Genomic DNA, 144,179 nt, shown 5'->3' on the forward strand with positions numbered 1-144,179 from the left:
GTGTTACCTTTAAGCACAAAACATGGGCCTATTAACATACATTCAAGGTGTCACTGAACCGGTGGGCAAAATTCACCATCGAGCAGGCATCAAACAAATTTTGCGAAGCAGCAACACAATATAAGATGTTCTTAGCACAATGAAAGACACAGTTGACACACTACATTCTGCTGAAGTTCACGAATCAGCTGCGAATGTGGACTAGCAAATGTAGGTGAGATGGTGTGACCCATCAGCACTCAGGTATCAGAAAAAGAAAGAAATATCTGAGTATGACAGCACACCTGAATGAGTGCAGTAAACAGTCAATTTTGGTAAAGCAAGCATGCTGCTGAAGCTGCCTCTTACTTTCAGTAGGAAGATTAGAGAGCCAATAGAAATAGTCAAGCAACTTGCCAATATGATCAGAGAAGATGGGAACTGAGTTCAGATGTCTTGGTTGCCAGCAATAACAGCTCTACAGGATGACAGCTCATGTGAAGCCACACATACAACATCATGGGAGACCGCAGTGGCTATAGGTCAGGTTAGGTTACGTTATACCTTACTGGCATGCCTTGGCAGGCATTAAAACTGAGGAAAACGATGCCGCATCACAGTTGCCACCTTGTATTAAATTAGACGATTTCCATAAATCGCAACCAGTAATGCAGATACAAATCAAAACGTCAGGTTCCCATGAATGAGAACAAATATTAACAACACTAATAAAGATTTCTAACACTCCTCCCCTTAATCCTAAACAGTATATCAGAATTAGACACCAGCCAAGTCTGAAGGTATATAGGAAACAGAGGTTTCTCACTCAGCAGTGAACAAAGCACCTGGAAGAAGATCGCTTGCAATGAGGACTGAAACCTCAGTAGTGCTATATTTATTGAGAATGCTATCACAAATACACAAAAATTTTATTGAATCTTTACAAATAGGCAAAGATAGGAACTAAAATGTATTCTCTTGAGTAACTGTAAGGCAATTTCAGACAGCCCAGGATTGGTAAAAGATTTTTAGTAGAAAATAAAGTTGAAGGATCATGAACTGTTTTCCACCCAGCTTTATATTATACCACTTTCATAAAACAAGCAATGTCAAGAAATATTTAAAAGATAAAAGATGGTCTCATGGGCGATAATTGAAACGTCAACCAACAGGTATAATAACCCACTTGTAGTTTAAAGAAGAAGAATAGTGGTGTTAGGTTGGTTGTGGATGCAGGAAGTTAAATGAAACTGTATTAGGAGAGAGTGGATCACTAGCTAACATAGATGAAATATTGCAGAATTTCCACTGATATAAATTTCACAGTTTTTTCATGTGACTTGTGGCTAATGGAATATCAGTTTGGCCAATGGATGCATACAGATTGATGCAGAAAAGCTTCCTGCTATTGCAGGTTTCCCACCACATAGGCTGGAGAACAGCTTTCATTTAGTAATAACATGAGCAGACAAGGAAAATGCGACCATTGTGTTGGATACAGTAGATTATGAGAAACTAATGGGGGATTTTCTGAATGAATTCATTTACAGAAACTTAACACAGATCCGACAGCCAAGAAAAACAAATTGATGCAAACACTACTAAAGTAAACTAGAATGAATTTCAACACTGCCAGAAGACTCATCCCACAAGTTCAACAGGCACCTAGAATATATGGCGTAGAGAAGATTGACAAAGAGGCTTTTCCTTTACAACCGATTATGAATACCATTCATTCACCAATGTACGGTCTACCAAAGGAACTGGCTCCAAAGCTCTCTCACATTTGGTGGGCCACACAAATATGGACCTCAAGGGCTCCACCCATTTGGAGGAACATTTAAAAGAAAATTGTATCTTGGCCTCAGACATGATGGTTAGCTCCAACGTTAAGACTTTATTCATGAACGTACTGATACAACACACCATGAATACAGGCATATATCAAAAGATACCTGCGATCTAGTGCTCCACTCTTTAATGATCAAGTATTTCAAGTGGAAAGGGGTATTTTATGAACAGATATGTGGAGTAGCAATTGGCTCCCGTCTTTTGCCTATTGCAGCAGATATCTTTATGGATTAATTTGAAGAAACAGCACTCCAGTCTGCTCCATTACACCCAGAATGTTGGCTCCAATATCTTGAAAATACTTTAATTATCTGGCCACATGGAGAGGAAGCACTACGAAATTTCCACCAGCAGCACGCAGAATCCAATTAACTATGGAGATGGGAAAGAATCGGTTGCTGTCTTTCCTCGACATGGATGTTTGCAGAAAGCTTGATGGTAAGCTGGGCCATAGAAAACATAATAAGCCAAACTGTACTGACAGACAACTGCATGCCTCCTCCCAGAATCACCCTACACAGAAGATATCTGCCCTGCACACTTTAACCAAGAGGGCTTTCAGGATCAGTGATGAGTAACATCTGAAGGGTTAACTACAAAACCTCAAGTCCATTTTTTGTGCCAGTGGTTATGGAATGAAAGTGATAGATAAAACTATGGTGACAAATAATTAAGGCAACGGAGGATAGCAAAAGGAAGCACAAAACAAAGTCCTATTATCATACATTCAAGGTGTCACTGAACTGGTGGGCAAAATTCTCTGTCTCGCAGGCATCAAAAAAATTTTACAAAGCAGCAACACAATAAAAGATGTTCTTACCACAATGAAAGACACAGTTGACTCGCTACATTCTGCTGAAGTTCAGTAAATCAGGTGCAAATGAGAATTAGTGTATGTAGGCGAGATGGAGCGACCCATCAGCACTCAGATATCTGAAAACGAAAGACATGTCCAAGTATCACAGCACACTAGGATGATTGCAGTAAAGTGTCAATATTGGGTATAGCAAGCATGCTAACAGCAACTTCTGACGCCTTGGCTGCCACGAATAACAGCACTATGGGATGACAGCTCATGTAAAGCCACACATAGAGCCGCAAGAGAGAACGCAGTAGCTGTAGGTGATGTTAGATTTGGTTACGTCTTACTGACATGCCTTGGGAGGCACAAAAACTCAGGGAAACAATGTCATGTCATAGTTGCCGCCTGGTTTTCATCAGCTGACTTCCATAAATCACAAGCAGTAATGCAAATACAAAACAAAATGTCATGTTTTTGCCAATGAAATTAAACAATATAAACACTAATAAAGATTTCTAAGATGCATCCACTACATCCTAAACAGCCTATCATAATTAGACAACAGCCGCATCTGCCAGTAGATTGGAAACAGAGGTTTCTTACTCAACAGTAAACAAAAGCACCTGAAAGGATATTGTCTGGTATGGGTACTGTAACATTAGTAGTCTTATAATTATTGAAAATGTGGCCACAAACCCACAAACATTTTATTGAATGTTTTACAAATTGTCAAATGGAGGAGCTAAAAGGTGTTCTCCTGTGCAACTCTATGGCACTTTCAGACAGCTCAGGTTTGGTAAAAGATTTCCAGTTGAAAATAAATTTGCAGGACCATGAACTGTTTTCCAAGCAGCCTTATAATATTCCAAATGAAAAAAAAAGGCAGTGACGAAAAACATTCAAAGATGGTCTCATGGGGGATAATTGAAACATCAAACAGCAGGTATAATAACCCATTTGTAGTTTAAAGAAGAAGAATGGTGGTGTCTGGTTGATTCTAGATGTGAGTAAATTAAATGAAAATGTAGCAAGAGGGTGTGACTATCTAACATAGATGCAATTTTGCTAAAGTTCCACCAGTGTAAATATCTCACTTCTTCTGATATGACTTGTGGCTATTTGAATATCAGTTTGGTGAAGGAATCTAGGCCACGAACAGCATCTTTCAATGAAGGTAAGAGTTACGAATCCTGTGTGGTTGCATTTGGTCTGTACTTGTCTGTGTGTGTGTGTGTTTATCAGAGCTGTTGACAAGGTTCTATGTGAGATACTAACCAATGAAATATCGGTCTATGTACATCATATCCTCATAGTAAGCACAGAATGTTTCAAGCACTGTAAGATCCTGAATGATGTATTGAGAGCTATGTATGGAGGAGGTATGAAACTAAAATTAGTAAATCTGAATTTGGAAAGAAGGAAATTTCATTTGTGGGTCACAGGATTAAAAGGAACGCATACAGCCTGATGAATGAAAACTTGCTGCTATTTGCACGTTTTGAACCACCCAGGCTGGAGAACAGCTTTTATGTAGTAATAACATGAGCAGACAAGGGAAATGCAACCATTGTGTTTGACACATAAGATTATAACAAACGAATGGGGGATCTTCTGAGTTAAGTCATTTGCAGAAACTTAATGGAGGTCCGACAGCCAATACAATCAAACTGCTGCATACACTACTAAAGTAAACGGGAATGAATTTCAACATAGCCAGAATACTCATCCGACAAGTTCGACAGGCACCTAGAAAATATGGTGTACAGAAGGTCAACATAGTGGCTTCTCCTTTACAACTTATTATGAGTATCATTCATTCAATAACATTCGGTCTAGCAATGGAACTGGCTCCAAAGCTCAGATATTTGGTGGGCCACAAAAATTCATACATTAAGGACTTCACCCACTTTGTGGAACTTTTAAAAGAAAACTGTGTCACATCTGCAGACATATTGGCCAAGGCAACCAAATCAATGCAAACACTACTAACGTAAACTAGAACGAATTTCAACATGGCCAGAAGACTTATCCCACAAGTTCCACAGGCACCTTGAATATATAGTGTACAGAAGGTCCACAAAGAGGCCTTTCCTTCACAACCGATTATAAGTACCATTCATTCACTAACATACACTAACATATGGTCTAGCCAAGGAACTGGCTCTGAAGATCCAACATTTGGTGGGCCACACAATTTTGTACATGAAGGACTTCACCAATTTTGTGTGAACTTTTAAAAGAAAATTGTATCTCATCCACTGACATCATCGTTATCTTCGAACATGAAGTCTTTATTCATGAATGTACCGATACAAGATACCATGGACAGGGACGCATGGCACCTGATATCTACGATTTAGTGCTCCACTCTTTAACGACCATCTATTTCAGGAGGAATGGGGAATTTTATGAGCAAAAAGGTGGTGTAGCAATGAGTTCCCCTCTTTCACCTTATGCTGCAGATTTCTTTATCGAAGAATTTGAAGAAACAACACTCCAGTCCACACCATTACTCCCAGGATTTTGGCTACTATATCTTGGAAATATTTTCATTATCTGGCCACATGGAGAGGAATAGATACCCACCTGCACCACAATCAGCAACACAGAATAATCAATTAGCTATGGAGATTGAAAAGATACAGGTGCTGCCTTCCTTTGAGGTGGAAGTTTATAGAAAGCCTGGTGATAAACTGGGCCATAGAAAACATAATAAGCCAACCAGTACTGACAGGCACCTGCATGCCTCCTCCCAATATCACTCTACATGGAAGAAATCTGCCCTGCACACTTCAACCAAGTGGGCTTTCAGCATCAGCAATGAGGAACATCTGAAGGGTTAACTACAAAACCTCAAGTCCACAAAACACCACTCTATTACCATATGTTCAACGTGTCACTGAACCAGTGGGCAAAATTCTCCATCGAGTAGGCTCAAAAACATTTTGAGATGCAGCAATGCAATAAAAGATGTTCTCAGCACAGTGGAAGACTCAGTTGACAAACTACATGCTGGTGGAGTTCACGAAATCAGATGCAAATTTGGATTAGTGTATGTAGACGAGATGGTACTTATAATCGGTTGTGCAGCTGAGTATGACAGCACACTAGGATGAGTGCAGCAAATGGTTGATTTTAATAAAGCAAGAATGCTGACAAAACAGCCTCTTACTTACAGGAGGAAGGTTAGAGAGGCAACAGCAATAGTCAAGCAACTAGCAAATATGAACAGAGAATATGGGCACCGACTTCGGATGTGTTGGCTGCCAGCAATAACTGCACTACGGGATGATAGCTAATGTTCAGCCACACATAGAATGGCACAGGAGACTGCAGTAGCTAAAGGTCAGGTTAGGTTAGGTTACATCTTACTGGCATGCCTCAGCCAGCAGTAAAATTCAAGGAAACAATGCCATGTCACAGTTGTCGCCTGGTTTTCCATTTGCCGATTTCCATAAATCACAACCAATAATGCAAACACCAATCAAAACATCAGGTTTTCACCAATGAAAAGAAATAATAAAAACACTAACAAAGATTTCTTACATCCCTACCCATCAGCCTAAACAGCATATGAGAATTAGACAACAGCCAAGTCTGCAGGTATATAGGAAATAGAGGTTTCTAACTTAGCAGTAAACAAAAGAAGCCAAATGAAGGTCGCTTCCAATGGGGGCCGAAACATTGGTGGTCTTATATTTATTGACAATTTGGTCACAAACCCACTAAAATTTTGATTGAATGTATTACAAACAGTGAAAGAGAGGAAGTGAACTGTATTTTCCTGAGCAACTGTAAGGTATTTTCAGACAGATCAGGTTTGGTACAGATTTTCAGTGCAAAATAAAAATAAGGGTCATGAATTGTTTTCCATCTAGCCATATATTATTCCACTTTCAAAAAACAAGTGCTGAAAAAACATTCAAAAATTGACTTATGGAGAATAATTGAAAGGTCACAAAGCAGGTATAATAAATCACTTACAGTTTAAAGAAGAAGAATGGTGGTTTCAGGTTGGTTCTGGATGCCAGGAAGTTAAATGAAACTGTAGTAAGAGAGAGTGACACACTTGCTAACTCAGATGAAATTTTGCAAAATTACAACCAATGTAAATTTCTCACTTCTTATGAAATGACTTGTGGCTACTGGAATATGAGTTTGGCCAAGGAATCTAGGCCATATACAGCATTTTTACATGAAGGTAAGTGTTGCGAATACCGTGTGATGCCATATGGTCTGTACTTGTTTACCAGAGCTGTTAACAAGGTGCTATGTGAAATACAGAAACTTAAAGGAGATCTGACGGCCAAGACAATTTAATCAATTCCAACACTACTAAAGTAAATGAGAACGAATTTCGACACTGCAAGAAGACTCATCCCACAAGTTCCACAGGCACCAAGAATATATGGTGTACAGAAAGCCCACAAAGAGGCCTTTCCCTTACAACTGATTGTGAGTGCTATTCATTCACCAACATACGGATTAGCAAAGGAACTGGCCCCAAAGCTCCGAGATTTGGTGGGCTGCACAAATTCATACATTAATAACTCCACATGTTTTGTGGAACTTTTAAAAGAAAACTGTATCTCGGCAATGTCTGCAATCTAGTACTCCCCATTTTAATGACCACCTATTACAGATGAAAAAAGGAATTTTATTAACAGACAGGTGGAGTAGCAATTAGCTGCCCTCTTTTACCTGTGGCAGCAGACATCTTCATGGAAGAATTTGAGGAAACAGCGCTCCTGTCTGCACCATTATGCCCAGAATGTTGGCTACAATATCCTGAAAATACTTTCATTATCTGACCACATGAAGAGGAAGAACTATGAAATTATCACCAGCAACTCAACCAGCAGCACAGAGAATCCGATTAACTATGGAGATGGAAAAGCATCTGGTACAGCCTTTCCTAGATGTTGATATTTACAGAAGGCCTGGATTATAGAAAACATAATAAGCCAACCTGTAGAGACAGGCACCTGCATGCCTCCTCCCAATATCACTATACACAGAAGAAATCCACCCTGCACACTTTAACCAAGATGGCTGTCAGGATCAGCGATGAGGAACATTTAAAGGGTTAATTACAAAAACCTCAATCCCATTTTTTTTCCAATGGTTATGGAACGAAAGTAATAGATAAAATTGTAGTGACAATGATTGAAGGCTCTAGTTGATAGCAAAAGGAAGCACCAAACATCTCTCTATTACCTTATATTCATGGTGTCACTGAACTGGTGGGAATAATTCTCCGACAGGCAGACATCAAACCAATTTTGCAAAGCAACAACCCAATAAAAGATATTCGTAGCACAATGAAAGGCACAGTTGATGAACTACATGCTTCTGGAGTTCACAAATTAAGTGTGAATGTGGATTAGTGCATGTAGGCAAGATGGGGCGACCCATCAGCACACAAACATCTGAACACGAAAGACATATCCAAGTATGACAGCACAACAGTGTGAGTGGGCCAATCAGTCGATTTTTGTAAAGCAAGCATGCTGCTGAAACAGCCTCTTACTTTCAGGAGGAAGATTAGAGAGCCAACAGAAATAGTTGAGTGGCTGGCCAATATGAACAGAGAAGCTGGGAACCGACTTCTGATGTCTTGGCTGCCAGCAATAACAGCACTACGGGATGACAGCTAACTTGAAGCCAAACGTACAGCCGCACGGGTGACCGCAGTGGCTGTAGGTTAGGTTAGATTAGGTTAGGTTACATCTTACTGGCACCCATTTGCCGGCACTAAAATTCAGGAAAACAATGCCACATCACAGTTGCTACCTGGTTTTCCATTAGCCGATTTCCATAAATCACATCCAGTAATGCAAATGCAAATCAAAACATCATGTTTCCACCAATGAAAATTAATAATAACAATATTAAAAAAGATTTTTAACATCCCTCCCCTTCATCCTGAACTGCCTATCAGAATGAGACAACAGCAAATTCTGCAGGTATATAGGAAACAGAGGTTTCTCACTCAGCAGTAGAAAAAAACACCTGGAAGAAGGTTGCTTGCAATGACATCCGAAACCTCAGTAGTCTTATGTTTATTGATAATGCAACAACAAACTGACAAATATTTTATTGAATCTTTTACAAATAGCCAAAGGGAGGAACTAAAAGGTATTCTCCAGCGCAACTGTAAGGCATTTGAAGACAGACGAGGATTGGTAAAAGATTTTTAGTGGAAGATAAAGTTGAAGGATCATAAAATAAAGCATTCTAAAGATGGTCTCATGGGGGATAGCTGAAATGTCAACCAGCAGGTATAACACACTTGTAGTTTAAAGAATAAGAAAAGTGGTGTCTGGTTGGTTCTGGATGCCAGAAACTTATATGAAACTGTTGTAAGAGAGATCCAGCTAACATAGATGAAATTTTGGAGAAGTTCTACTGATGTAAATTTCTCACTTCTTTTGATATGACTTGTGGCTAATGGAATATCAGTTTGGCCAAGGAATCTAGGCCGTGTACAGCATTTTTACATGAAGGTAAGTGTTACGGATATTATGTGATGCCATTCGGTCTGTATTTGTCTATGTGTGTGTTTATCAGAGCTGTTGACAAAGTTCTACATGAGATATTAACCAATGAAATAATGGGCTATGTAGATCATATACTCGTAGCGAGTGTAGAATGGTTCAAGCACTGTAATGCTCTGAATTAAGTTCAAATGGTTCAAATGGCTCTGAGCACTATGGGCCTCAACTGCTGTGATCATCAGTCCCCTAGAACTTAGAACTACTTAAACCTAACCAACCTATGGACATCACACAAATCCATGCCCAAGGCAGGATTTCAACCTGTGCCCGTAGCAGTCGTGCAGTTCCAGACTGTAGCTCCTAGAACTGCTTGGCCACCCCGGTCGGCTGATTTAAGTATTGAGAGCTATGTGTAGAGGTGGTATGAAACTAAAATTAGTAAATGTGAGTTTGGAAAGTAGGAAATTTCATTTGTGGGCCACAGGATTAACAAGAAATGCATATGGCCTGATGCAGAAAAGCATCATGCTATTGCAGCTTTCCAACCACCCAGGCTGGAGAACAGCTTTCATTTAGTAATAACATAAGCAGACAAGGGAAATGCAACTATTGTGTTGGATATAGAAGATCATGACAAATGAATGGGAGATCTTCTGAATGAATTCATTTACAGAAACTTAATGGAGATCTGATGGCTAAGACAATCAAATTGATGCAAACACTACTAATATGAACTAGAACAAATTTTGACATGGTCAGAAGACTCATCCCACAAGTTCCACAGGCACCTAGAATATACGCTACACAGAAAGTCTACAAAACGTCTTTTCCTTTACTACTGATTATGAGTACCATTCATTCACCAACATATGATCTAGGAAAGGAACTGTCTCCAAAGCTCCGATATCTGGTATGCCACACAAGTTCGGACATTAAGGACTCCACCGATTTAGAGGAACATTTAAGAAAAAATTGTATCTTGGCCACAGACATGATGGTTAGCTTCGACATGAAGTCTGTGTTCATGAATGTACCACTAGAAGACACCATTAACAGTGACGTATGGCATCAGATATCTGTGATCTAGTGCTCCACTCTTTAATGACCAACTATTTCAAGTGGAAAGGGGTATTTTATGAACAGACATGTGGAGTAGCAATTGGCTCCCGTCTTTTGCCTATTGCAGCAGATATCTTTATGGACTTATTTGAGGAAACAGCACTCCAGTCCACACCATTAAACCCAGATTGTTCAATACATTCATTATAAAATACATTCATTATCCAGCCACGTGGAGAGGTAGAGCTACAAAAGAATCTAATTAAGCATGGAGATGGAAATGAATCGGATGCTGCCTTTCATCGATGTGGATGTTTACTGAAGGCCTGGTGGTAAACTGGTCTATAGAAAACATAATAAGCCAACCCACACTGACAGGCACCTTCATGCCTCCTCCCAATATCACTATAGACAGAAGATATCCACCCTGCAGACTTTAACCAAGAGGGCTCTCAGGATCAGCATATAGGAACATCTAAAGGGTGAACTACAAAACCTCCAGTCCATTTTCTGTGCCATTGGTTATGGAATGAAAGTAGTAGATAAATTATCTCCCCCCATGAACCATGGACCTTGCCGTTGGTGGGGAGGCTTGTGTGCCTCAGCGATACAGATAGCCGTACCGTAGGTACAACCACAACGGAGGGGTATCTGTTGAGAGGCCAGACAAACGTGTGGTTCCTGAAGAGGGGCAGCAGCCTTTTCAGTAGTTGCAAGGGCAACAGTCTGGATGATTGACTGATCTGGCCTTGTAACAATAACCAAAATGGCCTTGCTGTGCTGGTACTGCGAACGGCTGAAAGCAAGGGGAAACTACGGCCGTAATTTTTCCCGAGGGCATGCTGCTTTACTGTATGATTAAATGATGATGGCGTCCTCTTAGGTAAAATATTCTGGAGGTAAAATAGTCCCCCATTCGGATCTCCGGGCGGGGACTACTCAAGAGGATGTTGTTATAAGGAGAAAGAAAACTGGCGTTCTACGGATCGGAGCGTGGAATGTCAGATCCCTTAATCGGGCAGGTAGGTTAGAAAATTTAAAAAGGGAAATGGATAGGTTAAAGTTAGATATAGTGGGAATTAGTGAAGTTCGGTGGCAGGAGGAACAAGACTTCTGGTCAGGTGACTACAGGGTTATAAATACAAAGTCAAATAGGGGTAATGCAGGAGTAGGTTTAATAATGAATAGGAAAATAGGAATGCGGGTAAGCTACTACAAACAGCATAGTGAACGCATTATTGTGGCCAAGATACACTCCTGGAAATTGAAATAAGAACACCGTGAATTCATTGTCCCAGGAAGGGGACACTTTATTGACACATTCCTGGGGTCAGATACATCACATGATCACACTGACAGAACCACAGGCACATAGACATAGGCAACAGAGCATGCACAATGTCGGCACTAGTACAGTGTATATCCACCTTTCGCAGCAATGCAGGCTGCTATTCTCCCATGGAGATGATCGTAGAGATGCTGGATGTAGTCCTGTGGAACGGCTTGCCATGCCATTTCCACCTGGCGCCTCAGTTGGACCAGCGTTCGTGCTGGACATGCAGACCGCGTGAGACGACGCTTCATCCAGTCCCAAACAGGCTCAATGGGGGACAGATCCGGAGATCTTGCTGGCCAGGGTAGTTGCCTTACACCTTCTAGAGCACGTTGGGTGGCACGGGATACATGCGGACGTGCATTGTCCTGTTGGAACAGCAAGTTCCCTTGCCGGTCTAGGAATGGTAGAACGATGGGTTCGATGATGGTTTGGATGTACCGTGAACTATTCAGTGTCCCCTCGATGATCACCAGTGGTGTACGGCCAGTGTAGGAGATCGCTCCCCTCACCATGATGCCGGGTGTTGGCCCTGTGTGCCTCGGTCGTATGCAGTCCTGATTGTGGCGCTCACCTGCACGACGCCAAACACGCATACGACCATCATTGGCACCAGTGCAGAAGCGACTCTCATCGCTGAAGACGACACGTCTCCATTCGTCCCTCCATTCACGCCTGTCGCGACACCACTGGAGGCTGGCTGCACGATGTTGGGGCGTGAGCGGAAGACGGCCTAACGGTGTGCGGGACCGTAGCCCAGCTTCATGGAGACGGTTGCGAATGGTCCTCGCCGATACCCCAGGAGCAACAGTGTCCCTAATTTGCTAGGAAGTGGCGGTGCGGTCCCCTACGGCACTGCATAGGATCCTACGGTCTTGGCGTGCATCCGTGCGTCGCTGCGGTCCGGTCCCAGGTCGACGGGCACGTGCACCTTCCGCCGACCACTGGCGACAACATCGATGTACTGTGGAGACCTCACGCCCCACGTGTTGAGCAATTCGGCGGTACGTCCACGCGGCCTCCCGCATGCCCACTATACGCCCTCGCTCAAAGTCCGTCAACTGCACATACGGTTCACGTCCACACTGTCGCGGCATGCTACCAGTGTTAAATACTGCGATGGAGCTCCGTATGCCACGGCAAACTGGCTGACACTGACGGCGGCGGTGCACAAATGCTGCACAGCTAGCGCCATTCGACGGCCAACACCGCGGTTCCTGGTGTGTCCGCTGTGCCGTGCCTGTGATCATTGCTTGTACAGCCCTCTCGCAGTGTCTGGAGCAAGTATAGTGCGTCTGACACACCGGTGTCAATGTGTTCTTTTTTCCATTTCCAGGAGTGTAGATACAAAGCCCACACCTACTATAGTAGTACAAGTTTATATGCCAACTAGCTCTGCAGATGGCGAAGAAATTGAAGAAATGTATGATGAAATAAAAGAAATTGTTCAGATAGTGAAGGGAGACGAAAATTTAATAGTCATGGGTGACTGGAATTCGAGTGTAGGAAAAGGGAGAGAAGGAAACGTAGTAGGTGAATATGGATTGGGGCTAAGAAATGAAAGAGGAAGCCGCCTGGTAGAATTTTGCACAGAGCACAACTTAATCATGGCTAACACTTGGTTTAAGAATCATGATAGAAGGTTGTATACATGGAAGAACCCTGGAGATACTAAAAGGTATCAGATTATATAATGGTAAGACAGAGATTTAGGAACCAGGTTTTAAATTGTAAGACATTTCCAGGGGCAGATGTGGACTCTGACCACAATTTATTGGTTATGACCTGTAGATTAAAACTGAAGAAACTGCAAAAAGGTGGGAATTTAAGGAGATGGGACCTGGATAAACTGAAAGAACCGGAGGTTGTAGAGAGTTTCAGGGAGAGCATAAGGGAACAATTGACAGGAATGGGGGAAAGAAATACAGTAGGAGAAGAATGGGAAGCTTTGAGGGATGAAGTAGTGAAGGCAGCATAGGATCAAGTAGGTAAAAAGAAGAGGGCTAGTAGAAATCCTTGGGTAACAGAAGAAATATTGGATTTAATTGATGAAAGGAGAAAATGCAAAAATGCAGTAAGTGAAGCAGGCAAAAAGGAATACAAACGTCTCAAAAATGAGATCGACAGGAAGTCCAAAATGGCTAAGCAGGCATGGCTAGAGGACAAATGTAAGGATGTGGAGGCTTATCTCACTAGGGGTAAGATAGATACTGCCTACAGGAAAATTAAAGAGACCTTTGGAGATAAGAGAACCACTTGTATGACCATCAAGAGCTCAGATGGAAACCCAGTTCTAAGCAAAGAAGGGAAAGCAGAAAGGTGGAAGGAGTATATAGAGGGTCTATACAAGGGTGATGCACTTGAGGAGAATATTATGGAAATGGAAGAGGATGTAGATGAAGATGAAATGGGAGATACAATACTGCGTGAAGAGTTTGACAGAGCACTGAAAGACCTGAGTCGAAACAAGGCTCCCGGAGTAGACAACATTCCATTGGAACTACTGACGGCCTTGGGAGAGCCAGTCCTGACAAAACTCTACCATCTGGTGAGCAAGATGTATGAAACAGGCGAAATATCCTCAGACTTCAAGAAGAATATAATTATTCCAATCCCAAAGAAAGCAGGTGTGGACAGATGTGAAAATTACTGAACAATCAGTTTAATAAACCACAGGTGCAAAATACTAACACGAATTCTTTACAGACGAATGGGAAAACTAGTAGAAGCTGACCTCGGGGAAGATCAGTTTGGATTCCGTAGAAATACTGGAACACGTGAGGCAATACTGACCTTACGACTTATCTTAGAAGAAAGATTAAGGAAAGGCAAACCTACGTTCCTTGCATTTGTAGACTTAGAGAAAGCTTTTGACAATATTGACTGGAATACTCTCTTTAAAATTCTAAAGGTGGCAGGGGTAAAATACAGGGAGCGAAAGGCTATTTACAATTTGTATAGAAACCAGATGGCAGTTATAAGAGTTGAGGGGCATGAAAGAGAAGCAGTGGTTGGGAAGGGAGTAAGACAGGGTTGTAGCCCTCCCCAATGCTATTCAATCTGTATATTGAGCAAGCAGTAAAGGAAACAAAAGAAAAATTCAGAGTAGGTATTAAAATCCATGGAGAAGAAATAGAAACGTTGAGGTTCGCCGATGACATTGTAATTCTGTCAGAGACAGCAAAGGACTTGGAAGAGCAGTTGAACGGAATGGATAGTGTCTTGAAGGGAGGATATAAGATGAACATCAACAAAAGCAAAATGAGGATAATGGAATGTAGTCAAATTAAGTCGGGTGATGTTGAGGGTATTAGATTAGGAAATGAGACACTTAAAGTAGTAAAGGAGTTTTGCTATTTGGGGAGCAAAATAACTGATGATGTCCGAAGTAGAGAGGATATAAAATGTAGACTGGCAATGGCAAGGAAAGCGTTTCTGAAGAAGAGAAATTTCTTAACATCGAGTATAGATTTAAGTGTCAGGAAGTCATTTCTGAAAGTATTTGTATGAAGTGTAGCCATGTATGGAAGCGAAACATGGACGGTAAATAGTTTGGACAAGAAGAGAATAGAAGCTTTTGAAATGTGGTGCTACAGAAGAATGCTGAAGATTATATGGGTAGATCACATAACTAATGAGGAAGTATTGAATAGGATTGGGGAGAAGAGAAGTTTGTGGCACAACTTGACCAGAAGAAGGGATCGGTTGGTAGGACATGTTCTGAGGATCAAGGGATCACCAATTTAGTATTGGAGGGCAGCGTGGATGGTAAAAATCGTAGGGGGAGACCAAGAGATGAATACACTAAGCAGATTCAGAAAGATGTAGGTTGCAGTAGGTACTGGGAGATGAAGAAGCTTGCACAGGATAGAGTAGCATGGAGAGCTGCATCAAACCAGTCTCAGGACTGAAGACCACAACAACAACAACAGATAAATTATGAAGACATTTAATGAAGGCAATTGAGGATAGCAAAAGGAAGCACAAAACATTTCTCTACCATCCTATGATGAAGGTGTCACTCAACCAATGGGCAAAATTCTCCATCAAGCGGGCATCAAACAAACTGTCTGAAGCCGCAACACAATAAAAGATGTTCCTAGCACAATAGAAGACACAGTTGACAAACTGCATGCTGGTGGTGCTCATGACATCAAGTGGAAATGTGAATTAGTCTATGTAGGTGAATGGGGCAAACCATCAGCACACAGATATCTGAACATGAAAGACATATATGAGTATGACAGCACACCAGGATGAGTGCGGCTTATAATTGATTTTTGAAAAGAAAGCATGCTGCCAAAACAACCTCTTACTTTCAGAAGTAAGATTAGAGAGGCCATAGAAGTAGTCAAGCAATTGGCCAATATGGACAGAGATGATCGGGCAGGCAGTGACTTCCGATGTCTTGGCTGCCAGCAATAACAGCAGTACAGGACGACAGCTAATGTGAAGCCACACATAGAACCATACCTGAGACCACAGTGGCTGTAGGTCAGGTTAGGTCAGGTTACATCTTACTGGCATGACTCGGCTGGCACTAAAATTCATGGAAACAATACCACATCACAGTTGCTGCCTTGTTTTAAATTAGCCGATTTCCATAAATCACCAGTAATGCAAATACAAATCAAAATGTTGGGTTTCCACCAATGAAAACGTATAATAACAACACTAATACAGATTTCTATCATCCCTCCCCTTCATCCTAACAGTCTATCAGAATTAGACCACATCCAAGTCTGCAGGTATATAGGATATAGATGTTTCTCACTCAGCAGTAAACTAAAGCACCTGGAAGAAGGCCACTTGCAATGGGGACCGAAACATAGGTAGTCATATTTATTGACAATGCGGTCACAGATCCACAAACATTTTATTGAATGTTTTACAAACAGTTTGGTAAAAGATTTTCAGTGCCAAATATAGTTAAATGATCATGAACAGTTTTCCAAGCAGCCATATAAAGTTCCTTGACATAAATTCCTCCCTTCTTTTGATATGAATTGTGGCTATTGGATACCAGTTTGGCCAAGGAATCTAGGACATGTACATCATTTTTATGTCAAGGTAAGTGTTATGAATACTGTGTGATGCCATTAGGTCTGTACTTGTCTATTTGTGTGTTTATCAGAGCTGTCGACAAGGTGCTACATGAGATATTAACCAATGAAATAATAGTCTATGTACATCATATCCTCATAGTAAGTGCAGAATGTTTCAAGCACTGTAAGATCCTGAATGATGTATTGACAGCTATGTATGGAGGAGGTAGGAAACTAAAATTAGTAAATCTGAATTTGGAAAGAAGGAAGTTTCATTTGTGGGTCAGAGGTTATAAGGAACGCATACAGCCTGATGAAGGAAACCTTGTTGCTATTGCAGGTTTCCAACCAACCAGACTGGAAAACAGCTTTTATTTAGTAATATTACAAGCAGACAAGGGAAATGCAACCATTGTGTTGGATACAGAAGATTATGATGAACGAATGGGGGATCTTCTGAGTTAATTCATTTACAGAAACTTAATTGAATCTGATGGCTAAGGCAATCAAATTGATGCAAACACTACTAAAGTAAACTAGAACGAATTTCAACACTGCCAGGAGATTCATCCCACAAGTTTCACCTGCACCTACATTATATGGTGTACAGAAGGTCAACAAAGAAGGATTTCCTTTACAACCTATTATGAGTACCATTCTTTCACTAACATATGGTCTAGCAATGGAACTGGTTCCAAAGCTCCAATACACCATGAACAGAAGCAATGGCGTAAGATATCTGCGATGTAGTGCTATACTCTTCAACGACCACCTATTTCAAGTGGAATGTCTGGGCAGGGTTTAGGCTACCTCCTCCGCTATGCCCATCTTCAGTCTCCAGTGTGTGTCAGGATGTCCTTGAAGTAAACTCACAGCCAGAAATCACAGGGATTCAAATGTGGTGATCTTGATGGTCGAGCAGTTCCCAAATCACCAGTTCATTCAGACTTCTGAATCACATTTTTCAACCCTGGTGCAGATAAATGTCCTCTCTGCCTTCCTTTAATGTGCCAATTCTTGCAAAGAGCAGCTGCACTGTTGCTGTTGTGATAAAACAGCTTTACGAGTAAAGCCCTGCTCACATTGTCTGGACCCACATTCATTGTCTGCAACTAACCACCTCGTACAGTAGCGGCAATTGTCATTTATGACATCGGCTCAAGCAGAGGAGGCTGTGCTGTGATGTGTGATTTGTCAGTGAGGATCATTCTCTCCTGTTTGTGGCCATTGTAGCCTGCCACTAATGCTGAGGCTGCTTTCACACAGGCGACTTCACCGCAGCGAGTCAGCCACACTGTTCGGTCACTATGATACACAACTGTCATGCATTTGAATCACACAGTTGAAACACTGGGCAGGTGACTGGGCTGCATGGCAGAAACTCTGAGGCAACAGTGGTCTTTGGGGTTTTGTAAGGCAGTTACAGAATGGATTCCCCATGTTGTCGAAGTCAACAAAAGTGCTGGTTTCATCCTATTTTAACTTCTAAAAGCACAGCAGTTTTCACAATTTATAAAAAACCAAGGAAACCAGGCAGCTGATATAGTGGCAAAGGCTGCAGTCTCTCTTCCTTGGCCTGCTGTTGGCATGGTTCCCTTTGCCGATCTACAGAGCATTTTAATCCATCATATTGCCCTTTTATGACACTCACATTGGTCTGCACTTCCTGATAATAAATTACGGGAGATAAAACATCTTCCCTGTTGTTGTACCTCTTCCTCCCAGCCTCTTTGTCTGGAGGAGGTAATTTTAACTAGACTTCAGATTGGGCACTGTCTTTTTAGCCGTCAACATCTTTTAAGTGATGATCCTCCCCTACTTTATCCCCACTGCTCTCAGTTGTGTACGGCGAGACAACTTTTACTGCAGTGACCCTATTTTAATCTGCTACATGCCCCTTTACAGTTGTTGTCTGATATATCTTCCCTTTTAGCAGATGATACATGCTCAGCTGATCAAATCCTTGAGTTTATGTGTTAGTGAGATGACATTCGTCATTTGAAGCTCTTTTTGGGGAAAACAACCCCCCTTCAATAGGAATTTTGTGAGATTTCCTTCCATTTTTAGTTTTCTAATTGAGTTTAGCTCCCATTGCTGCTGATTTAAATTTCAGTTTTTTAAATCTTCACTAAGCCACAGAATGGGTATGACTATAGCAGTTTTGTGTCCTAAAACTATAAAAAAGAAAACAGCCACAAAGCATTACTGCCCTCAGTCTTGATGCAGGAAGCATACCTGTGTCACCCTGTGTCACTTGCAGTTAATTGGTGTGTACAGGGTGTTCAGAAATTCCTGCAAAAACTTACAAGACCTGTAGAGGGAGTAGGTATACAATATTTTGAATAGGAGCCTGTCACAAAACATTGTTTCTATTCTAAGATATCTTAAGACATCTTAATTGAAACTGGTCTTGCAAACTTGACCTTCCTAAAAACATGTTGGGGAAGGTCTTGAAATCTGTGACCTCACGTTCATCAGGAAATGCAGTTCCAACATGACGGTGCAGCGCTTCTTTTAAGAGATGCAGTTTACACACACACACACACACACTCACACACACACACACACACACACACACACGAATTGTTGTCTAATAATTATACTACATTGTACCTAATTAAGTTCTTCTAGCAGAAGTGGAAGGGTTAAGCATCTGAATTGAAACTGTTGTAGAACTGAAGCACCAAATTTCCAGATATGGATTCCTATTAAAATAATGTGTAGTCACTCCCCTCTAAAAGTCCTCAAAGTTTGTAACAGGAATTTTGAACACCTACTCTTTCACAGTTCACTGTTCACTCCACATCTTGTGTTAATTGCTCTTATGCTAAATGCCCTAACCTTCTGTTCAAACTAGAATACAGACTTCATACAAAGAAACATCTCTGATATTGCCAGTGAATCTACTACACAGCAATCAAAAAAATCAAGATACTGAAATTAATTGTATGATAAATGAAGACAATTACATTTGTGAAAAGAGTATTGAATAGAAAACAATACTGTGTCAGTGTCACTGTTCTGGTATTAATTTTAAAGGAAACTGTTTCCTCTACAATACAAGCCTACTGAATAAGAAAGAGCACTCAGATTCCATATTCTGTGTACAGTTTTTAAAAGAAAAATTAATTTTTGGAGAAATATATGGAGGAAGGTGTTGTGACTTGATGGCTCATTGGGTGTAGGCCCAGAGCCAAAGGTCTGGGGTTATCAGTCCCGGCTGTGTGGTGTAGCCATGTGGTCTGTGGTGTCTTGTCATGGCTCGTGCAGCTCCCGCCGCTGGACGTTAGAGTCCTCCCTTGTGCATGGGTATGTGTGTCGTTGTTAGCATAAGATAGTTTAATTTAGAATAAGTAGTGTGTAAGCCTAGGGACTGATGACATCAGCAGTTTGGCCCCATAGTCCTTACCACAAATTTCCAATATTTACCAGTCCTCTGTCACATGAAAAACTTACATTTGTTGCCTATTTTGCCTTTAGCAGAGATTTATTAATGCGGAAAATGCCGTTTTCCTCTGTGATACTGAGTTTATATGTTGGTCACAGACCATTTTCTGTAAATGGTATTAATGTGGATTGCAGAGTTAGCACAATTGTCACCGAGAAGTGTAAATTGATACAGTTCAAAATTTACAGGTCAGAGTCAACCGGAAGACCAGGCATCGGACCTCATAATGGGCAACATCTACTTTGCTGATGGTGAGGAGAGCTACATAGGAGTTCGCTTGAAAACCATAACAGAATGCACTGGGCTTGTGAACGTGATGACTGGAAACACAGCGGAATGGCTCTCCTGTCACGGAATGGGTAAGGTTTTAAATGCTGCTCTTGGCATGCCATGTTACAGCCAGGATGATATGCAGGTATCTCCTCAGTGGATGTGAGCCTACTACTAGATGTTTAGTACTCAACCTCCCTAATAAGGGACATGAACCATCTTTTAATTGCCTGACCTGAAGGGTATAAAATGCCTTCAATTTACACTGATTTCATGCAGCTTTGCATGCAGTCTATGCTATGCAAGCATCTTCACCTCTGTGTACATTACATCCATACTTAACTGTATTCAAGCCTTGGTGACCCTTTGATTGCTACCCCTTACACTTCCTTCCAGTACCAAACAACTCTGATGCCTCAGTATGTGGCCTTCCATGTAATCATTTTAGTCAATAGGCCATAAATTTTTCTCTCAAATTATTCATCATCAGCAGTAATTAAGATCTACCCATGTAATTTTGAACCATATTCTGTAGCACTTATTTGATAAGCGTTAGTGTGTAGAACATAAACGAAAACAATTGTCCGTGGTCCAAGGTTGTGCATAGAGTGGTGTAAAGTGATAGACAAATATCTATTGATAGTTGTTGCCATGGCAACTAATGCATCAACATATTGTGATGATACTTGTAATAGCCTCAAATAACAATGCAGTGATTACTTACAGATAAAGCATCTAATTTGCACAGCACTTCCAAACAAATTGCACTGCATTTTGTATGAACATTTGTAGATATTAAGAGTAAAAAATTTTGGCTTATCTCTTGTGTAGAGATCTGCCAGTTTTGTTTGTGCTGAAATTTTAGTAAAATTATTAGAAAATTGCACCACACCAGGCTTTCATCACATAGACTACAGTAAGTTTTCATGAAAAAATGTCTGGAAGTAGTGGCACATGGGTTGAAACTAAAAGTATTTACTGATGATTTGTAGTTACTTCACAGATGACTAATTGCAACAGTGGTAACAACAAAAAATGAATTTCTGCACAAAGTAAGAAGAAAATATTTTAGTCTAGCTCATTACATGTCATGAATTACTCAGAAAAACTTTCAAGTAATCCTTGACCGTACTTACAATGTTTTTATTCAGCATTGTATTGGTTAAACTGCTTCAAAAATAAAGTGATGTGGTCATAAAAGATACACTTTTCCCTGTTATAATATTTGACAAAGAGAAGTAATTAAAATTTATCTGCTCCTCGAAACAGATACCACTATCCTGAGATTCATGATTTTGTCATGCTTCTTTGGGATTTTTAAACATCATAGCTGTCACCTATTACTCATAGACACCTGGTGTCTGAAAAATATAGTCACAGGTCCCTTGCAGTGCCACTGAGATGCACACTTCTATTTGTAGCCCTTTTTAGACATGAAAAGGAAGAATAGTGTCAAAATAATCTTATCAGCTAATATGAAGGTTCAAAGTGTAAAACTTTGATGTTCATGTTTCTGATAATTGACCAGTACCCGTATAGGATCAGTAATGAACATTGCAAAAACACAATAAATATTAAATGGTAGATAATGAGTAGATGTCACCTTCCAGCACCATATTTTTTTTGTCTGATTGTTTACCAGGGTTTCCTTCCCATATATTATTATACCAGACACATACATTCAGCAAGCATTTCTTAATGCTGTGTTGATAAAGAAATTTAACTTTTAGGAAAGCTGGTCTTTCTGTTCACAAATTACATTTTATATATTCTGTACTTCTGAAACCGCCTGTTACTTAACTAGTTCATTTCTGAACTAAACCCCCTCCTGTCACTAGACTTCATTCATGTACCTTGTTTTACTTTGTCTTAAACCTATTCACAATAAAGTATTCATCATTGTTTTTAAATATTTTCCATCTGATGGAATTGAACTGTCATTTAAATGCTTTATTTTCCATTTTCACATTTTAGTTTTTCTTGCATGTACAGACTAAAATGTGTGGGTTATAGCCCTTTTCTCCTTAAAAATTGCTCCATTTCACCCTCCATTTATGTATATTACCTTTTACCTGTGCAGTCTGTTTACTGTAAGTTGAAAGATAACTGTAGAGTTTGTGTAGTTCTATAGCACCAGTTGCCACAAAGTAACCCTTAACATTGGAATTGGCACCACCAGTCTGCATGTAACTTTGCTATTACAGAACAAATTAAAGTTTTGGGTAACATGTAATCAACTTAACTGAGAAAAGCATTTTTCATAAAGCACTACCAGATATGCAAGAGAAGTCTTGAATATGTGATAACATTGAGGTGTTGAAACATCAGATGGTAAAGATGAAACCAGTGACAATTGTGTTTGGTTTCTCTGCAGGTGCTAAAAGTTTAATTTCATTCTTGAGGAAATGGAAAATGCAAATGGAACTTCAAATATGCAGTCAGTAGAGAGTAAGAAATGTAAATTCCAGTTGGGATTGACTTTTTGAACTTTAATGCTTGAGTTATAGCTTGATACAAAGATCACATTAAGTTCTTCTGTATAAAATAACATCTATGTATATGAAGATGGAATAGTTATACAGTCTATTTAAGATCCACAAGATATTTTAGCTAAACGTCAACATCACATTACACTTTCTTCTTCTTTCAAACTTTTTCCTTGCCCAAAGGATTACTCTAAAAAATGAAACTTTAGATGGCAGTGAAAGAACGCATATGAGCATTCAAAATGCCAAAACTGCAAAAGTTCTCGATGTTTCTCATCTTCGTTGGCCACTCATATTGTTGGCAATTAAGAGATCCCCTTTAGGCAGTCTGTGTGGTGTTAGCTTTGCAAAACTTCATGTGACATAAAGATGTCTCCTAATGAATTCGAACCACTGCATGCTGATGCACTAATAGAGAATGTTCCGTATATAAAAATGACACCTGTGTAGGATTTAAAGTGTAGCCTTAAATATAAACTATTGATCCATTTCCCCATTTGTAGATAAGAACATAGAAAGCTTGACACGTCTAATGCTTATGAGGGGAGAAAACCCCAAATTTTGTTGAACAAAATTATGTACACTCACATAAGTTTTCCAAAAGCACACAATTACCATTTACTGAATATATAAAGGTTGTATCTTTTGTACAAGTATTTAGTTCTTGTTGTAAGTGAATTCCAAATAGGCTACTGATGAAAAAGGTATTTTCACCACCTGCCCATACTGTGTAAACTGTGAAAAATTTTCAGTTCTTTCAAAATTGCTACAGTAAAATATCATCAAAGCAAATAACTTTAGCCATAGATTTTGTTATTAAATTTGTCAGAATTTATGAAATTCCTTGCTGACATACTCCTGTTGGCAAAATATTGAGATAACATTTCATAAGAAGGTATTAAGATACCAGTCATCTTTGACCACATTGATCTGTTAAGCTTTCCTTAGTCACATCTGTAATAGGAACAAACTGCTCCTAATTTAACTAGTCGGCATCTAGTCAGTAACAGAGCATGTAACAATTTAAACATTAATTTATTTTCATTGTTTTTGCATGTTTCTTGGATTATATTTGCAACACTTCCCATGATGTGGAACATCATTGCAGTCAGAAGAGAAATTTCGGGTACTATTTACTCAACAGGATTTTTGTTTTGATGTTGACTTACAACAAAATTTGACATACATCAGCCAACCACATATACACATTCTATTCAGGGTCATTGGCAGAAAAAGAGTTTTCAAGTAGAAATGATTTAAGAATTTTTAACATCTTGCAGCCCTGTGAAATATTATGTGAACCATTTACTGACTATAACTTGAAAGTCATAAGCTTAAAGCTTCTTCAAAATATGATGATTTTGCTAAGTGTCATGGATACATTACACAAATCCTGATGAATGAAATATTTTAATTCGTATTCTAAAATGCTGTCAATGGAATTTTAAATCCCATATTCAGTGGAGAAGTCCTTCTGGAGTATAAACTATGACTGGCTCCAAATCTGGTTGCACACTTTAGCTCATTCTTAAATACATTGAATTTTCTTTCCCAAACCAATAGTTTATCAGTCAGTTACCTGTCCTACATATGAGGTGTTCTGGCAATGACATACTTAAGTAGCAGTGACTGGTCGGTGTTCACTGACCCGACAGAATGACTGTAGACATGGGCAATGATGCTTGTACAGAGTGGATGCTGAGCTGCAGTCAGCAGAGTCCATGAACTTGGATGGCAATAATCACAGGGTGTGAAGGAATGTGAATTTGGAAGAAATTTCTGACGGGAAACTTCCTTGTAACTCTTGGTCGAGGCTTTATCGGACGACAGAAAAATAAGCAGGGATAGGTCGTGCACTGGGATGAAGAAGCAAAAAATTCATTTCTCGGCTACTGTGATTTAATTCAGTCATTACTAAGCCAGGATGTATAGACCTCACAAATTCAAAAGCATGGAAACTACCTTAACAGAAGTAGTGCATTAAATTTAGATAAGTGGTGTGCCTTAGTGCTGAGTAAAGCAAACACTAACTCTTTCCCTGTGTAAGATCCTAACACTCATTGGTGGGACACTGCAATCTTAAGTAGTGGGCCTGATGTCACTGTCACTCAATGGAGCATGGACACAGGCAAATAACCCCTTAACAGTTTTTTCAAATTGTTCCGAAGTATAGTTTCTATGAATGAAAATCTTGACTGACATTGTTCAAAGTCATATAAAGACAGCTTTTAAAGCTAAAAATGAGTTTCAAAATGGCACATATCCCCAACAATAAATCTTGACTATGAGATCTGTTCAAAAACTTCCAAAACACTCATAAATTCACACCAGCAGTGCGTTGGAGCAAGATGCAGTTGGCACCTCTGCTCGCACCAGTGTTTAATACATAATTTTCAGAAGTTTCATTGTTGTAGGTCTGTCAGTTATTGTTCAGTACTGTATTGAGTAGAATGTTGCAGCAGAGTTTGCGAATTTCAAGAAAGCAGTTAGAGGTGAAACACATCTGTGTTAAATTTAGTGTGAGACTCAAGAAAACCTCCACAGAGACACACCAGATGAGGCAGGAAGCCTATGGTGGTGAGTGCTTATGCCATACTTTCTTGTGAATGGTTTAAAAAATTTGAAAATGACATTGTGGAAGTTATGTGATCCTCGTTCAGGATTCTCTGACGTCTACAGATGATTCTCATGTCAGGAATATCAACGAAATTGTGCCTGCCTGTTCAGAATGACTGAGAGATTGCAAAAGAATATAAGATTTCAGTTGGATCATGTTGTGAAATCCTGACACAGCATCTTGGAATGCATCAGGTTGCTGCCAAGTTCATCCCATGGCTTGTCAGGCCAGAAAGACCTTTCCCTTGTAATCTGTAAAGAGCTTCAGAATTGCACAAATGAGAGACGTTTAAGAGAATCATAACTGGTGATGAGATAGGGATCTATGGTTATGCAACTAAATTAAATGTCAAACTCAGGATCACCATAGCCATCCTTTTCTGAAAGCATTGCTTAAACAATACAGGAGAGTCTTAAAGTGCATGTTTTGAGTATCCAAATTTGCACAAAGTAAAGATATCTTTTGGCAACCACCTTAACTGAAATAAGATGTCCACACTACAAATCTAGAACAGACACTCTCTAACAACTGAACACTTGACTACGAGTGCCTAAACAGGTGTATGCAGTGATCTAGTTTTTTGGAGGTCTGTTCTTAAGTTGTCTGAGTGTGCTCAGGATTTTAAGTTTCTGTCTAAATAATGAAAACCAGAACTTGGGGATTTTATTTTGAGGGGTAGAACTTGCTGACCTTGTTTGAGTTTATTATTGCTTTGTCATTGAAGCCTGTGAAGCTGCCAGGATTAGAAATGTCTTGAAGCATAGTCTAATGACCATACTACAAAATTCAGACCATGCAAATATTGTCTGTGAAATCTACGAATAATAGGTTTCTCAGATAACACATCTGAAAGGTTGTCATTTAAGAAGTATTTAACTGCAAAAACAGTTAATAAAAACACTCAATTTATGAAGCAACATGAATTACTCTCATTGGCTATACTTCAAAAGATTGTATTTATCCAAACACAATTTCACAAGGAGAATAAATGTGAGCTTGATAAAATTATAAAACATATCTAAGATATGGGTATATAAATACTAAATTCTAATTATAAAATGAATGCTGCTGTTCATTCACATCTCTTAAGCTCAGTGCACCCTAAACAAATCCTTTCAGCTGATGCCAGAGCCTCAGTGATACTTCTCCATTACATTCTTTGTGTGTTTCAATTAGTCTCACATTCTAAGCCAGCATTCCTTAATATTGTAATGGTTGTGAAGTTGGGTAAGTTAAGTCTGCATTATTTTCATAGGTCTTGGGTGCTGCATGTGTAATGTGGAAAGGTTATTTTAAAAGTTTTGCCAATCCTAACATTTTCCAGCTCTTGATTTGTGTAAAAAATAATTAGTGTCGTATGTGGTATTAAAAGTGCATGCTTGTATTTTTCTACTACAGTCTGCGAAATGGGTGTCAATGAGAAAATTTTTTAAATTGTATGTAAGCTTTGTTTGAAACCATTTAGTAATCTCTCAGATACTGGATGGAAGAAGGCCAGGTATTTGTCACTGGCAGTTAAACTGCCTAATGTCTCTTGATGTAACTGATTGGTAAGCTCAGATGGTGCAACTGTATAGGTCACCTAGAAGTAACACAAAAGAGTTTCTAAATTGCCTAGAGGACTAGCTGGAGGTGACAGTAGTGTATAAAAAACACTTGTTGCTTGTTGGAGACATTAACTTAGACTCATTAAATAATAGTGTTAATTATTTGTGCTATATTGATGTATTACAGTGTAATTACTTTAAACAAATGAACTCAGAACCTTCAAGAGTCCCAGCAAATATGAAGACATGTATTGACCATGTTCTCACAAATGTAGGAAAAGAGAAAGTAAATGTAAACACCTTAGAAAACTACACTTGTGATCGCAGAGCCGTTAGTATGGAAATTGATGCAGGGAACATAGACATAACTGAAAGTGATACTGTTGTATATAAAAGAAAATTTAATTATTCTAAACTTAAGATGGCACTAGGGAATGAAAAATGGGAACCAGTGTACAATGCAACTGAAGTGAATGAAAAATGGGAATATTTCTATAAGTTCTTCAGTAACACATTAAATGAGACCTGTCCTTAGTTAAAAAAGTAAATAAAGCTGTAAACCATAAAGCCGAGAATCTCCCTTCTGAAATTATTGCACTGAGGGATAAAATGAAAGATTTCTATATCCTTTTTAGAGATACTAAACTAAAATATTTCTCAACAAAATATAAACTTCTCAGAGAAACTTACAGAGAGTCCTTGACTAACCTAAAAGCACAGAAATATACCTCTGAAATAAGGAACTCTAGCTGTATCAGTAAAACTGCATGGAAAATAATGCATAAAGAAAGTGGGAAACAGAATTCCCGTGAACACAGCAACTTAACATTAAAAGAAAATGGTGAAGGAATAAATGACCCAAAAGAAGTGTGTGACAAATTTATACAAAAGTTCAGTGCAGTTGGTACAAATGAAGTTCATGTCAAGCCACAAAATTTTAGTCTTGGAAAATCTAGCCAGTCCTTTTATATCCATGGCATTACTGATAGGGACATCCTAGCAATCATATCAGCACTTCAAACAAAAATGTCTTGTGGCTGGGATGACATTTCACCTAAACTGCCAGAGGAATGCAGGGATGAATTAGTGAGACACCTAACTAACTTGATAAATACCTCCCTCAGTAATGGTGTATTCCCTGACCTTTTGAAAATTACTGAAATTATACCAGTGCATAAAAAGGGATTAAAAACTGATACTAAAAACTACAGGCCAATATTATTAACCTCAGAACTCAGCAAATTGTTAGAGAGAGTAATACTAAATAAAGCTGAATCATATTTCACCAAACACAAACAACCTACAACATGGATTTAGAAAAGGGAGATCTACTACAACAATAGTAGCATCTTTTATACATGAAATATCAAATAAGCTGGACAAAAGCGACAAGGTAATAGGCATTTTCCTAGATATGAGTAAAGCCTTTGATACTGTGAACCATACCATTCTTCTGTGTAAGCTAGAAGAGTACAGGTTAAGAGGGCTAACCTTGAAACTACTTACCTCCTATTTGAAAGACAGGAAACAGTGTGTAATGCTAACTTATAAAAATAATGAGCAGCTCCTAACAACCAAATCAATCTTCAGGACACTTAAATGTGGTGTGCCTCAAGGAAGCATACTAGGGCCTTTTCTGTTCCTTGCATATGTAAATAACTTACTTGAACCCCAAAATTGCATGGTTGTAAGCTATGCCAATGACATATCCTTCATCAGCTGTGGCAGTGATATGAAGTCTGCAGCTAACAGTATCAAGATCAGTTTCGATACTCTGTCCGCACACCTTACAGCAAACAAGCTTCTTGTAAATAAAGACAAAACGGTAATAATGAAATTCATCCTCAGTTATAATGCAGCCATGAGTGGTACTGTATTTATATCCCCAATGGGTCTTGCATACGCAAATTCACATAAACTTTTGGACATCATTGTTGATGAACACTTATCGTGGAAAGAACATGTAGGTAATATTTACAGGAAAATTAGTAGAAATGTGTATCTACTGAAATGGGTCTCAGCCTTCTTGGACCATGATAGTTTAAGGCATATATTTTGGATTGATTCATCTGCACCTTCAGTATGGTATTGAGATGGGGCATTAGCAGTTTATACAGATAGACATTTTAGATTACAAAAAAAGGCAGTAAGAATGGTAGCCAAGGTAAAGAAGAGAGAGCCTTCTAGAGACATCTTTAGAAAATATAAAATTCTTATGGTGTACTCCAGTTATATACTGCAGGTAGTCATGTTCATGAAACAAAATCCTGAATTTAATATGACAAACAGAAATGTACACAACTATGATACACAGGGAAGGGAAAATTTTCATAGAATTATGACCAATAAGAGGGCAACAGACCACAGCCCCCATAGAATGGGAGCAATTTTCTACAATGCACTACCCTGTGAACTCTAGAAAGCAAATCTAAATATGCTAAAGAGTACACTGAAGCAACTATTAATAGAGAAGTGTTGTTACTCTATAGAGGACTTTAAGTTGTAGTGCCATCTTGGAAAACAATATACAGGGTGATCCACTGATCGTGACCATGTCAAATATCTCACAAAATAAGCGTCAAATGAAAAAACTACAAAGGATGAAACTCGTGTAGCTTGAAGGGGGAAACCAGATGGCGCTATGGTTGGCCCGCTAGATGGCGCTGCCATAGGTCAAATGGATATCAGGTGCATTTTTAAAATAAGAACGCCATTTTTATTACATATTCGTGTAGTAGGTAAAGAAATATGAATGTTTTAGTCGGACCACTTTTTTCGCTTTGTGATAGATGGCACTGTAATAGTCACAAACATATAAGTATGTGGTATCAAGTAACATTCTGCCAGTGTGGACGGTATTTGCTTCATGATACATTACCCGTGTAAAAAGGGAACATTTACCAACTGCGGAAAAGGTCGATATCATGTTGATGTATGGCTATTGTGATCAAAATGCCCAATGGGCATGTGCTATGTATGCTTCTCAGTATCCTGGACATTATCATCCACGTGTCTGGACAGATCTCCAGATAGTTACATTATTTAAGGAAACAGAATGTGTTCAACCACATGTGAAACATCAACCACGACATGCAACAAATGATGTTGCCCAAGTAGGTGTTTTAGCTGCTGTTGCAGCTAATCCACATATCAGTAGCAGACAAATTGCACGAGAATCAGGAATCTCAAAAACGTCGGTTTTGAGAATGCTACATCAACATTGATTGCACCTGTACCATATAACTATGCACCATGAATTGCATGGCAACAACTTTGAATGTCATGTACAGTTCTGCCACTGGGCACAAGAGAAATTACGGGATGATGACAGCTTTTTTGCACGCATTCTATCTAGTGACGAAGCTTCATTCACCAGAAAATCCACGATGGCTGCGACAAGTGGAACATCAGTGACCTCAGCGGGTTAATGTATGGTGCGGCATTATGGGAGAAAGGATAATTGGCCCCCATTTTATCGATGGCAATCTAAATGGTGCAATGTATGCTGATTTTCTACATAATGTTCTACCGATGTTACTACAAGGTGTTTCACTGCATGACAGAATGGCAATGTACTTCCAACATGATGGATGTCTGGCACATAGCTCCCTTGTGGTTGAAGTGGTATTGAATAGCATATTTCATGACAGGTGGATTGGTCGTCAAAGCACCATACCATGGCCCTCATGTTCACCGGGTCTGTTGTCCCTGGATTTCTTTCTGTGGGGAAGTTGAAGGATATTTGCTATCGTGATCCACCAAAATGCCTGAAAACATGCGTCAGCACATTGTCAATGCATATGCGAACATTACAGAAGGTGAACTACTCACTGTTGAGAGGATTGTTGTTACACATACTGCCAAATGCATTGAGGTTGGCATCATTTTGAGCATTTATTGCATAAATGTGGTATTTACACATAATCACACTGCAACAGCATGCATTCTCAGAAATTATAAGTTCACAAAGGTACATGTATCACATTGGAACTATGGAAATAAAATGTTCAAACGTACCTATGTTCTGTATTTTAATTTAAAAAACCTACCTGTTGCCAACTCTTTGTCTAAAATTGTGACCCATATGTTTGTGACTATTACAGATCCATCTATCACAAAGTGAAAAAAGTGATCCAACTAAAACATTCATATTTCCTTACGTACTACACAAATATGTAACAAAAAATGGGGGATCCTATTTTAAAAAATGCAGTTGATATCCATTTGACCTATGGTAGCGCCATCTAGCAGGCTAACCATAGCGCCATCTGGTTTCCCCCTTCAAGCTAGACAAGTTTTGTTCTTTGTAGTTTTTTTTTTGTTTGATGCTTATTTAATGAGAGATTTGGCGTGGTCATGATCAGTGGATCACCCTGTATATAGACAATGTCTCTGATCTATCAGTGGTATGAAAGAATGTAATGATACACTGTAATATGTGTACTGTACTATTATAAATATAAGCTAAATTGTGTTACACTATAGAGGAATCTACTTGTAGTGTCCTTTTGAAAAATAGTGTGTACAGACATGTGTCCGATCCATATGATGTTATGAAATAATGTAAATATTTTACTGTATATGGGTAATGTAAGCTAAATTTTCCTGACAGTGCCCGAAAAACTTTTTGTTATATGGACAGAAAATAAATAAATAAATAGTAAAAATGTAGAGGTGACAATTCTTATAGGCCTCTCATATATTGTGGTAATATTATGTGTACGTATTCCACAAAAAATATCATAGCTGATATGCACATGAACAATGTGAAACTGAAATGTGTATTTGATTAGGTGAAGTTTCACTGGTGTAAAGAGAGAGAGAACTTTTGCCAAGCAGGACTCTGAAATGTGTGAGACCTGTTTCTTTGGGGATCATATTTTCCCAATGTGGGGGAAAATGTCTGTTAAGACATGCATTAGTTAAAAATACTGGATTATTTCACGTGTTTTCATCATGATAAAAAGCATGAAGGAGTGTTATTAGAGCTTTGGTCTATTTCACGTGTTTTCATCATGATAAAAAGCATGAAGGAGTGTTATTAGAGCTTTGGTCTATGAGAACAGTGTACTGCTGAGTTTAAAATAGATTTTGTCTTGCAGGTAATTCTGGAAACAACTGTGAAGCACTCCTTCTCAATCACAGTCTTCAAGAAGAGCATGTACTGGTTGGACTGGGAAGATCAGAAGATTGCTTGTGTCACAAGTTGAAGGGGAAGAACTAAAGTCCTCATGTGATCACTCAAGTCACATTTAGAGAATATAGGTCTATGACCCTGCCCTACATCCATTGGTAAATCTCTGGTAGAGGGTGAAATCTTTCTACCTATTTATCTTGTTTTGGAGATGGGTAAAAAATTAATTACTCAGTCTGTAGAATGTGTAGTTTAATTCTTGAAAGTATTTGAAATATATTTGTTGATCACTGTATTTCTTGTGCTGTAAGCGTCCCCCTAATCAGTTCCCCTTTACCTGTGGATTAACTCTTCTCGGTGGACTTCTCTTTTGCGTCAAAATGTGCTGAAAGAGATTTGTTATCCACTGGAATAACAGATAATTTGATCTTGATGCCTATAATGTAAAAGTCTAGATGACAAATTACATCTGCATGTATTCCAGTCAGACAAGAGCATGTCTTTTGGAGTCCATATAGACAATAATTTGCACATATATAACTTCATTTGTTCTCTGGTGAGAATTTTTTTGACAATGTGATCACCACTCTCCCTGTCTTTTAGCTAAAGCACCAAAGAGGAGAATGCTCTGTCAAGCAGGTACAAGTGACTGTTTATGGCTCGCCTCCTTGTAGAACAGGATTGTTAAAACTCTGATCTGCACGTCCCAGTTTTAATCCGCCAGGAAGTTTCATTACAGCCACTACTGCACTCCCATAAGACTTAAATTTCGAAAAATGCTGAAACAGGTATTTCTGAATTTCACTGATGAACAAAGTAAAATTTTCGTAGGTGAGCTTAAAAACCTGCTCAATAGTGACCTGTTAGAAAAATCTTTCATCCCTATTCTACTTTGTTAGGGGTGAAATTTCAAAATATCCTTTCTTACACACCCTCTCCAATTTTAAAGTTCATATTTAGTGGTTCCGGCTGTGTAGTCAGGTGGGACATTTCCTTCACATACAGACAGGAATGCCACTTTATCAACAAGCCACTATGTACTAAGTGGTGCTTGCAACAGCTGGTAACCATTCAGTTGAGCTGAAGAAGGAAGTGGTGTTGGCAGTGGCTGGGAACCACACAATCCAAGCAGAGCATTGGCTGCTGGGCCAGCAGACCCACTCAGTCATGCTGACCAGAAACGTCAGCTGTGTCAATGCAGTCATCTGCGGCTCCATGGGTGGTAACTATTCTCTTGCAGTGGTGGGCCCAACTGGTCTCGCCACACGTCCGTTGGCACTTGATGCTGCTCTAAATGTGAGTCTGCTCTGCCCTGTAGGGGCAGCTGTAGCTTTAATTCAGTGCATCTAGTTCTTTCTGTCTAATCATAAAAGGGAACCTTATGGACTCCCTTTTTAGATTCTCTTCATACTTAAAGGTATTTAATGATAATGTATGGATATCAATATTCTGAAGCAGTATGATCAAATTAAATACTTGACAGACTTAACTAAAATGAAATTTTTTATACTTAACGGGACACAAAAGACTTAAAGTAGATTTTTACTTTGAGTGGTGCCACACAAGATTAGGAAACTGGTGTCCACACACTGGGCATCAAATCCTGTAAGCATACATACGAGGACAAGTCTGTAAAATCTCCTGTTTCAAAGGACAGGCCATGATATCCAGATCAGATTTTCTACCTCTTTTTTTCTGTTTTTTTTTTCTCTATATTAGTCCATTAGGACAACATAATGTGGAAGTAGTAAGGCATACTATGTAGGAGACTGAGAAACTTGCAAGAGAAGTTCTACATGTCATTGATGTACCAGTGCATGTTGACCATGGCAGTGAGCTGGCAACAGTTGTGTGGTTAGTATTAAAGCTCTGCAGTGAGTCAATTGTTGGATCAAGTCCCACTCATGGTTTTTGTTTTTTCAACACTAGCTATATTTCGTAGATACGGTTTTTGAAAGATACAATGTCAAGTGCATTTGCATAAACATACTACCGAATTTTCAGTTTATTTGGTAATTTGCTAATTTTTATCACAGCAGATATTAACTATCGACAAGCAAACAACCAAACCCATTGCATTACTGAAAATATATGCCTGTTGCGATTTCTGGAATCTTACACCTGTAATTAGGGGAAGGCACTAAGAACTGCTTCACACCTGAACACAATCTGCAACACAGATTTCAAGGACATACCGGTTTGGATGACCAGTGAAACACCAATAAATAAAGCTGTAAATAACTGCATTTGATAATAGTGTCATACAATATTCCAGAATATGACAGAAATGAAATATTAATCGTCAGATATGCTTTTGACATCTTTTTCATACAGACACGAGTTACGTAACAGAAGCTATTACATTGAATGAATGTAATTTTCCCACATGCACAAGGAATCTCCGAAATTTATAAGGGAAAAAAAAACATGTTGAAATTTTGAAAAATTTCTTTTAAAAATGATAAAAAACCATGCATAACACAATATTTTTGTAAATGAGTGCCAAAAATTAGTGATGTATGATTGAACATATTTTACCAGCATCTTCATGAGAAGCAATTTCTCGTTTGTCAATTGAATATGAAAAAGTTTGAATTCTTAACTTGTCTGTAGAAATCACATGCTGTTTATTGTGATAATAAAAATTAGTGAATAGCTGAATAACATTGAAAATTCAATAAAATGTCATACAACTTCATGTCTTCATCATATTATCTTTTAAATCTAATATATATGAAGCGACTAGTTTTGAAAAAACATAAATATAAATATGGGTGGAATGAGTCCAATGACTCAGATTACGGAGCCTGTGCTCAGTGGCACTGCATTGGTACATCACTGGCGCAGAAAGCTTCCCTTGCAATTTCATTGAAATTGCCTCAATATACATAACTACTTCAGCATTGCCCTAGTAAATGTGTATAGGATGAGGTAAATCTGTGATATGAACACCAAGGCTCCCCATGGTAGACCTTTTACAGCACCACATTTCAAAAGCTCCCATTCTCCTCCTGTAAAGTTTTAGTTACGTACTATAGAGGGCTACATTGTAAATATTTTCAGAAAAGATTGCATGACACTTAAATTTGTTTGGATTACCATTTCAGTAGTTAACATCTCATTACTGTGAGCCTGCATTAATATTGGAGCCAGTCATTTTGTTCCCTAAATAGAAAAAAATCTCATCCACTATTTAGTGTCTTATTCACAAATTTCTTCAGAATCACCTAATTCAATTACTCAGTTATGTCGTTTTAACTTTACTTTATCTCCATCTTACAATTTGTTTGTGAGAGACTATCCATTCTGTTCAACTCCAACTTCAGAATTGCAGAATGTATTAAAGTAAACATATGTTAGACATTTTCTAACTCAAATATTTCTGCAGTAATTTGTCTAGTAATGTTAGTCATGAATTAGACCTAAAGAGCTGCTCTTTATTGAAGTAATTTAATATGTAATAGCACTGCATTCCAGTTTACTGACTTGAATGAATGTTGGATGATCTGGTGTCAACGATGAAGATTCTAAATTTATAGGCTACCGCTTTAGTTGACAAATTGAAGTCAGGTACAGTGACTTTTTGTGGCCCACATGAGTTCCTGATACTGATATCCCAGATGAACACAAATTTTCATTCAAATTACTCCACCTTCTGGGAGATACTGCTTCATAGGAAGACTTATAGAACAAATCACATACTTTAAATCAGAAGTGGCCACTACAGGCTATGTCCATGAAACATTTTAACAACCAATTAGCCATGTTGTTCATAACTTCAGGGATAACTATGAAGATTATTTCCAGATCACTTTATCTATGTGCATATAAGCAGAAAAGCAGCTACACCAAAAAGAGAAAACCCTGCTGCTTGTCAGCTCAGCAGTTGCCTTGTGGCAATGGAAATTAGCTTTGTCATCTAGTCTGAATTTTGAGTACTTTGAGGAGTAATAGCTATTAAAGTATTCTTTCTAGTTCTTCTGGATGTCTGATTACTTTGTCTGATCTCTTCTGGGAACTGTGTACTCTTATGCACTGGATTAGAAAACTCCACTGCCTATTATGGTTTGTAGTGTAGAGGTTGTATGGGTATTCCTTCTACCTCTTAAGAGGGTTCCCATTAACTGCCTTGACTGTGGGGTTGAAAGCTCTCGAAAGTTAATATTGGAATAAGTGTGAAGGAAGATATTTCTCAGTATCAATTTATTAATTGGGCAGTAAGAGTTAACATAGCCTTTTCTAATTGAAAAGCAATCATGTAATAAAATGGAGCCTGATTAACATCTCTTGCCACTTCATTGTCTAGCAACTCAGGAGCTCTTTGTCCATGGGAAGCCCAATAACGTGGAACTTCACACAGAAGGAACTCCATGGCAGCACACACTTTGACACTTGTGATGATGTAAGCATGTCAGATATAAGGCTTGTGGTGCTGCATTATGTCCCTAAAGCATGTTCAACATCAAAGAACACAATCCAAATGCAGAATAGCATTAAATACATAACCAGTTCATTCTGACAAATCCTATGTGCCACTGAGTATGAAAACTCAATTATTTAAAATGTCATTGGTACAGGCATTCTAGCTATCCATTCCAAAATTATAATTCTGTACATTTAAACTATAATATTGTGGTTGTGAATTAGTGAGCTCATTCCTAAGCCACTGTTAACCAAGTACCATTAGGGAATATGTTATGCCATTTATGTGTAAGACTCTAAAGATCACTGAAGACACTATTGCAAGATGTCTGCTTATCAACTTTAGGAAATAAGGAATAATGCAATAACACTAAAAAACATGATTGGTAGGAGCTATGTGGAAATAGCCTTGCCATGTGAGATTGGCATTCTGAAGTAGTTCACAAACTTTACAAGCTTCCTTTTAACTCCTTACATATTATAAAAGCAAGCATTTTCATAAGATATTAATATGGGATGAAAGCAACACTTTAGACATCACTGGTCTCTCTTTGACACAAAGAGCAACATTCCAATACTAACATTTTGTCATGTGATAACAGTGTTTACTATACTGTTCCTCAAATCACTGTGAAAGAAGCCTTAGTATCTTGCATGGTCAGTCATGATTCAAGCTGCTTGTAGGGAGCACATTGTGCTCAGGCGGGAGTGATCTAGGTGCTTGTAAAACAATATAGTGGTAGCCCAGATAGCAGAAATTCTCTTTATTCCATGATTACCAGTTTCAGTGAAACTAAAGCTGCTGTCATCAGATCTTAGGACACATACCGGTAATCATGGAATAAAAAGAATTCCTGTGATCTTGGCTACCAGTTTATTGTTAATCAAGCTGCTTGTTTTCAATGCCTATATGTGGTTAGTAGGTGTGTCTGATAATGAGTAGATTCTAGATTCAGAGGTTGTTTTCTTCCTTTTGTCTTAAGGTAGTTCTAAAAAATTTGTACCAGGAATGCCCAAATTTATGCTAACAATGTCTTAAAAAGACAAGTTCATTGTTTTGAAAGTGAAGTTGGCTCGTTGAAATGGCTCTGAGCACTATGGGACTTGACAGCTGAGGTCATCAGTCCCCTAGAACTTAAAACTACTTAAACCTAACCAACCTAAGGACATCACACACACATCCATGCCCAAGGCAAAATTCGAACCTGTGACCATAACAGGTGCACGGTTCTGGACTGAAGCTCCTAGAACCGCTCGGCCACACTGGCCAGCGAAAGTGAAGTATACATGCTCATTGTTAAGGTGCAATTCCTAACACAGCAACAACAACTGACTATGGCTGCAGAAGATAAATGGCAATGCTGTAGCCTGCAGTTGGTGCGTTGTGGAACACAGTGACATACAAGCTATGCAGTTGCCGGGAACAACTGTGCAAGGCAAGATGTCTGTTAACACCACCACTATTATTGCACTGTTATTGGAAGAGGAAGACGATGACATTTTATTGTTGCATTCCAGGAAAAGATGAAAGCTGGTAATGCCTTTATGTAAAAGAAGAAATGCAGAAGGTAGGTACACAGCACAGACATTTGTTAGGTGATGAAAATATCTTCAGGTTCTACTGTCATTTAAATAAAAGACAGTTTTGTTTCATGCACAGTTTTATTAAAGGTGACATAAAACCACAGTGCCTAAGAAATGCAATAAGTGCAGAAGAAAAATTATATTTGATGCTGAGGTAAGTCCACAAAATGTTATATATTATTAGATTGTGCTGCAGTTCCAATACTTTATGAGAGAGTTGTGGAGGTTGAAGGGCTGCTGTTATGACTTGGCTGATATGTATTGCAATGTGCAGCCATTATTTCATAATCAGAAATGATAGTACTAATTTTTCTTTTGGCTTCTGCCTTATAAACTGGAGGTAAAATCTGTACAACTGTGCTGATGTGCCAGAAAAATAAGTCAATATCATCTTTGTGTTCCATAAAAGTTTTTGGTAAACTTTGCCTAATTTTGTCCCTTTCTTTCCACATTTTAATATTGTATCATCATTACTATGAACTTTACTAAGTTTTCTTTTTAGTGCTGACACATAACACTCATCGTTTGTTACCACAGATGTTTCACCACTATTTTCCAGAGTATGTGTTTCTGCCATACCTTCTTCCTGTGATGCCGAAAGGTCCAGTTGACGAGTTCGATCTCCACTGTCTTCTTGGCTTTCTTGTATTGTTTTCTGTGATGATGTCAATGTAATATTTGTTCCTCCAGATCAGTGTTGTAAAACACTGTCAAGGAACAATAGCTGTTTGTGTCATTTTGTTTTTGAATTTTTTGAGGCAGCAGAGCCTGTTCCTAATTTTCTTCTCATCTTGAACCTCTGGTAACTGTCCCTAAAAAATTTCCACTTCTTCTTACAGTCATCACCTGTAAACGGAAATTATATTAGCTATATGTTTTGATTTGTTTCAGATTCTTGGCCACAGGTGAAAGTTACCGGTCTTTATCATCAGCCTATCGTATACCACCATCTTACATATCAAGAGTTGTTAAAATGTTTTGAAGATATTAAGAATAAGGCTGCTGCCCATGTTGATGCCACCTCCTACTGAATCAGATTTCAGATGTATTGAAGAAGAATTTTGACTTAAATGGAATACACTTAATTGTGTAGGCACTATAGATGGAAAATATGTTTGCATAAGGGCACCAGAGAAAATTGGATCTATGTTTTTTTTAATTACAATGATTTTTTTCAATTGTTCTGTTGGCTATTGTAGACACAAATTGTAAATTCATTAGTGTTGATGTCGGTACTTACGGAAAAGATTCTGGTAACTGTATATTTCAGAAATTAGCTATGGGCAAGAAAATAGCCACAAAGGAGTATAATATACCTCCACCAAAATGTTTGCGAGCCACAAATGTGATATTACCACATTTCCTGATAAGAGACGAAGTGTTTGTTCTCAGTGATTGTATGATGAAACCTTATTCCAGAAGAGTTGCTACACCTCATCGAGGCAAACAGATCTATAATTACAGATTATTCCGTGCTCGTTGAGTGTCAGAATACACATCTGGGCTATTAAGCCAAGTATTTAGGTTATATTATAGTCCTATTTCTCTGGTGCCTGACGTGGCTGTTTACACAATTTGCTACGAGATGGTTATCCTGAAGAAAATGGTATTCCGTTTTACAGCTACAGTATTAACAAAGCAACCAGCCAAAACAACATTCTTAGCTTTTCTCATGTTGGAGTATTTCTAAAAATCAGTGGTTTTGAAATTAGAGACAAACTTAAAGATTTTTTCTCCAGTGAATATGGTTCTGTGGTGTGGCAAGAGGAAGCAGCTAACAATAGGTTGTGAATAACAATGGATTGTAAATAATGATATGTGTAAGATGAAACATATATACTGTTGCCTTTTTAACATATTCATATAATAATTGTTAATGCACATATGGATCTATTTGTTAGTAAATAATTGGTTGAATATACATACTTGTTTTATTTAGCTCTTGTGCTACAGCTTTCCAGACATTATCTTTCACGAAAACATTTCTGTATTCTTCCTGTCCTGCATCATAAATTAGAGAATATTTTGTCACACTGTTAATTAACTTTTCTTTGTCAGGATCCGAGAAACTCATTTTCATTCAATTGGGTATGTTCAGCCAGTAAAAGTAGTCTCCGGTTGCTCGCTATGTGGTTCGGCAGCAGTGGCACTACTGGTTCCTGACCGGATGTGCAGTCTGCCATCAGTGAAGGTATACAGTGCAGACAATGCTGCCACCGTGTTCTGCATGCCTTACATTGCAAACAATGGCAACCTGTGGTGCCACCTGTAGCTGGTTGGTGCAGTACGCAGTGTGTGATTGTGTTCGGAATCACACCTTTAGTGTGACCTGTCATCTCTGTTGACAATTGGGCCTATTTTGCAACATGTAGCTTATTACATCAACCTAATGTGTGGACCCTACTAACTAAGCAGGTGCTGAAATTGAGTGGATAGGTTATTTAATGAACTTTGTGTTGCAAGAAAATCTGAACCTTTCATGTTAACATTTAACAAAAATATTGAAAGTGAATGCACAAAATTATCCTTAACATTACTGCTTATAGACATGCTGATACTGAATGAGAGTGAAGACAAGAAATTTTTCTCGGTGATGATGTCTACTAATGTAATTAGACCACTTTTTGAGAAAGTAATTGGGAAGATCATGAGCTTGTCATATGTTGAGTAGGGTGGACTGTTATATTCTGTTGCTATAAGTAAATGTCACTTTCTTCTGACTAACAAGTGATATTTTCAGATCTGTACAGTAACACTGTCTACTGGTGTGATGCTGAGCTCGCAACAATGAATGGGATGAGCATGAACGTGAAGATGGTGGCTGTGACACTGAGAAGTGCGGGGACCGAACTGCTGCTGAGTGTAGCCATTGTCCCAGATCAGGGGTATGTATCAGCTGTGGGGCTGTAAGGCATAACCAATTGCAGTATAAGGAGCTGTCCACAAGGCAGTTTGCTTTGTCTGCTTGTAAACATAAATGGGATAAACAGACAATCTGTTAGCCAGTATGAACCTTCACTTGGATAGTATGTGTTTATATATATGCACCCTCAGGAGACACCCCTTTAGAGTAGCAGTGTCCATGTGGGCAAGAGTGTTTGTGTGCTCTTGGGAAGCAAGAGGGCCATGCAGGCGGTAGCGTAGCTATCAGCAGGGCATCCCGAGCCAGACGGGCCTCTGCAGAGGAGCCAGACAAGGTGTGTCTCACAATGCCCTTTCTTTCCTCTTATCCTATCCTGTTTCCCATCTCTTTTCTTCAGAGATACGGACTTCCTTAGCACTGGCACGCAATCGGTATAGGAGAGGTACAACTCCAAATTGAAACCCGGAATCGGCACTTCCGATAGGTGCGAGTACTGTGCCTCTGGAAATGAGCAGCAATTGCCTGCAGCCAACCTGACTCCACATGTGTCGAGCATTTTCGCACCTGTGGAACCAGTCAGCTAGGCCGAGAGGATGGCACGAGTGGTAGGGAAGCTCCCTGTCACCGAAAATCTGCATCCGAGGCACAGGGGCATCCACAGAGAGGACACTCCATCTGTGTGAAAACAACACAGATATTGGCAGTCACCAGTCGTATGCTAACTCTAATGGGCATAGGAGCAGGCAACAGGGGTTGCTATTGACAGTGGGAGGGTCCATCATAGGTCCACTGACCAGACAGCACCCACTTTAAGCTAGGGAGCTCCAGTCAGTTAGGCACTGGTCTGTCCTGGTGCTGATTGTTCCATTGAGTGTCTGGAACACTAGCAATGCTAGAAGTCATCACCATAATATCGACACCTGCTGCTACAAAAATAAAAAAATAAAAATAAAAAGTAAAGCTATTTCATTACACATTGCTACACGGAACATCCACACTACGCTGCAAGGCTTCCCAGACACCTGTGGAAGCTCACCAGAGCCACACAAAATGGCTGATATCAACTTAGAGCTAGTCAGACTCAATATTGCTATAACAGCACTGAAGGAAACCAGGCTGTCAGAAGAACGCTCAATACAGGAAAAAACTACCCTTTTCTCTCTAAGAGTAAAGATTTTGCTAACCCCTGACAGCATGGAATGTCTGTGCTCTCTGCAATTATTTGTTGATTGGGATCTCAGAATGCATTATGACTCTGCGTTTCACAACAAATAGTGGACCACTGATGCTGATATCTGTATATGCACCAAAACTTACCTCAGCTGTAGATGCCAAGAATCAGTTTTATGAATGACTCAATGATGTGGTACAAGGACTGCATTCCAGGGACTGTCCAGCACTCATATGGACAGCAATTTTGCCACGTGGCCTGACTGCTTAGGCAATCACGGAGTGGGAAAGATGAATGAAAATGGTCTATGGTTGCTTGAATTCTGTGCAAAGTATCAGTTGTGTGTTACCAATACATATTTTAAAGGCAGCCTGAACCACAAGGCTTCTGGGATCCACCGCCACTCAAAACATTGGCACCAGTTAGATCTAATTCTAACTAAAAGGAAAGATATGCATTACTTTCATCATACATATTCTTTCCTTAGTGCAGACTGTGACATGGATTATGCACTAGTAGAGACAAAAGTGCGCTTTGTGACTAAAAACTTTCACTCTGCTAGAACACTTTGTTGTTGCGGTCTTCAGTCCTGAGATTGGTTTGATGCAGCTCTCCATGCTACTCTATCCTGTGTAAGTTTCTTCATCTCCCAGTACTTACTGTAACCTACATCCTTCTGAATCTGCTTAGTATATTCATCTGTTGGTCTCCCTCTACGATTTTTACCCTCCACGCTGCCCTCCAATGCTAAATTTGTGATCCCTTGCTGCCTCAGAACATGTCTTACCAATCGGTCCCTTCTTCTTGTCAAGTTGTGCCACTAAATCCTTTTCTTCCCAATTCTATCCAATACCTCCTCATTAGTTATGTGATCTACCCATCTAATCTTCTGCATTCTTCTGTAGCACCACATTTCAAAACCTTCTATTCTCCTCTTGTACAAACTATTTACCATTCATGTTTCTCCTCCATACATGGCTACACTCGATACAAATACTTTCAAAAATGACTTCGTGACACTTAAATCTATACTTGATGTTAACAAATTTCTCTTCTTCAGAAATGCTTTCCTTGCCATTTCCAGTCTACATTTTATATAGTTTCTACTTTCACCATCATCAGTTATTTTGCTCCCCAAATAGCAAAACTCCTTTACTACTTTTAGTGTCTCATTTCCTAATCTAATTCCCTCAGCATCACCCAATTTAATTTGACTACATTCCATTATCGTTGTTTCGCTTTTGTTGATGTACATCTTATATCCTCCTTTCATGACAGTGTCCATTCTGTTCAACTGCTCTTCCAGGTCCTTTGCTGTCTCTGACCAAATTACAATATTCGCACCGAACCTCAAAGTTTTTATTTTTTCTCCATGGATTTTAATACCTACACTGAATTTTTCTTTTGTTTCCTTTACTCCTTGCTCAATACACACATTGAATAACATCGGGAAGAGGCTACAAACCTGTCTCACTCCCTTCCCAACCACTGCTTCCCTTTCATGCCCCTTGACTCTTATAACAGCCATCTGGTTTATGTACAAATTGTAAATAGCCTTTCGCTCCCTGTATTTTACCCCTGCCACCTTTAGAATTTGAAAGGGAGTATTCCAGGCAACTTTGTCAAAATCTTTCTCTAAATCTACAAATGCTAGAAATGTAGGTTTGCCTTTCCTTAATCTTTCTTCTAAGATAAGTTGTAAGGTCAGTATAGCCTCACATGATCCAACATTTCTACGGAATCCTAACTGATCTTACCCGAGGTCAGCTTCTACCAGTTTTTCCATTCATCTGTAAAGAATTCACGTTAGTATTTTGCAGCTTTGACTTATTAAACTGATAGTTCAGTAATTTTCACATCTGTCAACACCTGCTTTCTTTGGGATTGGATTTATTATATTCTTCTTGAAGTCTGAGGATATTTTGCCTGTCTCATACATCTTGCTCACCAGATGGTAGAGTTTTGTCAGGACTGGCTCCCCCAAGGCCATCAGTAGTTCTAATGGAATGTTGTCTACTCCGCGGGCCTTGTTTCGGATTTGGTCTTTCAGTGCCCGGTCAAACTCTTCACACAGTATCATATCTCCCATTTCATGTTCATCTACATCCTCTCCCATTTCCATAATATTGTCCTCAAGTACATTGCCCTTGTATAGACCCTCTATATACTCCTTCCACCTTTTTGCTTTCCCTTCTTTGCTTAGAACTTGGTTTCCATCCGAGCTCTTGATATTCATACAAATGGTTCTCTTTTCTCAAAAGGTCTCTCTAATTGTCCTGTAGGCAGTATCTATCTTACCCGTCGTGAGATAAGCCTCTACATCCTTACATTTGTCCTCTAGCCATCCCTGCTTAGCCATTTTGCACTTCCTGTCGATCTCATTTTCGAGATGTTTGTATTCCATTTTGCCTGCTTCATTTACTGAATTTTTGCATTTTCTTCTTTCATCAATTCAATTCAATATTTCTTCTGTTACCCAAGGATTTATACTAGCCCTGGTCCTTTTACCTACTTCATCCTCTGCTGCCTTCACTACTTCATCCCTCAGAGCTAACTACTCTTCTTCTACTGTATTTATTTCCCACATTCCCATCAATTGTTCCCTTATGCTCTCCGTGAACCTCTGTAAAACCTCTGGTTTAGTCAGTTTATCCAGGTCCCATCTCCTTAAATTCCCACCTTTTTGCAGTTTCTTCAGTTTTAATCTACAGTTCATAACCAATAGATTGTGGTCAGAGTCCACATAGGCCCCTGGAAATGTCTTACAATATTAAACTTGGTTCCCAGATCTCTGTCTTACCATTATATAATCTATCTGATACCTTCTAATATCTCCAGGATTCGTCCATGTATACAACCTCCTTTCATGATTCTTGAACCAAGTGTTAGCTATGATTAAGTTATACTCTGTGCAAAATTCTACCACGCGGCTTCCTCTTTCATTTCTTAGCCCCAGTCCATATTCACCTACTACGTTTCCTTGTCTCCCTTTTCCTACTACCGAATTCCAGTCACACATGACTATTAAATTTTCGTCTCCCTTCACTACCTGAATAATTTATTTTGTCTCATCATATATTTCATCAATTTCTTCATCATCTGCAGACCTAGTTGGCATATAAACTTGTACTACTGTAGTAGGCATGGGCTTCATGTCTATATTCGCCACAGTAATGTGTTCACTATGCTGTTTGTAGTAGCTTACCTGCACTTCTATTTTTTTATTTATTATTAATCCTATTCCTTCATTACACCTATTTGATTTTGAATTTATAACCCTGTAATCACCAGACCAAAGGTCTTGTTCCTCCTGCCACCGAAGTTCACTGATTCCCACTATATCTAACTTTAACCTATCCATTTCCCTTTTTAAATTTTCTAACCTCCCTGCCCAATTAAGGGATCTGACATTCCACGCTCCGATCCGTAGAACGCCCGTTTTCTTCCTCCTAAAAACAACGTCCTTGTGAGTAGTTCCCTCATGGAGATCCAAATGGGGGACTATTTTACCTCTGGAAAATTTTATCCAAGAGGACCCCATCATAATTTAACCATACAGTAAAGCTGCATGCCCTCGGGAAAAATTACGGCTGTATTTTTCCCTTTCTTTTAGCCATTTGCAGTACCAGCACAGCAAGGCCATTTTGGTTGGTGTTACAATGCCAGATCAGTCAATCATCCAGACTGTTGCCCCTGCAACTACTGAAAAGTCTGTTGCCCCTCTTCAGGAACCACAAGTTTGTCTGGCCTCTCAACAGATACCCCTCCGTTGTGGTTGCACCTACGGTATGGCCATCTGTATCGCTGAGGCACGCAAGCCTCCTCACCAACGGCAGGGTCCATGGTTCATGGGGGCAGAACACCTTGCAAAGCAAAAATTAATCCTTGCAAAACGAGAAACATTACTGCAGTAGAATTCTTTAGTAATGAGATACAGGGTTATTACAAATGATTGAAGCGATTTCACAGCACTACAATAACTTTATTATTTGAGACATTTTCACAATGCTTTGCGCACACATACAAAAACTCAAAAAGTTTTTTTAGGTATTCACAAATTTTCGATATGTGCCCCTTTAGTGATTCGGCAGACATCAAGCCTCCCACACTCGGTGCAGCATGTCCCCATCAATGAGTTTGAAAGCATCGTTGATGCGAGCTCACAGTTCTGGCACGTTTCTTGGTAGAGGAGGTTTAAACACTGAATCTTTCACATAACCCCACAGAAAGAAATTGCATGGGGTTAAGTCGGGAGAGCGTGGAGGCCATGACATGAATTGCTGATCATGATCTCCACCACGACCGATCCATCGGTTTTCCAATCTCCTATTTAACAAATGCCGAACACCATGATGGAAGTGCAGTGGAGCACCATCCTGTTGAAAGATGAAGTCAGCGCTGTCGGTCTCCAGTTGTGGCATGAGCCAATTTTCCAGTATGTCCTGATACACGTGTCCTGTAACGTATTTTTCGCAGAAGAAAAAGGGGCCGTAAACTTTAAACCGTGAGATTGCACAAAGCACGTTAACTTTTGGTGAACTGCGAATTTGCTGCACGAATGCGTGAGGATTCTCTACCGCCCAGATTCGCACATCGTGTCTGTTCACTTCACCATTAGCCGAAAAAATGTTGCTCCATCACTGAAAACAAGTTTCGCACTGAACGCATCCTCTTCCATGAGCTGTTGCAACCGCGCCAAAAATTCAAAGCGTTTCACTTTGTCATCGAGTGTCAGGGCTTGTAGCAATTGTAAATGGTAATGCTTCTGCTTTAGCCTTTTCCGTAAGATTTTCCAAACTGTTGGCTGTGGTACGTTTAGCTCCCTGCTTGTTTTATTCGTTGACTTCCACGGGCTACACGTGAAACTTGCCCGCACGTGTTCAACCGTTTCTTCACTCACTGCAGGCTGACCCGTTGATTTCCCCTTACAGAGGCATCCAGAAGCTTTAAACTGTGCATACCATTGCCAAATGGAGTTAGCAGATGGTGGATCTTTGTTGAACTTCGTCCTGAAGTGTCGTTGCACTGTTATGACTGACTGATGTGAGTGCATTTCGAGCACGACATACGCTTTCTCGGCCCCTGTCGCCATTTTGTCTCACTACGCTCTCCAGCGCTCTGGCTGCAGAAACCTGAAGTGTGGCTTCAGCTGAACAAAACTTTATGAGTTTTTCTACGTATCTGTAGCGTGTCGTTACCATATGTCAATGAATGGAGCTACAGTGAATTTATGAAATCGCTTCAATCATTTGTAATAACCCTGTACAAAAAGAGATGGATCCCTGGGACCTAGCTGCTCCTATGTATGAAGACTGGCAGAAGAGAAAATTGCTTCTTATTGCTGTGGCTGGAAATGTGTTTTGTAATGTGGAACCAAAATCCCAAGATTGGTTTACCAAGAATGTCCTGAAACCTCCTGCTGAGACTAAGCATCAGGTCACTGTCATCAGGCATAAAAAAAACCTTCAATTCTGTATGCAGGGAGTTAAGCAATGCAAAGGCAGCTGTTCAATGCACTGTCTGTAACTGGGCAGACAGTGCAACTTTGCACTGGCGTTTAGGAGTGTTTCAATGCTGGCAACATTGGTGGTGTGTACTCGGGTAACAAAGGGGCAATTAGACCCATTCCAAAGAAGTGTGTACCACTAAAGGAAATAAATGGAAAAGTCATCACAGTTCGAAATTGTCACTTGCACCATAGAGTAGAACATCACTCTAGCCTCCATTAAACTCCCATCAAAAGTAATCCAAACACAATGGAGAAAATTCCTCAGATGACACCCTACCATGTCTTGAATACCACACCTACTATGGAGGAGCTCCAAAGAGCAATTGCTCACCTTAAATATGGGAACTGCCATGGCAAAGGAAACATCTCCACAGAAATTGTAAAACTTAAGCCAGTTTTTCTGCTGTTTTTCAACCTCTTACTTAAATTTTGTGCTGAGGGTATTGTATTAACACGATTCACATTGACCGTCGCACTTCACATAGTATAGACCGGGAACTGTCTGCTAGGAATGCCCGATGTAAAACTGACTGGGCACGGCCTGTGCTGCCTGAGTTGTTGTTCCACTGGCAGAGGGCGTGACTGAATTCTTGCGTGCCCTCTAGTGGAAGGGACTTTCCTTGCAGCAACTACTGTCCGTGATGCGCCGTGCTGATGTGCGCCTCCCGCGACCTTTCTGGTGGCTACTGCACTCCTCCTCCTTATGGGGGTGAAGCCACTGTGATCCACTGCGTTGGAAGGTGGAGTGTTGTGCAGTAATGATGACCTCCACATCCATTAGAATGCTGGAGTTGGGGGGATCTGCCAGCCCTCGAATACAGTTGGAAGCGACCCACACGAAGAGGCCTCCCGTCATCCCACCGCCACAGCCCGGGACAGAACAGGCGACAAGCTGTCGAACTCCACATCCCGTTCCACCTCAGGAGGGGCAAGACCCAGTGGCAGCGACAATGGGGAAGGCACGACCACAGGTAAACCAGCCTCCTGAGAAACCTGGCCTGCAACAGGGGCCGGCTCTCACTGGGGGATCTCTAATGATGGCGATGCTGGTGCTGGAGCTACTGGAGGCCGCCAAGGTTGAGAACCATCGCCGTGTGGAAGAATCATGGGTGGGAGGGGTGGTAGCATCCCCTGAGAAAACATCACAGGTGCCGCCAATGAGGAAGGCAGTGCCTGTGGGGTCGGAGGGTGGGTGCCCAAACGTGGACGTAGCTGATTTTGGTGACAACGTACCTCCCGGTCTCCCACCTGCAAGGTATAGAGATGGTGGCCATTGCAGCACAGGACCACTGCCGGTATCCAACGTGGATTGTGACCAAGCCCACGTGTCCAGACTGACATACCCGGTGGAAAGCCGGGTACTCCGTTTTGTGAAGACTGGCGAGGACCAGGCTGGAGGAGGTGCAGCAGTGTCCTAGGTTGGTTCCCGTGGAGGAGCTCTGCGGGGCTGTGTTCCCCCATTGGTGTGGTCCAGTATGCCATCAGGAAAAACGTCAAGGCATCCTCTGCAGGAAATTCATGCACATACTTTTCATCTGCGTCTTAAATGTGTACACCATGTGCTCAGCTTCCCCATTCGATTGTGGATGAAAGGGGGGAGGGCAAACGTGCCGAATACCAAAGCGCCTACAAAAATCCCAGAAGGTCTGCGAAATAAACTGTGGTCCATTGTCCGACACCAGGGTGACTGGCAGACCTTCCACAGAAAAGATTTATGTGAGTGCCTGGATTGCAACTTCGGAAGTGGTTGAGGAGCAGCGAACCACATATGGGAATCGGGAGTAAGCATCAATGACAATGAGTCAAAAGCCATCGAGAAACGGGCCCACAAAATCTATTTGAACATGTTCCCATGCCTGGGTTGCCATGAAGAGAACACTGACCTGGGAGACGCCTGTTGGATCACACACTGGGAACAGGTAGCCACCAAGTGCTTAATTTCTCTGTCAATGCAGGGCCAGTACACATGTCTGCAAGCCAAGGTTTTAGTATGGGAAACACCCCAGTGCTCCCTTCACAAACTTGTAGGAACAACCACACAAGGAGCTGTATCATCAATAGCCAGAAGGAGAACTCCTTCCAAGACAGAGGCGGTCTCGTAGAACAAAATAATTACGAAGAGGGTCTGAGGTCAGGACGACCACCCCTGCTGAACAAGGTAAACTACTTGCCAGAGAACTGGGTCAGCTGCTGTTTCTCTGGCAATTCTAGAACTAGTGATTGGGAAGCCATCAACCGCTTGGTGGGATGCCACATCTAAATGAAAACACATTATCTCCTCCCGATGAAACGTAGGATCCGGGCCCACCGGAAGACAGGAAAGAGTGTCGGCATTGGCATGCTGTCCGGTAGGGCAAAAATGAATGTCATAATGGTACTTAGAGAGTAACAATTCCCAGCACTCCAGTCTGTGGGCCGCACTATCTGGAATCTGAGAGGCGGGGCCAAATAATGATATTAATGGCTTATGGTCAGTGATTAACTGAAACTTCATGCCATACAAGAAAGGGTGAAACTTGGTAACAGCATAGACAATGGCCAAAGCCTCTTTTTCCACCTGGGAGTAATGGGCCTTGTAATGGTACTTGAATTACGCAACAATTACGGCACCTCAACTCAACCTCTCGATACCAGCAATATTCTACTGTGTTTCTGTAAAGTAGTTGGCATATTTCAGAGACAACATTCAGATTTGATTTCATTAATGTAGAGGTACTTTGATACATCGATGTGTTTATATTGCAATAATATTATTCATATGTGTATTCTTTCTTTTGTCACTATGATCTTTGACGTACTTGTAACTCTGATTTTTTGGGCGCGCAAGCAGTTAGTTAAAGAGTTAGAGAGTCGGACCTTGAGAAAGTCAAGTCTTGGACATCATGTTGGAAAGACGCATCTTGTAGGCAATTTATAAAATGTGAACTTTAACAGTCAGGAAGATGTTTTCAAGTATGTTTTGTATTGTGAAGTGATGTTTTGTGTATTACATGCCATTGCAACAAAAGCAATAAAAAAGAAGTGTAACTTGAATTTGGAGTGCTGATTACTTTTTTACATCACATTGTGCTAACTTTCAAAGTTTAATCTTCAAGAATCATTTGTGAAACACATCTATAAAACTTTTGAATATAGCAGAATAAAACCTCGGCCTCTTTGCATCCGATCTTGGAATCATCACCACCTAGATTTTCGACAATTGAGCCATGATTTTACAACGAGACCAGCGTGGGAAACATGAGAAGATGAGTGCCTAGTTTATTCATTATTACATGAAATGACTTTATTAACTGTGCTCTAATGACACCTCTCACATAATAACTTAGTTGTTGCCCAAAAATGCAGTATTTAGCAGCGTGAGCAACACCACAATCATTATTAAATTTTGACCTTTGTGGTAGGGATGTTAGAGCCTGTGTGGGACTATGAGTTTCAGATGCAAACGCCAGTGGATGCTTGGAGCCATCTGTGTTGAGATGGGCCAGGGCCGCCCCCACCCCATACTGCAAAGCATCTGTAGCCAGGACCAACGGCTTATTGGGGTCAAAAGTAGCCAAACAAGGCACTGACGTCAGGAGGCCATTTAACGAGGTGAATGCGCGCTTGCATGCAGGAGACCAATCAAAAGGAACACCCTTGCCAGAAGGCAGTACAGGTGATGGGCTATGGTGAAAGCCCTGGGAATGAACCGGTGGTAATAGGCAATCTTGCCTATAAAAGCTTGTAAGTCCTTCAGCGAAGCGGGCCACAGAAGGTTGATGATACCTCGGACCAAACTTCCTAGCGGCTGGACGCCATGCCGAGAGATGGTGTAGCTCACATACTCAATGGACGGGTCGAAGAAGTTCGACTTACGCAGGTTGCAACGCAGGCCCACGGACCTCAATTTGAGAAAGAGGGTTCGAAGGTTGTGCAAGAGTTCCTTCGTTGTGCGGCTTGTGACAGTTATGTCGTCCAGGTAATTAAGCCTCCGAAAGATCGATTTTCGAAAAATATTGTCCTCCTGCCACGTCGGAGAACAATTCATCAGAATGAGGCAAGGGTTAGGTGTCCACTACCAATTGGGAATTAATGGTGGCCTTGAAATCGCCACAAAGATGTAATTTTACGGAGGATTTCCTGACAATAACGAGGGGTGAGGCCCACTCACTAGAAGAAATGGGAAGAACTAACTGGAGGGCTGTCTGCTGGTCTAGCTCTGCTTTTACCTGAGGGTAGAGAGCCAAGGGGATCTGCCTCGCTTGTAGAAAACGCGGGCGAGCCGATGTCTTCAATGTTAAGTGAGCTTCAAAGTCTGAAACACACTCCAGACCCTCCTCAAAGATATCCTTAAAGTCAGAGGTCAAAGATTCCAAAGACTGATAGGGAACGTCTTTGGAGACCAACCGTATGGTGTCTGCGATAGAAAAACCGAAAGCTTGAAAGGCATCCAATCCAAAAAGGTTAGCGGAGCTCGCATCACTGACAACAATAAAAGTAAGAGGATGAGTGACTGATTTGTAAGTAACGTCGGGAGTGAATTGACCCAGTAGAGGAATGAACTGTTTACCATAACCGCGGAGATGCCGGTAAACTGGTGCCTATGGGGGCGACCCAAGGAAACTGCCGCGCCCGTATCTACTTGCAGTTGTAATAGGTGCGACCGAACCGACACCTCAATAAAGAGTTTATGTACTGATGCATTGGGAGCCTAGCCCGATGAAACTTCCTGAATGTCAACGTCCATGTCCTCTGTACCTGCTTCCTTTGATTCTTTTGTGGCTGAGCACCAAACTTTAGCAATGTGTCCTTTTTTATTACATTTGCGACAAACGGCCCAAAACTGGGGCACTCTGACCGATCATGATGTATACAGCATGACGCACAGGACGGTAACAGGGGCTGGTGGCCAGAACTCTGTTTACGGCTGGATTTTACCACTCCCACGTCGTCCACCCCGGACGCAGTGGACACGGCCGCGTCGCCACGAACCGCCGGGACGTCTCACCACGCTTCCAACTGTTCACCTGCGGCGTGAGAGACTTCATACAATTGAGCAATGGAGAGGACTTCCTCAAGAGAAGGGTCTCCCAACTGCAGGGCCCGTTGCCGGACCTCCCTAACAGGGGCCGAACGAACAATGTCGTCTCGCACCATAACATGGGCATACTACTCTGGCGACTGCTCCGTGACAAAATGACACTTGTGACTAAGACTGTGCAGGGTAGCGGCCCACGCCCCGTAAGACTGATGGGGCTGTTTCTTGAATTGATAGAACTCGACCCTAGCCGCCACAACATGCGTGCGGCGGCGATAATATGAAGACAGCAATGAACACAATGCGTCAAAAGACATGGACGAGGGTTCCTGCAACGGCGCTAGCTGCCACTAAACTTGTTACAGCGAGGGAGACATCCAAGACAAGAAAATAGCACGACAACCTCCGCATCGGCAATATGAAATGCCTGGAAATGCTGGCGAAGGTGATGTTTATATGCGTCCCAATCCTCCACCGTCTCGTCATACGGGGGAAAGGGAGGAGGGAACGGCGCTGGAGCAACCTGTGTGGAGGGCAACGCTGGAATCGCTTGTTTCATGGTTGCCATGAGCTCTGTCTGCTGCTCAACCAAAACCCGCACTAAATCCTCCATGCCATGGGTAAGCTGCAAAACTGGAGCAATGACGCAACATGCGAAAGAATGACCCTACTCATTGACAATTGTGTATTAACACGATTCATGTTGTCCATCGCACTTCACATAGTGTAGACCGGGAACTGTCTGCTAGGCGTGCCCGATGTTAAACTGACTGGGCACAGCCTGTGCTGCATGGGTTGTTGTTGTTCCGCCAGCAGAGGGCGCGGCCGAATTCTCGCGTGCCCTCTGGTGGACGGGACTCTAATTGTGGCAACTATCGTCCGTGATGCGCGGTGTCGATGTGCGCCTCCCGTGATCTTTCTAATGGCTACTGCAGGTACTGTGCTGCAAGACATGCATGATGCCAATATTGTTACTTTATACAAAAGTAAAGGTGACTCTGGCAATTGCAACTGTCACCACGGAATCTAACTTAGAGTATACCTGGAAAAACATTTGCCCATGTGGTGTTGGGCAGACTTCAGAAGCTTGCCGAGAGCATATACCCAGAGGAACAATGTGGGTTTCGTCCCCAACAATCTACAGTTGATATGATCTTCACTCTCCAGCAAATTCAGGAAAAGTGCAATGAGTGGAAAACTCCTCTGTTCATTGCCTTTATCAACCTAAACAAGCATTTCGACACAGCCAGCAGAGATGGACTGTATGCAGTACTTTTGAAGATAGAGTGTCCTCCATAGCTCTTAAAGATGATAAAGGCTTTTCTCAAAGATATGGAAGGAACTGTGGTGTTTGACAGAATCACATCTGTCCCATTTGCTGTGAGAAGAGGGATTTGTCAAGGCTGTGTATTGGCTCCCACTGTGTTCAATATTTTTTTCTCAGCACTCCTCAAAGTTGCTTTTGGTGAAACTAACCAGCGCATTCATCTGTATACCAGAGCTGATGAGAAGGTCTACAACATTTCTCTACTCAGATCCAAGCACTTCCGAGAAGACTTGCTTGTAAGTTGCCTTTTATTTGATGACAATGTTGCATTTGTAGCTCATACTTGGGATTATCTGCAAGAGCTTGAGGATAAATTCTCTACTGCATGCAAGCTCTTCTCCATGTCTATAAACATAAAGAAGATGGTTATCATGGCATGAGGATACACAGATCCGCCTGTCATCAAACTGGATGGCTCCTTGTTGAAGATAGTCGATCAATTCTGCTATTTCGGTTCAATAATGACAGAAGGTCTCTCCCTGGATGACAAGATAAATGCAAGCATAGGAAAGGCTGCCAGCACTTTCGGAAAGTTTCGCACACGAGCATGGGGCAACAAACATCTTACATTGTTGACAAAAATACTTGTGTATCAATCATGTGTGCTGAGTACTCTGATATATGGAGCTGAGACTTGGATGTCACATGCCAAACAGGGATGCCTTACACCTGCAGTGCTTACGGAGCATCTTGGGAATATCATGGGAGGGTCATATGACAAATGATATGGTTCTGAGTACCGCAAAACAACAGAGTATCACTGCCACACTTAATCAACGGCGCCTATGGTTGTTAGACAATCTGCATCATATGGACCACTCCTGTCCAATATTGACATTGACAAGTAGGATCACCTTGCTGACAATTGCAGCAATTGGAGGAAACTGACTGCAGATAGAAGCAACATGCATGACCAAGTATGGCTTAACAACTTAGCTGTAAAATGATCACACAGAGATGAGCTTACGACGAACTGTCCTGCTGGGGTGAATCATATTTGTCTTGCTTGTTGGCACCCACATTGAACTTCTGAGCCACCAGCGAAAATGTCTCAGGATGATCTTGAATCTTCAGATAGGAAGCACCAGGCCATTGTATGACTGTGGGAAGTTCTGATTTTGTTTCCTTGAAGGGGTGTTTCTGGTCACAAGTTCATAACTTTATACTTACATGGAGTGAATTTTTGTTTTTTATCTGGCAGTAGCAAGATCTTGTCATTAATTTGGGCATCTGGTTGAATACTACTTTGCCACTTTGAATGCTGACGTAACATGATCTAGCATCATAGAACCAGAATACTTACATTTACTCTTATTTACAGAGCAGACAAGTACATATTTTCAGAGCTGTAGAGGTATTTCCTGAAGTTCTGTGTTCTACCATTTCATCAGTTTAAACTGAATTGGTTTTAATGACAGCAGTGTATGACCCGAGGTTGCTGTAGAAGCTTCTAATCTAGAGATCCCAAATGTTCCCCAAAGCTGACACTAATTCAGCCTGGTGTGAATTTTCCAGTTTATGCTACATATTTCCTGAAGTAAGCTCTCCATGCAACTTGTATGTTAGATGTTGCTCATTAACCATTACAAAGTTTCCCCCTAAATAATGCTACACTAATAATGATTTGCATTCTTTTGGTTATTGGTTACTCCAGAGGTATGAATTGTATTATTGCTATGACATTCCTTTTTGGAAAAGGACAGCATTAAATTTGTTAATGAATTCTATGTGCTTGCAGTGACAATGTCATAGTACTGTCAATCACAAGTTCTGTAGTAGCCTAACATACTAGTCTGGTACACATGTCTATTTGAATTTATATGCTTGACAATGATGCAGGCAACTTGAAACCTCACTAGCTTTGTGTTTGTTCTGCAGCTTACCACTGGAGTGCATGATGGGTTTTGGAGCCTGTATTCTTACCCTTAGGATTTGTGCAATTGTTCTAATACTGACACTGTGGCTTACTATGACAGTTTGCACCCTGATGTATATAAATAAGTGGCACTTGGCGTGTAGTACACATTAAAATAACAGTCCTGTTGTTTTTACAAGTTGTTGTTGTTGTGGTCTTCAGTCCTGAGACTGGTTTGATGCAACTCTCCATGCTACTCTATCCTGTGCAAGCTTCTTCATCTCCCAGTACCTACTGCAACCTACATCCTTCTGAATCTTCATAGTGTATTCATCTCTTGGTCTCCCCCTACGATTTTTACCCCCACGCTGCCCTCCAATATTAAATTGGTGATCCCTTGATGCCTCAGAACATGTCCTACCAACCGAACCCTTCTTCTGGTCAAGTTGTGCCACAAACTTCTCTTCTCCCCAATCCTATTCAATACTTCCTCATTAGTTACGTGATCTACCCATCTAATCTTCAGCATTCTTCTGTAGCACCACATTTCGAAAGCTTCTATTCTCTTCTTGTCCAAACTATTTACCGTCCAAGTTTCGCTTCCATACATGGCTACACTCCATACAAATACTTTCAAAAATGACTTCCTGACACTTAAATCTATACTCGATGTTAACAAATTTCTCTTCTTCAGAAACGCTTTCCTTGCCATTGCCAGTCTACATTTTATATACTCTCTACTTCGACCATCATCAGTTATTTTGCTCCCCAAATAGCAAAACTCCTCTACTATTTCAAGTGTCTAATTTCCTAATCTAATACCCTCAACATCACCCGACTTAATTCGACTACATTCCATTATCATAGTTTTGCTTTTGTTGATATTCATCTTATATCCTCCCTTCAAGACACCATCCATTCCGTTCAACTGCTCTTCCAAGTCCTTTGATGTCTCTGACAGAATTACAATGTCATCGGCAAACCTCAAAGTTTTTATTTCTTCTCTATGGATTTTAATACCTACTCCGAATTTTTCTTTTGTCTCCTTTACTGCTTGCTGAATATACAGATTGAATAACATTGGGGAAAGGCTTCAACCCTGTCTTACTCAATTCCCAACCACTGCTTCCCTTTCATGTCCCTCGACTCTTATAACTGCCACCTGGTTTCTGTACAAATTGTAAATAGCCTTTCGCTCCCTGTATTTTACCCCTACCACCTTTAGAATTTGAAAGAGAGTATTCCAGCCAACATTGTCAAAAGCTTTCTCTAAGTCTACAAATGCTAGAAACGTAGGTTTGCCTTTCCTTAATCTTTCTTCTAAGATAAGTCGTAAGGTCAGTATTGCCTCACGTGTTCCAGTATTTCTACAGAACCCAAACTCATCTTCCCCGAGGTTGGCTTCTACTAGTTTTTCCATTCATCTGTAAAGAATTTGTGTTAGTATTTTGCAGCTGTGGCTTGTTCGGTAATTTTCACATCTGTCAACACCTGCTTTCTTTGGGATTGGAATTAATATATTCTTCTTGAAGTCTGAGGGTGTTTCGCCTGTCTCATACATCTTGCTCACCAAATGGTAGAGTTTTGTCAGGACTGGCTCTCCCAAGGCCGTCAGTAGTTCCAATGGAATGTTGTCTACTCCGGGGGCCTTGTTTTGACTCAGGTCTTTCAGTGCTCTGTCAAACACTTCATGCAGTATTGTAACTCCCATTTCATCTTCATCTACATCCTCTTCCATTTCTATAATATTGTCCTCAAGTACATTGCTCTTGTATAGACCCTCTATATACTCCTTGCACCTTTCTGCTTTCCCTTCTTTGCTTAGAACTGGGTTCCCATCTGAGCTCTTGATATTCATGCAAGTGGTTCTCTTATCTCCAAAGGTCTCTCTAATTTTCCTGTAGGCAGTGTCTATCTTACCCCTAGTGAGATAAGCGTCTACATCCTTGCATTTGTCCTCTAGCTATCCCTGCTTAGCCATTTTGCACTTCCTGTCGATCTCATTTTTGAGACGTTTGTATTCCTTTTTGCCTGCTTTATTTTTTGCATTTTTATATTTTCTCCTTTCATCAATTAAAGTCAATATTTCTTGTGTTACCCAAGGATTTCTACTAGCCCTCGTCTTTTTACCTACTTGATCCTCTGCTGCCTTCACTACTTCATCCCTCAAAGCTACCCATTCTTCTTCTACTGTATTTCTTTCCCCCATTCCTGTCAATTGTTCCCTTCTGCTCTTCCTGAAACTCTGTACAACCTCTGGTTCTTTCAGTTTATCCAGGTCCCACCTCCTTAAATTCCCACCTTTTTGCAGTTTCTTCAGTTTTAATCTACAGGTCGTAACGAATAGATTGTGGTCAGAGTCCACATCTACCCCTGGAAATGTCTTACAATTTAAAACCTGGTTCCTAAATCTCTGTCTTACCATTATATAATCTATCTGATACCTTTTAGTATCTCCAGGATTCTTCCATGTATACAACCTTCTATCATGATTCTTAAACCAAGTGTTAGCTATGATTAAGTTGTACTCTGTGCAAAATTCTTCCTGGCGGCTTCCTCTTTCATTTCTTAGCCTCAATCCATATTCACGTACTATGTTTTTTTCTCTCCCTTTTCCTACACTCGAATTCCAGTCACCCATGACTATTAAATTTTCGTCTCCCTTCACTATCTGAATAATTTCTTTTATTTTATCATACATTTCTTCAATTTCTTCGTCATCTGCAGAGCTAGTTGGCATATAAACTTGTACTACTGTAGTAGGTGTGGGCTTCGTATCTATCTTGGCCACAATAATGTGTTCACTATGCTGTTTGTAGTACCTTACCCGCATTCCTATTTTCCTATTCATTATTAAACCTACTCCTGCATTACCCCTATTTGACTTTGTGTTTATAACCCTGTAGTCATCTGACCACAAGTCTTGTTCCTCCTGCCACCGAACTTCACTAATTCCCACTATATCTAACTTTAACCTATCCATTTCCCTTTTTAAATTTTCTAACCTACTTGCCCGATTAAGGGATCTGACATTCCACGCTCCGATCCATAGAACACCAGTTTTCTTTCTCCTGATAACGACATCCTCTTGAGTAGTCCCCGCCCGGAGAGCCGAATGGGGGACTATTTTACCCAAGAGGACGCCATCATCATTTAACCATACAGTAAAGCTACATGCCCTCGGGAAAAATTATGGCCGTAGTTTCCCCTTGCTTTCAGCCGTTCCCAGTACCAGCACAGCAAGGTCGTTTTGGTTATTGTTACAAGGCGAGATCAGTCAATCATCCAGACTGTTGCCCTTGCAACTACTGGAAAGGCTTCTGCCCCTCTTCAGGAACCACACGTTTGTCTGGCCTCTCAACAGATACCCCTCCGTTGTGGTTGTACCTACGGTACGGCTATCTGTATCAGTGAGGCACGCAAGCCTCTCCACCAACGGCAAGGTCCATGGTTCATGGGGGGGTTTTTACAAGTAAAACACATGAACGGAAAAGCTAACATGCTCTTACAAGTAAAACACATGAAAGGAAAAGCTAACATGCAGCTGTAGATGTAGAGATGCTGTGCTCTCATTTGGCAGTTCATGTTTAAATAACCAGATTAATTCTACTTTATTAAAACAGATGCATCTCACCTGGGTGGCAATTTTGGGGGAGGGGGGGAGGTGGTGAATTCATATTCTTGAGGTAAAAGAACCTTTGTTTCACAAAGATCCTAACATCCAGCACACGTTGGTCTATCGAGTTTTCATATGATTTTGAAACTTATCCCTAATGATTTTTGAACATTTTTGAACACAATCTAAGTTGATTTCTGAATGAATTGTAAGCTGATTTTTGAGTGTGTGCATAGTGTACGTGATGTCTCTGCCATGGAAATTTCTGTCTCATCTGGAAACAAACTTTCCTGCAATCAAAAGGGGATGGGGCAATAGGAGCTGGGCAGAGTAAATCCGAATGAACAAATGCCAATCACTGTCTGATTATGTGGTTGATTGGATTTGTGAATGATCAATGTTATTATAATTACTACTGAAATGCATAGGTTCAGGCTACCAGAGTGGAAATAAACTACTAACAGGAATAACAGGTAAGAATGGTTATGTATTATTTTCTCGGCATATCCAAGAAAAAGAAATTTTGACAGAAAGTTTTTGGCCAAGTTGCTACACTAGTAAGGGTGAGTTGTACAGTCCCTGGCTTAAGTTCTATTCTGGAAGTAGCACAGAAAATGCAGGGTACGAATATGTAACAGCACCTAACTGGAGAATAATTGTTGGATTTCTAAACCGGTGATTCTGGCAGGCTTAGTGAAGTTAACTCATGAGGTTTTGATAGAGGCAGGAATAGTTACAGAGTTAGTGATGACAAGATTATTTGTTAGATCAAGGAAGTAGAAGAAATGGGGACATCACACAAATTATATGGAAGAATACGATGATTCGAAATTTATATAAAATATTTAATACTACTGCTATTCGATCTCATGCTTGGAAAATTGGAGTGCATGAATGAAATGTGGAACTATATCCTAACATAAAGCTTTTTGGTTGTAGTAGGCCTGATACACATTTGATATTGGTACTTCATCAATTATGTTCTGTCGTGTTATAAAAATGACCATTTTTGTCAAAACAGTCTTGTTTATTTGGTGTGTGTTAAAACTGCTGCAATGTTAGAAAGGCCTCTTTGGTTTTAGCTAGCAGACAGTGCCAAATAGATGTAATGAAATGGAGAAAACACACCAATCTTGGGTACCATTTTTGTTAACGGCTTTTTCAGTGTTAGTCAATGTCATTTGCATTTTTCATGTAGCAAAATGTTTGACAAACTTTGATGAGGTAATAGATTATTTTGGAGAAAGAAAAGCACACCATATATAGCTGTAGTAAGATTAGAGAGAAAAAACTGCTAGGAGCTCAGGATTTAAGAAATACACGTTTCAACTCCACAGAGCAAAATACAGTGATGTGCGATAGAAGAATGCTGTGTGAGATGAGGTGTGGCACTGCACTTTGGCACACTTAAGACCAAATAACATGTACTACATTTCATCGAAGACATATGAATTCGATTTTTTTAAAAGAAATTCTATCTCAAATTTGTGTGTGTGTGTGGGGGGGGGGGGGGGGGGGGGGGGAGTGGGGGGGGGGGAAGGGTGGGGGGGCACTATCTAGCATTGCCTCAATTCGGAAATATCTTAGATCAGGGTTAATGCACATATCAGTCTGAGTCATAGTGGGGAAGTGGGTAGTCTTCATGTGACCTGTGTTTACATTTAGTGATTTTGCTGTTGTCTCTTCGTTTACTGCTCTCACCTCAAATGAAAACAAAATGGACTTCTGTGGCCAGGAGCTATCGAGTGAATTGAAATAAATTCATGTTATTATGGAAGACTAAAATATGCTATTAGTTTCAGATTTTATTTTGTTTCCACATTTCTGACAGTCAAGCATTAATCACCTTGCAGAACAATGAAGTTATATTTGTCGGTTTGCTAAAAAAATTTTGATTTTATTGTTCTTTTCTCCTGAGGCAGTCAGCGTATCTGAAACAAAGTGTTTAATTGCACACTATTGGCCAGTTTCAACTGTTCGCTGCATTTCAAGTGGACATTTTCATCTTCTAGCATGCATGGCATTATGCCATAATAAAGAACCAAACATGACGTAATACAGTACTAGTGCAGCACTCCATTAAAATTTACATCCCGAAAACCACACTGAAAAGCTTAATATTAGGTCAAAGCCTACTTCACTGGTATGCTGGACATACGAATTTGCACTTTAAGTATGCCCTTTAAATATGCACATTTTAGTACAGTTCACGAAATTCAGACAGTCATGGAGTATCCTCTGATGTCTTGTTTCTTTTATGACATAATGTAAAATCTTTTAATGTGTCATAGATATGAACATACAGGCTTCCTATGTTGTAGCAGTGCAGGCGTGATGGTGCCTGTTATCTGGTGTTCTCTGGGAATTACTGAAATGAATCTTTCTAACAATTGTGAGAAAATATTGAAAATGGTGGTTTTAAAAGCATTACTTTCAAAGAGCTTTACCTTTTCAGAAGTTGAACTATGTATGAGAATGTAGAAATAATATCTCAAATCACAGAGCATTTGACTTTCATTTAAAAATCAACTCTTTGATGACAAGCCATTTAGAAGAATTTTGAACCTAGAAGATCAGACATCTATGTCGTTACTAAAAATTTTACTGGCACATTTGTGTGATATATGTTAAAGATTAACATTATATGTAGAAGCCTAGCTTCCCTTGCAGCTTATTAACCTTAGGGACCAGCATTATATGTGAAAGCTTTGCTTTTCTTGTAGCACACCATGTATATTAATTTAAACCATTACCTTCACCTGTTTGTGTGTTCATGCTACTTAACAATGATGTTGCTATTGGCTGACTACGTCACGTGTCCTATGCTCTGAATATCCGCTGTCATCGGTTGGTGAGATCACGTGACACGAGCTATGACTGGCTTACAAAAGTGCACTGCAATCTCAATTTCGGTGCTTCAGAGAGTAAAATGCAGTGTTTGGTGGAATTAGAATTTATACTTTCATAATTCAAAAATATGCAGCATACATGTTGGTGCACATCACAGATCTTTCAAAATTTTTTTTTTCCCTGAGTTTCGTTTCCTAAAGTGGTGTGAAATTCTATGCCTGTGTATAAAACTATAACCATTCAAAGAATTGATAAGTTTTCAGTTCCAAAGGGAAATATACTGTTACTTAACATGGAAAAATTGTTTTCACCCAGGAGTAAGTGTATTTTCAACCAGGAAATCTGGGAAAAATCTGGGAATTTTTAGTGCTTCTACACATATACACCCTGATATTAGAATTACATGAGAAGTTAATCGCTACCACTTTGATGTTGATCAATGAGGAGAGAGTAATGGTTGGTTCAGTGTATAAAGTAAGTGCAGTAAAATAAGATTTAAGCCACTTCATTACACAGTACCTGTTATTGTATTGCATTGTTATCCAGCTGACTGTTTGATATATTTTGAAATATTGTGGAAGCCAAATGATTTAGCAGGCAATAAATACAAAAAATTTGAAGCATACTGCCTTAAATGATTTGTTGGTTTTAAGTATGCTGTAAAGCATACTATGAAAATAAGAAATTGACTTGAGTAACATGAACTGGCTGGTGTTTTGCTGCAGGTACATGTTTGTGGCATTTGGTTCATCATCACATATGCATGTGGACAAGGTCTTGATGGACGGTTCTGGACAGAAGGTCCACATGCTGAAGGAAGTGTCAGGGCACTACGTGTCTCTATGGTATGACAGCAGCCTGGACCGAGTCTTCATGGCAGATTTGAGGATGAACACCATAGAAAGTCTTGCCTCTGATGGTAATAATAGCTAAATTGTTATTTTAGTTGCATAAATTAGCAATAAAACTATTCTGCAGATGCAAAAGCTTTTCCACTCTCCATAGCATCACATACAGCAACCAATATCTAGAGTGAGAAGAGTCTTGTTTGCAACGTTGAAATTACCTGTTTTTTATTGATCAGTGATGTGTGTTTTGCCTAATTTGTGGCACCTTCCGATTTACTGATAAGTGATAAGTTACGGATATAAATAAAACATCCCCATGAAAGAAATTTTTTTTTATTTAAATCATAGGTATGTCCAACTTGCTTAACAACATTAGCCAATCTGAAAATGCCTGTGAGTCATTGATAAGTAAAGAAAAAGTAATTTCAACATCACAGCCAAGACTGCTTTCTTCTTCTTATTTGAAAGGTGTAAAGCTGAAGATATCTTCACTGTAAATTTTGTGCAGTGAGGCTACAAGGTTTTAATAACTTTTAGGTGTTTCCTGTGACTGAAATTCAGTCACATTTAAATCTGTGGTCTACAAACCACTGCTAATAAATGCAGGGTAGAAAGTATGTCCCATTGTACTACTTTGACAACTCCCTATAGCATTTTCATGCAGTGTTTGGATGGATGATTACTTAAAGGCCTCTGTACATGTTGTAATAACTAATGCGGTTCATGTGGCCATCATTGGAGAAATATGTAGAGGACTGTGACATATTCTTAAATTTGTCAGCCCTTATTCTTGAAATTACTTAAGCCAGTTTTTCAGCATCTTTGGAATGCCCTTGGGTGATAAAAGTAAACCTGTAACTGTTCATGTTGCCCTTTTTTGTGTTATGTTAATGTCCTGCTAGTTCTGTTTAGTATGGGTCCCACATAATTCAACAATATTGTAGAATGTTTCTCAAGTATTCATAAGCAATCACTTAAGAGACAGGCCCAATTGTAAGGTACAGGGAAAGCAGTGTGTGTTAATACTATTCTGTGTCCTAAAAAAAGTTTACACCAGATATCTGAAAGAGTGGGCTAGTTAAAATGTTCACTCTGGCATTGTAATTGTGTGAGACATTTGCAGTTTGTGTAAAGTGCATAGTTCTCCAGACTATGTAAGCAATTCACTGTTGCTATTAAAATCTGTAATAAGGGAATTTAGTATTTTACGTGCCACAATGCTGTTATTCTGAAAGTTGAAGGATGTTTCAATTGGATGTAAGTAATCTTTTTGTATACCTACATGTGTAATAGGTGGTTGAAAGGACTTCAGTCATTCAGTATGAAATGCATACACCTGCAGCTGTCTGTGTGCATTTATTTATGCACCCAGTTCTAATGTTCCCTTACACCATCTTCAGATCCCTGGCCAAATGTAAATTGTGAGGGATCCCGTCTTGGGTGCAGTCCTTATGGGAGCCACAATTGAACAACTAGTGTCCATAGATCTCTGGTTTACACAGCACTATCCCTCATGAGGCATGAATATCTTGTAATGGAACACAAAAACTGGCTGTGTAAATAAAATGCAGAAGAAGGGTCTGCAGTCATTTTAATTTTCATTTCTTAAGTTAATTTGGTTGCAGTAGCAGTTGTAGAGTTGACTGATAAAGCACTGCTTATTTAGATCGTGTCATAAATCTGTACCACTGAGCTGACAGTACACTGTATACTGCAGTGGTTATATAAAAATGCTGTATATCCAGTGGATCTGTATAGGCACAATGCTGCCTTACCTAGATACCTGTGCATCTCCTTGTCATCCTTGACAGTTTGGAGAAAATCTGTTATGGTCTGAAAATTGTACATTTTGATGTGATTCTTAGTCTTGGACTGATGTTGGGCTGTGTAGAGCTTAATTGTTCTCCCTGATGAGATGTTCAATGTGGCAAGGTCTGGGCTTATGAGTCCATTTTAATGCAGCTGGAAATGAAATCCATTTGCCTGTTCCATGATGAAACTTGTGTATCTGAACAGTGAAGTATACTGTTGTAACACTGACCCATGGCTTCCTTGTCATTGGCCTGAGGTTTCAACAATGTATGTTTAAATAAGAATTTCCATTAATGCAGACTTCAAAAGTCAAAGTATGGTGACATCCTAGTCCACATCATGAGAGGTGGGTTCCTCTTTAACTCTTGCTGATAATGGTTGCCATTTGGCCAGAAAACATCATTCCTCCTGTGTGAATTGCAATAGGTCACACTTCTGTCAGAAAATAACACCATTGAGGAAGGCATGGAATTCAGAAATTATGCCAACAGACAACTACAGGCTGCAACTTGCTGCTTTCAAGTAATTAAAACACATTTCAGCATTCTTAGATTTTCAAATATTTAATGTCGCTTGCATTGTTGGCCTCAGTACTGGTTCAGCTGACATAGTAGAAATAGATTTCATTGGCAGCTGCTCAGCTGGTTGAGCAATGGTAGTACATGTTTCCCCACCCATGTCCACCACATAAGCTGTCTCACACTGCCTGAAACTAAAGTAGATTTTTCCAAATGGAGTACAGATAGTTCTGCGTGGTCCTGCCAAAGCAGTATCTATTAGCACTTATCTTCATTTGCATTTTCTGTAAGTACTTGCACACTCACACACATGGCACTAGTGACTCATAAAGATTGTAACTGTATTGGCTCAATGTAAATGTGTTGGCTGCATAACTGAAACAGTGAAATAAGCTACAATACAATGATGCTCAAAATGCTTTTCCTAGCCTTCAGTGTAGGTGTAGCCATTAAAGACATATAAATTTGCACGTTTGTAGAAGATCAGGAGGGGACAGGGACTTCAGATATGCTAAATTGATTACATATAAGTCGTATACATTGCAGTAGCTGGGAAGGTGGACGACAGGTGGACGATTATCGTGAAGAACCAGTAGTATCAGACTGTGGGACTGGGGTTCATCTGTCATAAGATTTCTGAAAGGCTTACGCTCAGTGAGCACAAGTTTACTAATATAAGGAAACTTCCACTCTTTGTACACAGGAAGCTTTGCAGAATGTGTGCTTCCTGCTGTGCTTAGACCTGCACCACTTATTAATGTTAATTTAGCACCTTATCTGCAGTGTTGCATTCTTAACAAAAGTAGGACTTGCCTAAAGATCCCGTGACTTGAAGTATCACTCTCTGCTTCACATGTAGATTAGCCTTTTAGCATTGGTTATCCTCAGCATGCCTGTTTTCATCCCTACTTTGATGTAACTTTTGGGGTTCCATGTATGTAGCAGTGCCCCAGAATGAAATTTTAGACATGGAGTTTTCAGATAATTTGAAGCTGGTATTCACTATGCAGCCTATCTAAGCCTCATAATGCCAGTTTTAACACTTTAAAAACCATGTTAAGCCTCTCAGAGTATGTGAAGTACTGACCTGCCATATTTTAACTGGAAAATACTCTACACAATCCAGTCTTAGGATTAAAGCACTGATGAATGAAAGTGAACATGTGATAAGCTATTTTACGGTGAACAAACCTCTCAAGTAGCTAATAACTTTTCAAGAACAACAACAAGAAGTATGAAATGTGAAAAGTTGGCAATATTACAACATGAATCAGAAACATTCTGCAGTATCCATGAATTTTCAGAAATTACCTTACTAGACTCTCTTTATATAATTTTCCAGAATACTAGATCTGTAACAAGTAAATTCCTCTTACCTGTAATGTTCAACACAGACTAGTTTTGACTTTTCCAGTATGTAGACAGATGATAGTGTTCTGCATAGTGCCATAAATGCATTCAAATATTTGCTAAAAGTCTCAGCCAAGTTATTATGTTGAAGTCTACTGTCAATTTTTAAAGTTATCCTTAGAATCATCAGTTTGTGTCAAGTGTATTTAAAAAAAACTGCCTGGACTGGTGACTTTTGCCTGTTAGTGGCTACTACATTTTGTGCACTTCCTGAAGGCTCTGACTTCTCCTGGAAAGCCCTACAAAATTTAAGCTAAACCTACACCAGATGTATAAAGGCCCAGTGTAAAGAAAGCACAAAATGGTATTTCAGTTGATACAAAACATAGCTAATACAAGTAACTATAAAAACTGCAACTCAATGATGTTTGTGTCAAAATTGTTAACAAAATGTATTTTATTATCAAAGAGTAACGATGCCATATAAAGACGTTCTTTGTAACCATGGACATCTCATTAAAATTAAAAAAGGAATTGGATCAAAGATTGACTACTACTTTTGTCTCTGCTGTTGGAGAATTAAGCTGCTTAGCTACTCTGACACACTAGGTATTGGTGTACATATTTTCTTTTGTAATGTGTGGTCAAAGGTGAAATTCTCTTGTCCCTATTCAAAATATATTCCTTTCTCTGGAAATATTAAAGTGAAAAATAATTTAAGGTGAGGTCTGTAGAAGACTGACCATCTAACTTTCTTTTGTTGTAATGGCGCACAAGCAACCATTAAGTAATACTGAATTACATATTAAATATTTGGCTTCACTTTCAAGTTAACATTATAAATACTTTGAATATTGAAACTTCCTGGCAGATTAAAACTGTGTGCTGGACCAAGACTCGAACACAGGGCCTTTGCCTTTTGTGGGCAAGTGCTCTACCAACTGAGCTACCCTAACACAACTCGTGACCCATTCTCACTGCTTCAGTTCTGCCAGAACTTTGTCTCCTACCTTCCAAACTTCACAGAAGCTTTCTGCAAACTTTGCAGAACTAGCACTCTTGGAAGAACGGATATTGCGGAAACATGGCTTAGCCACAGCCTGGAGGATGTTTCCAGAATGAGATTTTCACTCTGCAGTGGAGTGTGTGCTAATATGAAACTTCCTCACAGATGCTTGAATACTGATAATTTTCAAGCATTAATATTTGCAAGTTCATTTTATCATAAATTTTATGGAATTCTGTGGGTAGATTCAACTGCAGTAGGCAACAAGGATTAGGTTTGCTTCATGATATCTTTGGGTTTACAGTTGAATTTATTTCTGTCAAGGATACGCTTAATCTCAAATGATGCCGGCTAGATATGAAGAAAATAGTTTTCATAAGTACAAATCTTTAAGCTACATAGGTGGTTATATCACCTTTCTTCGCAGCAAGTAATTTAACTGGCAATAACATTAATAGTTTCATGCTACTTCTGAATATCTTTGAGCTAACCACAAGTTTTGCTAATGTAATTAAACCAATACAAGCACAACTGTACCCATTTTTACAAATATTTGTGCCTGCATAGCACTTAGATTATCATCAGAATATATGGAAACCATATTTAGGGACATGCACAATATATACGACACCAACAGTATATTAAAAATCGTTTACTTTTTTCTCAGCAATTCTAACCACATCTTACATTGAAATCAAAACCTTTTAATAGCAAAGAAGGGAGAGGGAAAATATAAGGCTCTGCTTCATGATGAGATTTATGCAATAGTGTTCAAGGAAATGAATGGAATAAATACTGCACAAGAGACAGTATGTTTCTTTAATCCTTCAGAATTAGATCAGCAGGTCCATATTGGAATGAGGAGTGTAGGTGGATGGTGTCCCCCACTTTTGCCAATGGTTAAACCAGCCGTTTGCTACTTTATATGGAGAAAACTTTCTTATTATAGTAATTACTTTCATTGCCTCTTGGTTTAATAATTCTGAAAGGTGAGGTCTAACTCTTAGAATATTAAGTGTTCAGTCAATTTAGCATTGTTTAAATGGCCCAGACAAAAAAAAAAAATTATGAACATGAGGTGCACAGGGTCAGGTATATGCCAAGCTTGTGTACATTACCTGTTTAGATACTTATCATGAAACATGATCGATGAAAATTAATGACAACTCCCTTCTTAGTGCTTTCTCAGACTGATGTTGCATTCTTTAATGCTATAATCTAACTTCACTCTTATCTGACACCTTAGCAGTAAGAAGTCATTAGTAAAATAAAAATAATTCCTCAGGGCCTTTGCCTTTCACAAGCAAGTGCTCTACCAACTGAGCTACCCAAATACAACTCGCAACCCATCCTCACAGCTTCAGTTCTGCCAGAACTTTGTCTCCTACCTTCAAAACTTCACAGAAGCTCTTCTGCAAATCTTGAAGAACTAACACTCCTGGAAGAATGGATATTGCAGAAACATGGCTTAGCCACAGCCTGGAGGATGTTTCCAGAGTGAGATTTTCACTCTGCAGTGGAGTGTGCACTGATATGAAACTTCCTCGCAGGTGCTTGAATACCGATAATTTTCAAGCACTAACATTACCAAATTCATTTTATCAGAATTTTTATGGAATTCTGTGGGTAGATTCAACTGCAGTAGGCAACAAGGATTAGGTTTGCTTCATGATATCTTTGGGTTTACAGTTGAATTTATTTCTGGCAAGGATATGCTAAACTTCAAATGATGCCACCTAGCTATCAATGAAATTATTTTTATAAGGACAAATCTTTAAGCTAAAAAAGGTGTTTATATCACCTTTCTTCGCAGCAAGTAATTTAACTGGCAATAGCATTAATAGTTTCGTGCTACTTCTGATTATCTTTGAACTAACCACAAGTTTTGCTAATGTAATTAAACCAATACAAGCACAACTGTACCCATTTTTTCTAATATTTGTGCCTGCATAGTAACCTTGATTACCATCAGCATATATGTAAATCATATTTACAGACCTGCACAATATATGTGACACCAACAGTATATTAAATATCCTTTACTTTTTTCTCAGCAATTCTGACCACATCTTACATTGAAATCAAAACCTTTTAATAGCAAAGAAGGGAGAGGGAAAATATAAGGCTCTGCTTCATGATGGGATTTATGCAATAGTGTTCAAGGAAATGAAGGGAATAAATACTGCACAACAAGAGACAGTTTGTTTCTTTAATCTTTCAGAATTAGATCAGCAGGTCCATATTGGATGGAGGAGTGTAGCTGGATGGTGTCCCCCACTTTTGCCAGTGGGTAAACCAGCCCTTTGCTACTTTATATGGAGAACATTTTCTTATTACAATAACTAATTTCATTGTCTGTTAGTTTAATAATTCTGAAAGGTGAGGTCTAGCTCTTAGAATATTAAGTGTTCAGTCAATTTAGCATTGTTTAAATGGCCCAGACTAACAAAAAAATTATGAACATGAGGTGCACAGGGTTGGGTATATGCCAAGCTTGTGTACATTACCAGTTTAGATATTCATCATGTAACATGATCGATGAAAATTAATGACAACTGCCTTCTTAGTGATTTCTCACACTGACTTTGCATTCTTTAATGCTGTAATCTAACTTCACTCTTATCTGAAACCTTAGCAATAAGAAGCAATTTTTGTTGTTGTTGTGGTCTTCAGTCCTGAGACTGGTTTGATGCAGCTCTCCATGCTACTCTATCCTGTGCAAGCTTCTTCATCTCCCAGTAACTACTGCAACCTACATCCTTCTGAATCTGCCTAGTGTATTCATCTCTTGGTCTCCCTCTATGATTTTTACCCTCCACGTTGCCCTCCAATACTAAATTGGTGATACCTTGATGCCTCAGAACATGTCCTACCAACCGATCCCTTCTTCTAGTCAAGTTGTGCCACAAAATCCTCTTCTCCCCAATCCTATTCAATACCTCCTCATTAGTTATGTGATCTACCCATCTAATCTTCAGCATTCTTCTGTAGCACCACATTTAGAAAGCTTCTATTCTCTTCTTGTCCACACTATTTATCGTCCATGTTTCACTTCCATACATGGCTACACTCCATGCAAATACTTTCAGAAACGACTTCCTGACACTTAAATCTATACTCGATGTTAACAAATCTCTCTTCTTCAGAATCACTTTCCTTGCCATTGCCAGTCTACATTTTACATCCTCTGGCAATGGCAAGGAAAGCGTTTCTGAAGAAGAGGGATTTGTTAACATCGAGTATAGTAAAATAAAAATATTTCCTGCTTCCTTATGCTGATATTGCATAATTCATTACAGAATATTAAATGTCAAAAGTTAATCATCTACTATGATCTTTTGCAGTAGGTAGTTGGGCTATTTATTTTCAGTCATTGTGCCTTTCATTTGGGTATTTACGGTCTGATTAACAGCTTTCATCCTTAGTCCTGGCATGGCAGGATGGGATGAGTATGGTATCAGTTTTTTTGTCAGTAAAGCGATAGTCAATGAAGCAAACAGTTCTGTTTATTTATGTGGTTCTGTGTGTAACATCTGTGTTTTCAGCCCTGATGTATTGATTTTTTAAGTGATAAGTGTATAAAATGTCCTAGTAATTGAAAGGTGATATTTTTCAGTGTGAAACAGTATAGCATATTATTTCAGTGAGTTAGTCTCAGTTGCAGAAAACTTACTTCACAGTGCAAAGAATGTGTAACTGGTAACAGTGAACCTGCACCATATACAAACAGTACCACTGGAACAGGTGGTGTTGAATATACAAGCTAATCATATGAAGTAATTCCTTGATATTTGGAGTCTCAAAATAGCTACATATCCCATTTGTTTTAACAACAGTACAAGAATAATTTCTGACAAAATGTGGGTTGGTGTGTAAAGAAGACAAGATGGAGTACTTAGCTTGGATAGATTGTCACAATGTAAAATGAGTAAATCAGAGGGAGTGTACATGTTTGAAGAGTTGTGTATTTAGGTTGGTCCAACCTGTGGAAGTAAAGAAGCTCAGTTCATCACGGATTAAGATTCATAAACATAGGAATTCCAAAGCCAATTTAATTGCATGCAAAGAAAGAAAAAAGAATGTTGTAAAGAACCTCGTAGTTGAGCAGCAGAGAGACTGTTTTTTAAAAGTACAAGGAATGCTTCACACAACATATTTTGTAGCAAAAAGCTTAGTCATATTTGGTCTCACAAAACATTGTAGATATGCAAATTCAAAATAGTCTCCACCTGGGCAAATTACTGTTGGATCAACAGTTTACTATGCGGTGATTGTATTGCAGAAACTGAGGAAGAAGCTCTCTTCACAATTTCAAAGAAGTTCCCTATGTGACAATGTATGTAATTCACTGAAGTGCAGAAAAGATATGCAGAAACAGTAGACCATGAACTTATACATTTTCTAAGTTTTTTATAACTATTCAAGCACAAGTACAACAAGCTATTCAAATTGCATTGTACAACTGCATTGAATTGATTAAAACAAGAAATTTCCTGTAAATGTTGTGTATGTGTTGTTGACAAAATCAGAAAAGGAAATATTAAACTGTGATCACAAGGCCTACAAAAACTGGTAAGATGTTCCCACTTTGCTCTTGGAATTTCTATTAGCAGCATGTGACATCTGCAAGAGTATAAAAATTTACATTATGTATCCCTCATAGGGATGCATAATCCACATGGAAATTATTCAGACTTTGGATACTCTGGTTCTGAATTGCACAATGCATCCCACATTTGGAATTACTGTTAACCACAAACATTAGAAAATGAATGAGTGGATTAACATGTACAATAAATCTAATAATCTCTAGTTTCCTGAAGATTTTCTGAAAAATATTTTATTTTTGTAGAATAAATCCTTCTGATCTAACTTGAGTTGTTTTAGAGGATAATGCTGTAAGGCAGTGTAGAGAGAAAGTTTTCTAGCAGTCAGTTTCTGCCCCCAAGGAATATTTAGTGTTGGATGGCAGAAGTTCCACATGTAGAAACACATTGTAGTAGAGTGTCAACATTTGCAGGTATTGACCACCACATCTTCAAGAGGCTTTCAGGATCTGCAACATCGGTAGCTGCTCCGAGGCAGGATCTATTCTGGGCCATCCTTGGCCAGTGCAGATTGTACTGTGCCAACAAATTCAATGTTGCTTCCAGAGTGAAAAAGATTGACCTCAGTAAGTGTGCCAAGTGGTGGATGCCGGAGCACATTTTATCTTGCCATGGCTGTACAAAGTTTCATTGAAACAGACATAGTAGTCCAAAGACAATTGTATTTAAAGCTAAAAATGTCATACTTTAGGGGAAAATGCATTTAAAATTTTGATAAAATTTGTTAGCCTAAAATGCAAAGTTAAAACTCACCAGGTCAATAGCTGTCTTTGTTGTAGATTTCTGTATCCTCCAGCTGAAATTTGCAGACATTCTTCATATTTCTGGTCTTGACGTTTTGAGGACACTTTCCTTAGCTTCCTGCACCTGCTGGTCAAATGATATATGCATTTGTGATGTTCACCCCAGGTTCTATGCCCATACTTCTGAAAACTTTCAGCCTGCTGGCTGACCCATTGTTGAAACACATGACTGGAGCCATGATACCAGTTTTTGGGGGTTTGAGGCCCACAAACACTGTTACAGGCAAACATACCCACACAAAGTTATTGGAATTTTGGTTGGGAATGAGATCTCCCACACTCAGTTTTATGGAGCAAGTTTTTGTTAGCTAAGTATCTATAGATAGCTTTTATAACATTTGCTATTGACATTGGTAGGGGTGTGATTCTGTCAATATTCATCACCAGTTAAACTAGTTCTCTAATACATCACAAATAGAGGCCTCTGGACATAGAAAATTACAGAGATCCTCTGTTCTTAGTATTAAAACATTCTGGGACTTTATTAGGCATGTAATAAAATATGTTCTGCAATATTAAATGTTATTTATGTTTCCATCTGACTTGAGAGCAGATGATGAAATAAATATTTGGCAATCCCAGGGTGTGTGGGGTAGGCAGGAACCTGAGGACAGTTTAAATTGGTGCGAGTCAAAGAAAAAGCAATAAAATTTGTATTCTTCCTAGTTATGAAGTAGATTGCAGCTCATGCAGTTGTCAGTATTGAGTGTGATGTCATATTTGCAGAATGACTTGTGAAATGAGTGCTACCCTATTTCATATCATTAAGATCTTTACTGTATCTGCACCAGCCAGTAGTTATTTATGAAAAACTGTAGAGTTATTGAGTTGTATTGTTTCTAACAGCATATCAACCATAATCTCACTTCCTCAGTGGGATTACTCGCGTACACCCTTATTTTCAGCAGAATTGTTACTCACATTTTTGTGCACAATATTCTGATGATGTAGGCATCTTCTTCAGATGCTGGGAGTCTGGCTGTTATGTGTGCTTGGCACCTGCTCCTGCTAGACTGAACTATTGAACAGGCAATACAGTCAAAAGCAAGAACGCCCTGAGATAGAAGAGATGGAGACTGAGGAAGAGAAGCCAAAAATAATTCATCTGCCTCAGGCTTTCCAAAATGTTGAAAGAGATTTGTGGAAACAAGGCATCTAGTGTATTTCCCCTCCCTTCAACTGATGGGGAGAATATGGCAAGTGCCCTAATGAAGTTTACCAAAAACTTCGTTTGGCATAAGAGAAGTCAGAATAAGCAAATGCATATTGGCTTATGTGTAGATACCTGAACATTTCTGAGAAAATGACAGCTGGAGAGGTAATTTAAATGTCGTTAAGCACACTAGTCTCAGCCAAAGTAGTAACACAGTAGTAAGTATTGCAGCCTGTTTCCCACTCTGGGATTGAAACCAGATTTTTTCTTTACTTCCTTATTTCTCCCCATGTCCATGAGTTACTGCACAAATCGATATTGCATTTGGGAATACAAGAGTTACATTAATTGTAAAATTAAACTGGGTTTGTGTCACGCATTTACTATACTGGGTGTTCATTTCAAGTGATGACATTGAAATATCTCAAACTACACATCAAATAAAAAAATAATAAAATTTATAATTCCAGTTTGTCTGAGAGGGAACATCCAATGATAGCACACTCGATCTGCCACCGTGCCATGTGTGGGTGGTAAGGGGCAACTTTGAAATATTCAGTGGAAACCCTAGTTTACTGCAGATGAAGCTACTGAAGCAAAATCCACATACATTTTTTCTGAGGCATTTCCTTTGTTTTGCCACAGATGGCAATGTAATCGGAGGGATAAAAATGTGTACAGTCATAATTTATAAGACGCTACTCAATGGCCCTTGGATATTCAATGGCACATAGGGCCCCACCTCGATGCTGTGGCGGTAGGACAGGCCAGTATTAACTTCTAATTGGTAACCCCATTTGCAGCACCATATTCCTCAGACATAACAAACAAGGGATTACTTGACGTGTCACCATGGCTGTGTAGCAAATTAAGATGTATCATAACAGGCAGTAACAAGCAATTAAATGTTAGTATGGTATTTACAGGGGTTACAACCATTTTGGTCTCATAATATTACAATAAAATAAGAATGAGATGATTTATTCTTATGTTTAGTCTTCAGCAAGTCTTGGAGCATTCCCTTGGATGACACTGATCACAGAAAAATTTGAAACAGATTTTGAAAACCATGAGCATTGCAAGAAGCCAGGTTTGCCAGTAACATTTCTCAATATGAACTTCACTTGGGAAACATCACTAAGATTGCAAAATTCACACTTTGGCAATAAATTGACTGCAAGCCATGTGTAACTTTCCTAGAAACTTCCACTTATTATTAATCTTCAGTAGAGATACACAATAGATTTTTCACTGAATAATTTCAAACAATTTTATCATTGATTTATTCTTCTTCCTCAAATTCATTCACCAGACAAACATGGCAATCAGGAAACATTTATGTAGTAAACTTCTATAGGTGAGGATAGATAAATGAAGAACAAAAATAAAAATAAGTGGTGTTTCAAACACTAGGCACAAAATGTGGAGCTGTGATGCTGGCCACTGTGCCACCACTTCAGTCATACTACTTACACACTAAAAGGCACATAAAGTGCCTCAAACTTTGACTGCCATTTATTCAGTAATGGTAGACTGTCAACACATAAGTCAAGTGTGTGGTTAATTTGACCCTCTTCAAATGGAAAAAGATTGTGGGGAAATCAAGGCATGGCACTTGGTGTGTTCTCCTCATAAGATAAAAACTGTCCTCAGTAATGTTGATGATGGCCTATGTCTTCAAAATCTGGGTGTACATTGTATTCCATGATAATGTTGCATCTTTTTTGTGGGGCAGACTCTCTGAACAGTCAGAAACACCAGTGATATTTCTGAATAAAACAGAGCAAAGGAGCTGTCACCAAGCACTGCCTTGAATATAATTGTGGAATCAAATATGAAACCAGTATGGTGGTGTGAACAGTCGCTGGGACAGCATAGCTTAGATATTGAAACAGACATCAGAAAACCTATTACACAAGACAGAATAATCAATTTAAATGATGCTTGGTGTATGACAGTCAGTTTATTGGTGTCAGTAGCCATAATATTCTCCAGAGCTAAAAAATGCTGAATTTGCAGTTGACATTATCAGGATAAAAAATATATATCAAATGGCATAGTGTGGGTCAGGAATATAACTTTGCTACAAATAATTGAGACCAAACAATAATTCTGTCTAGTTGGAGTCCAAGCAGTGAGTGCACAACAACAAAGCTTTAAGCACCTGAAAGACAGCTGGGTCTATCAACGAAATACCATGCACAAAGTGGAAACTTGGCAAAACACTCAGAAGTACAATTAACCATAAACATTTGTGCATAGGAACATCAATTTTGTTTTGCTTACCTTGTTTTAATCACATTTTGTCACTTGGGACTTTCTCCTTGCTAACAGATTTAATGGCATTGTCATCACAGATCCTCACTGAGCAAGTTTTGGCATTGAACTCTGTACTTTTTGGTGTGTCAAGTCGAATGTGGCTGTATCTAGTTGTTGCAGTTCCAGTTATGGCCAGGACCATGGTTTGCTTTGTTGAGTAATACATTAGAGTTCGTTACACTTAATTTAAGCTGCATGGTGTCCAAGTGATACACAGAAATTTTTTTCATGTCCCCACTTTGGGTTTGGAAGTGCACTGGGGTGTAATAATAAAAATTGTGGCTGTGTTAAGCCCTTCCTGCTTAACACCTGTTATATTGATATCAAAATATAAGGTTGAAAACTCTTTCATGACTGATATACTACCAGCCACAAAAGTAAAATTCAATTCTGCAAGTTGGTAAGGTGGAACCAAAGTCCTACAATCTTAACCAACTCCATGCTTTTGTTTGAATCTAGAATTTTCAAAGTAAACTTTTGCTTGGGAAGTCTTATCAGCACGACAGATATAGAAGTTTAATTAAACTTTTGCTTGGGAAGTCTTATCAGCACGACAGATATAGAAGTTTAATTCTGCAATATTTACTCGTAATTATGGTACATTCAAAAACCATCCTAGTCAAACAATCCACAATTACCAGAAAATATAGGTCAAATTAATCCCGGTGGGATCAAGTAGAGATACAGATTTTTTAATTTTGATCCGTCTGAGCAAAAGGTAATAAGACAAAATGTTCTACTACAGCTCAATACCTATGCTCGGAAAGGAAAAATAGTACAATAATATTTCTGAAACCAACAAATTTGAAGTCCAAAATTGGTCAACTTCATTCTGTTTGACAGTACCAATGCACACTCATAGCAATGAAAACCATGAAATGCTTCACACAAATTTTCAACGGATAATTTGGAGAACACTTTGATGTAACACTTTTGCAGTACATGAAGTTCAGTGGGCATCTGCATCACAATAATCAAAATAATATGCAAGCCTGAGGCATGACTGAAGAGTAGCATTGTTTGAAAAGTCTGTGATGTAAAAGGAAACAAAGTGGCTTCAGTCTTGGATGACAGACATTTTCCAGAGCTAGAGCCACATTGCCAGACACGCTGCCCCACTTTACTACTAACAGCCATCCATAGATCCATACTCGGCCAATCACATTTTTCTCAGTTCATAAAGCTTCTCACTAAATACCAGACAGATATGTCCCATTATTCAAAAGCTATATGGTGTGGCAGGTGGCAGTTGATGCTAAATAATGAAAAGTGTGAGGTGATCCACATGAGTTCCAAAAGAAATCCGTTGGAATTCGATTACTCGATAAATAGTACAATTCTCAAGGCTGTAAATTCAACTGAGTACCTGGGTGTTAAAATTATGAACAACTTCAGTTGGAAAGACCACATAGATAATACTGTGGGGGAGGCAAGCCAAAGGTTGTGTTTCATTGGCAGGACACTTAGAAGATGCAACATGTCCACTAAGGAGACACTTTCACTACACTTGTCCGTCCTCTGTTAGAATATTGCTGCGCGGTGTGGGATCCTTACCAGGTGGGATTGACAGGACATTGAAAGGGTGCAAAAAAGGGCAGCTCGTTTTGTGTTATCACGTAATAGGGGAGAGAGTGTGGCAGATATGATACACGAGTGGGATGGAAGTCATTAAAGCTAAGACGTTTTTCATCGCGGCGAGATCTATTAACGAAATTTCAGTCACCAACTTTCTCTTCCGAATGCGAAAATATTTTGTTGAGCCCAACCTACACAGGTAGGAATGATCATCAAAATAAAATAATAGAAATCAGAGCTCGAACAGAAAGGTTTAGGTGTTCGTTTTTCCCGCGCGCTGTTCGGGAGTGGAGTGGTAGAGAGATAGTATGATTGTGGTTCGATGAACCCTCTGCCAAGCACTTAAATGTGAATTGCAGAGTAATCATGTAGATGTAGATGTAGATGTAAATGTAGACTGTATTACATTAGTGGGACATCTGTCCCATCAATAGTGAAAAGGTTAGAGTGATTCATAAATTATGTACTATGGTGTACATGACAGTATGAGTAAGAATTGTAACGTCCTGTTTTGTCTTGTAGTGTGTCTGTCTCCTGAATTATCATGTACCCAGCAAACCAGTTGGATCTATTGGTAAACTAAAAAGTACCTCATAAAGTAGTTTCATATATGATTGATTTCCTTAATACTGGAGGTCACCACAGAAAGATAACCTCTGTTGGTTTTACAATCTTAATTGCCCACACGTGAAGAATGTATTGGCAAATGATCTTTCAACCATGCTGCACAGTTCTCTTGTGTGCCACCCTACCACTTATGCAGCAAATGTCACGTCCATTTACATGGGAAAAGCAACATCTCCAGTCATCATTGGTTGCAAATTAACTTGGCTCAGTTCTGAATTTCCAGAAATTAATTATGCTCCATACTTAAAGATACTGTAATAACATCTGGTAAGGTCATTCTGTGGGTGTATACTTAAGCTCTTTCCCATCGGGTGTGCTCTGATGGCACTGATAGGATTAAGCTTGTTACTTTTTCTCATCTCTAACTTATAAACTTCCAATGCTGTGCATGCATTGGAAACATCAGGAAATACTTCTAGAGGTTAATTTTCGTTTTCTATGCTTTAAGAAACATTTAAAACCTGCCATGGTTCCTAGTGTTTCCTTGTTAGCGAGGTGTTAAAGCTCAGAGCTGTGACTGGGAAGTAGGACAATTTTATTTACTGGTTGAGTGTGTGACTGTGATGTATTGTTTACTGTACTTTGTACGGTGATCATCTCTGCCCCTTTCTCTTGCCCAGACTAAATGAGTAAGTATTATAACACTAGTTTTGTGTAAAGAATGTATGAAAGTGAATTTCTTAGAACTTGGGATTAACTTCTGAGAGATTGTGGTCAGCTTATGCATTATTTGTTTGGGTAACTTGTCTAGTGAGCAGTGAGTCTAGCCTTGATATATGTGTTGGCTTAATCTGTTACTATAAATTTATCATGTGAGAGTAGAGTATGGTGTAATTATACATTAAGTGATAGCAGTCTAAAATTTATGTTAATAACTTAGTTCTATTTTCAAACAAATGCTTATGACTGTGGTAATAAGTAAAATTCACACCATGGATATAATCAGAAATTTGGTTTCTGTGGTGAAAATTAAAGTTTTACTATATAAAATGATTCACAGCAAAACATATTTACAATTTTGCAGCGCCTGTGTTAAAAAATATGATGTGTTCCTCTAGACATGCTTGCATGTCTGAAGGAACAGGTACTGTGAGGCTACAGCCAAATGTATTCAGAAGTGTAAATATGAACAGCGATCACTTGTGTAATGGAATGACAAAGCTTGTGCTCAACCACTCACAATAAGTGGGAAATCCAGGTTTGCATCCCAGTCAATGATAAATTTTGTCATTCCATTGTACAGCCAAAGCTAACCTGATTCACAACTGCAAATATGCTTCATGTATATACTTTGCCAGCTGAGTAACAGTAACAACAAACCTTTCTGAGAAGAGGGATAGGTCATTAATTTTTCATGCCTTGTAAACTATTGTGGTAAATTAATGATTGAAAGTACCTGCACATGCAGAATTTGTGATTAAAAATGGTACATCACAAAGATACTATGTATCCTATAGCCTGTATGCCGAGAGAAGAGCTCTGACAGCTGGCAGTGCAATTGCCAGTATTACATGGGCATTGAGCCAGCAGCAGAGTAAGCACAGTAACAGACCTTCCTGTCCCACCCTTTGGCCCACGGCAACACTCGGCTCCTTCATAGCCTAACAGTGCTGTGTCATTCATTGCAGCATTTCTGTAGGGCATCATTCTACTGACCGATGTGTTCTGTGGTGTCACCGCCAGACACCACACTTGCTAGGTGGTAGCTTTAAATCGGCCGCGGTCCATTAGTACATGTCGGACCCGCGTGTCGCCACTGTCGGTAATTGCAGACCTAGCGCCACCACATGGCAGGTCTAGAAAGACGGACTAGCACTCACCCCAGTAGTACGACGACTTTGCGAGCGACTACACTGATGAAGCCTTTCTCTCATTTGCCGAGAGACAGTTAGAATATCCTTCAGCTAAGTCCATGACTACGACCTAGCAAGGCACCATTAACCCTATCTGGAGAGAGTCTAATTTGTATCGTCAATAGCGATGTACCACAATGATGGAATAAAGATAAGTATTATACAAGCTACGTACTTTTCTTATTAGCATTCATTACTTATCCTGTTCCAGACTTCACGCCAGTCGGCGTGAGTTGACGCGTGCCCTTTCGGTAACCTCACCCTGTGTCTAGACTGTCTTGTCTAGACACAACATGTTCCTTGGTGAAATATTTTTTCACATGTGCTACCAGTGTTTGTCATCTTACACAAACACACACACACACACACACACACACACACACACACACACACAAACACAGCCATTTGACTGCAACAATTTTTATTTTATTGTAATATGGTTCAGATTTCACTCTATTTCATACAAGTCTGATATCTTTTGACATATATAAGTTACTGTACTTCAAAATGGCCTATGGCCGAACTCTGGATTGTATAACATTAAAAAAATTATTTCTATCAAATTGCGGTAACATCATCAAAAAAAATTACTGTGACTATGGTTCCGGCCAAAATAAAAGTTAAACACAATCAGATTTTCAACAGTAATAAGGTAACGCAAATTACACAAATGTCAGGTGTAAAATATAGAATAAAGGTGTTACCTGTATTTTTCGAGAGCGAGAATGGAAACCCGATCATCATCATCAGAGTGGTCATCTCTCATTGCGACCACATAGTCTTTGGTATCTTGCACTGCTGCTGTCCTCATTGTCTGATAAAGAAATTACAATATTATGAACAGATTCTTGTCTTACACCTTCTTCTGTGTGTGACCTTGTAATCTCTTTCCATATGTGGTTCACGATGTTCTTCCAATTTTCTTGTTATTCATATGACAGCCTCATTTAGCAGCCTCCCTGTGTCTTCCAACATAATGGTTTTGTTTCACTCTGCAATGTCTGCTTTTATTTGAACCCAGATGAGTTCAGTTGCATTCTAATGGCAGATGTACGGTGGAAGACGTATAACTTAGTGGCTGTGCTTCTCTGCTAATGTATCAATCTTATTATGCATCATCTGTGGCTTGTATTGTTCCACCAATTCCAGAAGTTGCCCTTTCTGCATATTCTGTTCAAATCCTATTTTTCAACCAGATGACTACTTTGTCCCTCCTTCCAGCAGCCGTTGGTGCCTTATTTAACGGTACAGAATGGTGCGGCGCATTTTCCATTACAAAAACACTATGAGGACTGACATTTGGCAGTAAATGAGTAATGAACCACTCTTTAAATGTATCTGCATTCATCTCCTTGTGGTAGTAAACAGTTTCTTTGACTGAAACATCATCATCATACTGGGCACAAAATCATTCATAGAGCCAGCATGAACCCTTACTAGTTGTCACACTCATTGTTCTGTGGCATGTGTCGTCTGTCCATGTGACAGAATATGCATGATGCACTTGACCCATGTTTTGTCAATTCATACCACATTTTGTCTATTCACTGGTAGCAACTTGCACAGGAAATGAGATCTTCCTGTTACAACGTCTCCTTCCCACCACTGTGAATTTTTCATTTAGTTTTCAGTTAAATTTGTTTACTGGTAACTACCAATACTTCAACAACAGCCAAATTGTTTTAGCCACTACCATACAATAATGCTGTAACAATAAAACATAAAAGAAGAACACAAAAATAAAACTTTAATTGCAAAGAAAATATGCCATTTATTACAAGAAAACAATGTGGACACAAAAGCATCTGCTGACAGCAAAATGTCAAAGGCTTCATGATGAAGATTACACAGTAAATAGTAACAACAAATTGTTGCTGTAAGATTGACAGTATAGACCAGAAGTTTTTTCTGACCAGTGTTATTCCTTTCCACAGGTGTGCCACCTGAAGGAGAAGCTCTGTGCTGTCACGGTGGTGGCCAAACATGGCAGCAGAATTGGCAACATAGCAGACAATATACTTTTTTGTGAGTATATGAGAAGAAAGAGTAAATATGTCAGCAGGTCTTACAATTTGTGTAAGATTGAGAATTAAAAAATTTCTGAAGTCTTTCAGACTGGTAACAAAATATTACTTCAGCCTCATTTCTTTATTAGGAAAAGTAGTTATCTTTCTTATCACTCAACTTGAGGTGAATAGTGGGTTATCAGTGTTGTTAGGTGCCTTACATGAAGTGTGCTCTATACTTCACAATTTGCCCTATGTTTAGTGTGATCATTATTTTACCCTAGTCAGCTGTTCTTGAGACCCACCCAAGTGCAAAAATGCTTTTTGCCTATTTATTGGTGATGTAAGACTTGCCCCAGCAGCCAGAGACAGTGGTAGGTGTGTGTGTGTGTGTGTATGTGTGTGTGTGTGTGTGTGTGTGTGTGTGTGTGTATGTGTGTGTGTCTATTTTGGAAGAGGGAGGGCCTTCTGTCCAAAAGCTTACATGTTCAGTAGTCTTTGTTGTGTTTGTCTGTGACTCAACATCTCTGCCATTCGATGAGCAGCATCGTACCCTTTCCACAATAATGTGATTATTCCATCCTGGATTTTCCATTGTTTCGTTGTGTTCCCAAGTCCATGATTTAGTGCAGGATTTTGACTTTTCAGGAGATCGTAATATTTTTGGTATTTGTATCTTGTAGGGACAGAAATTTTCCCTTAACTTTTAAATTTGTATATGAGTAGTGCAATTGTTAAATTCTTCCACTCAGTGATTTTTTCGAAATGTGGGTATTATACAATACAACTTTCAATAACAATAGTGAAAGACAATAGAAAACAGTACACTGAAACTGTGGGTAGACATGTTATTCTAGATCACATTTCTACCATCGCAGTGGAAAAGTGAATTTGTGTTCATTTGTTTCACTTTTCCAATCTACATAATATTCCATTACAAATGGAGAAGTTATGTATTTGAAAGCAGTTGTGAGCTATCAGTGCTGGATTTGGGAACATGTGAGGGGTGGTTACAGAATAATGTGACTATTGCTGTAACACATGTGGTTTCAAAAAGGTAAAGTATTTAATTGTCATCCGCAATATTCTCTCTCTCTCTCTCTCTCTCTACAACACTGTGGGAATTTTCTGTTGATGGAAGGAGGCAGTTGTGTTAGAACTCTTCATCTGTGAGCTCCTTGATATGTGCTGCTGTTTTTTCACAGCTTAAAACGGACTGAAATTTTGTTCTTTCTCATGCAGATTAAAACTTGTGAATAGATAAGTGACACAGTGTTAGGCCTTGCAAGTATATTAGGTGGTCTAGCACTGAGTTGCAGTATTTCGCTACAAACCTGTTAACCGGACAATGCAGTACAAGCCTGTGCACTATCTTGATGCAGAACCTGTAACTTGTTCTTTGACAATTCAGGAAGTTTATTTTCTCATGGAATTGTGCAAGGACCTCAAGGTAGTAATAGCAGTTAATAGTTAGATGTTCTGGAACCCAATGAAGATGAAATTCCAGGAATATCAAAAAGTCATTGCTTTGAATCTAGATTGCCAATTGAAGCTTTCTTTGCTCTTGGTGAAGTTTGGCCCTTTCAATGCACAGATTTGCACTTTGTTGCTAGATTGGAAGTGAAAAAAAAAAAGGTTAGTCACATGTTATAAGTATTTCCAAGAAATTAGGATTATTTTGAGTGGTATTAAGAGTCAATATGCATTTTTACAAGCTTCTTTTTGTTAGATGGTGTGAATTTTCTGCACCAGTTTTGTGCACACACACTTTCCTCATTTTCAATTGGTTGTGTTAAATTTTCCTTAATTATTCTTCTCCAATTGCTACAATTTCAGCAATCAATTGAATACTCTAATTATGGTTGGATTGAAGAGGTTACCTGCTTTTTGATGTTCAGGGCGGTCCTGAGCATCAGTCATTTTAAACATTTTGTCAGACATCTTTGAAACCCTTCATTCATACACTCACTCATGTGAGTGGTGCCTTTGGCACACACTTCTTTTATGAAGATGAAAAATTGTCCAAGTTTCATATTAAGCTTCATGACAATTCATTGCTCTGTGACTGCACATTTCGGTGCAAAATGAAATAACAGATTTTACACAAAGGTCACAGCCCTACAGATTTGTGTAGACACAACACTGCATTTCACTGAGAAGGCTTTAAGCTTAGCTATTGATCATTTGTCTTTGGCACATGTGTATTTTTTCTCTCTGACAGCATCACCCCCATTTTTGTAGCCACACCTTGTGTGCATCATAGAAGCTAACTGGATTTAGCTGTATTGGGAGTTGTTTCTAATTAGGGTGCAGCTGGTCAGTAACATTCACACAGTCATAAAGAGTTTGCAATAACAATGTCAAAATGCTTTACATTTTGACAAATATTTTTTTGGACACAACATTAGGCTGATACTACTTTTGTGTCACCATTCCAATTATGGTTAATCATGTTATGTCAGAATGCTGAGTATTACATCACAAGCTACAACAATGGTAAACACACATAATCTTCACTGCAACATGCGACCGGTGCAGTTGATGTAGATGCAAATATATGTCAATGGTACACTCGAAACCCTTATAAAATACTTCTCAGAAATGCCAATAAATATCATTTGTCACAAATCTCTAATGTTCAGCTGAGGGTCAACCGAGAGCAGTGGGGACTCACTTGGCAGGTCCATCTCTGCCTGAACTAGGCATGCTCAAAACATGAACTCCCTGATTCTTACTGTTAGTGCTGCTTGACAATAGATTTCCCCTATCATTGACCTGTGTAGGCAAAGAATATTTAACAATAGATAACATGTTGTTCACCCCTTACAGATGTTGTGGCAGAAGTACCGGATGTAGTAGCTGTGCTGACTGTTCAATAGTTCTGTTTTGGATGGAAATGAGCACTTTTCGTAGGAAAAGAAGAGGCTGGCAGCATTAGGATGGCACACCTTGAAGGACAGTTCTGCAGGACAGTTCTGGTGGCCTTGCTCTGGACACATTGTGGCACTTCATCTACTGGGCAGATGACTCCTTCGAGGTCATAGAGTCGACAATGTGTGACAGTGCAGAGAGGACAGCAGAGTTCATGTTGGAGGTGAGATTCTGATTACCCCACACATTGGACACTTCATACAAGTAGTGTAAAGAGGCTTGCACATTGGGGATTGGCAGCAACAGGACAGTACCAGTGTTATACCAAAAGTTCCACATTATCCAGGTTAATGTGGACTCGTCTGAATGGTTAATCAAAAGCACAGATAATCCAAAATATGGTCCCTCTGGCATCCACTGGTTGAATTTTTTTCTGTTTTCATCTCATGTTTCACATAGTTCATTTGAAAGACCACTACATAACTTAATTTTGACTTGTTGGAAATTGAAAATTTATTCACAATATAAATCTAAAGCATGCTGTACTTTGTATCGCATTACCTTTAACTCACTTTTATGGAATAATTGTCAAAAATGCACTGTTTCCCTTTGCACTAGACATTTGCTGTTAAAGCAAAAAGAAAACATCAGATGTAATGTTCAGGAGTGTGTGTGTGTGTGTGTGTGTGTGTGTGTGTACATATGCACATGCAACAAACTAAAACTGACTGCATAATTTATTCTAAAGCCATAAGAATTTAAAGGTACCTTTCCAAATTTTACTCATGAGATACCAGCATAGTCTTCATTTAGTGTGTAGCCTTGAGGGAGAATTCCATTACTTTTTAAAGTGAGTGAACTTGTTCTGTTGCCCGGTGCAGTTATGAAATGACAGTTAGGCTCTCATCCAAAACACAATACATAAGCACTATGCATTGAAAGATGATATGCCACACATAGTTATCTTTCTGATGACACATGTGAATAATTCTTGCTACTTGAGTGCTATTGTTAACCTTATCTGACACTAATTTCTCAAATCAAATATCCACATTGTCAGAATTGGGCCCAATTGCCTGGTTGGCAAAGAACTCAGTCTAATAGCTATGGTTTACTCATACACACAATGGCCATTACATGGCATGTGTGAGACCAGAGGTGAATGTTTTGTTTAAATGACAAAATGCAACAGTGTTGGCTGAGTAAACCATCATAGGTCCTATTCTGAAAAACCTCTGTAGTCACGCAGCTAGGTCCTGCTTTGGATGCAGAATGATCCAAGTTCAATTCCTGGTATCTTCCTGAGGTACAGATGTCTGCAACCGAGTTCATTCACCTTTGAGGCCAGATGAGCTGTTCTAATGCAGCAGCAGTAACATCTCCAGGATATGTCTGACAATGGCTGGAGGGATTGATAACATGTTGATCACACATCTGACAATCATAGATGTCTCCTTGTAATGCATTGCATGCAGTAGCCACAGAACAGGCTTAAAACCTAATCCCTGAGTGGTGTGATGGTTAAAGTATTTATTCCCATTTCAGTTGATGTTTATGTGAAGTCTCAAATGTCCTCAGTTCGTTACTGAAGCGTATGCATACTAGTCTTTTTCAACCCTTTCTTATTCCACAGCTAAAGAGACCCAAAAGGTTGGTGCTTTTTGAGAACAAGATCTACGGGCTGCCAGAGCATTCGAGCTTTGTGATGAAGTGCAAGCTGTTCACAAAGTGACAGAGATGTGAGACCATCCACATAAATGTCAACAATGGAGACTACCTCACTGTCATGCAGGAGTCACACCAGAAAGCTGGTTAGTACGAGAGCATGTGTGTGTGTAAATCACATCTACAGTCTAATTGCAAATGTAATTTGTTTACTGTATGAACAATACTGTCATACTTTTAATACTGTTAACAATAGGGAACCATGACGAGAAGGCATAGTTGTGGACAAGTACAGTGAAAAATAGATGTGGAGATCTATGCTTCCTGTGATGAGTAGCAGTATATCCTTCAAGTATTTTAATTTCATCTTGGACTTATTGTTGTTTGATTCTGCTGAGTAACATGTGCTTATGCCAGCTAAATGTAGCAAACTGAACTAGAGCGCAAGCTTTGTATCCTCAGACAAGTAAAATAAGTTTGGTTTACATTTTGTTAGTAGCTCAGTGTCACTTCAAGTCTTTCACATTACTTCCACTGCAGTGTTTGTGAGGTCAAAGTATTGACTTAACAAAAGTATGCAGCTAGAGTGCTTGCTAAGGTAACATCTCAGAGTTGCATTTTCACTAATTCTTACTAGTCAAAACAAATTCCCTAACATCACTTAGCTTTCATGGACATGGGTTAGCTACAATGTAACCTGTGTCAGGGGAGGAGAGCCAGTCCACCTACATTTGGGCATTTACTAAAGTTACTGCAGCACCTGTGTGTATTAAACATGTACAAGTCAATGATCTTGACAGTCATTGTAGGGATATAGTTTGTCCATCGGTACTCTGAGTCTCCCGTGTTTGAAGAAGTTTCACACCAATGCAGTGTGGACATTCTTTAGACAGTTGTTGCAAACAGCCCAGTGCCTAGGGCATGTAGCATGCTCGTGTAGGATGAAACAGTACAGGTGAGACAAATGGGGCACACGGCCATTGCTGTAACGTGGCCTGTTGCTGCTGTGGCCATAACTGACACTGCCCTTTGTGATGCTGAGTCAAAGGTTGTATGGCTGCCACGGCTCCCCATCACCCTGAAAAATTGCAGTGTGCCTAATAGGGGACAGATGAGTTAGTTCAAATACCTCCTCCATCCCCCTCCCCTCCACGAGACACAGCAATCTGATCGCCAGTGGCCCTTGACACTACACAGGACTGTGCTGTATTGAAAACACAGATTCTAACACAAAATGTGTTATCACACACTTCCCTATCTGGGCAAGATGAATATCATGGACTGTTTAATGACTGTAGGATTCGTGATGGGTTCTAGTGACAAATTTATGACTGTTGCTCAACCTGTGTAATTCTGCTGCCCAGGATATGTAGGATTGGTTTGAGTATTACTGACAATGGTAAACCTTCTTGATGCATCACTATGACAGTGTTTTGTCACAGTAACATGTTGAGAGAAGCTGACACACTTTATCAAACAAGCCAGTCTGTTGTTGCAAAAGTGCAAGTTGGCACAACTGACGACTGTGCAGTGAAAACTTGGAAAGAAAGCCATTCACAGGACAGTATCACCCACATGAAAAACCCAGAAATCTTGGCATAACAGTTTCTTGTAGAAGTCCCAATCTGCAGGTGATTCTTCATATGCTGGACAGTTGCACTGATGGGAGAGTAACTTGCTGCAAACAAGAAGATGCCATTTGCAAGCAGTGGTGAGAGCCTGCTGGTCTGCAGAAGCTTGCTGCTGGACAGTGATATGTTCAAATATTTCTTCCAGTGAGATGTTTGTCAGGTGACTCAGCATCAGCAGTGGTATGCAGAGATAACGTAACACTCACTTGTCGCCAAGTTTGTTATATTAAGAACACAAGCGATTTATGGAACGTAGTACTTTATAGAGCATACATAAGATAAAATGTACAGGTTGCATGTAGCATTGAACACATTGACTGGACATTAGTAACACAGGTTTCAGAATAGGCTGAGCAGTCCTTTGTGGTCATGTAAAGACCACTGTTTCTTTAGTGGCTTACCAAAGTGCATCAGGGGGCCAATCCAGGTGGCTTCTAAGCTGCCTGTGAACTGCATGGACGCGTTATCTCTGAAGTCATGAGTGAAGGAACATCATCTTGAATAACAAGTGTGAATTTAAGATGGGCTGTGAAATTTATAACCACAATACTGGGTCTAAATGTATTTCAATATATAACATGCAGCTATATCTGGGATTTGGAGTATATATTGTATTCCAATGCAAAATTTGGTAACTGGTTGCTGGTAGATATCAAGGAGGAATTGAAGATTCAGAAACAAAGTAAAAGCCTTATTAACATCTGATTTATTGTAATAATTAGACTTGGGAACCTTTCGTAACTGTATTGTTTTTGTGAAGCAGATTGTGTAACTTGGGCAGCTATCCATTTTATCCCAACACTTTGTTTGAAGGGTGAGACAGCAACCAATTAATGTAAGAGCAGCAGCAGCAGCAGCAGCAGCAGTGGCTTCTATGAAGTAGCTGTTTTGACTCATGCAAATACAAAGTAATTTAGTCGGAATTTTCATTGTTTGACCAGGTTAGTACTAATCATTGTTGTATATGGAACAGGACAGAAATATCTGAGTGGTAATAAAACAAATACAGTCATTCCACTTTGTTTCACATTCTAAGACACATAGAAGAAACACTCTCGTGAACCGTCGACCGTGCCATTTGTGGGGTGGCTTTCGTGCATCAGTGATACAGATATCCGTACTGTAGGTGCAAACACAACGGAGGGGTATCTGTTGAGAGGCCAGTCAAATGTTGGTTCCTGAAGAGAGGCAGCAGCGTTTTCAGTAGTTACAGGGATAACACCCTTGATCATTGATTCATCTGGCCTTCTAACATTAACCAAAACAGGCTTCTGTGCTGGTACGGCAAATGAGTGAAAGCAAGTCGAAACTACAGTCGTAATTTTTGCCAAGGGCATGCAGTTCTACTGTAGCATTAAAGGATGATGGCATCCTCTTGGATAAAATATTCCAGAGATAAAATAGTTCCGCAATCAGATCTCCAGGTGAGGACTACTCATGAGGATGTCGTTATCAGGAGAAAGAAAATTGAGATTCCACCGATTGGAGCATGGAGTGTCAGATCCCTTAATAGGGTAGGTAGGTTAGAAAATTTAAAAAGGGAATTGGATAGTTTAAAGTTAGATGTACTGGGAATTAGTGAAATTTGTGGCAGGAGGAACAGGACCTCTGGTCAGGTGAATACAGGATTATAAATACAAAATCTAAATGGGGTAATTTAGGGGTAGGTTTAATAATGAATAAAACAGTAATTGTGTGGGTGAGCAACTACAAACAGCATAGTCAACATATTATTGTTGCCAAGTTAGACATGAAGCCCACATCTACCAGAGTAGTACAAGTTTATACGCTCCTGGAAATTGAAATAAGAACACCGTGAATTCATTGTCCCAGGAAGGGGAAACTTTATTGACACATTCCTGGGGTCAGATACATCACATGATCACACTGACAGAACCACAGGCACATAGACACAGGCAACAGAGCATGCACAATGTCGGCACTAGTACAGTGTATATCCACCTTTCGCAGCAATGCAGGCTGCTATTCTCCCACGGAGACGATCGTAGAGATGCTGGATGTAGTCCTGTGGAACGGCTTGCCATGCCATTTTCATCTGGCGCCTCAGTTGGACCAGCGTTCGTGCTGGACGTGCTGACCGCGTGAGACGACGCTTCATCTAGTCCCAAACATGCTCAATGGGGGACAGATCCGGAGATCTTGCTGGCCAGGGTAGTTGCCTTACACCTTCTAGAGCACGTTGGGTGGCACGGGATACATGCGGACGTGCATTGTCCTGTTGGAACAGCAAGTTCCCTTGCCGGTCTAGGAATGGTAGAACGATGGGTTCGATGACGGTTTGGATGTACCGTGCACTATTCAGTGTCCCCTCGACGATCACCAGTGGTGTACGGCCAGTGTAGGAGATCGCTCCCCACACCATGATGCCGGGTGTTGGCCCTGTGTGCGTCGGTCGTATGCAGTCCTGATTGTGGCGCTCACCTGCACGGCGCCAAATACGCATATGACCATCATTGGCACCAAGGCAGAAGCGACTCTCATCGCTGAAGATGACACGTCTCCATTCGTCCCTCCATTCACGCCTGTCGCGACACCACTGGAGGCGGGCTGCACGATGTTGGGGCGTGAGCGGAAGACGGCCTAACGGTGTGCGGGACCGTAGCCCAGCTTCATGGAGACGGTTGTGAATGGTCCTCGCCGATACCCCAGGAGCAACAGTGTCCCTAATTTGCTGGGAAGTGGCGGTGTGGTCCCCTACAGCACTGCGTAGGATCCTACGGTCTTGGCGTGCATCCGTGCGTCGCTGCGGTCCGGTCCCAGGTCGACGGGCACGTGCACCTTCCGCTGACCACTGGCGACAACATCGATGTACTGTGGAGACCTTACGCCCCACGTGTTGAGCAATTCGGCGGTATGTCCACCCGGCCTCCCGCATGCCCACTATACGCCCTTGCTCAAAGTCCGTCAACCGCACATACGGTTCACGTCCACGCTGTCGCGGCATGCTACCAGTGTTAAAGACTGCGATGGAGCTCCGTATGCCATGGCAAACTGGCTGACACTGACGACGGCGGTGCACAAATGCTGCGCAGCTAGTGCCATTCGACGGCCAACACCGCGGTTCCTGGTGTGTCCGCTGTGCCGTGCGTGTGATCATTGCTTGTACAGCCCTCTCGCAGTGTCCGGAGCAAGTATGGTGGGTCTGACACACCGGTGTCAATGTGTTCTTTTTTCCATTTCCAGGAGTGTATATTCACTAGCTCTGCAGATGAAGAGATTGAAGAAATACATGATGAGATAAAAGAGATTATTCAGATAGTAAAGGGAGATGAAAATTTAATAGTCATGGGTGACTGGAATTCGATAATAGGAAAAGGAAGAGAAGTAAAAGTTGTAGGTGAATATGGAATGGGGGTAAGGAATGGAAAGAGGAAGCTGCCTGGTAGAATTCTGAACAGAGCATAACTTAACCGTAGCCAAAATGTGGTTCAAGAATCATGAAAGAATGTTATATATGTGGAAGAGGCCAGGAGACCCTGGAAGGTTTTAGATTGATTGTATAGTGGTAAGAGAGAGATTTAGTAACCAGGTTTTAAATTGTAAGTCATTTCCAGGAGCAGATGTGGACTCTGACAACCAACCTATTGGTTATGAACTGTCAATAAATCTGAAGAAACTGCAAAAAGGTAGGAATTTAAGGAGATAGGACCTGGATAAACAGAAAGAATAAGAGGTTGTAGAAAGTTTCAGAGAGAGCATTAGGGAACGATTGACAAGAAGAGGGGAAGAAATGCAGTACAAGAAGAATGGGTGGCTTCAAGAGATGAAATAGTGAAGGCAGCACAGAATCAAGAAGGTAAATAGACAAGGGCTAGCAGAAATGCTTGGGTAATGGAAGATATATTAAATTTAATTGACGAAAGGAGAAAATATAAAACTGCAGTAAATGAAGCAGGAAAAAAGGAATACAAACATCTAAAAACTGAGATTGATAGGAAGTCCAAAATGGCTAAGCAGTGGTGGCTGGAGGTCAATGTAAGGATGTAGAGGCGTATCCCATTAGAGGTAAGATACATACTGCCTACAGGAAAATTAAAGAGAACTTTGGAAAAAAGAGAACCACTTGTATGAATATCAAGAGCTCAGATGGGAAACTAGTTCCAAGCAAAGAGGGGAAAGCAGAAAGGTGGAAGGAGATATAGAGGGTCTATACAAGGGCGATGTACTTGAGGGTCATGTTATGGAAATGGGAGAAGATGTAGATGAAGGTGAAATGTGAGATCTGATACTGTATGAAGAATTTGACAGAGCACTGAAGGACCTGAGTCAAAACAAGTGCCCAGGAGTAGACAATATTCCATTAGAAATACTGATAGCCTCGGGAGAGCCAACCCTGACAAAACTCTTCCATCTGGTGAGCAGGATGTATGAGACAGGTGAAATACCCTCAGACTTCAAGAAGAATATAATAATTTATTCCCAAAGAAAGCAGGTGTTGACAGGTGTGAAAATTACCAAAGTATTAGTTTAATATTTCACGGACGCAAAATACTAACATGGCTTCTTTACAGATGAATGGCAAAACTGATAGAAACTGACCTTGGGGAAGATCAGTTTGGATTCTGTAGAAATGTTCGGAACACATGAGGCAATACTGACCCTAAGACTTATCTTAGTCGATAGATTAAGGAAAGGGAAACATGTTTCTAGCATTTGTAGACTTAGAAAAAGCTCTTGACAATGTTGACTGGAATGCTCCCTTTAAAATTCTGAAGGTGGCAGGGGTAAAATACAGGGAGCAAAATGAATTTGTACAGAAACCAGATGGCAGTTATAAGACTCGAGGGCATGAAGGGCAAGCAGTGGTTGGGAAGGGAGGGAGACAGGGTTGTATCCTATCCCCAGTGTTATTCAATGCGTGTACTGAGCAAGCAGTAAAGGAAACAAAAGAAAAATATAAGAACTAAAATCCATGGAGAAGAAATAAAAACTTTGCCAATGACTTAGTAATTCCATCAGACAGCAAAGGACCTGGAAGAGCAATTGAACAGATTGGACCATGTCTTGAAAGGAGGATATAAGATTGTAACAGTTCATGTTGAATGTTACTTAAGTTTCTTCTGCCTGGTCCATTGATGAATGAATGCAAAATTTTCTTGCTTAACAAGATTTATTCAAATTACTTGACATCCATACTGCACACTTGTCATGTAAACAAAACATACACAGACTGATCTTGTTGTGGGTTGGCAGGAGAGCCAACACCGGTATGAGAGGAAGCCGAAAGGCACGCGTTTTAGCTCACGCAGGCTGGCGTGAGGTCTGGAACAGGACAAGGAAATTAGACTGTAGAAAAAACTGATGTAGCTAGTGGAATACGTAACTTTAATCCATAAATGATGAACATTGCTCTTGACAGTACATTATTCATAATCTCAATGCTGAAGGCTATGCTAACTATCGTCTTGGCAAATGAGAGCGTATTTTGTCAGTGAACCATCACTAGGTAAGTCAGTTGTACAACTGGGGCGAGTGCTAGGAAGTCTCTCTAGGCCTGCTGTGCAGCGGCACTCTGTCTGCAATCACTGATAGTGGTGACATGCGGGTCCAACGCATACTGACGAACCGCGTCCGATTTAAAGATTACCACCTAGCAAGTGTGGTGTCTGACAGTGACACCACAGATCTCTTTGACTTCCAAAAGTAACTTCAAAACTGACTTCACAGGTTGACTTTCAAACAGGCTCTCTAGCAGACTGACTCACAGCCTCACTGCTTTCCCTTACATAGAATTTTACCGACTGCTCAAAACATATTCCATTATTAATTTTGTATAATTTCAATATTACAATTAAAATTTACAAAATATAAAAAAAAACTGTTTGAACAGCCAAATTAGGTATAAAATTCAATATTTGAATAACAATATTTTCTAGTAATTTCTTTAGTTTTCCATAAGGGTATCATTTTGAACTTTAATTAAATAATGTCTCTTGTATTATTTTAGTTACGTAATTAATTACAGTTTGGATTTGGTTCCTAACATGTAATGGTAGTACAGAGCTCATGCTTTATCTGATTAAATACATTGAACGTACAAATAAGGCCTCAATCTCTGCAATTGGAAAACTGTGAGATGTAAACAATTGAAGAGTTCATTAGAAATGTAATTACAAAGAATATCAATTGCAGAATAGGACATAAGAATAGATAACACATGAAAAAGTGTCACTTGCTAATAACTTTCAAGCCATTTCTCAAGATAGTAAGGTTCTTTCTTTTAACTAATTACTTGATTGTAATTATGGTAATTAGAGGTGCCGGTCACCTATGCCAACACATCCATAGCATTTTAATATTTTCTGCCCAATATTTATCCCTTCAATTTCCTTGCTATACATTCAGTCCAGCATTTGTACATAATTTTGTTAATGACAACAATCTCTTGATAATGATGACAATATACATTCCTCTAAAACATTCCATATGCCTTTGCAATGAATATCAAGTTTTTTTATCAAATAGGACACAATGATACATAAAAATACACAAAAACAAGGTCTTAATAAGCAGTGAATTGTCCGATAACTATCTGGATGCATTTAAAATGAAGGTGGTATCAGATATTTCATACGAATTTTGGGGGAGGCTGTATCGTTGTACACCCTGCCCCCTCCACCCACCCACCCCCAGCCACTCTTAAAAGTATTACTTGTATGACTGGATGCTAAATACATACGCAACTTTGAAAAAAATTAAAAAAGTTTTCTTTTCTTAGCTGTCACTCCAGTCACTGGTTCACATTGCACATCTTAAGGAATTGTCAGCTCACAATCGTCTGTCCTTTTGCACTATCCATCTTGTGTCTGCAAACCCTGTCTTTCTGGAAGTCTTTACACTGCAATAGCACAGTACACTATCAGTTTCACAGTTTTTTAATTTTCACTTCCAGGTCGGGTAAGGATCTTGGATACAGTTCTCTAGGTAGGAACAGGGATGAACTCATTACTTAAGGTACTCATGCAGGTTACAATTAAGGCCGCATCAGGTATAAATATGTCAAAACCATTCACATAATATCTTATACTATTAGCATATTTACAAACAAAATCACACAAAATCAAGCATCTCTAAACTGTAAAGATTTAGCTATATACAGATTAAAGTCAAAGAACAAAAATAAATTATATATGTATCCATTCATTTTGATTCATATTTCAGTATATTCCACTATACAGTATATTTGATCCCCAGATCTCAATTAACACTTTATCATATCAAAGAAACTCACAGACTGTTTATCATCACATGATCTTGTAAGAACAAACTTTTGACAAAATGTCATTTGTCACAGTACAAGTGTCCATTTAGTAACACATGTACATTTTTAACATTGTCCATTTGTATATCTCATTAGCAAATTCATAAAATCACGACCTTATCTGTAATTCTCAAAGAAGTATCCACAAATCAAATACATTCTCTACAGAGTATAACTACAATAATTTGTCAATCACTACTGTAGGGAAGTAAAATATAGTATGCAGTTACATTTTCAAATTGTTCCTCAAATAACATCACTCAGTAGTCATATTACATACAGAAAACGTATGCTACAGAGAATGGATAGTATGTTCAGTAAGAGACAACTTCATTACAGGTTTATAGATGAGTACGAGATGTAACATCTGAAAATGAAAAGAAGAAAAATAGAATTCTACATAGCTCGGAGACCTAGTGTTTGCCAAGCACTTGACACAAAAATGTGTCCTCCTGAGGGCTGTTACATCATTTTAATTTTTCTTGGTGTTTGACACTTACTCCATATATCGTGTTGCTTGTAGCTGCGGCATGGCATATATTGGTCAAACTATCAGGACCGTGGAGGACCGATGTACTGAGCATAAATGGCACACACAATTACAGCAGCCAAATAGATCTGCTATTGCCAAACATTACTTGGATACTGGTCACTCCATGTGTAAAAATAACACTGAGATATTGGCATGCACGTCCAGCTATTGGGACAGTGTTATTAGGGAGGCAGTTAAGATCAAATTAGCGAGCATCCTCCTTAACAGGAATGGAGGTTTCTGCTTAAACTCTGTTTGGAATCCGGCTCTCTCCCTTGTCAAAAAACAGAGGGACAGAGTCAATGCTACCTCACCTGCGAAATCATAGTCTCACTATCGATAGCTCTGGCTTTGGCCATCTTTGGTGGCACTAGTGTTCAGTGTGTGTGTTATCTTTCCTGCTTCAGTCCGAGAACTGAAGTTTTAAATTTGCATGTATGCTGCTTGTCCATTGCAGTTTGCCTTGAAAATGGTGGGGTGTTCTCCCGCCGAAATATCAGTGGTCGCTGAAAGTGTTACCTGGCTGAATTCCCGAAAGTTATTTGAAAGACTTACTCCATATGGTTTGATAAAAAAATGGTTTGTGAGGTTTTAGATTAAGTCTACATTCACAGTTTTTCACTTTTCCAGGTTTCTCACTAAACACATCTTTGTATTCCCACAACAAACTACCTAATTGATCTGGCTGTTGTTCTTGTAGACTTCCAGCTTCTTTTTGTTTGGTGAGCACAATTCAGCATAATTGTCTTCACTGCATTCTTCTTCATTGTTTTCCTTGTTAACATCAATCTTTTCATTTGTACAAATCACTCTTCTAATTAGAAAATTGTTCTGTATGCAATTTTGGATAATTAGTTCAGTCATGTGTGTTACATCTTTCTTTACGTTGGTAAGCTTAACTTTTTGTTATTCCAGTGAAAATCTGCATTTACTTCTTGTATCCAGTTCATTCCGAACAAAATATTTTCGTTGAGGTCAGGTACTACAAAACATCCTTGGTTATACTGTACATCATTAATTGTGAAAGATATTAAGGCTTGCCTGTTTACAACTTTGCTGTGCCTAACAGTTGCTCCCTTAACTTTGATTCCAATAACAGGATATTCTTCAAAGTTACCACTACGTCTTATCTGGTCTCTAAATTTTTCAGAAATGTTACACACAGGACTACCTGTGTCTAAGAGGCAAACTCCCTCATAATTTGCAACTTTTTTATGTATATACGGGAAACCTAAAACCTTTACCTTCCTGCTTCCCTTATCTTCATGCAACAAATCACCCTCAATCCCTCTAAAGTCCAAGTTGTTTATGCCATTTTTTTCTCCACAATTTCTCTTACTTGTCTGAATTTTGCTTAGAGTTACATCAGATGACTGCTTTATGTCATGTCTCTCTTTTATTATTATTATTACTATTATTATGATTTTCATTGTCACTCCTGCCTTGATTCCTGCTCTGATTTCACTCTCCAGATGGTTTATTGCCAACTCTGCCATTACTTAAACTCTCATTTCTCTCAAGGCACTATCCAACTTATCTGCACATCTCAAGAACTGAGTTACAGAGTTGTCTAATCCATAAATCGACTCCCACTGTACTCTTTTCAGTAATCTCCTTTTTAAGGCATCTATTTTTATTAGTTTGTCAAAAGGTTTGTCAAAATGTACTAATTTCCTCAACTGGTTTTCACAAAAACACTTCAAACAACCAACACCTTCCCTATACATTCGACCATTGAAAAATTCATTCGTAATCCTAGCTTGCTGAGATTCTGACCAAAACATTGTCAAAACTTTCTTTCAAATTCATCATATGACTTGGTAGAATGAACATTCTGATTGGCCCATGAGATTGCTTCTCTATCTAAATACTCTTAACAAATTTAATTTAAACATTTTCTGTCATGTCATTACTAAAATTATTTGGACAATGCCGTAAAAAATCAACAGGATGCAATTTGCCATCTCCTGGAAAGCATTTTAAAGGCATGCCACCCTATACACAATATTGCTAACAAAATTTCTTTGAGCTACACCCTCTTGTAATTCTACAACTTTCTTACTTAAATCTACAATGCAAATCTATTTTGTCATCACATTATTTGATTAGTAATATCTATAAGTTTTGACTCCGCGTTCCTTTTGCAATATTTTAGTTTTTCTTCTAAAATTCTCCTAGTCTGGACAACCGCTACTTTCAGTTTAGAATTTTCTACTTCTACATGTTTATCTAATTTTTTGAATCTCTCCTCGTTTTTGGACAAGTCTTGTGTGAAATTAGTTTCTAATATCTCTAACCTCCTTCTACTGCTCCTACACGAGTACTGAGTTCACCCTGACCTGCCTCAACAGTAATTCTTAGTGCTGCCAAACCATCCTGGATTTCCCTTGTGGTATTAGTATTCTGCCTAATCTGTCCCATCTGTTTCTTCACTTCTTTCATATGCTGCATTAATAACTTTAACAAATCATCTCCACCTACTCTTCCCTGCGCAATTGGAGTACTCGTGGCGACATTTTCACTGGAACCCTCTCCACCAAACCTTCGATATCCACTTTGTTTACTACTGGGCAATAGTTCACCGATACTTGATCCTAGGTCCGAAGTGTTTTCTACAGATTAACTACTTACAAGTTTTTCCTCACTCATTTTTACCCTGTCATTGTCGGCTATGGTAAATTATAAAATATAAAACTTCCCACACAAATGTTTGTCACTTCACAAAAACACTAATTAAGAAAATTAACTGTTACTCATCTGATGGTTGACAGTGCTGTCCGAGAATTTGGTCCATTTTTATGCACACCAACTTTTATCATGCGGAAACATCCATTCGTTCTGTGTGTCTATAACACAAAATTTTTAGAGACAATTTATACTTGGCCTTCGTCTTACGTTCACCTGAAACAGTGACTTGTTAAACATTTTTCCACATTAGGTCGGCATGGATTCTTTAGTAATTTAATAGAGACCCAATTTCTTTGAAAATCGTCAATGTGAGGATGCGAGGGATACAGTAAACTGACAGTGGTGCATCGGAAAAAAAGATACTGGATTCCCAGGAGAAGATCCTACATGCACCGTAGCCGCGTTTCTCACTTGCGTAGCAGTTGGCATGGATCCTTTAGTATTGAATAGAGATGCAATTTCTGTGCTAATTCGTCAATGTGAGGGCACGAGGGTTACAGTAAACTGTCAGTGGTACATCAGCAAAAGATACTTGACTCCCTGGAGCTGATCCATACCTTGACTGTAGCTGCATTACTGGCTTGATGAAAAGTCTACATGGATCCTTTAGTATTTAGTAGCGACGCAGTTTCTGTGTTAAAGCGGCAATGTGAGGGTGCGTGGGACACAGTAAAATAGCAGTGGTGCATCGGAAAAATGATACTTGACTTCCAGGAGAAGTTGACCGCTGCCGCGTTACTCACTTGGGGAAAAGTTGGCATGGATCCATTAGTATTTAATAGCGACGCAATTTCTGTGTTAATTCGTCAATGTGAGGCTGCATGGGATACAGAAAACTGGCAGTGGTGCATCGGAAAAAGATACTTGATTCCCAAGTAATAATTTATACGTTGACCGTAGCCATGTTAGTCGCTTGGGGAGAAGTTGGCATGGATCCTTTGGTACTGAACAGTGAAGAAATTTCTGCGTTAATCCGTCAACATGACAGTGCGAGGTTTACAGTAGACAGGCAGTGGTGGATCAGAAAAGGATACTCGACTCCCAGGGGAAATCCATAGTTGACAGTAGTTGTTTTAAATATGTCTCTAAATGGAAGAAATGACTGTTTACAACAGGCAGTGCTGAGAAAGGCGTGGAATACAATGTGCATGAAATTCGTATGTTTCCACAGTATATATTGCAGTAGTTACCAGAGAAAGTTTATACACTAAATTATTAATTTTTCAATTGATTGTTCATTGGTCGGTAATATAATACGAAACAATTAGTTAATTGGTAGAGTTGCGTGTGTGTGGGGGGGGGGGATGAGGAAGGGAGAGAGGGGAGAGGAAGAGGGAGAGGGAGAGGGAGAGGGAGAGAGAGAGAGAGAGAGAGAGAGAAGGAAGAGATAATTCCTTTGAATAAGAGACAACACAAAGATGTACTGTATCGTAAATAGTCTTCACGGGTTTTCCACCGGATCACGTTGTGCAAATTCCACAATACTTTCTTGGACCAACTGTCCGACATCTTCAGGTGGTTCAACCTTGCTGGTTGCTAGGTACGACTGATGGTATCTTCACGTCGACGCCCCGTTTCTAGAACACGTGCGCGGGGAATGCCCAGGTGCAGAAATCGCACATGCGCAACGATTTGCAGATAGATGGCCCCATATTCAAACTCCCACTGACGAAGATCGCAGAGCGGCTCTCCTGCGCTTGACTGTACCCTGCGTTTGCCAACAGAGCGGCCAGGCGTTACTCACCAACGGCAGTACTAGACCAATGTTATGAGGCGCCTGTCATCAAAGAATCTTGATTTTCGCGTTGTGATATTGTAGCAGCCAATGCAGCGTTCCAGGCTGTGCTCAGTTGAAGTCCCGCATCCCTACTGTTGAGATTATGGGCTGTACGGATATGTATTGCTCCCTTAATGACGCAGTCCCAGAAAGATGATGCCGGGGATAAAACTTCAGTCTTTTCATATATCATATGATGTCCTGTATTCAGGCAGTTTCTCAGTTTTGCACATGGTTGAAAAACACATTTAATTCCATATATCTTCCGAGAACTTTCCCGATTCTTAACGACACGGCCAAAGCGGTGGGTGTCTTCGCATCTTCATTCTGCTCCACTGATTGAACTTTCATGGGCCTGAATGGGTTACGTATCTGTCTCTCAGAATAACCGTTTTGTCAGAACACTGTCTTCAAATGTTGTGTTTCACTCGACAGGCTTTCAGGATCAGATACCACATGTGCTCTGTGAACTAACGTACGTAATACACTACCGCATTGTGCAGGATGATGACAGCTTGTGGCCTGCTTGTCTGTATGCGTTGGTTTGCGATAGACGCTATGTCCCAAGGCTCCATCTGCTTTTCTTCGTACCAAAACATCAAGAAAAGGTTAAGTATCACCTTTTTCCACCTCCATTGTGTAGTTTATGTATGGATGGAGCGAATTTAGATGCTAAAGAAACGTAGGTAGAGTATCAGCTCCATGTGGCCACACCGCAAATGTATCATCCACGTACCACATGAAAAAAGAGGGTTTGAGAGTGATTGCCTAGTGCTTGTTCTTCAAAGTCCTCCATAAAATAATTGGTCACCACAGGAGATAGAGGGCTTCCCTTGGCGACACCATCAATTTGTTCAAAATATTGGTCATGAAAGAAGAAGTATGTTAAATAAGCACGTGTTTAAATAATGCTACTATATCCTCCTCAAACTTGTTACTAACGAGCTCCAAAGAGTCGTGCCAGGGCACTTTTGTAAATAAAGACACAACATCGAAACTTACCAAGAAATCCGATGACTGCAATCTAACAGTTTTCAGGCGACGTATGAAATCTTCAAAGATTCGAAAGTGATGGTCGCACTTTTCTGCGTGAGGTCCCAATAGTGATGTCGCGTATTTGGCAACAAAATAAGTAGGTGCTCATATGTTACTTACAATGGGACGGATCTTGTGGATCTTGGGTAGGCCGTAGAGTGTAGGAGGAACTGCAGCCTGTTGACGCAAACCCTTAGCGACTTTCGCTGGAATCGAGCTCTTCCTGATGAGTTCCACAGTCTTTCTCTGGATCTTACTCATCGGATCACTTTTTAATTTACTTTATGCAGGATCGTCGAGCAGTTTGTATATCTTGCTGTTATATTCTGTGTGTGAGAGAAGCACTACCATTTCCTTTGTCAGCAGGTTAGATGACGAGAATGGGTCTCCTCTCAATTCTCGTAGGGCATTTCTTTCAGCTGAGGTGATGTTAAAGTTGGACCTCTCAGATGAAACTTGAGTCAAGATGCGGCATGTGTCACGCCTAATCTCTTCAGCAGCATCCTTAAGAAGTTTCGAAACAGCCTGCTCTAGTCCACCAATCACATCTCGGATGGGAATGGTCTCTGGTGTAGACGCAAATTTCAGACCCCTCTCTGCCACCGATTGTGCAGCGGCGTCCAAAGTCTTCTTTGTCAGATGAAACACGGAACGTCTTCTTGGTAAGTCTTCTTGGTTCGGGCTTCGAGTCGATCGTATTTAGTCATTTGACCAACATTAGCTTGTCGCTCAGTCCATTCAAGGACCATTCCCATCCGAGATGTGATTAGTGGAACAGAGCAGGCTTTTTCGCAACTTCCTAAGGATGCTGCCGAAGAGATTTGGCGTGACACATGCCGCATCTTGACTCAAGCTTCGTCTAAGAGGTCCAACTTTAACATCACCTCAGCAAAAAGAAATGCTCTACGAGAATTGAGAGAAGACCCATACTCGTCATCTTACCTGCTGACGAAGGAAATGCTACTGTGCTTCTCTCACGCACAGAATATAACAGCAAAATATACAAACTGCTCGACGATCCTGCAGATAGTATATTAAAAAGTGATCCGACTTGTAGGACCCACAGTATAAATTGCAGTAGTTACCTGAGAAAGTTTAAATAAAATAAAATTCTTCGTTTTTCGATTTATTGTTTATTGCTCGAAAATATATGATGAAACAATTAGGTAATTCTTATAGAGTTGCGCGCACGCGCGCGCGCGCGCGTGTGCGTGTGTGTGTGTGTGTGTGTGTGTGTGTGTGTGTGTGTGTGCATGGGAGGGAGAGAGAGAGAGAGAGAGAGAGAGAGAAAGACAAGAAATTATTGCTTTGCATAAAAGACAACACAAAGATGTACCGTATTTTTGACATAAGAGATACAGATATAAGGGTATTTCTGTACATAAATAATGCATGGCTTTGACCCTGAAATCACTTTTTCATATTATTGGAGAGGTATTCTCATGTACATAATCAAAACCGTCTTTCGCAAAAATAATTCAAGCAACATTTTGTGCATCGTATATTTCGTAAGATCTGTACTTACAAGTGCATTTTGCAATACTGCTTAGCTTTCACCAGTAAGCGTTAATGGTCAGCATTTAGCGTTCACTCTTTAGCGTTTACTCTTTATTGTTTACTGTTAGTTGTTCAGCGTTTATTGTTTAGCAAGTAGCATTTACCACCTAGTGTCTACCATTTAGCTGGTTTTTTTTTTTTTTTTTTTTTTTTTTTTAGCTGTTTGGCATATAAAGTCTAGCATTAAGTGTTTACGATTAACATTTAGCATTCACTGTTTAACGTTTACCACTTAGTGTTCACTATTCAGTGTTTACTGTATAATTTTTACTGGTTACCAATATATGTTTAATGTTACCGTTTCGCATTTACTGGAGATTGGAGGGGGGCATAAAGCGCAAAACTCATCTATTTCCATCATCTTGGAATTTTATTACTTCCATAAGATTGGTTGCAAAAAACAGAGGATGTATACTATAAAACACACAATCACTCTGGTCTGTAGTTATGTAACTTGACACCATTTTTATGCTGGAAATAATGTGTATCTTTCACTTTCAAGTAAATAACGAATATTTTTGACGTGAAAGTGTAGGCTGCATAGTTTTTACTACAGCCCTCGCACATCATTTAAATACATACTCTGATTGCTTTGAAGGATGAGAGGGATTTTTTTTAGGGGGGGGGGGAGCGAGGGTTTAAATCACACAACTGGTGTGTTTCCATCGTCATGGTTGGGTGGAGATGCGGAGAGGAAGAGGCGTGACTTGATGTGTGCATTTGAAATAACGTAATTTGGCACTATTGCTTTACTGTGGCTGGTTGGATATAGAGAGACGTGGCGCGCAGTGTGAAGAGACAACCAGTCTGGACTTGTAATACTCTGCTATGGTTCGTTAGAAATAAGGAGGGGAGGGGATGAGTAGTAGTTTTTAATATCCCAGTAATAAACCTGGTCTAATCTCTAGTTCTACACTCTGATGGGTTGGAGAGATTAGAGGGATAAGAAGGCATTAATCACAGCCGGACTTAGTGGCCGAGCGGTTCTAGGCGCTACAGTCTGGAACCGCGAGACCGCTGCGGTCGCAGGTTCGAACCCTGCCTCGAGCATGGATGTGTGTGATGTCCCTAGGTTAGTTAGGTTTAAGTAGTTCTAAGTTTTAGGGGAGTCCCATAGTGCTCAGAGCCATTTGAACCATTTTTTTGCATTAACCACAGAACTGGTCTGTTTCCATCAGCATGGATTTTTGATTTTGTGATGGTACTGTGCCGTGAGTCGTAGGAAATACAATGGGTAGGGGAGGTGGGTGGTCAGAGGGAAGGGAGGGTGTTATTAACTCTCTGTTAACAGAATGTCTTCTGTCAATACTTTTCTGCGATTTCTTGTGAAATGAGAGGAAGGGGGGCGGAGGAGGTGGTTGGGGAAAGAAGCACAGCTGAGCTAGTGGCTTCATTCCCGGTCGCACTGTGTTGCGGTGTTAGCTGTTCCATGGGCTTCAGCCGCGACCGTGTCGGAAACCTCACATGTGGGCAGTGTTTCGGCATAATTTCAAAACTGCTGTCCAATGGCTTACTTATTTAGCACGTCGGTGCTGTGCTGGTTCCTACTTTCTGGTCGCGGTTGGCGAAAACTTCAAAAAAAGATACATTTCGCACGGCGAACTTATTAGAGGCACAAAAACAAATACTTTCATTTTTTGTGCTCAGAAGATCACGTTTCACAGACGTCGATTATCTTTGTACCTCATTTGACCCAGCAAGCACTAACCTTTCTACCGAGAGTTCGTAGATCCTTTTGTGAGTTCTTAATAAACGCTAGTGTGCCGCTGTGATCACTGAAACTGTTAGAGAAAGACTACGGGTAGGTGGCTTTGTATGTTGGGAAAGAGAGACAAACGGAAATGCATTATGAATGTATGAAAATTTAAACTGTGGTGGTAGAGAAAGGTCATCTGATAAAGACGGCTGTCGTTTACTGGTCTTCTAACAAGAAAATAATTAATGCGCAGCCGCTTATGGATAGAGATTCACAATGCAATGGGAAACAATAACCAATACTGATGAGATGTACGAGAATTCCACGCGTTAATCCATCATACACTTTTTCTACATTCATACAATGAGTTCCATACGCTTATTTTCTGGCAGGGTTTTATGGAGGTGTAATATTTTACCGCTGTCCGCACTCTTTTGTAGATTAATGTATGACAAAGAAATATAGCGCCATGACTAGGTATGGGAGGTGATCACTATGGAAACATAATTGCATTGGAAATTACAAACGGCTCCGTTTTTGTGCTAAAGAAGACAACAGCAAGCATTGTTCATTAGAGATAATACATCAGTGGCAGTTCGAGAACATGAACCGTGTCACTGGCTATGGTCAGGACGTTCTATAATGAAGGTAATAAACTTTGCCTTACTGGCCTCTTCCTTGAAAACTAGATGTGGGCCTTGTAATGGTTCTTTATTTACGTGACCATTACGGCACTCCAACCCCGGTTCTCGATACCAGTAATATCGTACTACTTTTCTGCGAAGTAACAGACATATTTTTGTGACAATATTCACATTTGGTTTAATTAATGTATAGGTACTCCGATGTATCGATATATTACAGTGATATGGTTCTTGTGTGTATTCATTTCTGTGAGACTGTCATAACCTTTGACTTACTTGTAACCGTTTTGGCGCGAATGCACACAGAGCAGTCTTTGTTTCATTTAGCAGAAGTTGTTATTTCGCTTTGTAAAAGAACAGTCAAGTCTTGTGTTTGGTTAAAGCGGAAATTAAGTATATGAAGATTGATACAAAACTGTTTTCTTGGTGATGTGACAATTAAGAAGAAGTATATGTGAATTTACAAGAAGTTTAATACAAATGTGGATCGTGAACACCAAGTCAAAAATTATTTCTACCATACCAATGTTCCGATCTGGGATTGTTTGATCATTAAGAATTTCCTGAAAAACGCATTTGTTAGGTCTTGGCTCCCCTGCTGTTCTGTTCGGGTCTATATGACCCGAAACGAATATGAACGTTATTTTACATTATGTAAATACCAATATATATTTATGAAACTTTGTGACTTTGTCTGAAAATGGATGAGCAGCATGTGTTTTAAAAGGTTTTAAAAAAGTTTAAGAAGTTTGGGCTTCAACTGTAATAGTTGCATATGTAATGTTCGGGTCATAATGACCCGACACAAATATGTTTAGTGTAACTCGTATTTATTTCTAAAATCTGGAAATGGCGAAAATTATTTTTGTTGTGTTGTGTGGGAATAGTGACTGCATCATTCCAACTTACTCTCAACAATCACCTAAAGCTCCATGCGTTCACAACAATGGGCTTGTTTGTTGCTTTCCCCAGGAAATAATAATTGGCAGTTCTCAATAATTGGAATGCTTTGTTTCTGCCCAGTTTGACTTGTGACACCATGGCGATGAGACCATTGAATGATCGTGAGTTGGAAGAAATAGTAAATGCCTCACCAGATGAAGGATCACTTTCTGAGTTTGAAGATCACATCAGCAATGCATCTGAAAGCGAGTGTTCCGATGACAGTTACGACAGTCCACAGCCCATACAAAATAGTGTAGAGACTTTTCTTTCTAAAAATGGGAATATAGAATGGCAGTTGCATCCACCAGCACAACATGGTCGCCTACCAGCTTCGAACATCATCAAGAGTACCCCAGGAGTTACCAGGTATGCAGTCAGCAGAATATCTGATGTAAAATGTTCATTTGAAGCAGTATTTCACACAGCGCTTCAAAATGAAATAATAGAGATGACAAATATTGAAGGGCAGCGAGTTTATGGTGAACAGTGGACAGATATTGATGGTTCTGTTTTCCATGCATACTTAGGACTCTTACTCCTAGCGGGTGTATATCGATCTCATGGGGAGTCTACAAAAAGTTTGTGGGATAAAGATACTGGGCGAAACATATTTCGAGCAACCATGTCTCATGAAACATTCTGTAAGATATCACGTGTCCTGCGATTTGACAAGAAATCTACTAGAGAGGAAAGACGACGTACTGACAAACTTGCCGCAATTCGTAGTATTTGGGAGAAGTGGGTAGAGGTCCTTCCTCAACTGTATAATCCAGGAGAAAATGTTACTGTTGACGAGCAGTTAGTAGCATTTAGAGGTCGCTGTCCATTCAAGCAGTATATCCCAAGTAAACCGGCAAAATATGGGATCAAAATATGGACCATGTGTGACAGCAAAACTTCATACGTACTGAAAGCCCAAATTTATACAGGAAAGGTGAGTGGAGCGGCACCAGAAAGAAATCAGGGAATGAGGGTGGTATCTGATCTCACTTCTGAGTTACGTGGTCAGAATATCACGTGTGACAACTTTTTTACGTCGTACAATTTGGGGCAGCTGCTTCTGAAAAGGAAATTGACTATGTTGGGAACTATACGGAAAAATAAGCCGGAGCTTCCACACAAAATGACCAACAAGGAGGTACACAGCTCTTCATTTTACTTCACAAATGACACTACTGTGGTTAATTATATTCCTAAGAGACACAAGAATGTTGTACTTATGAGCACTCTCCACCATGATGCGGAAATCAGTGACAGGGCTGATAAGAAGCCAAAAATGATTTTGGACTATAATTCAACCAAAGGTGCTGTAGACACGCTTGATCAGTTATTAGGTACATATACATGCAAACGAAAAAGTAATAGGTGGCCAATGATAGTTTTCTACAATATTCTTGATGTTTCTGCTTATAATGCATACGTTTTGTGGATTTCGGTTGACCCTAATTGGAATGCAAGCAAATTGACTAGAAGGAGAATATTCTTGGAGGAACTTGGAAAGTCACTGATAAAAGAACATATTGCATCAAGAACGCATTTCCCAAGAACAGAAGATTCTTTGAGAATGGTCACAAGCATCCAAAACCCGAATGATGTGGGTGGTGTGTCAGAATCGGTAACAACAAGAAAATCTACAAAACGTGCACGCTGTAAGTTCTGTCCATCAAGTAATGACAATAAAACAAACATGGTGTGTGGAAAATGTAGTAAACATATTTGCAAGAAACATGTAACCTACTTGTGTCCACAGTGCAAGCAGTAAGAAAAGAACTGTAGTATTTTATAAGATGATTGTATTGAAAATTCTGTTGTTTCAAATTTATGTGAATACTTGTGCCTAAACTACAATCAGTAAGAAGAGAGGATTCTAAAGTTGTAGTGCTTTCTATGTTGGAATGTAATAAAAAAACTGTAGTGTGTTCTGTACTGTAGTGTGCTCTAAGATGAATATCTGTAATGACAACTGTCTGTTGTTAGAAAATGTCAATACTTACGTCTAAACTGTCAACAATAAGAATAGAAGTATGGAAAAACTGTAGTGCTTTCTAAGTTGAATGCCTGTAATGGAAACTGTCTGTTGTTTCAAATTTATGTGCATATTTAAATGAAAAATATCCCTCAATAAAGTTGTATGCATTGTTATTATTATTATTATTACCATTATTATTATTATTATTATTATTATTATTATTACTAACAAGGTACTGGAATAGAACAACAATGTCGATAGCTAAAACTGTACCAAAATTTATGTTTCTAAAGCATTTTGATATGTCGGGTCATATTGACCCGAACAGTATATATGTCAAGTAAAAGTGAACAGAACAGCAGGGTTAGGTCTTGGCTCAAATGGCTCTGAGCACTATGCGACTTAACTTCTGCGGTCATCAGTCGCCTAGAACTTAGAACTAATTAAACCTAACTCACCTAAGGACATCACACACATCCATGCCCGAGGCAGGATTCGAACCTGCAACCGTAGCGGTCGCTCGGCTCCAGACTGTAGCGCCTAGAACCGCTCGGCCACTCCGCCATTCCGGCCGGCTGTTAGGTCTTCAAATATTGCTAAAATGCAGTTCTGGACCTTCTAGCAGTCAAAGTGGAATCACCCTAGAATCAACAAGATGAGCCATAACAACTTCGACGAAATCTATGTGGGAATCCATTCAAGATAAGTGCCAAAATTAATGACGTTTTTAAAGTGACTTCATTATTCCTATTCTGACGATAGCAACCACAACCAATAACTTTGTTGTTGCCCGATAATGTGAACATACGCTGCGTGAGCAACATTAACAATCTGATTTTTAACCTACCTTGCAAGTGGTGGCATTGTTAGAGCCTCTAGCAACGTATAGTCGTCAGTTATTCTGCAATTACTAAATCCTCTGCCCAAATGGCAGTCAAGTTCTAATCTTCTGGAAGTATTACGGACTCAAGGAATCTTGCAGGGTTTGTGGAAGAAGGGATAAAATGCCCCCACATATCAAAAATGAATTGACCAACGTATACTACCTTCTCATTCAGGGAGAGAGTGAAACCTTGCAGAAATATGTAGAAGGGGTGTAACGCAATTATGGCTTTGGAGGTTGATGTGAGTGAGGAGGAGGCGATCGAAAATACTGTGTTCTGCAAGGGGTTAAGCCCAGAGATCGATCGCGCTTGATGGTTTGTAATAAGCTGGTGGCTTTTGCGGAATTGGATTATTGCTTGAGATTGACTGTATTCATTTTGCCGATACGAAGTGGGCAGGTGCGAGGGGATTTCGTAATAACCGTCCGTTGGACAGGGAGCCAGGATAGTCGGGATGCCACGTTGGTTGAGACCAAGCGGTGTTTTCATTGCGGTGGTCCTGGACAGTTGGTGAGTCTGTGTCCAGCGCCGCATCAGGAGCGTCGGGACAGCTGACGCCAAAAGTGTGCGTGAGCGTTGAAATCTTCTGTTAAATGCTACAGCCGCATTAGAGCTTCTGCAAATTTGTTTTTACCCCTTGTTTCTGCTGCAGTAAATCATGGACTCGCGTGTGGCCTAATTTATTCAGGCAGTGGCCTTTAATTACTTGATTATTATTGGTATATTTGCAATCGCAGCAGTTGTAATTTTGGTAGCGTAAAACCGGTCTTCAGGGATGTCGTACTGCGAATAGGAAGGTTTTGCCTCTGATTGGTAGCTGTAAGGTGTGTATTTCTGTGCGACGGTTTTCTTGCCCCATTCAGCTCGCCATTGTCAAGCAGTTTGGCGATGGCGATGGTGTCTTTTGGGCTGCGACTGATTTTGTCTTGATTTGTCTTGATTTATGTGGGTAGGACATTTTCTTGAAAATTTAACTCCAAAAAGAACTTCAAACTGTGCCAGTGGATTCCGGTCGCGGGGGAAAACGTAGTTACTACGCATGATGGTCAACTTAAGGTAGTTCAGCTTGATGATTCTGAGGCTGAGGTAATGTTGCTCCTTCTGAGCGATTTATCCCGATGCCTTAACCGACAAATTTGGTGTTACCAACAGGATATAATACAGGATCCGCCTTAATGAAAATCTTCAGTTGATCGGCCGCATTTTAGGTTGACACCAGCTGTGTCGTCAGCACAGTAAGAAACAGGAAATGGAGGAACCAGAATGGGTTGCTTTTCTGTAAACCGCGGTTCTCGAGCCATCGAATAATTTGGGGCAAACATACGACCAAGACCCTGCTCTGTGTAAAATTAAATACGATGTATTCAGCGGCAAATCATTGCCAGGACGTAAATTTCAACAGAGAGTACTTTGTTATCTGCATTTTTTCTAACACTAGCACTGCTCGAAAGTAGCGTGTCCGTAAGATAGTGTAAAGCACCTCGGATTTATTCTATGAGCATAACATGGGGTCATGGAAGCAATGACATACATGGCATAAAAGTAATCCGTAAAATATTTAAAAATCTCCTGAGGCCATTATTGTACTATCGTACTTGAATCAAAAAGAACAGTAGCTGAAGGCATCACGAAATCTTTCAAAAAATTCTTCGCAGCTGCAAACCCTATCGCACTGAAAATTATGGTATGGTATAGTCGGGGAGTGAGTTATCACATCGTCGAAGCAGAATCTTTTAAGCTGTTGTGAGAGGCAGGCAGGAGAGTTGTTGAAACTTCCTGGCAGATTGAAACTGTGTGCACTGACCGAGACTCGAACTCGGGACCTTTGCCTTCCGCGGGAAAGTGCTCTACCATCTGAGCTACCAAAGCACGACTCACGCCCGGTCCTCACAGCTTTACTTCTGCCAGTATCTCTCGTTTCCTCCCCCCCCCCCCCAATCCCCCATGAACCATGGACCTTGCCGTTGGTGGGGAGGCTTGCGTGCCTCAGCGATACAGACAGCCGTACCATAGGTGCAACCACAACGGAGGTGTATCTGTTGAGAGGCCAGACAAACGTGTGGTTCCTGAAGAGGGGCAACAGGCTTTTCAGTAGTTGCAAGGGCAACAGTCTGGATGATTGACTGATCTGGCCTTGTAACACTAACCAAAACGGCGTTGCTGTGCTGGTACTGCAAACGGCTGAAAGCTAGGGGCAACGACGGCCGTAATTTTTCCCGAGGGCATGCAGCTTTAGTGTATGGTTAAATGATGATGCCGTCCTCTTGGGTAAAATATTCCGGAGGAAAATTGTTGTGTCTAGACAAGACAGCCTAGACACAATGAGAGGGAGCCGAAAGGCACGCGCTTAAACTCACGCAGGCTGGTGTGAGGTCTGAAACAGGATACGTAATGAATGCTATAAAGAAAAGTATGTAGCTTCTGGAATACTTAACTTTAATCCACATTTGTAGAACATCGCTCTTGATGATACATTAATAGAATCTCAATATCTGTACTAGTAATGGCGCCTTGCTAGGTCGTAGCAAATGTAGCTGAAGGCTATGCTAACTATCGTCTCGGCAAATGAGAGCGTAATTCTCAGTGAACCATGGCTAGCAACGTCGGCTGTACAACTGGGGCGAGTGCTAGTACGTCTCACTAGACCTGCAATTACTGACAGTGGCGACACGCGGGTCCAACGTATACCAGCGGACCGCGGCCGATTTAAAAGCTACCACCTAGCAAGTGTGGTGTCTGGCGGTGACACCACATTCCTCCCCCGCAAATCGACGAACGGTTGTGTTATACGGCTTCCGCCCGCCATGGGGAGGACCCCATGTTGACGTATGCGACGAGGTGGGGAGCCTAACAACAGGCGAGGCTGTGCCACCCGCACCCGGCCATTCGGTCCGAGGGGAGCTAGGAAACGCCTGAAAACCTAGTCCAGGGTGCACGCCAACATGCGGTGTATGCGCCCGTAGAGAGTCAGGAGGGGCCGAAGGGGCGACCTCCATCGAGTCGGAGCACCGGACTGGCGAAGACGACAGATGGTCCGGAGCGGGCAAGAGTTCCATGGCGGAGGACAACTGGTCACGGGAAGCGATCGGAGGCGCGTGACCCAGGGAGGCGCCCGGCGGTTGCAGCGACGTGTCCACTGCGGGCGGCTGCGGCGGCGGCTGCGGCGGCGGCGCGACGCCATGGGGCAAAATGGAAGGCATCGTCAGTAACACCTGGGGATGAGGCGAGCCAGTAGATGGGTCCCCAGGGCGCTGACCGGACGGCACCGTCGCTGAAAGCAGACGGGGAGCGGCAGAATCCGGGCGACGACAGAGGCGCAGCTGATTGAGATGCCGACGCACCTCACCAGAGGCCCCCAAAACCAGATACATCGCGCGGCCGAGGCAGCGAAGAATGCGCCCTGCGAGCCAACGCCGTGAACCGCGATAGTTGCAATAGTATACAACGTCGCCAGGAGCAAAAGCAGGCGTCTGCCGCTGCACAGGAACCTGATGTGGTGGATGCAACAAAGACATCAAGGTTCGATGAGGACGACCGTGGAGGAACTCAGCTGGCGAGCGACCATCTCGGGGCTGAGAGCGATACGAGGACAAAAAGAGCAATAACGTGGCCTCCCGAGAATGCGACTCTTTAAATAGCAACATCTGTGACTTGAAAGTCCGGACCAAACGTTCAGCGGCACCGTTTGAATGAGGCGAAAACAGCGCGGATGTCAGATGTTGAATACCATTGGCCGTGCAGAATGACTGAAATTCTGCGGACATGAATTGTGGGCCATTGTCGGAAACAATAGTCTGTGGAAGACCTTCAATGCAAAATATAGCGGACAACGCTTGGATTGTGGCAGAAGACGTCGTGGAAGACATCCGGACAACAAAAGGAAAATTACTGAAGGAATCCACCACAACCAACCATCGAGCGTTCCAGAATGGACCAGCAAAATCGATGTGTAAGCGTTTCCAAGGGGAAGTGGCTTTTGGCCATGCAAAGAATTTCCGCGGTGGCGCGGATTGTTGTTCGGCACACGCCATGCAAGAAGAGCACATATCCGTAATCGCAGCATCGATTCCGAACCAAGTACAGTGCTGACGAGCAAGTTGTTTCGTATGCACTATACCCCAATGTCCTTGGTGGAGAAGCTTTAAGACAGAAGACTGTAACGAACGTGGGACCACGACCCTGGACTGATCATTATCAGAACGCAACAGCAAAACACCACGTCGAACAAAAAGTCTCTCCTTGTGAGCAAAAAATCGGCGAACCAACGGATCCTCGATCCGTGACTTTGACAAGGGCCATTGCGTAGCAACAAAACGCAAAACAGTAGCAAGGACAGGGTCAGCAGCTGTGGCTGCATCTACACGACGAAAATCAATCGGAAACGATTCGACCACGTCATCGGTTTCCGAATCAATGAACATGCAAGCAAGTTCGGAGGAATCGAATGCTCTATCCTCAGCAACAGGCAAACAGGACAACGCATCGGCGTTTCCGTGCTTAGCAGTGGACCGATACAAGATATCGTAGAGGTACTGCGAGAGGAAAATAGACCAGCGAATGAATTTCTGCACTGTACGTGGAGGTACAGGCTTGTTCGGATGAAAAAACGATGTCAAAGGTTTGTGGTCTGTGATGATGGTAAAGTGACGACCAGATAAGAAATCGTGAAACTTTGTAACACCAAACACGAGAGCCAAAGCTTTTTTCTCGATCAGTGAATAATTTCTTTGCGCTGACGAGAGCAATTTCGACGCAAAGGCAATAGGGCGATCATGCGAACCATCTTTGTGCGCAAGCACAGCACCGATCCCGAAATCTGATGCATCTACCATCAACAAAAAGGGTTTCTGGGGATCGAATGGCGTAAGGCAAGTATTAGAAAGCAACGCCGATTTCAGCTGGCGAAAGGCGCGTTCGCATTCCGTCGACCAGACGAACGGAACACCTTTACGGCGTAAGCGATGAAGCGGAGCTGAAATGGAAGAGACATGGGGGATATAGCGATGGTAATAATTTATTTTACCCAGCACACTCTGTAGCTGCTTCAAATTCTGCGGCGAGGGCAAGTTTTGTATGGCACGAATGTGCTCTGGACTGGGATGTATGCCTTGGGCATTGAGTACATGTCCCAGATATGGCAAATAACGAGCAAAAAACACACATTTGTCCTTCCGCAAGCGAAGACCATTTTGTCGCAAGACCTGAAATAATGTTCGGAGATTGTCTAAATGTTCGTCTTCCGTCTTTCCGGAGATCACAGTATCGTCCAGATAGTTTGCTGCACTAGGGACCGACGCACAAACAGTTTGTAAATATTGCTGAAACAATGCAGGGGCGGATGCACACCCGAATGGCAGTCTTTTGAATCGGTACAATCCAAGATGCGTGTTAACCACCAATACTCACTGGGATTCTTCGTCCACCGGTATTTGCAAGTACGCATCTGCTAGGTCCAACTTAGAAAAATATTTACCCGGACACAGTTTGTCAAAAAGATCTTCCGGGCGGGGTAAAGGAAAAGTAGCAGTCACAAGTTGTGGATTCACTGTTGCCTTGAAGTCCACACAAAGTCTCAATTTTCCGGAAGGTTTTTGCAGAATTACTAAGGGTGAAGCCCAGAGAGAAGCCTGCACACGTTCAATTACACCTTGTGATTCTAAATCATTTAATGTTCTTGCGACCTCATCACGCAATTCGTGGGGAACATTGCGCGCTCTGATAAATTTCGGTTGCGCGTTGACTTTCAGTTCCAAATGTGCTTCATATTTCTTAGCGCAACCAAGGCCCGGTGCAAAAATGTCTGCAAATTCTTCACATAGACGAGAAACACTGGCTGAAGGCACCGTCTGGTTCACAGATAGGACCTGATTGACTATAGACAAGTTAAACAACTGAAATAAATCTAAACCAAACAAGTTCACCGCAGAAGAAAAACGAAGAACGTAAAATGACACAAGTTTTGTTTGTCCCTTGTATGTTGCAAGAAGGCTGCACTGTCCTAACACAGGGATATGCTGTCCGGAATAACTAGTGAGCTGAACTTTTGCGGCACGCAACGGCGGTGCGCCCAGTTGTTTGTACGTGGCGTCATAGAGCAATGAAACTGCAGCTCTGGTATCGAGCTGGAATGGTATCACATTGCCATTAATGTCCAAGTCTACAAAAAGTTTATTGTCCTGCTGACGACAAGAGCGACTGTTTTGTGCAACGTGAACAGACACTGGTACAAAATCACTTGCGACTTGACGTGATTTCCGTCGACGTCTACGCACACTATTTGTGGGACGAACACAGTCACTGTTAGAGAGAGAAGCACTGGACGGAGTGGAATTAACTACATGAATTTCCATGGGCGAAGGGTCACGAGCCCGAGTATTCTTGGTTCGATTCCGGCGCGAAGCAAAGGGCCCGGAATGGTTGTGAGTGTCCAATCTGAGCTTTTTCCGGCAAACACTTTGATCATTTCCTTTCTTATTACAGAAAAAACAAATAGCCTGGCGTGACGGGCAATTCTCACGCGAATGTCTAGTAGCACACTGCAGGCATGATTTCACTGCATTTGCTTGCTTACGCGGCACACATGACTGCGCGGAAGTGCGCGAGGGCTGTTTACAGTTCCGTGCAGCTCGCCCGGCGGGCCGGTTAATGTGACACACAGCTGGCGAAGGTTCAAACGATTCCTGAGCATAGTCAAATGTGTCTTGTCTATCCAATATGTCTATCACTTGTTGAAGGGAGGGATTGACTAGTTGCAAAATCTGTTCCCTGTTACGAACATCAGAAACGTTCTGTGCAATTGCATCACGCACCATAGTATCTGAATAAGGGAGTCCACATTCACACTCAAAAGCACAATCCCTAGTAAGGCCTTGCAAAGTTGCAACCCACTCCCGATTAGTCTGATCGGCCGTACGTTTGGTACGAAAGAACGTATACCTTTTGGCAACTACATTGACTGATTCCTTGAAATAGGCATTTAAAGCAGACAAAATTTCTTCGTAGGACAGAGTTGCTACGTCGCGTCGGGGAAACAATTTCACTATCACACGGTAGGTGGACACACCTACACAAGAAAGGAGATGAGGTTGCCGCTCGTTACCTTGAATTCTGTAGGCGGCGAGATGGAATCCAAATTAGCGTGACCACTCCGTCCAGCTTTCCAAGTCCGCATCGAACGGACTAAACGGTGGTGCAACTGCGTGTTGCTGCCGTAGCGGTGGAGCGGCGGCGGCCGCATCGTTTTGCAGTGCACGTTGACCCTGGACGAGCTGTCCAAGGGCATCCAATAAGGCCTGCGTCTGCTGATTCTGCAAGCGATAAAATTCGGACAGTATATCTGGAGATTGTGGCGAAGCCATGACACAAGTAAATCAGGGCAAAGCAAGTATAAAGAAGAAGAAGACCCTTTTTAGACTCGGCGCCAAATATGTTGTGTCTAGACAAGACAGCCTAGACACAATGAGAGGGAGCCGAAAGGCACGCGCTGAAACTCACGCAGGCTGGCGTGAGGTCTGAAACAGGATACGTAATGAATGCTATAAAGAAAAGTATGTAGCTTCTGGAATACTTAACTTTAATCCACATTTGTAGAACATCGCTCTTCATGATACATTAATAGAATCTCAATATCTATACTAGTAATGGCGCCTTGCTAGGTCGTAGCAAATGTAGCTGAAGGCTATGCTAACTATCGTCTCGGCAAATGAGAGCGTAATTCTCAGTGAACCATGGCTAGCAACGTCGGCTGTACAACTGGGGCGAGTGCTACTACGTCTCACTAGACCTGCCGTGTGGCGGCGCTCGGTCTGCAATTACTGACAGTGGTTGGTTGGTTGGTTTGGGGAAGGAGACCAGACAGCGTGGTCATCGGTCTCATCGGATTAGGGAAGGATTGGGAAGGAAGTCGGCCGTGCCCTTTCAGAGGAACCATCCCGGCATTTGCCTGGAGTGATTTAGGGAAATCACGGAAAACCTAAATCAGGATGGCCGGACGCGGGATTACTGACAGTGGGTCCAACGTATAGTAGCGGACCGCGACCGATTTAAAAGCTACCACCTAGCAAGTGTGGTGTCTGGCGGTGACAAAAACAGTCCCCCATTCGGATCTCCGGGCGGAGACTACTCAGGAGGATGTCGTTATCAGGAGAAAGAAAACTGGCGTTCTACAGATCGGAGCGGGTAGGTAGGTTAGAAAATTTAAAAAGGGAAATGGATAGGTTAAAGTTAGATATAGTGGGAATTAGTGAAGTTCGGTGGCAGGAGGAACAAGACTTCTGGTCAAGTGACTACAGGGCTATAAACACAAAATCCAATAGGGGTAATGCAGGAGTAGGTTTCATAATGAATAGGAAAATAGGAATGCGGGTAAGCTACTACAAACAGCATAGTGAACGCATTATTGTGGCAAAGATAGATACGAAGCCCACGCCTACTACTGCAGTACAAGTTTATATGCCAACTAGCTGTGCAGATAACGAAGAAATTGAAGAAATGTATGATGAAGTAAAAGAAATTATTCAGATAGTGAAGGGTGACGAAAATTTAATAGTCATGGGTGACTGGAATTTGGTAGTAGGAAAAGGGAGAGAAGGAAACGTAGTAGGTGAATATGAATTGGGGATAAGAAATGAAAGAGGAAGCCGCCTGGTAGAGTTTTGCACAGAGCACAACTTAATCTTAGCTAACACTTGGATTAAGAATCATGAAAGAAGGTTTTATACATGGAAGAACCCTGGAGACACTAAAAGGTATCAGATAGATTATATAATGGTAAGACAGAGATTTAGGAACCAGGTTTTAAATTGTAAGACATTTCCAGGGGCAGATGTGGACTCTGACCACAATCTATTGGTTATGAAATGTAGATTAAAACTGAAGAAATTGCCAGAAGGCGGGAATTTAAGGGGATGGGACCCGGATAAACTGACTAAACCAGAGGTTGTACATAGTTTCAGGGAGAGCATAAGGGAACAATTGACAGGAATGGGGAAAAGGAATACAGTAGAAGACGAATGGGTAGCTCTGAGGGATGAAGTAGTGAAGGCAGCATGAGGATCAAGTAGGTAAAAAGACGAGGGCTAGAAGAAATCCTTGGGTAACAGAAGAAATATTGAATTTAATTGATGAAAGGAGAAAATATAAAAATGCAGTAAATGAAGCAGGCAAAAAGGAATACAAACGTCTCAATAATGAGATCGACAGGAAGTGCATAATGGCTAATCAGGGATGGCTAGAGGACAAATGTAAGGATGTAGAAGCATGTATCACTAGGGGTAAGATAGATACTGCCTACAGCAAAATTAAAGAGACCTTTGGAGATAAGAGAACCACTTGCATGAATATCAAGAGCTCAGATGGAAACCCAATTCTAAGCAAAGAACGGAAAGCAGAAAGGTGGAAGGAGTATGTAGAGGGTCTATACAATGGCGATGTAATTGAGGACAATATTATGGAAATGGAAGAGGATGTAGATGAAGATGAAATGGGAGATAAGATACTGCGTGAAGAGTCTGACAGAGCACTGAAAGATCTGAGTCGAAACAAGGCCCCCGGAGTAGACAACATTCCATTAGAACTACTGACGGTCTTTGGAGAGCCAGTCCTGACAAAACTCTACCATCTGGTGAGCAAGATGTATGAAACAGGCAAAATACCCTCAGACTTCAAGAAGAATATAATAATACCAATCCCAAAGAAAGCAGGTGTTCACAGATGTGAAAATTACTGGTCTATCAGTTTAATAAGTCATAGCTGCAAATTACTAACGCGAATTCTTTACAGACGAATGGAAAAACTGGTAGAAGCCGACCTCGGGTAAGATCAGTTTGGATTCCGTAGAAATGTTGGAATACGTGAGGCAATACTGACCCTACGACTTTCTTAGAAGCTAGATTAAGGAAGGGCAAACCTACATTTCGAGCATTTGAAGACTTAGAGAATGCTTTTGTTTATGTTGATTGGAATAATCTCTTTCAAATTCTGAAGGTGGCAGGGGTAAAATACAGGGAGCGAAAGGCTATTTACAATTTGTACAAAAAGCAGATGACAATTATAAGAGTCGAGGGACATGAAAACGAAGCAGTGGTTGGGAAGGGAGGGAGACAGGGTTGTAGCCTCTCCCAGATGTTATTCAATCTGTATACTGAGCAAGCAGTGAAGGAAACAAGAGAAAAATTTGGAGTAGGTATTAAAATCCATGGAGAAGAAATAAAAACTTTGAGGTTCGCCGATGACATTGTAATTCTGTCAGAGACAGCAAAGGACTTGCAAGAGCAGTTGAAAGGAATGGATAGTGTCTTGAAAGGAGGGTATAAGATGAACATCAACAAAAGCAAAACGAGGATAATGGAATGTAGTCGAATTAAGTCGGGTGATGCTGAGGGAATTAGATGAGGAAATGAGACATTTAAGGTAGTAAAGGAGTTTTGTTGTTTGGGGAGCAAAATAACTGATGACGGTCGAAGTAGAGAGGATATAAAATGTAGACTGGCAATGGCAAGGAAAGCGTTTCTGAAGAAGAGAAATTTGTTAACATCGAGTATAGATTTAAGTGTCAGGAAGTCATTTTTGAAAGTATTTGTATGGAGTGTAGCCATGTATGGAAGTGAAGCATGGACGATAAATAGTTTGGACCAGAAGAGTATAGAAGCTGTTGAAATGTGGTGCTACAAAAGAATGCTGAAGATTAGATGGGTAGATCACATAACTAATGAGGAAGTATTGAACAGGACTGGGGAGAAGTTTGTGGCACAACTTGACTAAAAGAAGGGATCGGTTGGTAGGACATGTTGTGAGGCATCAAGGGATCACCAATTTAGTATTGGAGGGCAGCGTGGAGGGTAAAAATCCTAGAGGGAGACCAAGAGATGAATACGCTAAGCAGATTTGGAAGGATGTAGGTTGCGGTAGGTACTGGAAGATGAAGAAGCTTGCACAGGATAGAGTAGCATGGAGAGCTGCATCAAACCAGTCTCAGGACAGAAGACCACAACAACAATTCGTCTCCTACCTTCTAAACTTTACATAAGCTCTCCTGCGAACCTTGCAGAACTAGCCGGCCGCGGTGGCCGTGCGGTTCTGGCGCTGCAGTCCGGAACCGCGGGACTGCTACGGTCGCAGGTTCGAATGCTGCCTCGGGCATGGGTGTGTGTGATGTCCTTAGGTTGGTTAGGTTTAAGTAGTTCTAAGTTCTAGGGGACTTATGACCTAAGATGTTGAGTCCCATAGTGCTCAGAGCCATTGCAGAAGTAGCACTCCTGAAAGAAGGGTACGTGGAGATATTGCTTAGCCACAGCCTGGGGGATGTTTCCAGAATGATGTTTTCACTCTGCAGCGGAGTGTGCGCTGATATGAAACTTCCTGGCAGATTAAAACTGTGTGTACCGACCGAGACTCGAACTCGAGACGTTTGCCTTTCGCGGGCAAGTGCTGTACCATCTGAGCTACCGGAGCACGACTCACGCCCGGTCCTCACAGCTTTACTTCTGCCAGGAAGTTTCATAACGGCGCACACTCCGCTGCAGAGTGAAAATCTCATTCTGGAAACATCCCCTAGGCTGTGGCTAAGCCATGTCTCTGCGTATCCTTTCTTTCAGGAGTGCTAGTTCTGCAAGGTTCGCAGGAGAGCTTTTGTAAAGTTTGGAAGGTAGGAGACGAGATACTGGCAGACGTAAAGCTGTGAGGACCGGGCGTGAGTCGTGCTTCGGTAGCTCAGTTGGTAGAGCACTTGCCTGTGAAAGGCAAAGGTCAGTCTGGTTTTAGCTGTCGCAGCGGTCGCACGCTCCTCAAGTTTTCTCCGTGAACGTTCAGTGGTTACGCCAGTGTTTTCGTGTTTCGTGATCGATTATCGGCGTTTTGCTCGTGAATTAAGTGTTATCAATTTAGCATTTGGTCTTCGTTCGTGTCGCCTTTCTACGTAGTGCCATTGGGATTTCGGCGTTGTCCGAGATTTCTTCGCTGCAGAACACCATGGCAAACTACGTGAGAAAAAACACCGTGATTTTCACCTTCGACAAGTACACCCGTCGAGTACGGCCCTCTGCACTTGAAATACACGACTGGATTACAGAGGTAATTGGCCTTCATTCTGAATCTGTTCATACTATGCAGCTAGACTCTGATGATTACTGCATTTTTGTAAAGTTTAACGATTCCGTGAGTTTAGACCGCTTTCTGGCAAAATTTGGTTATGAAACGGAATTTATACACCGTGATGGTACTAAAAGTACTGTAAAACTCCTCAATTCCGAGTCTATAATTAGGAATGTTAGGGTTTTGAATATTCCCATAGAAGTAGACAACTCGAAAATTAAAGATGTCCTTTCAAAGTATGGGGTTGTCAGGCAAATAGCCAACGAAAGGTGGGCTTCGCATTTCAAGCTGTAGCGCTTTAACGGCATTCGCTCCGTGGAGATGGAAGTGAAGGCGAATATTCCCTCCCAGATCTTTGTTGACGGGCACAAGGCGTATGTTATGTACTCAGGGCAAACCCCTACATGTCATGTATGTAACGAGTCTGATCACCTCCGTCAGCACTGCCCTCGCCGTGTTTTTGTGCTAACAAATAACCCTACGCAACGCCGGAAATTAACACTCAACGATTTGTTGCAGCCAGTAATACAACAGAGCCAGCGGCTGTCGTGGATCCTATTACTACCTCTGAAAATGTTGCACTTAATGTTAATGACTTTCCGTCTTTAAAACCTGCATTAACTGCTGAAATTCCGTCCCGTGACAGCGAGATTCCCACTAAGAAGCGTCCTCTAGAAGACACTGAAAAAATGTTGATGAAGACTCTTCCTGTGAAACACCCGTTGCCTGGAAGATCTGTTGGAAGTGAAAAAAGGAGATCAAATGTAGGTCGATGTTGCTCCCACTTCCGCACAAGGACTTATACCGCCACGAACAGATGGTGACGCAGCTGGTAGTGACCTTTCAGGGAAATGTGACCCTGAGCCTGAGGTCACAGCTGCAATAACCGCATCAAGTGCACAGCCCATACAGTGCGAACAGTACGAGGAAGTACCAAATAAACAACCTGCTGACTCCGAAGCGCAACGCTGCGCCGAAGGAGGAAATAAACAAGCATCACCGCCTCGCCAGCAAGACAACACAACAGACACCACGCCGGAACCAAATATTGACGACTCGCAAGCCACCGCCGTTGCGCCAGACGGCCACCGCCGGCGGCTGCGACACAAACTGGGTCTTGCTGTCACGCGTCGTCCAGCGAAAGCCACACCAGAGAAGAAAGACATCAAGATAAAGAATATTAAATATGAAGTCATCAGGGCCAATACTGAAGAGGAGAAAGAAGAAGGCCACAGTGACTTATAGTAATGCATTGTCAGGATTTCAGGATACTTTTTGTGGTGTCACCGCCAGACACCACACTTGCTAGGTGGTAGCTTTAAATCGGCCGCGGTCCATTAGTACATGTCGGACCCGCGTGTCGCCACTGTCAGTAATTGCAGACCGAGCGCCACCACACGGCAGGTCTAGAGAGACGTACTAGCACTCGCCCCAGTTGTACGACGACTTTGCTAGCGACTACACTGACGAAGCCTTTCTCTCATTTGCCGAGAGAGATAGTTAGAATAGCCTTCAGCTAAGTCTATGGCTACGACCTAGCAAGGCGCCATTAACCATATCTGAGAGTCTCACTTGTATTATGAAGAGCGATGTACCACAAGGATGAATTAAAGTTAAGTATTAAAGAAGCTACGTACTTTTCTTTATAGCATTCATAACGTATCCTGTTTCAGACCTCACGCAAGCCGGCGTGAGTTAACGCGTGCATTTCGGCTACTTCCGAGTGGCGTGGCTGTCTTGCAACGCCACAACACTTTTCTTCTCAAGCTCTTTGTTTAAAAGCAGTGAAAATTTTCTAGGAAGTTAGTATATGTAATGGGCACACAGCTTGTAAAGATCGTGACTTGTAGAGAAGCACGTTGCTGCTATAATCATACCGATCCTCATCCGACGGCCGCGGTGGCCGTGCGGTTCTGGCGCTGCAGTCCGGAACCGCGGGACTGCTACGGTCGCAGGGTCGAATCCTGCCTCGGGCATGGGTGTGTGTGATGTCCTTAGGTTAGTTAGGTTTAAGTAGTTCTAAGTTCTGGGGGACTTATGACATAAGATGTTGAGTCCCATAGTGCTCAGAGCCATTTGAACCATTTGATTCTCATCCCAAATAGCTTCTTCTGGTATGTCTGTGATGCAAGCTTATAGCATTACTACTATTAACATTAATAAAATACAGCCACCCTTGAAATTGGCAGCACTAAAAGAATTCTTGTATCAGTCTGGGACAGATATCGCGTTGCTACAAGAAGCTGCGATAACGGAATTTCGGATCCCAGGCTTTTTTGAAATTGTAAATGTTTCTACGGAAGCCAATATCGGTACAGCCATTCTTATAAGGGAAGGCATTCCGGTGACTGAAATCGAACGACTAGTACCAGGAAGAGCCATAGGCATAAAAATTTTCGATGTGTCAGTGATTAACCTTTACGCCCCATAAGGACATTCCCACAAATTGGATTGTGCGAAGTTTTTTCAAGATGAACTGATTTATTTATTTAGGAAAAATCCGTGTTCTCTTATACTAGGTGGAGATTTTAACTGTGTTTTAAACCAGAAAGATCAACAACCCAATTTCAACTACTCGCCACAGTTAAACAAGTTAGTAAGTGATCTACACCTTAAGGATGTGTGGGAACTTCAGCACCCGACGTCAGTCGGGTTCACACATATAACCAGCCACTCCCGCAGCTGACTAGATAGAATTTACGTGTCACCAAATTTGCAAAATTATTTATTAAACGTTGAAACTATTCCCGTGTATTTTAGCGATGACAGTACACTTTTAACTTGCTTTAATTTAAGTGTACAGCCAACCCGCCGATTCAGAGGCCAATGGAATTTAAATATCTCTGTTTTAACTGACGAAGAGCCCGCATCTCGTGGTCGTGGGGTAGCGTTCTCGCTTCCCACGCCCGGGTTCCCGGGTTCGATTCCCGGCGGGGTCAGGGATTTTCTCTGCCTCGTGATGGCTGGGTGTTGTGTGCTGTCCTTAGATTAGTTAGGTTTAAGTAGTTCTAAGTTCTAGGGGACTGATGACCATAGATGTTAAGTCCCATAGTGCTCAGAGGCATTTCAACCAAGCCATTTTTTTAACTGACGAAGAACTGGAACAGGAAATACGAGTAGCGTGTACTATGTGCCACCGCACAGTAGACAAGCACCCAACAGTCATTGACTGGTGGACTAGGAGGGCTAAACCAAGGCTGCGGAAAGTTGTCATGCAGTTTAGTGCAGCGAGGCACAGGGAGTTGAGGAATACAATGGAGTTTTATTATAAAGTTTTAAGAGACTTATATCAACAGGCCCATGATGACGTAATTCGTCTGAATGATATCAAAAAAATAAAAGCCAAGTTACTGAGCATTAAACGGTAACAGATGGACGGACTAAAAATTAAATCGAAAGCCTCATCAGTCGTAGCAGCTGAAACAGCTTCTCTGTATCACTTGGTGCGGCATGCTAAAAACAGACGTCAAACTTTTATTGATGAATTCCAGACGCATACTGGTACTAGGCTCACATGCCAGAAAGAAATACTGGAGAAATTCCACAGGTACTACGAAACCTTATATGCCCCTGCCACATTGGAAGATGCAGCTCTCGAGGACTTTCTCACTATTTTAGGTCCACAATTGTCGGGAACAGACAACGCTGACATCCTGTCACCTATTACTAGAGATAAAGTGCATGAGGCAGTGCGTAACTGACCTCTCAAAAAATCTCCGGGACTTGATGGCCTCCCTGTGGAGTTTTATGCCCGCTACTGGTCTATAATTGGGGACAAGATCACTTCCATGGAAAATGAGGTCCTGAACGGAAAAACGGTCCCTGCAGAGTTTAAGGAAAGTAAAATAGTACTGATTCCTAAGAGTAAAGGCAAAACCAACTTATTCCCGGGTTCGATTCCCGGCGGGGTCAGGGATTTTCTCTGCCTCGTGATGACTGGGTGTTGTGTGCTGTCCTTAGGTTGGTTAGGTTTAAGTAGTTCTAAGCTCTAGGGGACTGATGAACATAGATGTTAAGTCCCATAGTGCTCAGAGCCATTTAAACAGCCAAAAAACCAACTTAAACAATTTTCGGCCTCTTTCGCTACTAAATTCTGATTACAAAATAATTTCGCGTATTATCAACAAACGACTCTCTGCCTTTTCCAACAAAATATTGAGTCATCATCAATCTTGTTCTCCGACCAGAACGATATTCGAAAGTCTATCTGCATACAGAGACGTCACTGCAATTACCTCAGTGACAAGTATAAAATGTGCTTTAATCTTTATAGATTTCAACAAAGCTTTTGACCGCGTTAGTCATAGATACCTCTTTGCGACGCTGTCAAGAACGGCTTTCCACCCGCAGCTTATCAACATGCTAAGAAATTTTGCAACAGGTATAAATGCGAAAATAGCAATCAATGGCCAAACATCTAAACCCATACAGATAAGACGAGGGGTTCCACAGGGCAGTCCCTTATCTATGTTTTTATTTTCCGTATCTTTAGAGTCCTTCCTCCGCACTGTCCTCGCAAGGTTAACAGGCATAACGTTGAGTAATGACGAAACTGTCATACGAGATTATGCTGATGACGTGGGCGTTGTAATAAGGAATAAGGAGGAGACAGTTACACTGGAAAGAGAAATCCAAAGGTATTGTCTAGCGTCGGGAGCGACAACAAATGAAAACAAAAGTAAAATATTGAATCTACGGGGCCTAGATCACCTCCGACTGGCATGGGCAAAACAAGACAACAAACATAAAACTTTGGGAATAACCTTAATGGCATGTCCGATGAGGATGGCTGCTTTTAACTGGATGGAAACTAGGAGGAAAGTTCATGGTGCTGTAATGGAGAACATCCATCGAACTATGGACCTGGTGCAAAAAGCGTATTTCACTGCGCAGGCATTTCCAATCCCTAAACTAGTAACAAAAGGGATCATGTCCACTGTTACCAATTATTCATGGCGAGGAGACATATTCAGGGTTGGTGCGACTACTGTTATAATGGATGTCAGAAACGGGGGCCTCGGTTTGGTGGATATTCGCAATGAAGCGTCTGCTCTGTTCCTCAACCGGACTTTCCATATACTCAAAGAACTTCCACATGTATAACCGCAAAGCTCTTTGAGGCTGTGACACCCCATAGCCTGCAAGCACCGATTGATGTGCGAAGGATTACTGCCCGTCTGCAGTATGTGAGGAACTTTTTCCTCGAAGCAAGTTATCTTAGTGACGAAATCAGAAGCAACACATGTATCACAGCGCGCGACATCATACTTGAAAGGAAGTTAAATGAGAGCAGAAACAAAATTGAAACGAAATTACCAAATTGTGGCTGGAAAGCTGTAATGTGGAACATCAACTATTCCGGGCTATCTACAGACGCTATTTCCGCATGGTACAAAACAGTTAACAATGTCATCAGCACCAACGAGAGACTATATGGGATCGGTTTAAACCAGACACACCTTTGTGGAAAATGCAGTCTGGTGGATACACTCATCCACAGATTCACCTGTGGTGGCAATGTGCATAACTGGAATTGGACCAGGCAACAAATCGCCTTTCTCACCAGATCCTCTACGGAATATATAACGCCATCGCTCCTCCTGAGACCAGACATGACATACTTTCCGAAATTAAAAACCAACGCCATTAGCTGGTTACTGGGAAAATATGTTAGTTATGTCATCCACAAACTTAGGTCGGACAACGAGATAGAATTCCGCGTTTACATGAAATGTGAATATGCAAAAATCAGCACGTATTGCAACCACAAGAAGCACTACGGCAATATGCTGAAGATCATTTGTGAAAGAATGGGTGTTGGTTAAATATGTGGAACCACTACAACACCTTGAACGAGAACGAACAGAAGGAAGTTAAAAGTCACTTGGTTTCTTATTATTATTTACTATTACCTTGCTTCCGGAACTTCTATGTTACACGAAAAGTTTTTTTTTTCTGCAAAACATTTTGTTCAGAATTACTCGTGTTCGACTTCCAAAGTATTTGTGTGATTCAAGAAGAATTGTTAAGTTTTTATCAGTGTTCAGTTTCTACTCAGAGAAGAGGTTTCTTTGTCTTTCTTACATCGGAGAATGGGAATTTTGTGTTAAGATTTTTGCACACCTGGTGCTATGACCCAACAGGGAACATGAAAAAAGGGGTGGGAGGGGTTTGGGCCTCGACGCACTGCCAGTGCCGTGAAGAGACCCCACTGCTAGTGCGGCGTGTACCACGTCCTGACCATCCTAAAAATAAAAAAAAAAATAAAAAAAAATAAATAACAAATAAAAAAATGAAAGTGGTTAAAAAATTGGATTGCTGGAAAAAAGGATGGATAGAGCGTCCTCAAAAAAAAAAAGTGGTCAGCGCGACGGCATATCATACCTAACGGCCCGATTTCGATCCCCGGCTGGGTCGGAGATTTTCTCAGCTCAGGGACTAGGTGCTGTGTTGTCCTTATCATCATCATTTCATCCCCATCGACACGCTAGTCGCCGCAGTGGCGTCAACTCAAAAGACTTGCACCAGGCGAACGGTCCACCCGACGGGAGACCCTAGACTCACGGCATTTTACTGCAGCTCCAATCCGACTCAACCCGATGACCGTCCGGAACTGGAGACACGCCGATGTGGGCACACTGGCTGAGACCCAGTCATGCAGAGGTAACTCTTTTCCATTGGTCACGATGTCTCCGCACAAGAAGAAACCGAGCCACGACCAGCAAGATGACCCAGTGTCGAAGCCCAGAAACGGTCAAAAGACCAAACACACGTAGCCCAAAGAGGCGACCAACTGAACGACCGACCCACGGTAGAGAGCCCGTATACAGAGAGAGTGGCCATAGGTGAAGTTGCCCGTGATTGGTTGGTTAGCTTTGGCAGAAAAATGGCGCCAAACGTCTCTCGCGCTTCCTATGTTCGCCGTGCTTTTGACTTGAATTGAAGTTCAGAGGACTGGTTCAAATGGCTCTGAGCACTATGGGACTTAACTTCTAGAAGTTAGAACTAATTAAACCTAACTAACCTAAGAACATCACACACATCCATGCCCGAGGCAGGATTCGAACCTGCGAGCGTAGCGGTAGTTCGGTTCCAGACTGTAGCGCCTAGAACTGCACGGCCACTTTGGTCGGCTTCAGAGGACTTTTGGAAACGATTAAAAGATATTTGAATTATTGAGAGACTTGTTATGCGTTGTGCATGCATGTTCGATTTAGTTGTACGTAATTAGCGTTTTCGATCTTAAATACGAGTTCAAATAAAGAAGCGTTTTGTGATGAAGTCGGTAGGCCTACATGTTTGAAGTAAACACGTTAGTAATTGTACAGTATTGTTTTTGATATCTGTAATTCGTTCTGCAGACGTTCGTAAACGATGCCAGGTTGTGCTGCATTTGGTTGTTCCAATAGAGGCGAAGGTGGATTTCGCATGTTAGCATTTCACACGCAATGAAGAAAGACGAAATCAGTGGGCAGTCGCAGTCAACAGGTCTGACATAAATCAAACAGGAGCCTTGTGGAAACCAATCAAGTACTCTTATCTATGCGAAGTAAGTCGTTTTTGCTTTTTACTACATATAAAACAACTTGCAATATACATAGTTAAATTTGAAAACAGACCTGTAAATTGGCTGTGTGAAAATTATTATAACACATTATTCTTATAAACAAAGGCATTTAACGAATGATTTCGCCCATATTGTCATGTGCTTTTGTTTCGGTGAGTGTGTACTCCACTACTCCACTACTGGCCATTCAAAAGTCCCGCCCGCAGTTTGGCAGAAAAATGGCCGCCGTATCGTCCGGTTGTCCACTCTCTCCCTATACAGGCTCTCTAACCAACGGTCGATCCTGCTGCCATCTGTGTTCATCCTGTGTCGCGAGCGGTCGGCCAGTAGTGGCTGTCCGCGCCTCCCCCCCGCTCCGTCCCCGACAACACTTCTGTCACGTTCCAACTCAAACTACTCTCACTCCACGACACACGACGACTGGGAAGTAATAGACGTCCAGCAAAGATAATATGGCAGGGCTAAAATCGATACGCGCTGCTGCTGCCACCCACTGGCAGGCAAGTCAACAATTCAGTGACACCAGTAATTGAAATTAAAATGAGGAGGCGGCCGTACGGTAAGTACAAGATGTTAAATAATACGTGGCATCAAGATGAGCCACGCACTGGTCAGAAATGATTACAATACTTTATTTTGTGAAATACAGATGGGCCGCAAGCAAAATAAAAAAAAAAAGAATTAAAGAAAAGATGGTAGAGCACTTGCCCGCGAAAGGCAAAGGTCCCGAGTTCGAGTCTCCGCCGGTGCACAAAGTTTAATCTGCCAGGACGTTTCAACAACTCTCCTGCCTCTCTCTCATAACAGCTTAAAAGATTCTGCTTCGACGATGTGATAACTCACTCCCCAACTATACCATACCATAATTTTCAGTGCAATAGGGTTTGCAGCTGCGAAGAATTTTTTGAAAGATTTCTTGATGCCTTCAGCTACTGTTCTTTTTGATTCAAGTACGATAGTACAATTTTGGCCTCAGGAGATTTTTAAATATTTTACGGATTATTTTTATGCCATATATGTCATGCTCCCATGACCCCATGTTATGCTCATAGAATAAATCTGAGGTGCTTTACACTATCTCACGAGCACGCTACTTTCGAGCAGTGCTGGTGTTAGAAAAAATGCAGACAGTTCGAGGCATAAGCTTTTTTGTATTATCTTACTTTATTAAGCATATCTGGGTTTATACTGAAGGCTGTTAACGTTTATGTTCGGAGATTACTTCACACTGATCTGTTGTTACTTCATTAATCATTTGATGAGAGCTGTGGCGCGTTTTGATGTTAACCTCAGTTGCTATCCGTTAAAGACATAGTGAGGGCGATGGTGCACGTTTCTGAATTACAGTTGTTAACTAAAGAGTTTGATAAGTGCCAGGAGCACATTGTTCTAAAATTGTAAATATTATTCAAATTTTTTTCAAAAGATAAATTGTTATTGACAGATGGTTCAGTAACCGCTAGCCGCATACTTTGGTTCAAATGGCTCTGAGCACTATGGGACTTAACTACTGAGGTCATCAGTCCCCTAGAACTTAGAACTACTTAAACCTAACTAACCTAAGGACATCACACACATCCATGCCCGAGGCAGGATTCGAACCTGCGACCGTAGCGGTAGCGCGGTTCCAGACTGTGGCGCCTAGAACCGCTCGGCCACCTCGGCCGGCCCGCATACTTTCTTAAACCTAAATTTTACCGAAATCCTCACTAACATCTGGTTTACTATGTGTCGTGACGTATTTTTCGTAGCTGTTAATTCTTTACTGTGTAATTAGCACTTCATTCGTGTATTTCTTACAAGAAGAAATTTTGGATAATTGTTCCAGCACTCACTGGTTAAACTTGTACAAATAAAGTGTGATCATGTAAACTGTGAATGATGTTCGTGTTGCTGGGCTAAGCCTTCCACTCCACAGCTTTGTGTGTTTACGTGTCCCATGATTTCATTTAACAATTGTGAAGCGTCGTCGGATTCACTACTCCATGACATATGAAAACGTTTATATAAGTCTTTCTCGCATTCATAGTGCCAGATTTGCACCTGGTGACCAAAACTGGAACCATTTTTTCCCCAACGTCAGTTCCAAGCAAACGCATTAGAATATCTACCAACTTCCAGTGCCGTACTGAATTCACAGTGCACACTGGGCGTCTGTGAGTAGCTGAGCTTTAGTTACAACCACCCGGTATTTTCGTCTTCCACTCAATATTTCCACTGCGTGAAACAAGGAAACATGAATTTTGTTAGTGCAAGGCATATAATAACACAAAGAACATTTTTACAATGTACTGTGGCCCTGCTACAAGGCAACCATTGTAATATAATTAAATTGGTTGAATACTTTTAAATTTACTTTTAGTGACAGTGCTACTTTGCTTTTATATATAAGCTTTCAAGTTTTATTTGATTTTTGTCTCTGAGTTTGGCGATGTATTTGTGGTGTCACCGCCAGACACCACACTTGCTAGGTGGTAGCTTTAAATCGGCCGCGGTTCATTAGTACATGTCGGACCCGCGTGTCGCCACTGTCAGTACTTGCAGACCTAGCGCCACCACATGGCAGGTCTAGAAAGGCGGACTAGCACTCGCCCAGTTGTACGACGACTTTGCTAGCGACTACACTGACGAAGCCTTTCTCTCATTTGCCGAGAGACAGTTAGAATAGCCTTCAGCTAAGTCCATGGCTACGACCTAGCAAGGCGCCATTAGCCTTACAGTGCTTGTATTTACAGACTCTCATTTGTATAGTCAAGAGCGATGTACCACAATGATGGAATTAAAAGTTGAGTATTAACTTAGCTACGTACTTTTCTTTAGTGCATTCATAAGTATCCTGTTCCAGACTTCACGCCAGTCGGCGTGTGTGTACGCGTGCCTTTCGGTTACCCGTCACTGTGGACTGGCTGTCTTGTCAGTCCACTACAGTATTTATGTGGATTATAATGCGTGATACAAGTTCGCCGAGTTTACGATTACCATCCTTATTCGTTTCCTTTTTTCTCGAAGTTGAATTCGAAATAATATTAGGAAGATTGCAGCCTCTAGCGTCGATGTCCATCTACTCGCGAAACAATTATTGTAACCCACTAATCATGAGTAATAATATTTAGAAATAAAGCGATTCTGTACCTACTAGAATAATACCTTCTGTGAAAAAAATCTCACAGAACTTTCCCCGTTTATTCGATGTAATACGTTGTTCACAATAAGGCGTTTCTCTGGCAGTGCATTCTTTTTTAACTTGATTTTCGAACTTCATTTTAGTTGGTTTGCGTTAATGGAAGGTAATTTGTACATTCTGAAATATACTCTAACGAATAACTGTTACATTCATGCATCTCAATGCGATCCTTACACAAGATTTCATGATAGATATTTCTTTTGCTATATTTCTCATTAAATAGTGATGCAATAACTGAAACGCAAGTGCATGGACCCATCTTCTGAAGCTGTTAGAGGAGTATTTCTAGTACACACTAAGGGGAATGCTACAAAGACGTTTGGTGAAGTGCAATTACTTTGATTATTACTCAACTACTGTCTTTCTCTTCTTTTGTGACAGCATATTTTTTATGAGTAAATAAATAAATTACAAACTAAGAGGGCTGACATATTAATATGTCATTTGTTTTCATGAAACGAGGCTTGGGATAGTAGTACTGAAGTGGTAAGCTGATACTGGGATAATTTTATACTTCCTACTTGTTCATTTGAAACGAGCAAATAAATGTTCGTATGCTTTGCTGCAAAAAGAGCTTGTAATTGCTGTGAATGGTCGAATGTGAGTTGCTAGCACACTACTGCCTGTTGAGATTCTCTGTCAGATTGGTCAAAATTAAGATGCTTTTAAAGTTTCCGTAGGCGGAACTTCCTGAGTGATACTACTGACATTGTATTACACTTTCTGATCTCGTAAAATCAGTACTAACTTAGTTTTAAATTAAGAAAACATTTATGATGAATAGTTTTGTAGCTGCACACTTGATTTCAGATCTATATTGAAGTCCTACGTACAAAAACACTTTATCTGCTATTTATTCGAAATGTTTCTGTGGATTAAATGTACCGTATTGTATGGAATCCTAGCCTAAAAGATTCAAAAACTAATATACTGGAGTTGTGTCTTTGCCATTGAGCATTCTTAGGGATCTGGAGTTTATCCGTTGCCAGTTGGTGATTTTGTATCTCTAACAAAAGTTATTACTGGGTTTCTGTTGTCTATTGCAACAAGTAGTTTAATTAGAATGGAGTAGTAAGAGTAACTTTGCGAATTTCATCGCTCTACTTTGCAGTGGTGTAAGTTGTAGCATAGTAGAGTGGAGAGTGAACCAGTCGCCACCGTTCTTCAACCATCTCGCCCCCCCCCCCCCCCCTGCCCGCCCTGTGCTTTGGCCATGGCAGAATTTACGATCATTTTCACATTTCTTAGGAGTAGTAAATAAATTGTGATACATGGATTTCATGGCTTCACTGGATTTATTTGCTCAGGGAAGTAGATACTGGACTTTGTAAATGTTGTAGCATGACCGGGTTAATTTCAGAAGTCTGAATTGTCTCATACTAGTAGTTTGGATCATCTACTGCTTGTGTCCGATTAATTGCCTTGCTGGATTATTACTATACCCTTTAGTGTGCACCTGCGATGAAACTACTGTTATTTTGTTGGGAGATGGTGGACTGGTCTCACCTGAGTGTGGTTTATGTTACTTAGGCCCTGCGTTATCCCTCTTCGGAAGATTGTTTTGGAAATTTCTAGATTTAACAGGGGATGAATCTCCCATGTTACAACAACAGACTGCGCTGGACCTCAGGGAAATGGTAGAACTGTACAGATTAATAGCAATGGAGGAGAAAAATCTTAGACAATTACAACCGTCAAAAACTACTTGAAAAGCAGTGAAAGACCAGGAGGATAATGTTTTTGGAGGAAGGGAACAATCTGAGTTACATAATTTGCTAGAAGCTGCTCCAAGTCAGACTGTAGCGAATCAGACTAAAGAGCAAGTAAACAACCTACGACAGCTTTGGAAAATCTTGAACACAGAGTAGGAGTATTAAATGTCAACATAGAAAACAGCATTGTAAGAATCAGAGAAGGTTTATGAACTTTCTACTGAAGTAGCCAAACTGGCTGCTAGTGGTAAGTAGAGCTCGGATAGCCCAGTGCAGGCCATTGTTTTTGGACTGAGATAACAGTCTGTCAGGAGGAGCTGGTGGATACACTCCCTGAGCAGACGGTGCATGTCAAACCAGGGTTGAACGATGAATCTGAGTTAGGATTATTTACAGTAAATGTAAAAAGTTATTTAAACGTTGATGTGATAGTGGAGGAATAATGTGAACTAGCTGCAAAACTTGTCGTGGGCCTTGATAATACTAAATTGCTAACAAGTATGGCGGGAGCAAACTTTAGTGAGGAGAAGCAACGTCACACTTACAGTGGCTCTATGAATGCTGTCCCAACAAGGAGTAAATCTTCAAAACACGAAATTGTTTCCTCAAAACTAATATGTAACTTTGTTAGTATTTGACCGTCTCTAATCGCCTTAATTTCAGTGGCAGGTTAAACACTAGTCTATGAATCTATAGACTTTATGCAGCGTCAGTGCAGACCTTAGTTTGTGTTACTGTGGAGATATCATATTTTCTGATGTCCATGTATCTAGTGTAGTATATCTAGTGTTTGTGCTTACGTCCTAGTTAAATTTCTTTGTGTAACCACGCTGTTTCCATGTGTTCTCTTTTGTGTATATTTCTATGTTTTAAAGATTTTTTTTTTTTTTTTTTTTTGCATGAGTGAAAATGTCTCAAATGGCTCTGAGCACTATGCGACTCAACTTCTGAGGTCATCAGTCGCCTAGAACTTAGAACTAATTAAACCTAACTAACCTAAGGACATCACACACATCCATGCCCGAGGCAGGATTCGAACCTGCGACCGTAGCGGTCACTCGGTTCCAGACTGTAGCGCCTAGAACCGCACGGCCACTCTGGCCGGCTTGCATGAGTGAGGCATTAGTCATATGCCTAGATAATTTCTGCCATATGAATGCCAATATAGCCATAGTTTTGCCACATTGGATCTCACGCAATCAACAAAGTTCAGCTTGTCAGCCCTGGTTATTACTTGGATATTCCAGGTGCTTTGGATTTGAAAGAGTGACACTATAGTTTCAACACTATAGTTGCAACAAGTGATGAAGAATTTAGTACTCTTGAGGATTACTGTAGATTAAAGAGTCTATGGTGATTTTCTTAATTATGAGTATGAGTGAGATAGTGTGGAGTGCTCTTACACATGATTTGATTAGAGATGTGGTAACCATATATATATATATATATATATATATATATATATATATATATATATATATATATATATATGTATGTGTGTGTGTGTGTGTGTGTGTGTGTATGTGTGTGTGAGTGTGTGTATGTGTGTCCTGTGTCCTTATATTTGTTTATTCGTTAATGAGATAATTTTCTACATGCATTGTGCAGCTTCATCTTTGAGTGTCAGGTCCGATTTGATCAACGACTAGTTCCATAATATGATTTTCATGAACGTTTTGATGTTGCGATATTGGATTTATCTCAGTAATGTATGATACAGTGAGAAAATAAAGGTTAAGAACAAGTGTTTGTTGTCAGAATGAGATTTACACTCTGCAGCGGAGTGTGCGCTGATATGAAACTTTCTGGCAGATTAAAACTGTCTTCCGGACCGAGACTCGAACTCGGGACCTTTGCCTTTCGCGGGCAAGTGCTCTACCAACTGAGGTACCCAAGCACGACTCACGCCCCGTCCTCGCAGCTTTACTTCCGCCAGTACCTCGTCTCCTACCTTCCAAACTTTACAGAAGCTCTCCTGCGAAACTTGCAGGACTAGCACTCTTACAAGAAAGGATATTGAGGAGACATGACTTAGCCACAGCCTAGGGGATGTTTCCAGAATGAGATGTTCACTCTGCAGCGGAGTGTGCGCTGATATGAAACTTCCTGGCAGATTAAAACTGCGTTCTGGATCGAAACTCGAACTCGGGACCTTTGCCTTTCGCGGGCAAGTGCTTTGTTGTGTCAGAAACTATGATGTGTGATTATGTGTGGATATTTTCTATGTTGTGACATTCGGTATATGCTGTGAATGATATGTAAGACGATTTATGACAGTTATATTTTGCCTTTGCTTGGTACTTTATTTTATGTTTCTTTAAATGAGTGATATTCTTCTTTGATAGAAACCAGTCCCTATGAAATATATATGAGGCTCGATGTGACATGTTGTGCATATTTGTATTCTTCAAAAGTTTCTGTTATAGTCGTCTGGATGAAGAGATGGTTTGTCGTATTATGTTGAAATGTGAGTTTTGATTTGCAGTGGTTGTCTCTTGGTCTGTGTCAAATGAGTATATGATGCGAAGGATGCTTCGTTTGTTGGGTATTTGAGTGAGTACGATGTGAGGATGAAGGTGTATATGATGTGCAGTGCGGTTACAACTTAACACTCAACGGCTTGTAGTAACTGTGTATATGCCGAGTGTAGCAAACTGAAGGTCACTGTTCGGAGATGTCCCTATACCCGCCCAAAGATGTAAACAATCAGACGGAGGGAGTCCGACAGCCTATCAGTTCCATTCATTCCGCAAAGAAGGAGGTATACAGCTGGTGTTGTCTGTAGTTTGACCATGCCTAGACAATCAATACAGTGGTTCGATCGCGTCCGCATTGTTACATTGTGCTAGGATGAGCTCTCAACAATGGAAGTGTCCAGGCGTCTCAGAGTGAACCAAAGCGATATTGTTCGGACATGGAGGAGATACAGGGAGAAAGGAACTGTCGCCACCATGTTGAATAATGCTTTCCGTGCAGCCACTGGACTTCGTGTTACGACTCAAACTGTGCGCAGTAGGCTGCATGATGCGCAACTTCACTCCCTACATCCATGACGAGTTCCATCTTTGCACCTAGGACACCATGCAGCGCGGTACAGATGGGTCCAACAACATGCCGAATGGACCTCTCAGTATTGGCACCACGTTCCCTTCGCCGATGAGTGTCACATATTTCTTCAACCAGACAATCGTCGGAGACATGTTTCGCGGCAAGCCGGTCAGGCTGAACGCCTTAGACACACTGCGCAGCGAGTGCAGCAAGGTGGAGGTTCCCTGCTGTTTTGGGGTGGCATTATGTGGGGCCGAAGTACGCTGCTGGTGGTCATGGAAGGCGCCGTAACGGCTCTACACTACTTGAATGCCATCCTATGACCGATAGTGCAACCAAATCGGCAGCATATTGGCGAGGCATTCATCTTCATGGACGAAAATTAACGCCCCCATCGTGCAAATCTCGTGAATGACTGCCTTCAGGATAACGACATAGCCCGACTAGAGAGGCCAGCACGTTCTCCAGACTTGAACCCTATCGAACATGCCTGAGATAGATTGAAAAGGGCTGTTTATGGGCGACGTGACCCACCAACCACTCTGAGGGATTTATGTTGAATCGCCGTTGAGGAGTGAGATAATCTGGACTAACAGTGCCTTGATGAACTTGTGGATGGTATGCCACGACGAATACAGGGAAGCATCAGTGCAAGAGGACGTGCTACTGGGTATTAGAGGTACCGGTGTGTACAGCAATCTGGACCACCACCTCTGAAGGTCTCGCTGTCTGGTGGTACAACATGCAATTTGTGGTTTTCATGAAGAATAAAAAAGGCGGAAATGATGTTTATCTTGATCCCTACTCCAATTTTTTGTACAGGTTCCGAAACTCTTGTAATCGAGGTGATGCAAAACTTATTTGATGTGTGTAGATAGATTACAAGCACTGGATATGATGTGACAGTTGTCTGAATAGGTTGGTCATCTACGAGAAAGTGTGTCTCTCTACGTGACAAAATAAAATGATTCATTCTGGTTGAGAGAGACATGGTGGACTGTGTCAAATGAAGTAATAATTGCGATTGAGGTATCGTTATGGATACAGTTTCATGTTTATTGAAGGTTACTCCAACTGACGTGGTTTTTAAGACTGTGTTGGTCCCATTTCTCTGTGCAACAAAGCAACTAGATGTTTACGTCCGAGATTAGCTCTAGTATAATTTTTGTGCGTAGGTTCTTTGAGCTGCAGTCGCTCATATTTGATGTCCGACTGACAACTGTAACAAAACATCGTTTAATACGTCAGCTAGTGGCCCTGGCCTTCTTCTGTTGACCGATGACCACGCTGTCTGGTCTCCTTCCCCAAACCAACCAACCAACCTTCTTCTGTTGACGCATCCTGTTGGTTGCTGTACTTCCATGTGTCATTTGAACCTCTTTGTCAAAGTTCCGTCTTCTTCTGAGGAACACAACTTCTCTGTAGTCTCTTGCAGCACTCTGTCTCTCTAAAGACATTCGAGATTTTGTTCCTGAACTTTACTCTGTCACTTAAATGCAGTAACTTATTGTGTGCTTCAAGAATTATATATTTTCTGCAATTTATATCTTCGTGTAAGTAAGTCATTTCAGTCTTGCAAAAAGCAATTACCAATTGCGTGAAAGTTTAACATAGTGAAGAAAGTACAGCAGCTGTGATTTGTCTCCTACGGTTTCCATCGATGGGAGGTTACATGTTGGTTTTGAGTGAAGTTGGCCGAGCTATAACTTGATATACTGCACAAGAGACTTGAATAAGTCCACCTTTGTACGTCTTGGCCATGTTGTTCAATACTAAGCAAGGGAAAATTCTGAAGAAATAAAGTCTTATTATTTACATCACCACAGACTTTTAATAACTACCCGAGATCCTGGTACAAATTAATGTAATAGCCATGTATTCTACAAGCTCGTAATCAAAGCAACACTGTTATAGAATTTTAGTAAAGAACAACCCATATTCGCCAATACTGCTGTAATAATATTTAGCTCACTGTTCGTTTTATTTTTTTTTTCAGAACACTTCCCAGAAAATTAACAAAATCATGGTGCAAGTTGTAACGAAAGACAATGAGGCCAATAGCATCCGCGTATCCAAGGGAACGACGCCGTAAGGTTGATGAGTTGGACTCTGGCTGCGGACCAGTCGGCAGAAATGGCGCAGCTCTAACGTTTCTGAGCTGCGGAGAGTCGAACCCAGGAGTAACCGGCACAGTACAGGAGCTGTCTGCGCCGTCTCCCTGGACAGCGCGTGCGAAGCCGCTGACACCATTAACAACTGTGACGACTGCCACGATATAAGCAAAATATGTGTCACCGCTAGCTGTTTCTGCTGCTGCAATAAAACAGCGGAAACCGCATTCCAAGATATACTGCACAGCGCTGTCACCATGAGGAAAACTAAGTATATCTGGTGAGGCGAAAGAACCTCCTGGGACAGGTTGCACAGTGCGGCGTTGACTGTCCTCAGCTTCCGGTAGCGGTCCGCAAGTGGTCGCCGCTGGTATCTCACTTGCGCTGTAGCTCTCAGTCACTTGTTGAGCTGGCGTAAGTCACTCCTCACAAGAAGAACGAGGCCCACATACCTGGCAACGGAGGTAAGTACAATACCACTTGAGAATAGTGTTAACATGTTTGTCCATTTCATCTCTTTCCTCAGACATTTCAACGTCACAACAGCTACACGTTGCGCGAGAGAGCCTGCATACACCATTTGCAGGAGATCCTCACTGCCGCATTGGAGAATTGGCGCGACCACAGGATGCCACTGTCCCAATATGACAACAGACTGAGCATCCTCTGTTACTTGTAGGTATTTCGAAACAGGTCTGCGGCGACCGCCATCGCCCTAGTGGCGTAGTACGTCGTCATGTAGCCTACCAACCACACGAAGGTAATGGAGTCCTTTTTTCTTGCGTTCATAGCTTGCAAACAGTCCACATGCGCTGTTACTGCTAGGTTCATGACAAGGACAAGAGACGCATACAGTGTACCAGCACGTGTCCTCCGTAGCTCACACTTCTCAATGTCCACTATGAACGACGTCAACCCGAAAACCCTGCATATGGCGTGGTATCGCGCTACAGATCTTAAGAGGTCCCCTCTATTCGCCATTTCAACATCGGGTAGCACTCACAGATGCCTTCGTTACCTGTGATGAAAGAAAAAAGTTCCCAGTTATGTTAAGCAAGATGCTTGCATTACAAAGAGATTTAATCTAAAAGTATCGACATAAGACTGATTAACAGAGCACACTCAGCCTTGAGATAGCACATGCAGGACAAATAATTAGGAGAACAATGGAGTTAGTCACTATTTTTCGGCATCTTAAATAGATACAAAGATACAACCATTATAGCAAAACAAAACTTGACAATCCAGTACAGCTGCTGCATCTAAAGACCGCAAATAATGAAAACTGAGAACTCGAATCAGTCACGTATAAGTTCTTATGTAGGCCTACATTTAACAAAGTCAGCAAGACTGACCTTGCTCTAATATATTTATTAAATACTACAAGTATTATTATTGTTGCGCAAAAACCACCCACAAGCTCATTGCAAAGTTTACGGTTACAAATATCTGTAAAGAGTCTTGCTTGCATCTCAGACAGTGTCTGAAAGGTTTCAACATTTTGGGTAAAGTAACAAAATAAATGAAAATAAATAAGACAGTAAAGATGGAGAGTAAGAGAATATATTCTATCATCGGCTGGAGAGGGGAGTGGAGGTTGCCACTTGAAGGAGTAGTGTCGACAGTCATCTAGGTAATCCAAGCAAATTCATCTGGCCAAATGGAAATTTGTATTCCGTGTCCCCTATAAATGAGTTTAGTATATCAAATTTTATCGTAAGTTTTTTGCCAATGTGGTATGACAGTAAACTGATCTTCTTTGTTATCATGTTTCCTTGTTGGTGTAATGCTGCCTTTTATTTTATTTTGCTTCTATTTAGGTGTAGCTTTTTAAAATAAGTTTTGTCGTGTGAAGTGGAATAGTAGCCATCGTTTTCTTCTGTTTTTTTGGTATTTAAGTTATATCTAAAAAATTGATTTTATTATGGCGTTAATACTCATTTTTGTGTGAAATCAGATAATGGAATAACAATATGGGAAGAACGGATTTCTGTTCACCACACAGAGGAGGCATTGAGCTGCAGACAGGCACAGTGAAAAACAAAACAGCTTGAATTCTGAGTTTCAAGACGAAGTCCTTCTTCAGAAATAGGAAACACACACATATTCAGACAAGCACAGTCCACACAGACATGGACACTGTCTCTGGAATCAAGCTAAGTCGTGGTCCTGGGCCGAAGGACAGTGGTTATGTCTGTGTGAGTTGTGCTTGTGTGAATGCGTGTGTGTTACTTATTTCTGAAGAAGAATTTTGCTCTAAGGCTCAGTATTGTAACAGTCTCTTTGATCGAACCTCTCTGTGACTCAATGGCTCCTCATGTGGTGAGTGGCAATCTATCCTTTCCATATTGCTTATATTTTTGTGTAGTTTGTTCGATTCAGAGGAATATATCTATTTATTTTTCTGATCAGTCCTGTATTGTTAGGGTGTTATCTACACACCTGTACAAGAAAGAAATATTATTAATCCATTTGAGATGGTTATAAGGAAGTTAGTTCTCAGTATGGTGTAGTAAAATATTAGCTAGTATACCAGCAAGGTAGTTTCCCATTAACAAACCGTATTCTAGTACATGTACTTGGCTATTGGACTTGGAATAGTTATGGGAGAGTTATAATTTTAGTAAAGTAATGAAATTCGTCTACAACTATTGCGTTCATCTGACGATGTGTGAGTATTTAGAGATTTTTAATTTTTTTATGCAAATGATGTTATTGTTGTCGGAATCTCGAAAAATCTTTTTCTGCGGACTGTCTTCAAAAATTTCAATTTCATTGGTCTCATCAACTACTCTGTTGGTGAACATGTTGATTACATACAACAAAACGTTTTAAGTGGTGTAGAATGTCAATGTCTGTAATTTGTTGTATCATTTCACTCAAAATATTCACTTCTGCTTATACAGTCTTGAGTAAGTATATACATTACCTTGTTTGTTTAGTCAGATTGTAGAGATGTTATACAGTTTATTACTAGATTGATAGGGCTGCTACATATGTGACCTTTTGGTAGTGACTGCAATGTATTTTCGGATTCATCATGGGGCAGTATGTGATTTTTTATGCAAATGATGTTATTGTTGTCTGAATCTCGAAGATTCATTTTCTGCGGACTGTCTTCAAAAATGGCTCTAAGCACTATGGGACTTAACATCTGAGGTCATTAGTCCCCTAGACTTAGAACTACTTAAACCTAACTAAGCTAAGGACCTCACACATATCCATGCCCGAGGCAGGATTCGAACCTGCGACTGTAGCAGCAGCGTGGTTCCCGACTGAAGCGCCTAGAACCGCTCGGCCAGAAAGATCGGCACAGAGTGTCTTCAACATGACTACTACTGTATTCCCTTGTCAGTTACTATTGCATCGTTAGTGTTTATTTTCTCACAAATGGTACCGAGGTTTACATATTGGGAAAAGTATCAGATAATGTCAAATTTTTATGCCAAAAGTCCAAGTTGAGAGAAAATATCAGAGCACGCAACAGAAGACAAATTTGTCATTCTGTGGAACAACCCTGTAATTTCACACATTCCTCATTGTATAAGTCAAAATGTGGTTGCCATGAAATAACAATCATGGGACTAACACTAATATTTCAAAACAATATTCATGGAATTTGTGAACTTCACTGACATGAAACTGTCTTCATTTAGTTCACACCTAAAACTACAAAAACTCAGTGACGTAACACAATGCCTGGCAGACCCAGCGACTGCTGAAAAACGTAGGCAACAAAATTTTTAGATGAAACATGAAGTTTCACATGAAGTTTCTGTTTTTAACAGAGAACCGGTGTTAAAAAGAAAACATGCATAAAAAACTTCAAGGATTTTCTTATAAATGGCTATTGTTGAAATACATTCATTTGTAAGATATTCTTTTAACAAAGGTAATGTAATGTACAAATGATTAGGTACAACCTGTGATCAGTCAAGTTAATGACCTTTGGATTTAAAGTACATCACATTTGACAAACATTTACCATACCAACAGGGTGAGTCAAAATTATGTGAAGAATTTTAATTTTATTTCGTTTTTTACACCAGTTTGTTAGAACCGATGGCTGATAGACTCACACTTGAGCGGAGAAGAATGATTGCAAGCTTACTGGAAGTTGCGCAGCTGACGTCAGAAGTGTGGCGAAGGCTTGCAGAACGATTTTCAGGTAGATGGTCACCTGCTCGTTTACCAGAGGATTTGTAGCAATTGGATTAGTAGCAGACAATTACCACTAAACTGTATTGCTGAACATTGAGTGCATTAACTCTGTTGATCAGGTTGAGACTGTGTAACGACAACTCGGAGCAAGTCCTTTTTCTCAAATAGTATTCACATAATTATGACTCATCCTGTATGTGCTGAATACTTGTGGCATACGCTAAGGTAATAATATTTAAATTATTGACAAAAGTTTTTCGCATGTGCTAAGAAAAATATACGTAACTTGTGCGTTATATGAAAAAAAAAAACTGATATGAGACACTGTACACCTGAGGAAAATGTCATCTGTAGTTCTGATACCGCTGGAG

The sequence above is a fragment of the Schistocerca cancellata genome, unplaced genomic scaffold, assembly GCF_023864275.1.
Source record: "Schistocerca cancellata isolate TAMUIC-IGC-003103 unplaced genomic scaffold, iqSchCanc2.1 HiC_scaffold_718, whole genome shotgun sequence".
Taxonomy (NCBI): Eukaryota; Metazoa; Arthropoda; class Insecta; order Orthoptera; family Acrididae; genus Schistocerca; species Schistocerca cancellata.